General features: G+C 43.1%; 6 protein-coding genes and 1 long non-coding RNA gene across 11 annotated transcripts; 2 read left to right on the top strand and 5 right to left on the bottom strand.

Moving 5' to 3' along the window:
• Positions 1-5,592: 5,592 nt before the first annotated feature.
• On the top strand, positions 5,593-35,039 carry LOC144718843 (delta-type opioid receptor-like). 2 transcript variants are annotated; one of them, XM_078594411.1, is made up of 3 exons: positions 5,593-5,879; positions 33,382-33,737; positions 34,435-35,039. In XM_078594411.1, the coding sequence occupies exons 1-3, from the start codon at positions 5,593-5,595 to the stop codon at positions 34,956-34,958; spliced, it is 1,167 nt and encodes a 388-aa protein (XP_078450537.1). In that variant the 3' UTR covers positions 34,959-35,039. The 2 variants fall into 2 exon arrangements, with proteins under 2 accessions (XP_078450537.1, XP_078450538.1); XM_078594412.1 differs by lacking the exon at positions 5,593-5,879 and adding an exon at positions 30,790-30,818 and having other exon boundaries at positions 33,376-33,737.
• Positions 35,040-44,794: 9,755 nt separating this feature from the next.
• On the bottom strand, positions 44,795-62,191 carry LOC144718844 (annexin A13-like). 2 transcript variants are annotated; one of them, XM_078594413.1, is made up of 12 exons: positions 62,039-62,164; positions 60,850-60,900; positions 59,241-59,316; positions 59,029-59,123; positions 55,237-55,407; positions 51,088-51,121; positions 50,705-50,784; positions 49,005-49,073; positions 48,476-48,577; positions 47,220-47,295; positions 46,899-47,011; positions 44,795-45,168 (listed from the first exon to the last, which is right to left on the bottom strand). In XM_078594413.1, the coding sequence occupies exons 1-12, from the start codon at positions 62,051-62,053 to the stop codon at positions 45,049-45,051; spliced, it is 1,002 nt and encodes a 333-aa protein (XP_078450539.1). In that variant the 5' UTR covers positions 62,054-62,164; the 3' UTR covers positions 44,795-45,048. The 2 variants fall into 2 exon arrangements, with proteins under 2 accessions (XP_078450539.1, XP_078450540.1); XM_078594414.1 differs by lacking the exon at positions 60,850-60,900 and having other exon boundaries at positions 62,039-62,191.
• Positions 62,192-70,370: 8,179 nt separating this feature from the next.
• POLR2K (RNA polymerase II, I and III subunit K) lies at positions 70,371-72,586 on the bottom strand. 2 transcript variants are annotated; one of them, XM_078594418.1, is made up of 4 exons: positions 72,469-72,586; positions 70,897-70,961; positions 70,708-70,800; positions 70,371-70,525 (listed from the first exon to the last, which is right to left on the bottom strand). In XM_078594418.1, the coding sequence occupies exons 2-4, from the start codon at positions 70,955-70,957 to the stop codon at positions 70,503-70,505; spliced, it is 177 nt and encodes a 58-aa protein (XP_078450544.1). In that variant the 5' UTR covers positions 70,958-70,961; positions 72,469-72,586; the 3' UTR covers positions 70,371-70,502. The 2 variants fall into 2 exon arrangements, with proteins under 2 accessions (XP_078450544.1, XP_078450543.1); XM_078594417.1 differs by lacking the exon at positions 72,469-72,586 and adding an exon at positions 71,385-71,622.
• Positions 72,587-78,049: 5,463 nt separating this feature from the next.
• FICD (FIC domain protein adenylyltransferase) lies at positions 78,050-82,615 on the top strand. Its single transcript, XM_078594410.1, has 3 exons — positions 78,050-78,564; positions 80,660-80,961; positions 81,283-82,615. Exons 1-3 carry the CDS (start codon positions 78,066-78,068, stop codon positions 82,054-82,056), a joined length of 1,575 nt encoding a protein of 524 aa, XP_078450536.1. The 5' UTR covers positions 78,050-78,065; the 3' UTR covers positions 82,057-82,615.
• TTC32 (tetratricopeptide repeat domain 32) lies at positions 82,584-85,878 on the bottom strand. Its single transcript, XM_078594415.1, has 3 exons — positions 85,623-85,878; positions 83,589-83,746; positions 82,584-83,037 (listed from the first exon to the last, which is right to left on the bottom strand). The coding sequence occupies exons 1-3, from the start codon at positions 85,718-85,720 to the stop codon at positions 82,910-82,912; spliced, it is 384 nt and encodes a 127-aa protein (XP_078450541.1). The 5' UTR covers positions 85,721-85,878; the 3' UTR covers positions 82,584-82,909.
• Positions 85,879-88,585: 2,707 nt separating this feature from the next.
• LOC144718847 (uncharacterized) lies at positions 88,586-94,341 on the bottom strand. Of its 2 annotated transcripts, XR_013585481.1 has the most exons (3): positions 94,210-94,341; positions 91,213-91,304; positions 88,586-89,582 (listed from the first exon to the last, which is right to left on the bottom strand). It is a non-coding gene; the product is annotated as an uncharacterized LOC144718847 (long non-coding RNA). The 2 variants fall into 2 exon arrangements; XR_013585480.1 differs by lacking the exon at positions 94,210-94,341 and having other exon boundaries at positions 91,213-91,510.
• A 9,931-nt stretch (positions 94,342-104,272) lies between these two features.
• On the bottom strand, positions 104,273-123,103 carry LOC144718841 (matrilin-1-like). Its single transcript, XM_078594409.1, has 10 exons — positions 122,878-123,103; positions 119,890-120,236; positions 118,696-118,918; positions 115,988-116,110; positions 112,131-112,253; positions 111,223-111,351; positions 108,570-109,010; positions 107,674-107,826; positions 106,198-106,302; positions 104,273-104,822 (listed from the first exon to the last, which is right to left on the bottom strand). Exons 1-10 carry the CDS (start codon positions 123,044-123,046, stop codon positions 104,767-104,769), a joined length of 1,869 nt encoding a protein of 622 aa, XP_078450535.1. The 5' UTR covers positions 123,047-123,103; the 3' UTR covers positions 104,273-104,766.
• Between the last annotated feature and the right edge of the window lie 21,076 nt (positions 123,104-144,179).

Raw genomic sequence — 144,179 nt, forward strand, 5'->3', positions numbered from 1 at the left:
GGAGGCCCTCACTCAGCAGTGGTTTGACAAAACTGACTGTATATTTACAATGTTTCACCCCAAAAAATGTGCTCAACCCTTTGTCCACCCACTACTATTTCCCGTGTTAATCACGCAGATTATTTTATCATATTTCACCATGCTGGTCAGTATGAGGTGATTGTGGGGGGAGCCTGGAAGCAGCTATGATCGGGGTTTGACTCAGGTCACCGAATTCATCACAGTGCCACCGCTATTCCCATTGTAAATTATGATGCATTTAATTAACCTTGTACATTGCAAAAAAATCACATTTATAATTCTGTCACAGACATTCTTTATGTGGAATTGTATTTGGAACCTTTGTAATTTGTAATTTCCGGTAACTGATAAAAATACACTATCGTCACTAATGATGCTTTATAAGAGACCAGTACCACCCCCGCATTTACACAGGATATTTAAAAACAACTATTTAAACTATGTTTTTCATTATACCAGGTAAGGCCCACTGAACTATATTGCTATTTTTCAGAAGTGCCCTGGCCACAAATAACACTGTGTAACAAACATGTTTTGTTTGTTCCTGGGTAGAACGTGTTATTTCCTAATTGCTTATGCCCCAAAAGTACAAACAATGGCTATTATTCCATACAAACTTAGCTTTTTTGACCAGGACAGTGATATTTTGAAATTTACCTATTTTCAATGAGAAAACTGGCGAATTTGTCTTTTCGTTCACATAAAGTCAGAAAAAACAACATATTAATTAAAATCAACATGTATTTATACTAACGTTATACAAAAATGCCTACAAAAGATTTTGACACCAAGGGGCACTACCACAGGCGGGACTGGCCACAGCGGACCGAGTTCTCTGTGGGGAGGAACAACGTCAAGTGGGAGCCACTGGTGGACCCCCGGAAGGTGCTGATGCCACCACTGCACATCAAATTGGGCCTTATGAAACAATTTGCCAGAACTGTAGATAAGGAGTCGGCAGCCTTCAAGTACCTTCAAGACTTAAATCTTGACTTAAAGCTTTCGGGACTGCAGGAATTCATACTCTTTGGGTCTTTCGGTAAAGACCCAAAGAGTACCTTCAAGACTTCTTCCCTAAGCTGTCTGAGGCAAAGGCCAAAGCTGGTGTCTTGGTCAGACCACAGATAAAGAAGATCCTGGAGTGCAATGAATTCCCCTAGAAGCTCACTCGTAAGGAGAAAGCGGCTTGAAACAGCTTTGTCGAGTGGTTCGTGGCTTCCTGGATAATAACAAGGTCGAAAACTATGTGGAGCTGGTTGAGACTCTGGTGAAGAACTACGGCACAATGGGCTGTAGGATGTCCCTCAAATTCCATACTCTCGATGCTCATCTTGATAAATTCAAGGAGAACATGGGAGCATACTCGGAGGAGCAAGGCGAGCGCTTCCACCAGGATATACTGGACTTTGAACGCCGCTACCAAGGACAGTATAACGAGAACATGATGGGAGACTACATTTGGAGGCTGATGCGTAAAAGTGATTTATGTGAACGAAAAGACACAAATTCGCCCGTTTTCTCATTGAAAATATGTAAATTTCAAAATATCACTGTCCTGGTTGCAAAATCAACATTTTGCGGGGAATAATAGCAATTTTATATACTGTAAAGGCATAAGCAATTACGAAATAACACTTACTACGCATGAAGAAAAATTGTGTTACATAGTGTTAAACCTCAACGAAGTGGCTTGTGGAAATGTATATCAGCCAAATATTCTAAATGCATGTTGATTCTAAATGTGGAGGGAAAAACCAGAGGATCCATAGAAAAACCTACGCGACCACGGGGAGAACATGCAGACTCCAAATACACAGGTGTCAGGATCGGAATCCTCCATACTAGACGATGAAGATAACATATCGCATATAACTTCAGTGACATGACCCTCTCGGAATGCATCTGCAACAGCATTACACGAACACGTACTGGACTCTACTACGAGAAATTATTGTGAAGGTGATCCAACTGAGAGCACCGAAATGTTACTGGTTGCTTGAACACTCCTGCAAACGTTGGTTCACAAGGGCTTATGAATGTAGATGGCAAATGTTGAATGGTGGTAGCATCTTCCTTTGCCAAAGGCACTCGCTGGCCTACTTGTAAGCAGCCATTAATAATTGCAATAAAACGTTTACAATTTTGAAAACTGACAATATTCCAGGAATATCCTCAGCAATAGCATTATTTATTTTGCTTTAGTCATGTTTTCTTTCTGTGTGGGAGATAGTGATAGATGGATGGGCACTTGTGAATTATATAAAACAAAAATCTTGTTATTAGGGCATCACTTGATATACGGAGCAGATACATTCCGGAATAGTTGTCCGTAAAGCCAAATTCCGTATATCGAACTATTTCCCCATCGACTTTAATTAGATATTGGAGATGCGTTCATCTGAACAAAAATTAGTCCCACGACGTAATAATATCACACTGAGAGGAATAAAGCAAACCTTTATGAAACACATATTTACTGGAAAATCTATAACGTCTTAAAAAAATTACAATACTCCAAATAAGTCGTAAAATAAAATATATATATAGACAACATATCTACATTGGTTGACCATCTATTGTCCACTTCTGCTATCACTTACACTTAATGGTTCCTTTTCAGACATCGTGACTTACTTTTACTGAAGAACGTTGAAAATGGCGAAATCCTGAAAAGTGCAGCACCGGGCGTGATCAATAATTTATGTTGTCGTGAAATTTCGCATCTCCAGTTGCCGTGTAAAGAGGGATGACCGACCTTTCCAGAGCTCTCTCAAATGGAAGGCCCTTCTGCCAGCAGTGTGGCATGAGCAAGCACCTGCAGGGCTGCGCCCCAACGAGGCTTAATGTACCAGGCGCTGACTGAGGCCGCTTAAGAACCTTAGTTACAACGGAGGGCGTAGCGACGAAGGGGTCTCGCTGCATACGTACTAAGGGACACGCGTGAGCGCGTTAAGCGAGGTAGGGGGGTGGACGCTGTGGTTCGTGGGATCGGGAACGAGGCGGTTGGGCTGGATGAGGACACTCGATGGGATGTCTGCTTGATGTCACGCGGTTTGTAACGTTAGGCGATGTGTAACATTTAATATGAGAAGCGCCGTGTTAAGCATAATCCATCAACAATCCACCGTTGGACAAGTTTCTCAAGTTCTTTGGTTCTTTCGGTAAAGTCACGTAGATAGAAAAATAAAAATAAAGTGAATTAAAAAGAAAAATGATAAAAAAAATATTAAATAAAATAAAAGTCTATAATGTAGACTGTAGCCTTATTATTAAGTTCACCAAGCCTAAAAACCAGGCTACAGTCTACATTATAGACTGCCAGTACACTCACTCTGATTAAGAACCAGGCTACAGTCTACATGAATGGTTCATTATTAATTTTCGATCTACGTGACTTTATCGAAAGAACCCAAGAATATGAATTCCTGCAGTCACGAACGTTTTAAGTCAAAAGTTTATCAAGCTTTAGCGAGCTCTCACCTTTCTGCGCTGTAACAATTCACCTCACTCCTTGCAAACGATCCAATGTTACCACTCCATCTCCATGGGGGGGGGGGGATAATATGCGCTGAATTCCCTTGAATGCAAATCCGTCATGAGTCTCGACCACCCGTTCAAGCGACACGTGTTCATCCCAGGCCCATATACTTTGCTTACAATCGTGATTTAATTTTATTTGTGATTTATTAAAATTGTATTTTATTTCTACATACGTGACTTTACCGAAAGAACCAATGAGTGTAGTCATTTCTGCAGTCACGAAAGCTTCAACTCTAGATTAGTCAATATGATGTATCGAACTTTGTGTATGTTCTCCAATCCATGCTCCTCTGTCTCGGTGTTAATAAGACACTTTTTTTGTTATTTTACCGTTGAGTAAATCGTTTAATACATCCCCGTTCACGGGATTTTTTTTTAGTGGTGGGGGGGGGGGAATTACCTCTTTGCCAATCCCCCGTCCACCCTCTCCTCCCCCTCGTGGTTCCACCAGAGTCCACTTAATACATGACTGACCCTGACAAAATTGCTTTTTTTTCTTTAACTAAAATTATATATGCACAGGTCGTGGTGCCACTCCGCAATGCAATACTGCACCACGTGCAAATAAACACCACAACTGTGCACGCCTGATTTATTTTCTGCCGAAATATTGAAAACACATCAGCTATTAAAACAACAGTGTCGGCTACTATTACGGCGATTGTATATACACTGGACAGCGGACGGCAAGACGCGCTGTGACAGGATAAACTTAATCTGCAACAGATTGAATGATAAATGTTGTTAATACAGAAGGAAGCCAATCAGCGTCAACAAGGCACAGCCTAATAAGGGCGCTTTGAATGAAGCATGGATCAAGCTTCGTCTCGTTAAAAATCGGTCGATTCTCGTTTCATCGAGCATTGGAACGTTAAAAATACGTCGATTCCCCTTCCAGTATGCCTTATATGGGCAAAGCTACGCCCAATTACTCCGTATATGGGCCTAAAGCATTAACATAATGTATCGATCATTTTGTCGCGGACTCATTTTGATCCTGTTGCAGCGCAATGAGCAGGCTTCACCGATGCGCCTGGAGTAGCGAAATGCTGCGTCTCTTCGGCTGGTCGTGTGGGAGGAGGAGGACCCCTTGCGATCATTTCTATTTTTTTGTGAGCAATGGAAAAGTAAAAAACATCGCGATGGGTTCTCAGTGAGTACTTTAAATTTCGGAATTAAATTTTAAGACTGTATTTCACTTAAAAAAACATTACGCAATCCGTCGTATATTGTAAGATGCATGCGTGTAGCTAAATACATTTTTGGTAATATCATTGATGGGATTCTCATGAATTAAGGGCAGTTGATCACTGTAATTCGTTGCAATGTGAATTTTAGGAGAACGTTCACATAAGTCATTGAGATTGATTGTTGTTGTTGTTGGGCTCACGGGAACACCCCAAGATGTGACGCTTGGAGGGATGTGAAATGTAAAGGGGGTGGGAAAAGCGAGAGACACTTCCCACCCATTACCAAACGCATCAACGCGACGTCACAGCGCATTATCATTTCCTTTGCAATTTATGCGCTTCCAGACGGTAGCAGGAGACACTGCCACCACGAGTGACCAAGCGCGTGACACCTGCAAAGTCTTGGCCGTGGCAGTTGTGGTTGGTGGTGGTTGGTGGTGGTCATCGTCCTTTTGTTTTTCCCACGAATGGTTTCATCTGAAAGTGCTGCGCGCCTCCGAAACCTGTAGCCTCTACCGCCATCACTCAACCCCGGCGTTTAACTGCAGCGGCCGTTCATTTAAAAGTTAGGAGGGGGTGCTCTCGGTAGAACTTGGTGGTTAGCGGCGGGTTTTCTGTCACATATCCTGCAGTCTGTATAAGTCCACGTTACATACACAGCGTAGTGCTGCTGTGCGTGCTCTGTACATATCCACATTTTAAATGCCACGTGTATGTTTAAACTCTAGGTCTCACAACGTGTGCGTAATTATCACGACGGAGCATTAGTTTGGGGGGGGGAGGGGGGTGTTTGGTTGCATCTTTAGGAAATCAGGCTAAAAAAACATATTTCGGCTCTAACATGGATAGTTTTAACCCGAAATTAGACTTGGAAAATGATACCACCAACCAGAGCTTGCTGGCTTGCTCCTGGGACTGGCCGCCGGTCACACACAACGGCAGCAGCGGCAGTCCCGTGCCTGCCGCGCCGGTGTGGAATTGCCACAACGCCAACAACGACGACGACGGCCCGGAGATCGACAACCCGGCAACCCCGTCCACCATAGCCATCGTCATTCCCATCCTCTACTCGCTCGTGTGCGTGGTCGGCCTCGTGGGCAACGTTCTCGTCATGTATGTCATCGTAAGGTGGGTGCTGATACTCACAACTGTCACTCACCGTCGCATTCCCTCTCTGGCACACACACACACTGGCACACACACACACTGGCACACACACACAATGACACACACACACACAATGGCACACACACACACACTGGCACACACACACATTGACACACACACACTGGCACACACACACACTGACACACACACACTGGCACACACACACATTGACACACACACACTGGCACACACACACACTGACACACACACAATGGCACACACACACAATGGCACACACACACACACAATGGCACACACACTGGCACACACACACTATGACACACATACACTGGCACACACACACACTGGCACACACACACTGACACACACTGACACACACACAATGGCACACACACACAATGGCACACACACACAGGCACACACACACGCTGGCACACACACATACACTGGCACACACACACACTGGCACACACACACACACTGACACACACACACAATGACACACACACACTGGCACACACACACAATGGCACACACATACACTGGCACACACACACACAATGGCACACACACAGGCACACACACGCGCACACACACACACACGCGCGCACACACACACACTGACACACACACACACTGACACACACACACACTGACACACACACACACAATGGCACACGCACACGCGCACACGTTAGCAATCTCGCGCTCGCCCACGCGGAGTTTGTAACACGCAGCGGGTTCCCAAGAAGCGATAAAATTGCGCAACAAGGGCGCTCGCTACAAGCGCGCGTGTGCACACAATGCGCGTCTTTTACATTGCTGGGATGTCAATGTGTGTGCCTACATTCAAGTGAACCGAACCGTATGAGCTATCGTTTCAGATGATGAGTGTTTTGTTGTTATTGTTGTTGTTTCCAATGTGAACTTGTGCATAGTGTTAACTTGTGTATATTGGTAAATTTAAATGCATGTACCCCCTCCCCCACCGAACATCAACTCGGACTAACCAAACGTGAAGTATAATACTAATTAAAAAAAACTTTACCCACTCGGCGTGGTTGAGTCCTTTATACAGCAGTGGCTTTACACAAAAGGCTGTATAAATTATCATAACACATGTTCGGAGTGAAGGAATGCAACACGCTGGTGTATACGCTGGTGTATACATGTACGGCTTGCGTGTGCACATTTTGACCGCACCGTGATACAAACGCACTGCCGATCTGCACCGCGGGTGCTGTACCGTTCGTGTAATCTCACCACCCAACGCGATTTCATCTTCTCTCCCCGATGATGGCTATTGTGATGGTGGTGGTGGTGATGATGTTACGTGACGATACACAACAGAAGACGAGCAGCATCGGACACACGATCGCATTTATGAAACCATAAAAGACACATTCGCTGCTCTTATTGCCGGCGTTTGTGTCGACGGCCCATTGGACATACACGCGCACGTTTGTGAAGCTAATCCGTCACGACAATTTGTATCGCGAGGGTGCTCTGTTACCGCCATATCAATTCGATGGGAGCGTGGTAAAGGCACTTCTGAGTGCGTTCCCGTGTAGCATTGTCCATCATACATTTCACCAGCGCTGGGGCAAGTGCTGTCAGTGAGCCCCTATTAAGAGTCTGCCGTGGCGCACGAGGGAATATTATCTGCAGCAAAACATCCGGCCGCTTTGTCTCCCCATTGGGGATTTATGTTTTACTACACATTGCACCAGGTACTCGTTTAAGGCGGAGTCGCATTACGGGAGTCCAAGGGGCCGTTCCTGATATCGCTCCCCACCGATGTTATCCGTGGCCGGGAATCGAAATCAGGTGGCTAGGTTCGTAGCGCAGTTTGATCATTATAACCACTCCACTGTTACAAAGATCTCGCGTATAGCCCACACATGCTCTTGGGGCACTTCCAGAGATGCGTTTCCTCATTGAAGACCCTGGAGAGATTTAACATGCCTCTCCCGAAACCTTTTCATCCGAAACATTTTTCATCGATCTCAAGGAGTTGGTGAACCCACCCGTATTGTGCCGTGTCCAGATCTTATCCACTCAACATTTCTGGCCGCTTTGCTCTGAAGAAGGGGCCATTGCCCAAAAGTCGCCTATTATATTTTTGTTTCCTTTTAAGGCAGTGTTATTGACGAATGTGACGAGCTTTTGTTAAAAGCGTGAGATTGTTTATATACATATATTTACGGGACCTTTTTGCCAGAATCAAAACGATGGGAAAAAAAAAGAATAGGCTTTACCCTTTCCGGCAATAAAGCAGGTGTTAAGTTGTTCAAACACCAAATAAAAAGATATTGCAAGGGATCAAGTCTGCCGATCGGTTTCAAAGACAATGCATATATTATCAGATCATGTTTGTTTGCATTTTTTGCCACAAGTAAGTGTGGTTAATGCCGAATTGATGCCTTGCAATAGGTATCTATTTGGCATTTGAACATCTTAACACCAGCTCTTTTGTTGCCAAAAGGGGAACAGCCTCTTCTCATTTTTCATCATGTATATCTAAATTTCGATTTAAAGCTTTCGTGACTGCAGGGATTCATCTTCTTGGTTCTTTCGGTAAAGTCACGTAGAAGGGAAATAATAAAATAATAAAATAAAACATAATAAAATACAATTCTCCCGACGTTTCGGCCACAACGCAAGTAGCCGTCCTCAGGCGGAGAACAGGTCTGTCGAGAAGACTTCTGAGGACGGCTGCTTGCTTTGTGGCCGAAACGTCGTGAGAATTGTATTTTATAATGTTTTTATTATTATTTTATTATTTCCCTTCTACGTGACTTTACCGAAAGAACCAAGAACATCTATATCTACTCACGTCATGTGCCCGAGATCATCGACATCAGCCACGATAAATGCACTGCTGGATGAAGGCCTCTCCCGCCCACCCCAGAAATAACTTCCACGGTACCGCGAAGTAATAATCCACACAGCACCTGTACACTACCTGATTCCATCGCTCCATCTCCTAGGTGCACGGCCTCGCAGACGCGTTCCTTTCCTGGGCTGCCACTCCAGTCATTCTTCACCGTCTACCATCAATCGTTCATTCCCTTCAAGCGACGTGTCCCGCCCAAGCCCACTTACGATTCTCATTAATCAAAAAAAATCGATCATCGGTTTGAATTATTTAATTGCCATCATTGACACGAAGGTACGTGCACCGAAAGCATGCGCGCGAGGTAGACGTTGTGTTACGTTCCAAAATATCGGGTGAGAAATTACACAAATCAACAAATGTGTGTCAGAGTTGAATGGTCCGGCACCCCGGCACTACTGTAGCGCCACCCACTGGCGAAATCGTTTTCTATAAATCTCTGAATATAATGTGAAGAAAGGCCTCTCACGTTCGTCAATAATGGCCTTTAAATGATAAATGTCTATAATAATAGGCGACGTTTTGGGGCACGTGCGCTATGGCCCATAGCACATGTTTTATAAAGAAGAGCCGTAGCCCAGTTTAACACGTAGGCTTTCGCGATCAATATTATGCATAATAAAGGTTTTTAGGTTAGATCGCGTAAGTATCAATGTGTCGTAACCCTCCACCACCCGACACAGCCAGTAAGGATTGTCACGTAAACAACGCGCCAATTAGTTTACTACTTCAGCCCACCGGTGTGTTGGAGAGTAAATCCACGACATTTACAACTTGAGTATTACGACGTTTCGCTGGTAATTACATCCAGCATCATCAGGCGATTTGCCAAAATCGTGAAGCCATCCACCTGCTTCAGGTCTTAGATAGAGCAGGACGACGTCATCACTGAACCCACCAGGTGCAGAGATCAGAGGGGAGGGGGGGTTATTGTAAATAATTTAGTTATTTTCATTCATTATTATTCTATCATTATTTCATTACCTACGTGACTTTACCGAAAAAACCTAAGAGTATAATCACATGATAGATTAGTAATCAGTGAATTAGTATGCGTTTCCTTTGTAAGGCATTGTAGTGGTAAGATGTATTAGCACAAAACGTTGCGACTGATTATTATGTGTTCCTTTTAAAGGCAGTGTTATTGACGTACGTTTCGAGTTTCGTCATTTGTTCTTGTGCATCACGACCAACGCGGCATCAAAATGGTCCGCGTGCGAGGTACACGAGACATATCACACGTAACCATCGTCATCCGTGGTCTCTTCGTTGCTAGACAAACGTGCGTTGTGATGCGACGATCGAACCATCATCCCTCGATCTCCGCGGAGGGCCCATCCTCTCTCTCCTTCCGCTGACTGCCACCGCCGAAACAGATGTTGCAAAGAGTTGTAAAGACCTAGTCAATCCATTGATAGATCAAGTTCATAACGCAGTGTGCGAAACCATTGGAGCCACGGCTCCAATCATTGCAAATATAATGACTGTGAACCGCTTGGAATGTTTTTTCCTCCACGTTGCACCCAGCCAGGCATACTCGTGGGTAGAAATACCATCCCCCCCCCCGGTCTCCATCATCGACCGTGAGGATTCCGTGAGCAGCAACAGGTTGAGCGTGGGTGGGTTGCCCCCCCCCCCCCCCCTGAATGAGCTCATGTGCCCGGTTGTGATTTGCTCCTGATCTATTTTCGACACTCAGCCCGCGGGGCAAGGCAAGCGGGAACGTCTCTGATTGACGACAAGCTCCGTGCCCCCAATATGCGCAGACAGGGGTGCTGGATGAAGTCCTCTCTGGTTGGGGAGACCGTAGGGAGGGGGAGGGGTGGAGATATTCACGGTGCAAAAATGATCATACATTGTTTTGACTCGCACTCCCACTCCCACGTTGTAGTGTCGTGTACATATTGCGCCTGTGCTGTGTGCGGCGAGACCTCGCCGGCTATGGGGGAGTGAGAGGATTGATCTTCCGCTCGGGATGGATCAGATGCTCCTTGTAAATGGAGTCATCAGGAGTTCAATGTTCGTAAAACTACCGAGGGAAATGGACGAGAAGGAAAGAAGGTAATGACGCGTGGAATATGTCGCTGAGATAGAGCAATCTGCGCCACCTGGCGGTCCGCGCTGAATCTGCTGCTTTTTAATTAATAAAAAAAAACCCACACCACGAAACAGCCGTCCCCTTTGCACCCACGTTGCGCATCAACGCCGACACGACACCGAACCATCACTTTCATCAGCCATGGTCTATCCACTGTTGAACAGAGGCTTTCCAAAGCCGTAATCCATCTGCATGTATGCATTTCGCATCCTACTTAGCCAACCGTGCTAATCGCAGCTGCGGGGGAAGGACAACAAACTAAACACAAAAATCAGTTCTAAAGAAATTAGTTTTTAATCTAAATTTAGACGTGTATAGCTCCCAGTGGCTTCCTAATATCGGAAGGAAGCGCGTTCCAGACGGCCGCAGAAGCGCATCTGACAGTGCGCTCATGTGATGTACCAAATAAAAGTAGCATTTGCACACGAGCTGATTGATAAATCATCGCTCTATCTCCTTGGTCCACCGACTCTCCGGCGTGTTCCCCTTATTTTGACTGTCACTCCGTCTTTAGTCACCCCCCCCTGCTTTATTCACCCCCACCCTGCTCCAGCCTGATACTAAATGATCGTTTTTGATCAGCAGTGGTGCAGCGGTTAGCCCACACCAGTGGTGAGTCATATCCTTCATGGCAAGTCACCAACCCGCACAGACCAGCGTGGTGAAGTATGGTCAAACACTGCCCACGATACAGCCAAGGGAAAGTGGGTTTACGAATTAAAATCCTTGTCGGCGGTCTACTCATCCCCATCATGCCTCCAGAGGAAATGCAATAAATGCCTCCTTACGGGAAGTCAGCAATGGTGGGTGTGTTGCATGGGACTGGAATCTGCCATGGGAATAGAGAATTTCAGTCGCAGACTCCGGCAGGACACGGGCGCTACACGGAGAGCATTAAAATTAATATTAAGACGCAACAATGATGGAGCTTTCATTTTCATGCACCGACATGGGCTCCTGACCGAAATTTCTAACCAGATTGGAGGCACGTTTATAACTCCTCTGGAGTAATTTAACCACCCACATCGCAGACTTCCCCGAGTATATGTCATTATCGGCTGGGCAACTTGAAATCAGCATTGTCCAGTATTTCGTTCAGCCAGGGTAACTTGCGCACACACAAAAAAAACTCGCCGTGTACATGGCCATCTTGGTGCCTGTCATCTTAATATGGGATTCGTGGTATGTTCTTAGACTGAAGATGCATTGTGTAAATTCATAGGGTCCTTAAAAGATGTAATCTGCAATGACGGAATTGCAATTTGAGAGTCGTCAATAAACCTGCGCACACACTGGGTAGTATGAAGGGTGTATCGTAGGAGTCTCATCCTACTCGTGTGTCAACCACGGTGTAGAATCGCAATATTTCTTTATCCTGGAGGAATGCGATGAGCTGTGAAGCTTTTAATCCCCACAGATGTCCAGTAGGGGTGGGTCAGAAAGCGACAGCAAACACAAAATAACTAAAGGAATGCAAGAGTTGAGAAAAGGTAAGCAAGTCACAAAAAGTAAATAAAATATGCAAGTACAAGTGACATACGTACATAAATTCCTCCAGATTTTTCAACACTAAATGCAAGCTTGGGCAAAACAACAAAATAAAAACAAAAACAGTCCCAGACCACACCAAGACATCACACAGTCCACAAAACACAGTCACTCGATAATTTTCGTGTGCCTGTCTCCTAGTTTTCAATTTTGCGTGCGCGTTCCACATTGTCATCTTACTTGCAGCAGCAGCAGTACGTTGGCGTACACTCATTGATATGCTAATTCTCTCTGCCCCCTCCGTCTCTCCATTCTCGCCCCCCCTCTCTATATTTAAGGGACCGTCATAGAGACAACCCCTCTCTTTGTGCCGATGTGTGTCCTCTCTCTGTGTGCCGTTGTGATGTCTGTCTGCTTGTATGTCTGTCTATAGTTTTCTAGTTAGATTTTTTGTTGCTATTTCTTTTATACCTGATGATGATTGCTTGTGTTGCAATCGAAACGTCGTAATATGTTATTTTAATTTATTATTTTATTTTTAGACGTGACTTAACCGAAAAGAACCAAAGAATAATTCCTGCAGTCACGAAAGCTCCTAAATTAAGATTCACTCGATACAATTCCACACTAAAATTAAACTATCGGTACACGGTTAAGGATCAACGTTACAAATCACATTGGCAAATGTGGTTCCATCCAGCACTAATCTTTTATTTCGGGATATTTTTGAAGAAAAGTTTAGGATGTTAAGGGAGGAATAAAGGTTGTTCCAAAACGTTGGTGCTGCAACGGCAAAGGCTTTGTCACCTTTTCCTATTCTTATTCTAGGGATAGGTAACAAAGGCTATTAAATGATACGTCGTATGTTTCTTGGGTTTGATAATGGGGTTCATGAATTATCCAAGTATAGCTCAAATTTCCCAATACAAATTTTATGGATGAACAGAGGTCTTCTTGCATCAAGCAATGTGTGTTGATTGGATTTTAGGTAGAGGTCACAATGGAGGGTCCTGTATGGTAAATCCAAAGACCTTGGTCTTTTCCGAGACCAAGGTTCTCTGCAAACCTCCCGGCTACCATCAAAGGTTTGTACACGAAGCCATACAAATATACAAACACAGACATAATTTCAATCGTGATGATGGGTACAAACTTAGTAATCATTGGAAAGATGTTATCAACCACGCAAAAAAGACTTAATTACACCTTTTTGGACCATCTTATCTGACAGGTACTATTTTACTTTACGTTACCGAGTGTTAACATCCCCAGTTATTTTTTGGCAGTGCTCTCTTCATTGTTCAGCCAGCATTGGTATAAACATGGGCATTTTCGTTCTTTTGTCTATCATGTGTATCAGACCTCCCCTCCCCCCTCTCTGTCCATTGTGTTGGCGTGTGCAGCGGCAGCCGCGTCCAAGCCGCCGCCAATTGTTTTTGGCCCCGCTCCCCCTCCCCCTCCCGATGCGTTGTGCTTAGCGCTCCGTGCTGTCTTTGAGCCCCGCCCCCCTCCCTCCCGATGCGTTCCATTCATTGGCTACCACATTCTGATGAGCTCCCCCCCCTCTCCTCCCCCCTTCAACTTGCTTATAAGGGATTACTTCTTGAATCATTGCCTCACTTGATGCAGCTAATTCGGCTGTGACGGTCCCACCTGATGACGGAGACTTGTGTTGCCTCCGAAACGTCGTGATTTTTGTTTTTTATTATATTTTATTTTCATTAATTTTGATGTTTTACCTACGTGACTTTACCGAAAAAACCTAAGAATATGAAAAATGATAAAGTGGGTTTAGTCTGTTCAGTGCCTCATTCGTAGCCTATCTTTAAACAACATCACAGCAGTGAAAAAGTGATAGAATGATAGCTTCAACAATTTGCAGGCGCAATCAATTGGGAAAACTACGTTTGTTTCAAATGGGAAAACGACGTGTAAAAACCCTAATATGCTTCCAACATATCAACCTCGCAGTTGAACCTGCAGCCTAATTAGAATTATTTAATAATGGAGGACACATTTAGACTATATACGGGTGAATATTCAATGCATAAACGGTGTTCTTAGCTTGCAATCCAAATGCTATTTTTGTGCTTTGTACTGGATAAAAACAACTCAATGTAAATCGAAAAAGCCATCCATAAGCAGCTCCGCGCTCATCTTGCCCAGCTGCCTTTTTTTCTGCTGGTTAAATGATCCCTCCTACCTCCTGTTAATTCACGAATAGCACACAGCTCATCACCCACCCTCCTCCCCTCCCCTTCTCTCCAAGGTGCTCTGCAATGTCTGCATTACACCACTTTTATATTGAAGCGATTGACTCATTTGGGCCAAACTGGCTGCTTAGACATAATATCATTAGACATAATTAACGAATGTGAAATTTTCCAATTAAGTAGCCGCTATGATGGATAACGATCCTAGTAATTAGGATCGTAATGCGCGCCCGTTCAATTGGCAGCCAATGTTACGTTCATTCTGTGGGCGTGCGTGGTAATTATACAGAATCGGAAAGTTGAATGGTTCATACACGTCACGACTGAACCTTGGGGAACAGGTTCGATTGTAGGTTCAATTGCTTCGCTGTGCCATGTGCACTGATGTTATTTGTTCTTAAGTGGGGGGGAGGTGATGGGGTCGTACAATATTTATCAACAGAAAATCATTCATAATTAGGATATGGGAGCTAGAATGCATGATCGACAAAAGCAAAAAAAACATGTCATTAAGTTGTATTTGATTAGCGTTTAATATTGTTTTACGTTTACACTAAAGTAAACTATTGTTTATTTTTATTATTAAATAAACTCTTGTTTCTATAAACCAATCTCTTGTTTATTTTACCAGGGAAGGCCTACTGAGCTATATGGCGCTTTTTCACAAGCGACCTGGCCACAAATGATAGCTCAACGAAGTGGCTTATCATGTGGAAATGTATAGCACCAAATACCCTAAACGCATGTTTCTAAATGTGGAGGAGAAACCCGGAGGACCCAGAGAAAATGCACGCGACCACGGGGAGAACGTGCAAACTCCAGGGTTAGGATTGAACCCACGACCTCCTGAATACCAGGCGAGATAATTAACATATTGCCCTCGTGTTTAATCAACATTAACCTGTGACGTGCCTTTCCACCCCAGCATTACACAAGTTCATGCTAAAGGTTTGCGTCAGATTTGGGTTCATATGAGGAGTTGTTGCTCGTGTGTGTTTTTCATTTCAATGAATTCATCGGGCTGGTTACTCATTGTGGCAAACAGTCGTGCTGGGCAACACCCAACGAAGCACTTGATGAGGGCCCCAAATGGCTCTAGGGACAAAATGTGTTGCAGATTCATGGAAACCTTCGGAATGCACCAAATATGAGCTCGAAATCAGATCCTAATAAACATACAACTTACCGTGAACATAACCATGCATTCATCTCTCATCTCTTGTCTACAGCTCTCTTCTCTCATTTCAGTACGCTCATATCGGGTGTCCACATTTCTCTCACCTTTATATCCTGTCGCTTTCTCCCATCATCTCCCTCCAAAGCAACTCTTTAGGACTTTCTCCAGTGGAGGCCCTTCTGCCAGCAGTGGTGCGAGTGGCAATTGCAGGGCTGATATTGTAAAATGTTTACCGTCTCACTGGGAGTTTAAATAATTGAAGGGCTGAAGGAAAAAAAAAGAATGACTCATACTCAGGACTCCCTTATGTGCCATCACTAACCACTGCAGTTGAGCATATGAAGCATGAGCTTCTGCGGTGGTGGTGGTGATGATGATGACGCAGGGCATATTTGGGTACAAGGAGGGAAAATGTTCTCTAAGGAGGCAGCCTGCTGTGACCGATTCAGTGTCAAGATCAAAGAGAACTCACCCTGTGATTTGTTAAAAGTTTCACTCGTGGCCGTGATGTTTTACGGACGTTTCATTTCGTGACCGCAACGTGCCATGACATAGAAATGCACTGCTCACTCGGAGCCAAGGGAGCGTTTCCAGCCAATAGGCTACGAATGAAGACAAAGATGCCCCCTCCTCCTCTAACCTGCACAAGATATTGGGGCAAGTGCTCAATGAAAGCCGTACGGTACACGATTGGGTTGTATGACCAGCACCACGCCAGTGATGATGGTTACAAACTGCACCAGGTACTAATTTAAGGCTGAGTCACCCAAGGGGAGATCCATGACTGATTAAGATATTCGTCGCTGATGTTAATCGTGAGAGACTCGGTTTCCAGGCTCTTAGCTAATCACTATGCCCCCCGCCACCCCCTACGAACAGACACACACCTGCAGTCACGTGATCATTTGTGCTAGCTGACATGAAGCCCCGTCCTTGAATATGAATAAAGACAAATGTGATGTATTACCTCCTTAAGTCTTGAGACATTAGTCATGTGCAATTTGAATTCATTACGAAATAAAATCCAAATGCAAGATGATGAATGGCTCCACTGTGTACCACTGAGCTCAATAATAGATTACAAGATGTGTCACGTGGATTACTGGGCAGTAATTACAATCATGTACGGCCTTTTGTCAATCCGCAATCCACTGCTGGATGAAGGCCTCCCCACGCTCTGTGGGTTGTAAGGGGTACTTTGACCATACTTCACCAGACTGCTCAGTGCGGGTTGGTCAAGGCATAAATGTGTGAGACTTTACTGTTTATTATACTATTTTTTATTTTACCAGGTAAGGCCCACTGAGCTATATAGCTCTTTTTCAGAAGCTACCTGGCCACAAATGATAGTGCAACGAAGTGGCTTATCATGTGAACATTTATAGCAGTCAAATACTCGAAACGCATGTTTCTAAATTTGGATGGTAAAACTGGAGGACCCGGAGAAAAATCCACGCGACCACGGGGAGAACATGCAAACTCCAAATATACAGGCGTCAGGGTTGGGATCAAACCCACGACCAGGCGAGGTAATAAACATCTCGTCACCGTGTATACAACATTGGATTTGCCTGTAATGAAATCTGCTTTCCACGCAGTAACCCCACTTCATACAACAGCCGTTATGCATATTGGTATCCAGAGCCGGCCCAGCCACTAAGCGACCCTTGCAATTGCAAAGGGCCCCGTGGCCAGCAGAGGGCCCCCTAGAATCACTGCTAGCTAGTGGGTGAAAAAAATCATACATCAAAGGGGCCTCCAACCAAATTTTGCTTAGGGCCCCCAAAGGTCTAGGGCCGGTTCTGTTGGTATCCCATTCAAGAACTGTCTAGACTCCAGCCTGCTAGGGTTCCGGTGTAACAGACTAAAATAACCCCTGCCCCGATTAAACCCGGGTATAGTTTGGCCCAGGCCAGAGTATACCCGGGGGGATTAAGTGTCCTAGGCTAAACTATACCCGGGGGTTTAAACTAGACTGGGCCAGACCATACCCCTCCAGGCCAGAATATGCCCCATGTGAAAGTTTAAAGGCAATTATCCATACAGAGAACACCCGACAACGAACTTCAATCGATTTCTAAAAAGCGTATAAATGGAAGTAAGAATCTCAATTTGATCAATTGAAGCATTTTTAAAAGCAGTCGAAGCCAGTGAAGTCGAATACGCGTGCAATTCCATTGAACTGTTGTCGGGAAGTCACAGAATAAGGTTAGAGTTAGGAACTAAGAACTACAGGACTACTTGGACCAAGATGTCAATGAATATGTAAACATCTCTGGCATCTCTCGTGATAGAGTCTGGGCAACAGATGCCGAGATCATGGCCACAGCGAATTCATGTGTATATCGCTCAACACTATTACTATCATGGGGGTATGATTTGGCCTCGAGGGGCATAATTTGGCCTAGGCCATAATATACTCTAGAGTATAAATTGGTCTAGGCCATAATATACCCGGGTATAATCTAGCCTAGGACGTTTTAACCCTACTACTACGGCCTGTGGGTATACTACGGCCTGAGGGTATACTACGGCCTGTCACACCGGGAACACTCTGGGTAATTTGCTCATAGCCAGTAGACAGTAACAGATTCTCTCCTAAGTTGGTCATACCTCAAGAGAGCCCGGTTGATTTTTTAATGACAAACTGCGGCATAACCACTATTTTTCCAAAAGCAAAAGCTGTTTAGCTTGTCCAGACATTATAAGGACCGTGGGTCCTATTCAGCATGGTACCTATACTGTTGTAAGACATTTATCCAAAAGACCCATACTCACGTACTAAATAAGAATAGCCCTTGCCCATTTATTATTGTATTACCCATAATGTTCCACAATGGAGAAATATGAGTTATTGTATTAACCGAGTAACTTGCACCAGGCTATGAACCTCGCGACCTCAGTTCAATTCCTAGTCACGGTGGCGTGTCGCATTGTATCAGCAAGGCTCGATTATTGCAACTAAATATTTTTACGGGATGTCTGCAAAAAACATTAACAAGCTGCAGCATGTACAGCATTTTTTGGTACGTGTCGTGACGGATACTGCAAAATCCGATCATGTCCATCCAGTGCTCGCTGAGCTGCATTGACTTCCGGTTACTGAACGAATGCATTATCAGGTCGCACTCATGACACACAAAGTGCTTGCCACAAATGCACCACAATACCTTGCTGATAGCGAACTCTGGTCAACCCCACAGCGGCTTTTGGCTCAGCCATCGAACAAAGACGGTCACTGCATCACACACTTTCGGATGCGCTCTTGCGGCCGACTAGAATGCTCTTACTCCGATATTAGGAAGCCACTAGAGCTATGCACTTTTACATTTTGATTGAAAACTCATTTAATAATAATAGGGTTTTCCCCCTTTTTTCTGGCAACAAAACTGAAACCTTCTTACAAGGATTCATGTCTGTATTAACCACAATACTTGCAGTCGAAATGCAAACAAAAACACACTATGATAATATATACATTGTCCTTGAAACTGATTGGTCCACACCAAGGGACAGCTTTCTTTTGAGCCTCGACCCAATTGGTACAGGCAAAGGAGGTCTAATGATGTAAGTGCTCACCCCGAGCCCTCATTACTTTGATAGTGCATTGTCGTTGAGCTGTACGCCTTTTGGCATCCTCTGGTCGAGCACCAATTGGGTCGAGGCTCAAAAGAAACCCATCCCTTGGTGTGGACCAATCAGTTTGAAGGACAATGCATATGTTATCAGTGTGTTTTTGATTGCATTTCGACTGCAAGTATTGTGGTTAATGCAGACATGAATCCTTATAAAAAGGTTTCAGTTTTGTTGCCAGAAAAAAGGGGGAAAATCCAATTATTATACTGGCAAAGGAGGTCTAATGATGTGTAGGGGTGTTAGAGAGAGAGCCCGTTATGCATGGCAGCCTATGGTAAACAAACACAGTAGGCGGGGCTACATGAGTGCACGAGCAGGTGCCCTCTGCGACGTCCGCGCCAGACACCCTGGGGGGTCGATTCGGTCGTTATGATCCCCCGGGGCCCCACCCCTCAGGGAGGGGTTGGGTATAAAAGGGGAATGTATCGAAGGGCTCGGGAGTGATGTTGAGCTAAAGGAGAGAAGACGGAAGACGTCTTAGAGAGAGCCCTGGACTCCCCCTGGTACGCCGTCCTTATCAGGACCGCGCAGGCTCGAGCCAGTGGCGTGGTACCAGGGCCAGAGCCAGTGCTGGTCTGGACTCTGGGTACCGGGCCCGACTGACCAGTGTCGGGCCAAGATAGCCTCCCCTAGCCCATTAGTGGAGGACTCAGAGGCAGGCTAGGGTTAGCTAGAGAGGTGTGTCCTCAGATAGACGGGTGAGGGGGCCGATACCCCCTCAAATGTGTATGTCACAACGTTGGTGTTAAATAAACAAGTGTGCCTCCAACTCCGGTGTGAACGAGTCGTGAGCGTTACTACATCTGGCGTCAGAAGTGAAACAAAGTACGAACATGGATACACGCCGGACGACTCGAGTCGGGGTACCAGAGGCAGAAGACACCACTGCAGTCGGAGGGCCCGAGACGGCTGAAGATGCCATCGACCAGCCGGGGCTGGGCGCATCCACGCCACAGCAGCTGGAGGAAGGGGAGCCGTCGATGGAGGGGCTGAGGGAGGCGCACGCGAAGCTGACCGAGCTGCTGTACGCCGCAGCCGCCATGCTCGACACCATCACGCAGCTGGGGGCTGCGGGACCGCCACGGGGCAACGGCAGCCGACGATCACAGCGCCTTCCCGCCATTTCCACGGAGCAACATTTTGAAACTCCCGCCATCGCTGCAGCTGCTGTTGAGGGCGTGGCCGCTCTAAGCATCGCGTCCAACGGCGGGAGTACAGTACCTGCCGCGTCACCACCAACGGGCGGAACGTCACCACGGGTGCGACCGGCGATGCCATCGCTGGTTCGTGCCGACGCTGAGTTGAGTGAGGCGGACGAGGGAGTGCGTTCTTCCTCTGCAGCCGCTGCCTTACATCAGCGGCTACCTCCACTCAAGGAATTTGTGGGCGAGGATGGCGACTGGGGCGGCTTCCAGCGGCGCTTCCTCGCTCACCAGGAGATGGCACAGTGGACAGACGCCGAGGCTCTCCGCGCGCTGCCAGCACTTCTCGACAGCGACGCCCTCGCCACTCTAACATCGGCTTCGAAGGAGAGGCGCTCCACGCTGCGGAAGGCGATGCAGGTGCTGTCGGCGGTATATGGTCCACCATCGGACTGTCGCCAACTCTTTTACGATCGCCAGCGGGGGACGAAGGAGTCGCCCCTGGCGTACCGCACAAGCCTCCTGGCACTGGCGAAGGAGGCCTTTCCACGAATGGATGACGAGGGTGTCGACGCCATGGTGACAGAGAAGATACTTTTGCTGGCGGACGACTTAGACATCGTCATTGTCGCACAGGACGATGCAGAGATGTGCTCCCTCCAAGCGGCCCGTCTTCTCCACGCAAACCTGTCCTCTCAACGACGGAAGGCCAGCAAGGCGGCGAGCGGGCGTGCCGTCGCTGCAGCCACCCTCCCGGCGGAAGAGGTTTGCGCCATCGACCATCAACGGCAGCATGGAGCGGGAGTACGGGAGGACCGGGCCGGTTCAAGCCGTCTACAACATCCATCGTCGTCACCAGCGCTTCCACGCTGTTACAACTGCGGCATCCGGGGCCACGTCGCCTCGGGGTGCCGCTCTCCTGGGCAGCGCAGGACGACACCTCAACGGGACGCCGGCCCTCGTCACAAGCTCCACCATCATAATCCGGCGAGTCGCGGCACCCCTCATGCTTGGCCCACGCACACGCCCGTCACACACTCAAACACCGCAGCGAAGGGGGGGCCAATATCGCGTACCATGGCACCAACACGCACCGCTCTGGGTACTCAGATTGAACCCAGCCAGTGGTCCGTGTTGGCCCATCGGGTTGTAGCCGCGTCGTCAGGGTCGTCGGCCGTTGTGGGTCACATCGATGGGGTCGAGGTGCGCATCCTGGTCGATACAGGAGCATCGGCGACCATTATTTCGGAGTTGATTTATAACATTCTCCCTGCCCAAAGCCGTCCTTTGATGCCTGTTAACGTGCCATTCTTTGCTGCTAACGGGGGTTCACTTGGCATCATCGGACAAATTCGTGCCCAAATTTGTGTCGGGGATATTAAATTGTCTGGGCCGATTTTTGTTTCCTCCTCGCTGGCGGTTCCGTGCCTGCTGGGGACGGACTTCCTGGCCAAAATGCCGATTAGGATATTAATCGACCAGGGATGCATTGAGCTCCCATCGGGCCGACGCATGGCGTTTCTGCCATCCCCCGCTACGAGCCGGACGGCGTTCGCGACGGTGCCGGCGTTCGTAGATAGAACGGTGCGCGTTCCTCCGGGGGCGCAAATGTTGATTCCTTTGAAACTTCGGCGGCCCTTCGCTAAGGGCATTGGGGCTCAAGGGGTTCTGTTGGGACCGTCTAGGGCCGGGGTCAGTGGACCTGATTTACTCCCGGCCCAGACCATAGTGAGAGGGGAAGGAGAACCCTTCATCGTGGTCCTCAATGTGGGCTCGCAGACGGTGGTGGTCCCACAGGGGACCGTGCTTGCTCACGCAACGCCGGTGCCCTGTGAGGAACCCGTCGCGAGTCATGTCGGCGCTGTCCCTGCACCGCGACCACATTCGGACAGCGATGAAGGGTGGCTCGAGGCGCTTTGTGCGGGATCGACGGACCTGTCAAATTTAGAGCGTCAACGTCTTAAGACACTACTAAGGGAATTTTCCGACGTTTTCAGTCGGGATAAATACGATTTGGGCTGCACTAATCTGCTGCGTCACCATATTGATACGGGTGACAGCGCGCCAATACGCCAGAATCCTTTTCGGTTGAGTCCCGCCGAAAAGGACCATGTCAAATCGGCTGTTGATGACATGCTAGCCGCCGACATCATTTCTCCCTCCAACAGCCCTTGGGGAGCGCCGATCGTCCTGGTTAAGAAGCAGGACGGTTCGTTGCGGTTTTGCGTTGACTTTCGGCGCCTTAATAAAATTACGGTTGCCGACGCATACCCGCTCCCACGGATGGACGAATCGCTTGACGCCTTGGCGGGAGCGCGATTCTTCTCCACATTGGACTTACTTTCGGGATTCTGGCAGCTTCCTCTGGACGATGATTCAAAGCCTAAAACTGCTTTTCGTACTCCGCACGGCCTGTTTCAATTCAACCGGTTGCCGATGGGCTTACACTCAGCGCCGGCAACTTTCCAGCGGTTGATGGAATTGGTTTTGGCTGGATTGCAATGGGAGTCGTGCCTGATTTATTTGGATGACGTTATTGTCTTTGGCAAAACTTTTGATGAACATCTCCAGAGGTTGCGGGCGGTTTTCCTAAAGATGCGGGCTGCTAATTTGAAATTTAAGCCCCAAAAATGCCATTTGTTACGCGAGTCGGTGCGTTATTTGGGGCACATCGTGGGACGCTCAGGTATTTCTACCGATCCCGCCAAAACGCAGTGTGTAAGCTCCTGGCCGACTCCCACCTCAGTGGGAGAGGTTAGGAGTTTTATTGGGTTTGCGTCGTATTATAGACGCTTCGTCGCTAATTTTGCGACTATAGCAAAACCCCTACACGCTTTAACATCAAAAGGGGTTCGGTTCTGCTGGGGTCAGGAGGAGGAAGCTGCTTTTTGCTCCCTTCGGGACGCTTTGGTAAACGCTCCTCCCCTGATTTACCCTGATTTTTCAAAACCATTCTTGCTCGACACCGATGCGAGCAACACGGGTATTGGGGGCGTGCTCTCCCAGGTGGTTGACGGCGTGGAACGTGTGGTTGCGTACGGCAGTCGGGTGTTGTCTCCAGCGGAGCAACGATATTGTGTCACCCGTAGGGAACTGTTGGCAATTGTCCATTTCATCCAACAGTATCGCCCATATCTGTACGGTCGGCATTTCACCGTCCGCACAGATCATGCGGCACTGCAGTACGCCCTGAGGGTTCAACAGCCATCGGGACAATTGTCCCGATGGTTGGAGGTCCTCCAGGATTACGATTTCCAAACCACATACCGTAAGGGCGTTCGCCACACCAACGCGGACGCTCTGTCGCGCTTGCCAACCACCTCCGAGTGTGCATGCCTCCTGGGGTCTGGACGTTGCAGACCTCCAGGGGACACATCGGTTCCTGTCTTGGCGGCCGCCAACGACGACGATACAGTAGTTACTAATTCGATCGAACAACAGGGCAAAGATTCCCTGTTGGGGTTGCCCGTCATTGACTGGGGGCGCCTCCAGATGGAGGATGTCTCCCTCCTCGGGTGGCGACGTCGCGTTGGCGGTGCGGCGGGGGGAAAAAGAGGTGGTTCCGACGCATGGGAAATGTGCCAAGGCCTGCTGATGCATTGGGACGGGAAGTCGCGTCGACATCGGCTGGTGGTCCCTACTGGGTTGCGGGGCAGGGTGGTATGGGCCGCTCATGAGCGCCTCCTACACCTGGGGACCCAAAAGACTCTCGCCTTGCTGCAACTTGATTTTTATTGGACTGGCATGACGAGGGATGTTGGGGATTTGTTGGGATCATGCCCTCGATGTGCACAACGCAAACCGCCGGCACGGGAGTCTAACCCGCCCTTGCAATCGATCAAAGTGTCCAGGATAAACGAGCTGGTCGCTCTGGACATTTTGGGACCATTCCCCGCCACCCCCAGGGGGAATAGATATTTGTTGACTGGTGTCGAGTATTTTACACGCTGGCCTATGGCCTGGCCTCTGGCCAACCAGTCGGCAGCAGCCATCGTGGAGGCCTTTGTTCAGGGTTATGTCCTGGACAAAGGTGCTCCGGAGAGGCTGCTGACCGACCAGGGCAGAAATTTTTCCGGTAAACTACTCAGACAAGTCTGTGATCTCCTGGGCACAAAGAAAATTCGGACCTCCCCATATCACCCACAAACTGACGGGATGGTCGAACGGTTGCATCGCACCATCACGTCCATGTTATCACAACAAGTTTCGGACTCGCAAACGGATTGGGACCTACAAATTCAGGGGGTCTTGGCGGCGTACCGGATGGCACCCCATGCAGCTACGGGGTTTTCTCCCTTTTACCTCATGTACGGCCGAGAACCAGACCCGCCTGTTCATGCCCAGTTGCAGATCCCCGTGCCGCAGGGAAAAACTAATCTGGCTGACCACGTTAAATTTAATCTGGACAAATTGACCGAGGCACGGGATGCTGCAATGCAAAACTCTGACCTCCGTCAGAAGGCGAATGAGCGCCTCAGATTGAGTCGAGCGCACATGCTGCAGTGGAAGCCGGGGGACAAGGCATGGCTGCACTGCCCCCAGGTGCCACTGGCAACCTCCTCTAAACTGGTGCGGCCGTGGCGGGGCCCTGTGGAAGTGGTGGAGGTGTTACGACCGCAGTGCGTGCGCATCAAGTGGGGGAAGCGGCGATGGTTCGTGCACCCCTCTAGGTTAAAACCCTTCTCTGCGGTACACAATCACACTTCACACGCGCGTGGCCAAGCATGTGGGGGGTCGGCCGACTCGCTGGGTCCGTCTCCGTCGCTCTCACCTAATGCCTTGCCGGCTGTGCCACCTTCAGGTGCATCAGGAGTGACGGGCTCACGCCCGATCACCCCTCCTGCGGATACCGAGGGTCACGCGGAGTCGGATGAATGCTCACCCCAAGACGGACAATTGCCACCTGATGGTCCGCCACGCGCGGTTACCCCGTGTGAGGGGCCCGCTGCAAGGACGCGCGCTAAAATGCGCAAACTGTTGTGAGGCCGGAAAATGTGTACATAGCTGTTGTGTTCATTGGATGTTGTGTGGGTGGTGTGTTCCCCACTCCTCGGATGTACATATGTTGGCTTCACCGTGTGTTGTGTGTGCGTGGTGGGTTCCCTGCTGATTGTATATAGGCTGTTTTTTTTTACGGAATTCGTATTTATTCGGGGGGGGGTGCGACGGGTTGTTTTCTCATCTTGCTGTTGCGTTCTTGTTCTGGTTCCTGTTATTGTTCAAAAATAGTGAGGCACACGCGCGGTCAGGGGGTGAAGGCACCTTTATTGTCAAATTTTTGTATGTTGGCAGCCGGGACGGCTGCATGCTATGCGGGGGGGAGTGATGTAGGGATGTTAGAGAGAGAGCCCGTTATGCATGGCAGCCTATGGTAAACAAACACAGTAGGCGGGGCTACATGAGTGCACGAGCAGGTGCCCTCTGCGACGTCCGCGCCAGACACCCTGGGGGGTCGATTCGGTCGTTATGATCCCCCGGGGCCCCACCCCTCAGGGAGGGGTTGGGTATAAAAGGGGAATGTATCGAAGGGCTCGGGAGTGATGTTGAGCTAAAGGAGAGAAGACGGAAGACGTCTTAGAGAGAGCCCTGGACTCCCCCTGGTACGCCGTCCTTATCAGGACCGCGCAGGCTCGAGCCAGTGGCGTGGTACCAGGGCCAGAGCCAGTGCTGGTCTGGACTCTGGGTACCGGGCCCGACTGACCAGTGTCGGGCCAAGATAGCCTCCCCTAGCCCATTAGTGGAGGACTCAGAGGCAGGCTAGGGTTAGCTAGAGAGGTGTGTCCTCAGATAGACGGGTGAGGGGGCCGATACCCCCTCAAATGTGTATGTCACAACGTTGGTGTTAAATAAACAAGTGTGCCTCCAACTCCGGTGTGAACGAGTCGTGAGCGTTACTACAGATGAATAGAATTTCTTTAAAACTAATTTTTGTGTTTAGTTTGTTGTCCTTTCCCCGCACCTCAGATTAGCACGGTTGACTACGTAAGGTGGGAAACAATTCAACATACATACAAAGTTAATGTCAGTGGCAAGTGACATTTGAACTGCTCCTGGGACCCCATTCACCAACTCGTTCTGGCCAGTGTGGTGATGTATGGAACAATATCATAGTGGACAGAGTATTGCCAGACCTTTATCTAGCAGTGGATTGCAAAGGACTGAAAATCGATGTAATCAATAGAAATAGAATACGACGCTTCGATTGCAACACAAGCAACCATCAACAGGTAAGAATGAATGATAAAACACAGACACGTGAACAGCATAGGCAGACACACATGTAGAGAGAGACACACACAAAGACACACCGAGAGACACACAAAGACACATCGCTACCGAAACGTCGTATTCCATTATTATTTGATTTTATTTTTTACGTGACTTTACCGAAAAAAACAAAGAGTAATTCATGCAGTCACGAAAGCTTCGAATCGAGTTTGATGTAATCAATGCTTTAATACGCAGTGATTTGTCAGGTATTGTGATACCTAAATGCAGTGTGCACAATGGTAAGGACATTCACGTTCAATTCCCTATTAGTCCAAGGAGATGGAGACATTTGTGATAAGCATGCCATGATGCCTGCCATTAATGTTCATTGCAGTGTTCCATCCCACCTTCTACCAGAAGTAAAGATTTAATGGGCTTGAAGTTGACGACTGCATCAGTGGTCACATCTTTCATGGAAACACTTTGAAAAGCCAAGGTCAAGCACATCTACACCTTTAAACAGTTTACACGACGTATCTAGCAATGGATTTTCAAACCCAAGGAAACCGAACACTGCAACGAATAATAATGTTATGGTTCATATGGAGTTAATGACAAATATGTGTAATAAACATTGTATCGACATTGGGAATGGTGCATTAGAGCTAGAATAAAGCTCATTCCATTCGTCAACATCTGTGAATAGAATTGTATGCTTTTTCTAAATGCTTATATGATTGGGCACAAACTACCGAGTGATCCTTACTAATGGGAATCATTAATCTCGGTAGTAAAAAAAGATACACGAATCACACTGTAATAAAAAATATCAATGTCACCTTACTTTTCCAAGTCTCGTCCAAGACAACTTGAAATTGTATTAGCTGCAAACTGATTTCATTAAAAAAATATATTAATTGATTGTTTTGTTCTCAATGCAAAACCCAGTACATAGTCGATTGGATTATTTATTAACAGGAATGAGAAAAGGCAAATGTTCTCTAAAATATAGAACTGCGACATGGTAATTTAATTTAGAAACATTAACCATTTCTCATTTGTTCTCAGTGTGTGGCACTCATTGTGTTGTTTCGAGATGGTGATGTTTTTTGCCAGATGATATATTTACTGCGAGCCATAATGCAATCCCTATTTTAACGAATTCACCTCAATCTATTATAACATAGATATCAATGTAATAACTCTTTCCATTTAGAGAATGTAAACACATTTTTGGCAAATTTTCATGGGTAATTTCGTTAATGTACTACATCAGTATGTTGCTTTTATTATTTACCCCAAGAAAGGAAGATTTTAATCAGTGAATGGATCTGAAATATTTTGTATTAATAAACAAAAGTTGAAACATTCACAAAGAAGCATGCAGAGGTGCATGTCTGGAATTGCATTGGGGGACAGAAAGAGGAACACATGGGTTAGAGGACCAACGCAAGATGGAGATGTCATTTTAACAGGAAGCTTTCACGACCAATATTATTCATAATAGAGATTTTGGGTTATGTGTCGTTAAACCCGCTACCAACCGACACGGCCAAAAACGTCAGGATGTACAGGCATGGTGTGCATGCATAATGTAGTTTGATTACCCTATGAATAACCCAACCGGTAATGGTTATCTATTGTAATTTATATACATACATTAACCCCCCCCCCCCTCTGGCGTTCGCACCTGTGTGGCTCACAAGTGACGACATCTCATTTTTGCCCTCTATTTAAAACCAAAGCAGGAGGAATCTTAATTTTAGAACTTTCGTGACTGCAGGAATTATTATTTGGTTCTTTCGGTTAAGTCACGTCTAAAGATAAAATAATAAATTAAATAATAGAATACGACGTTTCGATTGCAACACAAGCAATCATCATCAGGTATAATGAAATAGCGACATAATATCTAACCAGAAAACTATAGACAGACATATTAGCAGACAGATATCACAAGATACATACATAGCGAGAGCAACACAAGTGACAGAGAGGGGTGATCGTCTCTGTGGGGTGGCCTTAAATAGACAGAGGGGGGGCGGAGGCAGAGAGAGGGAGGGGGGTTAGAAAAAATTAGCATATCAATGAGTGGTCCAAAAGAAAACGTGGTGCTGCGAGTACGATGGCACAGCAAGCAAGCCTGAAAATCAGGAGAAAGACACACTAAAATTAAATAACCTAGTAAAATATCGAAATGTAATGTAATACAACACAGAGGGTCGGTCAACACACAATTAACGCATAGCCTGGTTGATTACGTATTTCAAAGATTGCTAAGTTAGAATTTAAGTGTGAACATTCTAAAGAGGACACAGGCAGAGAAAACAAGTCGCCAGAGAGAGAGAAAAAAGATAAGCTTAAAACTTCCCCGTAGAAGTGGTTCAATCTTAATTTTAGAACTTTCGTGACTGCAGGAATTATTATTTGGTTCTTTCGGTTAAGTCACGTCTAAAGATAAAATAATAAATTAAATTAAATAATAGAATACGACGTTTCGATTGCAACACAAGCAATCATCATCAGGTATAATGAAATAGCGACATAATATCTAACCAGAAAACTATAGACAGACATATTAGCAGACAGATATCACAAGATGCATACATAGCGAGAGCAACACAGGTGACAGAGAGGGGTGATCGTCTCTGTGGGGTGGCCTTAAATAGACAGAGGGGGGGCGGAGGCAGAGAGAGGGAGGGGGGTTAGAAAAAATTAGCATATCAATGAGTGGTCCAAAAGAAAACGTGGTGCTGCGAGTACGATGGCACAGCAAGCAAGCCTGAAAATCAGGAGAAAGACACACTAAAATTAAATAACCTAGTAAAATATCGAAATGTAATGTAATACAACACAGAGGGTCGGTCAACACACAATTAACGCATAGCCTGGTTGATTACGTATTTCAAAGATTGCTAAGTTAGAATTTAAGTGTGAACATTCTAAAGAGGACACAGGCAGAGAAAACAAGTCGCCAGAGAGAGAGAAAAAAGATAAGCTTAAAACTTCCCCGTAGAAGTGGTTCAATCTTAATTTTAGAACTTTCGTGACTGCAGGAATTATTATTTGGTTCTTTCGGTTAAGTCACGTCTAAAGATAAAATAATAAATTAAATTAAATAATAGAATACGACGTTTCGATTGCAACACTTAAATTCTAAATTAGCAATCTTTGAAATACGTAATCAACCAGGCTATGCGTTAATTGTGTGTTGACCGACCCTCTGTGTTGTATTACATTACATTTCGATATTTTACTAGGTTATTTAATTTTAGTGTGTCTTTCTCCTGATTTTCAGGCTTGCTTGCTGTGCCATCGTACTCGCAGCACCACGTTTTCTTTTGGACCACTCATTGATATGCTAATTTTTTCTAACCCCCCTCCCTCTCTCTGCCTCCGCCCCCCCTCTGTCTATTTAAGGCCACCCCACAGAGACGATCACCCCTCTCTGTCACCTGTGTTGCTCTCGCTATGTATGTATCTTGTGATATCTGTCTGCTAATATGTCTGTCTATAGTTTTCTGGTTAGATATTATGTCGCTATTTCATTATACCTGATGATGATTGCTTGTGTTGCAATCGAAACGTCGTATTCTATTATTTAATTTAATTTATTATTTTATCTTTAGACGTGACTTAACCGAAAGAACCAAATAATAAAGCAGGAGGATTTCTCCACAACTCTGGCTGTCCGCTTGACGATGCTAGTTGTAATTGCCGGCGAAACATCATACTCGAATTATAAATGTTGTGGGTTTACTCTCTAACACACAATCGGTGTGCTGAACTTATAACGAATTGGCACGTTTTGTTTACGTGACAAACCTTACTAATTGGCGGGTGGTGACGGGTTTGACGAGACATGTATATTCACGGGATCTCACCCCCCCAAAAAAACCTCTCTTATGGACACATCATATTGACTGTGAAGAAAAGTATTGGGCTTGGGTTTGTATGGGATGATTGCTTTAGGTCAAGAATAGTGTTGGAGTGGCAACCAAAGGAAGGAGTGGCAGCCAGAGAGAGAACGTTCACAACAGAGCTGGAGCAATGGGGTCAGCTTTGTGCATGTGGGTGGTAGATGGATATTTTTGCATTACATTTTTGCGTTACATTACTGAGACGGCAAAAGCTTGGGGAGGCCTTGGATGAATCACGATTGATGATGATAATGATCGTGATGATATATGCTACACTACTCAACAACTATACTCTTTGTTTTTTTCGGTGAAGTCACGTAGGTAAAAAATAAATAAAAGAAATAAATAATGAAAACAACTCAATTAAATCACGACGTTTTGGGCGCAACACAAGCGTCCGTCTTCAGGTGGGGACAACGTAGCGAAAGCACAACCGCTTAAGTGTGTCTAAGAGATGGCTGTGACAAGGAATTATATAGTTGCGGGGGAAGGAGGGGGGGAGGGGGCATGGTGAGTGTGGGGGTGGGGTGTGAGCTGGGAGGTAACCTGGAGTTCAAACTGAAGCTTTGTGATGCAGGGGGCAGAAGTAGATAAGAAAGATAAGTTAAGCCGAGTGTGGGGGCGGGTGTGGGCGGGGAGGTAACGCATGGAGTTCAAACTGAAACTGAAGCTCTCAACAACTCTTAGACTGTTGAATTCTACCCATTATAAATGTGAATAAACCCACACAGAAAAGCCATCTGTATGGACACAACTCATGAGTAATCCTGCAGATCTCCCATTTGACAGGAAGCCACTTTCGTAAATGCCTGGTGCTCAATCTTACGTACAATATCCGAGCAGCTGAACGTCTCGTACCGACCCACTACAACAAAACAGTTGACTTTGAGAAAGAACCCTAGCCGAAATCCCAATGAGAGTGCGGGTTGTTGGCTGCCCTTGTGTTTCTGAAGTGTTTATTAAAATATTCATACAACTCATTATAATCTCTCCTCACTCACCACTACATGATCCCATGATACTCTTTGTTTAATTGCATATTATAATTTTCTAATTATTTAGCGATCTGCCATTTGAGATGGATCCACTTAGGACTCCAAATGTAAACATCGTTTAAAGCAAGAAGGCAAGCCCATGCTGTCCATCACGCATACAGTTATACGGTATACACTCATCCATAACGATTAATTTAAAAGTAGACTAAAAACATATATATAACGATATTTTTATTTCAGGCCTTAAATCTAGAAACTTAAACATTATCAAAGTTGCCATTTGTAACAATGTGATTTTACGTAAATAATCTGAAATGTGAACACTTCCATTGGTTGATGCACACTGCAGTTACTTTTGAAAATGCGTGCAATTCGTCTTCTGCAAGGCTCAAGTCTCGTCGCTCATCTAGACTTCATGAAGAACTACCTTTAGAGATTTCCACAGGGAAAAGGTCTGGCTCTTCACAGTGCCAACCATTAATCAAAGAGGCGAGTGCTCTCTCGTGGAGAAATCCCCCAGAGATTGCCTCAACTTTGGTTCCGTAGTCGTAGCAACATTACACGGCTCATGCATGGGAGCAGAGGCAATATCGCGTCGCCTCCGTCCATTTATTTATACCTAATACATCTCTTTCAATGGACTTCATCATTCACGGCTTATGGGAGCATCGAAAGCAATCTTGTGTATTTGCTTGTGAACGGAGGTTATCCCACATCTATTGTATACAACATCGCTATCTGGGTTTTTCTAAACAGAAACATATACCGACAATTGCATGAAGGCCATTTCTACGTGTGCTCTGCAAAAGGTAATGTGAGTGACTGGAGCAACCTGTGCAGCATTCTATTGAAATGTGTGCCTCCCCAGCAATGTGGGCCACGGTAGCAATCTGTGCAGTCTTATTTCAATACACGTAATATGATAACATAAAAAATGCATGCTGTAATTTTGAAGAATGAATAACCACACTCTATATTATTACGGTAGAAATACTGGCCCTAAATAATGAATTCTACTTTCAGTTTTGGCATTTTTAAAAAGGTGAAAAGTTAGAAGGCAATTACACTGCTGCAGCAATCGGACCACTCATATACATGTGCAAACTGCTCCGTAGCACTGGTTTTGGTTTTCTGATTTGAAATATAAACTCTTTATCTCTTTAGACATCACAAACACTATTGGTTTATAGCCAGCGAGCAAACAAACCCCTAATTTATATGCTACATTGTTCATATTTTCATAAGGAAAAAGCATTAATGTGCAACATATGAGCCACTGTTTATATATATACAAATTAAAATACTACCAAAGTTAATTAAATCTCAAATCTGAACCCTTGCCCTCCCAAGAAAATAAAAAGCTATTGTTATTATCAGGGATTAATTTCTCACCCAATATTTTGTGGTAAGCAGCTGGGCTGATATGCAGTCGGGCTTAACAGCATAAGGCACCACCACTAGAGCACAAGGTACACCTATAATCCATGCTATTGCAGCCTTTACTGTATTCCTATAATCTGATGAACAGCTGTAGGACAGAAAAAGGCGAAATTGATGTCGCTTGGTGCTAAAATAATTCCCGAACACCATTCCGGACTGTTCCAGCTGAAATAAAGTACCGGCTATGACTGTAACGCATTGGAGCATCGCAGTGACATATTTTGTTCAGAGTGTCGCATGTGTTGACTGTTTCGCTGTTTTTCACTCCGGCTATATCTCGCCTGCAGGTACACCAAGATGAAAACCGCCACCAACATTTATATCTTCAACCTGGCTCTGGCCGACACGCTGGCCACCAGCACCCTGCCCTTCCAGATTGTCAACTACTTCATGAGCACATGGCCCTTCGGTCGCGTCCTCTGCAAGCTCATCATCTCCATCGACTATTATAACATGTTCACGAGCATCTTCACGCTCACCATGATGAGCATCGACCGATACATCGCCGTGTGCCACCCGGTGAGGGCCCTGGACTTCCGAACGCCCGTCAAGGCCAAGCTCGTTAATATCTGCATCTGGTCGCTGTCGTCTGCCATTGGCCTGCCCGTCATGATCATTGCGGTGACCAAGCAGGATAAGAATGGTGCGCAACTCCTTTTGCTTTCATTGTTTTTGTGGGTTCACATCGCTGCATCTATATAATCATAATAATATTCAGCTCGTGTGTATGTTTGTCTTGGGAACATCACCATGACCGCGCCACCAATTGCAATGAATGGGCTGTAATGTTTGTAACCATTCATACAGCAGTTTACCCACCAATTAAGCAAGTTAGACTTATTGACTCTGGCGATGTTGATATGATCTACCATTTGCAATATCCCAGCATCTAACTCCAGGTGTGTTACAACATCATTCAATGGATAAGCTTGCACCACTGGTGGATAAGCCCACATTTATTCCATTAGTGGCTGCAGACATAAAATATACAAATTCTTCCGCATGCGATTGGAGGCATTAGCGCAATGAATGGGCTGTAATGTTTGTAACCATTCATACAGCAGTTTACCCACCAATTAAGCAAGTTAGACTTATTGACTCTGGCGATGTTGATATGATCTACCATTTGCAATATCCCAGCATCTAACTCCAGGTGTGTTACAACATCATTCAATGGATAAGCTTGCACCACTGGTGGATAAGCCCACATTTATTCCATTAGTGGCTGCAGACATAAAATATACAAATTCTTCCGCATGCGATTGGAGGCATTAGCGCATTGTGCGCTTAAGCACCTCTCAGGACACACTGATTAACCGCCCGTATTTCCCGTGCTGCAGGCAACGTGGACTGCACGCTGGAGTTCCCCAGGCCGACGATCTACTGGGACAACATGCTGAAGACGTGCGTGTTCGTGTTCGCCTTCTTCATCCCCGTGTGCGTCATCACCGTCTGCTATGGCCTCATGATCACGCGCCTGCGCAGCGTGCGAGTGCTCTCGGGCTCCAAGGAGAAGGACCGCACCATGCGGCGCATCACACGCATGGTGCTCGTCGTGGTGGCCGCCTTCGTGGTGTGCTGGACACCTATCCACCTGTACGTCATCGTCCGCGCCATCGTGCGCATCCCCGAGAGCGCCGTCGTGACGGTCAGCTGGCACGTGTGCATTGCCCTCGGCTACGTCAACAGCAGCATGAACCCATTCCTCTACGCCTTTCTCGACGAGAACTTCAAGCGCTGCTTCCGAGAATTCTGCTTCCGCCGCAACTTTCGACTGGACCTACCCAGCACGAGTCGCGTGCGCAGCATCGCCCGCGAGGCCTCCTCCATGAACAACCTGGACGGCAGCAATGACAACTCCTGACTAGGCGTGGAGATGCGGGGCCACCGGACACGTCCCCTAAGGGGAGATGACACTGATGTCACGCAAGTAACCAGCGCCTTCTGAGCTCTAGTGAGCGTCCGACTGCTCCTTACTATTAAAATTCCTTCCCTTTATTACTGCTAACCCTACTTCCTCCCTTTGTTGCTGTTAATCCTACATAATGCACGGGTATAATATGACTTTGAGACCCCCCCCCTACCTCCTACACATTCCACAAGTAGTGACTAATCCCATATCTGCATTTTCCATAAATATGCTAAATTCATCTGTTGATATGTAAATTCCTTTGTCAAGGCGCCCTTCCTCCCCTAACCCAGACTAAAATATACGCTGCCAAGCTTGGTGGTGTTCATTCAGACGCTGTTTTTACGACAGACCTGTTCTTCACCTGAGGACGGCTGCTTGCGTTGTGCCCGAAACGTCGTGAGAATTGTATTTTATTATGTTTTATTTTTATTATTTTATTATTTCCCTTCTACGTGACTTTACCGAAAGAACCAAGAAGATGCTCGTCGAGCGATTATTCCTTTTCGGTTGTAAAGCAGGTGGCTTTGTGGTGAGTTTGACGCGCCGGTGTGGTTTGGTTTTAACTTCTTACGGAAGATCGAGGACCGCATGTTGTGGTGCCCTGGTTTGTTTGGCAAACTCTCCACGCCGATCATGGGAGTGATTGTGTGTAAGCGATGTGCAAATCAGCAAAGTTTCACGTAAACTAGAGTAGGTGTTTATCGTTGGAAATTTCATACAATTGCAATAGACAGCATTGTATAAAGGTAATGGGGTGATATTATTATGAGCTGCATATAACCAATGGGGTTTATTTTTCAATTGTGTTTGCCAGAAATACGCAGGGGGGTCACATTATTCTTAGAGCGGGCTATGAAGCGCGCACAAAAAATACATTTACATACTGAACTTTCGAATACCATGGCCATTGATATCAAAGTATGTATTCAATTTGTCCTTCCCCTGCACCTCCGATGAGCTTGGTTGGCTACGTACGGTGTGAAAGAAGTTCAACATACATATTTAAGTGAGGATTAAGCTTCCCTATATACACAATAATGGTGCAATTTTTTCGTCAAATCTATTTCACCACCCTTGATTAAGTTTACTACTGCATCATTCTGCTAACACAGGGTATTGCCAAGGACGTTTGGAGCAACATTACAAACCAAAGAAATAAAATATGACCATTTTATTCTCAAATACAAACACCTGAAGCACTTATCCTGCAAACAAGAGGCCTTTGTATGTTGAAGGGCAAATATTTAAACTTTACGTGGCTGTAATCCTCACTTCAAAATTAAACGGCAAGTGAAAACTGGAATGGGTTCGTAATATATGGCACATTTTAGTACACAAATAATTGTTTTAATGAAATAAGGTTGAAAGAATACCGGATGAAAAATTAAGACGGAAAATACAATATATCAAATACAAAAACGGAAATGTGCAAATGTACATTTTCCCACAATGTATCATTGAAAAATATATATTGCGGCTTGTATTTGAAACCTAGAAATACACGGTGTTTCCTTGAACTTGAAAGCAATCGGGTCTGTTTAAATCGTGCACTGTAATGCAGATGAATTATAAATGCATAACGCGTCCAGACTCGTCAGTCGTTATGAGGAGTTTCATTCTGCTCAATAAAAAGTGTACACAAGGGCTTAGGGGCTGCAAATGTGCAGCCTCTTTACTTTGGGAGTGTTCCATATCTGCAAAGGTTGGGTGGGGGAGTGTCAAAAAAATCAAAACATGTTAACTCGTAACACAACAGACCCCCAAACCCGAGCTGCACTAATGGGACGCTCCCAAACAAGCGATGTCCTTAGGCTGTTTTACATTATGACCGATTTACACGGAACGCCACTGTTGTTGTATCCCATGCTACGCTCGAGCAACCTGGGGTAGTTTGTAGGCATTTTCCCATAAGGAGTTGTGTCTAAATCCAATAATAATAATAATGCAGTCAACAACATCTGTACATCACAGATGTATGCGTGAGAAATACGATGTACATGTGCACATTATAGCGCCGTCAAAAGGTTTTTAAAAGCACGATTTTACGGTGACCACTAATGTTAGTGACCACAAAGCCGAGTTGAAGCTTTCCTTGAGCTTCCTGTGTAAATGATTCATGCCCTGCAATGCAGATTACATTATTTAGTGGGACGACTGCATAATGTTTACAGACGTATCAGTCACTGCTCTACATTGTCTGACATTATTGTGAGAGATATTGGTTTCAGATTATCATAACAGAGCATAACAGTTCAGTTAACGTGACTTTTTTGTCGTCCCATTATTAAAACATGTGGACATCTGCTGTTATCCAGTTGGTATCGCCGAAGAACATTCTGCACATTCCCTTGGGATTAATGCGGAAAAAGTAGGTGAAGTGACACAACCGTCTGGGAAATTGTTGTTCAAACATGACTTTCGTGACAGAGCCCTCTTAAATTTCGATTTAAAGCTTTCGTGACTGCAGGGATTCATCTTCTTGGTTATTTCGGTAAAGTCACGTAGACGCTGTCTTTCCGAAAGACCGGTTCTTCACCTGAGGACGGCTGCTTGCATTGTGGCCGAAACGTCGTGAGAATTGTATTTTATTATGTTTTATTTTTATTATTTTATTATTTCCCTTCTACGTGACTTTACCAAAAGAACCAAGAAGAAGAGCCCTCTAAGTTACACACTATGTTTGGAAGTCGCACATGTACATTTCCCAAACTATATTAACGGAAGAATGCGGATTGCAGATTAAATTGATTAAAAAAAACACTCTCATAATTTGTTGAATATTGCCGCGGTATTTATCTTGTTTAAGACATGACAGCTCAATGATGTTTCTTCTAATCAGCCTAAGGACATTGCTATTTTGAAGTATTTGTTTTTCAATATGTATGTAATAGTTACAGATGTATTTTGCTGCAATGTAAACAAGCATTGCAATTATCTGTCTAGCATATAGTGGTCTGTTTACAACTTGTATTCGTAAGCCATGTTTCCATTCAAATTATATTATACATGTCAAAATGTGGATATATATATTATGAATGATCTGAGAGTGCCCAATATTGTGGTTGCTTCAAACAGCAGCAATTTTTGTTCCATGGGCCACACGTGATGATCTGGTAAAATGTACAGCAGTCTCCAGTGACATCCAGATAATTTAATGTGTATGTGCATTCATATCTTAGTCAAAAGAAAAGCCTAGCAAATGCTAGAATTATTCCCATGCATTAAATATGTTTGGTTAAAAAAATAAAGATTATACGACAATGCATACTGAGTATTTAGGTGAAATAAAGACCCTTCATGCCTAATTGAAATAATTTTAGTTATTATCAGGCAGTACACGGCCAACGCTATCTTGTTTTATACTCATTGCTCGTTAAATAAATCTAGCAATAACTTAAATCATTTATTTAATTCCCTTCACTTTATAGAATTGAGTGCTTAAGTGCAGCATGTCTTATAATCCCAAAGTAATTTCGAACAAGTCTCAGTGATCTTACTGCTGCTGTTGCTAGATATACATTTGTAGTTTCTGTGAGAAGCATGGAAAGGAACAATTTGCTCGTGTTTTCACGAGTGTCTGGGATAAACAGTGTATCTCTAACTCGCTTATACGATCTTAATTGAAAATCTTGATTCGTTGATAGCCGAAACATTTTTTAACAGGTGTGTAAACTATACTTTCACACTCACGTGTATTATTTTGCCTTCATCGTATAAAACTCAGAGCATTAATACGTATTATTACAGAAATTAGGCTTAGAGCAAATCTAATGTTTAGCAAGTACACCTTGTAAAATGAAATATTTCATCGTAACACGTGCAGGTTTTCGCAAACCGCTTGCATTCCAAGTGTGGTTTTGCGGGCTGGGCCGCATTTTGAGTACAGGTTTCCCTCGCTTCATGCAGGTTCAGTTTGTGCGATTTGACACTTTATATGCAGCTAACCCATTTCTACCAAGAATCCGCTCGTACGCAGTTTGAATTCACTCATATGCGGCTCTGTGTGGTTGGAGGTGGGGCAACATTGTGTGTACTGTATGCGCTTGTCGGCTTGCAGCTGTCTCGTGCTGTTTCGCTTTGTGCGCCCTGTGTTTTTTTTGGAACGCATCTACAGCTTTCACCACGAACTGTGGGCGTCTGCCCGAGTTTAATTAATGACTGCTAAGTCAACCCAGAAAACACCACCACACGTTGATAAATATTTGTTTTTAAATTGTACATACTCTATACTCTTTTTTTTCTCGCATCTGTGTCTGCAGAGTATGCATAATCACAGTACAGCTCAATTCATTATCATTTTGGCTTCTGTTTGCACATTGATTTTAACCAAGGCAGCACTATCTGACCTTAGCTTCGTAGCAGAGGTTAGTTTACTTTTAATAGGTGTTTGGCCTGCTTTTCAACACTGGTCAGATAAGTTTAGATATGTATCTAATCTTTACCCCACCATAATACATTCATTCGTCAAGCTGCAGCGTACTCAGTTGTAAAAAGGAAATAGTTTTGCAGGTTCCTTTCATTTCAGAAATATTTCTGTCTCTATTGTTTCAATGCTTGGATGTGAACATGGCCTACTGTGACAAAAAAAATCCCCGCTGTTGTCTCAATAGTATATGTTTTTATATATATCATACAAAAATCTGTTTCTTGAAATAAGTAGTAAAATATGTGTATGACTTCATTCCCATTTTTTACAAAAAGTAAAGTTATCTCGTTATTACTATTTGCTAAATATCATGCTTTGGGGGCAGTGATGGCTAAACTCGGAAACCTGGGATTTCACTCCCAGCCACGGCTCGCATGAGTCGCGAATATTATCTGGATCAGTCCGAGGCCCCTCCCCCCTTCACCTACCTGCCCTGAGCAGTCCACTCAAACAATCCCCATCGTGGGGAGGCCTGCATCCGGCAGTGACTTGACAAAGGGCTGTACATAAATGTTATTTATTACTATTGTAAGAAGAGCAATTAATCATTGAGATATTACAAAATGATTAAGACGAGGCAAGAATGAAGCCCACACACACATTTCCTTGTATTTCCCTGCTGGGTGTGGATGGATATTTCACCTGCAAGACTCGAGGTGTTTCTCAGCTCTAGTGAGCTGATACCACTACATCAGACCTGTCATTTCCAGTGTTGCTGCATGGGAAGTATGACTTCCCACTCTCATGGAGAAAAACGGACTCCGCAATGTATTTTTAAAGAGTAGATCGAGTATATATGATACGAAATGTAATGTCATCAATATTGTGTACGTTCTTGCGTGTTTCAATGCTAGTGGAGTACTGTGAGTGTTACTGTAGATACAATTACGGCAGTTAACTATCACTGTTATACCATTCCTAAGCGGTTGTCTGTTGGGAGGTTATTATAAGTCCTCGAGAGTGCAATATTTTTGGAAATATATAAAGAGTAAACCGTCTGTTTGTATTATGCTATGTTTGTGTGTGCACAAGAGAGACTGTCCAACAAGACAATAAAAACTACTTTTAAAATATATTTTCAGAATCTAATAAAAGCCATAACCATAATCATAGATAAAAAAAAAATATGGATTATAAATCTGTAAAAATAATATAATTTTGGCTGTATTTTAAGCATGAAAATACCATTCAGACTGGTATTTCTCATATTTACAATATCATATTTCAAGAGGTTATTATTCATTAAGCCAGCATTATTCTTCCCGATACACAGGAATTGTTTAATTGAGTTACCATTGTCTCCAATGAGCAGACTGACCACCATTCTTTAGCATGAGTAAGACATGTAGATGCAAACTATAATAATAATAATTGACATTTCATTATAAAGATTATTAATCTGTTATAATAACAATATTAAACGTGTTCCTCTTTTCATTTCCGTTTTTGGCAGTTTTTTTTCCGATATGGGAAATCAAACACGATTTATAGTGAAGCTTACATTAATCATTTTGACACATCACAGCATATTGGGATGTTTTTTGTAAAAATATAATTACACATTTGCAACCATTACATGGTGTTGACAAATATGGACGTGTTATTCGACCAGCATTTTAAGTATTTCTTGGAACATTTTAACATTAACCCTGTGAATAACGTACCATTTTGATAATCAAATGATAATTTCATAGATTGGGATTTACCCATAAAGTGACTTACTTGAAATAACCGTGAAATGTCAGTAGCAGTTATGAATCTACCTTTCTGAGTTAAATATTATCCAGCACTTTTTTCATAGGATTCAGATATTCAGCAGTAAAACGTGCATGGAAAACAATGCATCATTGACCCTTTGATTAAAATCTTCTCACATTCACAATATGTGCATCGACTGAGGCGTGTAAGAATCGATTATTGTCAGTACATGCATGTATGGAATTGGTTCGCATAACCTCTGTAGCCATTGGAGGTGCTACAATGCACCACCTTCTAAAAATAAGACTCTATTCTTGAACTGAAGAACTGAAAACCCGGAATCGTCACAATTAATTGACTCGCAGGGGGAGTTGGACTATTACAGCTTCATATGGCAGGTTACTAAAAGGAAGCCATCTGCTCACCTTATGAAACCAGAGACCTCGTTTTTGACATCTTCAGTTTCATTACAAGCTTGCTCTCCATGTCTGCCTGCATATGTCCTTAGTGCATGCAAATTGCAGCACTTAGTTTTTCTGTTATTTATTCTTTTTAAGTTTTCCCCAGATGTGAATGTGGTTCATTTCTTTTTTTTTATTTACCTTTTTTTTCTCATTAACACTCCATTCCAAAGAAAATAAGCTTACAAATACATTTACTATGGGCGCATAATCATTCATGGTGCATACTGATCGCTTTTCTAAAACATAATTACTGTTTAGAAATTGATACAATGTGGAAACATTTATTTAAAAAAACTAGTTAGTTTGTGGCCTTAAAAATATACAGATTCAATTTGGAAATGTAAAAAAATCATTTATATGAAATTAGCAAATGTAGAAAACGTCAATATAAATAATATGAATCATAATGCCATATATTTAGCCAAGAATTCCTCTCACTCTCAAAACTCATTTACAGGAGGGTCAATAATTGGGATAATTTGGTCATTGCAATGAATTAGCTTAGCTTTGTGTGGCAGGAAACCAGAATACCAAGAGAAAACTCACCGTACATACTCGGTGAATACCGTCAAAACTCCACGCAGATACATCGAATGTACAGACTGGACCGAATTCATGAAATCTAGATGTAAACTGAGCCCATTCCCATATTGCCATCGCCCCCGGCTATCTCACAGACCCTTGCATAACAATACCTGCTATGCACTGGTTGGGTCAACCATCCGAGATCTGACAATTAAGGCCGATTTGATTGCATATTTTACAGCTCCGTTTAAAATAATGCTTACAGTTAAATGCATCGCCTGCAGATCCCAGAATGCACGACATTGGAATTTCAAATTGTACTGGCTTCTCATTCATTCTCATGCAAATGGTTATCTAAAGGGTTGCTTTATTCTTTTTTTAAAGAACTATGGGTAGAGTGGAAAAGCCACTTACTTTATATTTGCTACCAGATTCTCTAATTAAATGTATACATGTAATTTGTGAAATTGGTGACATATGAATGTTCATTATTAAGAGGTAGCAGCTCGGATGTTGTACTATTGTGTAGAAAGAGATACTGTATGTGTTTTGATATGTATAATTTTAGACATTCGAATACTAGCATTTGTGAAGTGTAACCGTTTCTTACATTGTAAATAGCTATATGCTAATGATGCATGTGCAAAAATGGAAATGAAAGATTAGCATTTTAAATATTTAAAAATATCTTACATTTCTACGGCATCTAGACACCTGTGCATACAAGACGTTGGTTATGAGGTTGGACCGTCTGTAGTTGCATCCAAGTATTTCTGAGGGTGTAGATGCACGTCTCATATGTTACGGTTCTAACCAGACATTTGTAATATTGTAAATGTCATTCGTTAATTTAACACAACTTAAACAGCAATTCATACGTAATTTGAATGACTTTCAGTGACTATTTTTCACACATGTTGATCGCATGCTGATATTTTGATAGTTTTTCACGTGTGATAAATTGTTGAAAAATGGTTTGAAGTGGTAATGTATGTGCACATTCACTTTATTTATATTACATTCTTGGTTATTTCGGTAAAGTCACGTAGATAGGAAGAAAACATTACAATTTTAAATAAAAGCAAAAAACTACGACGTTTCGATCGCAACACAAGCGGTCTTCATCAGGCGTGACTTTACCGAAAGAACCAATAATATGAATTCCTGCAGTCACGAAAGTTTAAAGTCAAAATCTATTTATATTGTAATATATGGGAAAATCTAACATATGTATCTAAAATATTACGTGTAACCGTTTTCAAACATACAATTCGAGTAAGCTTAAATGTCATGTTGTCCATACCACAAATTAAGTTTTTTAATGAATGGAAATACAGGCGTGTTTCGTTTAACGAGATACGTTCCCCTAAAATTGCTCGTTCAGTGAAAATTATTCAAATGACAATCGTTTTCCCATTGACTCCCATGTTGAAAATCTGAGTTTCGGCCCCAAAATTTTCCCACTCTTGAACTATTTTTATAACGTGAGGAATTTGAAATTATATTATTAAAATAAATTAAACATAAAATGTAACACTTACCACACTTGAATAGCCACAGTGCTTGCAGGTGCCTGTCCTCAGCGTCTGCAGCTAATTAATTAGCGGTGCCACCCACCCCTCCTCTCCATCCAACCGCTCCCCCACCGACCCATTGCAGTGCCACCATGAGGCCCTCCTCCCCGACACCATGAAATTCGTGTACACAGCACAGCTGGTAAACAAACAGCTGCGGGCCGCAGTGCGCCCCCTGCTGCCACGAAACGCACTCGATCGATCGGTCTCCAATCGTTATGCAAACGTTTGCTCGTTTTGAGAACAAATTTGTCTAAATGAAAGTTGGTCGTTTGAGAAAATGCTTGTAGAAACAACGCTTGTTAAGCGAGACACGCCTGTACAGTTATACAGTATGTTTATATAAGTGTATGAAACTGTGACACATTATCAGTGAACATATTTTCAAATATATAAATGTGACCATAATACCTAACTAAGTTGCCAAAACATTGCATTTCTTGAGTATTATAATACAATAACATATTTTTGCTCAGTTTTTGTTGCGTTAGGGTTGTTTTCTGAACTACATTGTGAAAATAGTAGTATGTTCTCTATTGGTGAATTTTCTGTGAAAACGATAGCATATATGACAGTGTTACATTTTGCTTCGCTTTTTGTGAATGAATAAAATAAACTTCTAAATCTGTACGTGTTATTTCCTTTATACATTCACAACCAGTGGAGACCCGCCAACAAAGAGCTACTGCACACAAATAACATTCTCTAAATGAGTACCACGATGAAAATGTTTTAAAGCTCACCAAAGTATTTGACATATCTTGTGCACAGTGATTAAAGCCTTGAAGTAAGAAGATGCTACTATGTAAGCGTGCAGTGGAGTGGTGGCACACTGCACTATGCACCTGCCAAACTGATGCTGGGCCCTTCTACTTCACCAACTCACACTTTCCACCATGGTTAAGTATGGTCAAACGAACCTCATTACTGACACGGAATGGTGAGGCCTTCATCCAGCAGTGCATTAAAAAGGGTTTTATGATATATACACACACAAACACGTGTTCCTGTAGCCCCATGTAATTGACCAAACACGCATCAAATGTGTCAACCCGTAAAATGGCCTGAGAAATTAGTGATAAATGACATAAACGGCTTACGGGGGCTTGAGCATTTTATTGGAACTGATATGTAGAATACATTTAATGCTTTTAAAAAAATCACACTCAAATCAGTTTATCGTCAAAAATTAAACTGACAATCTACTCATCTTCTGCTATATCATCTCAGTGCACTAAAAACGGCCAAGAGAATTAACTGGGGGAACTATGGAAATTGGCCTTGTGCCATTTGTAAAAACATGTTGAATGAATGCATTGTCATTCGGTCTGCAGGTTAAACATTCGGTGCAAGGTTTAATGTATGATAGCCAGCAGTATCTTCTTGTAGTCTCCACTGCAGTCGCCAGCAACATAGGAGGCAAGTGTCTTCTCATATTTTTTCTGGAAGGTATCTTTGATGGTGCCCAAGTCAATCTGCACAATTTGACATGCATTTCGTTTGAACACGTTGGCAAATATTGTAATGGCTTAGAAACAGGGGTAACAATTACAACGTGTTACTCGACCAAACACATTATCTCACAACCAGGCCATGGAAAATGGAAACGTTTAAAACCCAGCGCAGGCCAGAGGCATATAATAAGTAAATAAAGATAAGAGATTTATGCATAAGAGATATACGATGTGTATCTAGAAGATAGATGAGAGGGTAAGAAAACGTGATGAGCAGTGCTGTGAGAGAAGAGAAAGGGGCGAAGTGTATTTTTTAATCATTTATATTAAGTTCGCTTGCGCGCTTAGGACCGTGCAAATTTTTCGGTCGTTTTTGAACCCACTTCCCGTGATCCAATCGAGCTGAAATTTTGCACACAGACTCGTTGTGCGTGATAATTAATGTTCGTAAAAAATTTTTTCCAAAATTTTACACTTTTTAGGACAAAAATATTATATTTAATTACCAATTGCTTAATGGTGCAATGCAATCATCTGACCCATAGGTGGCAGCCATCTCAAGCCAGAGGACGAGAGGACTCTAGCCGCCACGTATATAAAGGATTGATAGTGAAAAACTTTGTTTTTACGGGTTATACTTGTTACAACACTTTGTGCCATCAAACTGCAGTCCACAGTCTCCAAGCTGACCCCACCGCACCACCGCCCCTCCCAACTTCAGCCCCCCTACGTCACTACAGAGCCTACATACTGACCACGATGGTTTACTTTAATATTCTCCACACTTTTCTGTGAAATAATTGACTCATGCAATTCCAAAGTGAAGGTGGACCGTGTTTAATAGTAAATTGGAGTTACGTCGTGAGTCGGAATAAAGCTCTCGGCGGGCCGGGGTGGGGCCCTTGGGCTGGAGTTTGAACAGCCCTTAAATTAAACCCTTCAGCACGAGTTTAATTAATATAATGGCACGCAGCTAAATTTGCCATGCAGACATAGATTCACAGCAATCGATTAATGATATTCTGCACGTATGCCGATGGTCCCCACGAGTGAGATTTAAATAGAAATGACCCCTCGTTATTTCTATCCTGACATCAGCTGCTGCATATGTCATAGTATTCAACGAGCAGCGGCCTAAGCAATGACTTGCTAAAGCGCCTACTTTACACGAAAATAAATCTCACTGGATTCTTAACAGAGTTTCTAGTCCCAAGATACCCCCCCCCCCCTCCATTACACCCCTGATGAATTGTGAACAGAACACATTTCACGTGTCATTTTGTTCCTTTCTGGGTGACTGCTCCGATTATGAAATGTTCCGTTCATAACGCCTATCACGAGGGAGTGTGTACTTTTCCCCAGCCCCATCCCTCCATCCAAACAAAAGGCTTTGGTCATTACCAATTCAGTGCTGTTAGTGGTATGATGACACGAGAATATATGTAGAACGTCTTTCACACCGAACATAACCAACCGTGCTAATCGGAGGTGCGGGGGAAGGACAACAAACTGAACAGAAAAAGCAGTGCTAAACCCTATTATTATTAAATGAGTTTTCAATCTATATTTAAAAGTGCATAACTCCAGTGATTTCCTAATAAGGGAAGGAAGAGCGTGCCAGACGGCCACAGAAGCGCATCTGAAAGCGCGCAATGCAGTGGCCGTCTTTGTTTGATGGCTGTCTAAAAGCCGCTGCCCTCAAAGAATGTTGTCATTGCACTCATGTACCACTATCCCCCAGGGCCACTTACCTGGGAACGGCTGACAATGCAACGGATGAGTGTATCATCATCTGTGCCAACCCCTTTCATCGACTTGTATAGCTTCTTTGCAAAGTATTCCTGCGCATCCTCTGCACAGTGGACTGGAAGGACATCAAAGCTTTGTAAATTATCCGTATGAAAACACAGCGCATACTTCAAAAAGTTGGCGTAATTATGCTGACCATGTGCAGGGCGTTTTACTGGCATACAAACATACTATTCACCATGCCAAAGGAGTGAATGTTAAGTCTGGCGTTTTAAATGTCAACAATTGCATAGTTTGTAATGAACAGCAGGTAACACAATTACCAATAGCCAGGTAAGCATCCTGCAGCATCCCAGATGTTTCACTCTTGACGACATCTTCAATGTCCTCTCCATGGTTCTACAAAACAATAGAAAGCAACATGCTACGCAAGACTTGACGTCATATTACTTGTACATTACATAATCGGCTGCTATAACTGAAATAATGTATCATTTAGTGGAGATTTTAACGATTCAGAATCCATTGAGTTCAGTAATCATTTTCCGTTTTTTTCATCCCGTGCCCGTCGGGGTTATGTAAACGTATTGTAAAAACATTGATTATTACTCTTGTAATTCAGTGCATGCATCATGAGCTTTAACATGGATAGTATTAATCAATATATCATTATACCTGTAATTTAGAAAGTTTCCTTATTCAGAAAATGTATCTTAAGACTAAAATTCCGTCAAAATAGAGTTTCCAGAACACGCAAAGAGATATGTGCAAAATAACACAGGAAAACACAAGTTATTACAGCCCTCAAGGATCTGACACATGGCTGTAAATGATAAATTAATACAGTCATGTTATAATAGAATTTTTTTTTTTAAATGAGGATGTATCTTCTCCTATTAAGCTGTCTGACCAAGGGCAGCTGCTCACACAGTCCCAACCATACCTCGCCAATCTTCACCTGGCAACGCAAAACTACGTAACCACACTTCTTGAGCCGAAGAGATGAACTTGTCCATGAGCCCCAAACCAAATATTCTCACTTGACAGTACTGCGTGAGGTGGCATAACTTAGTGTTTCCAATGTATCTATGTAAATTATGTGATAACCACTGAAAAGTAAAGAGTTTTCAAGTAATTCACTCTTATGAACCATATACATATTTTGGTACAACTAAAGTGTTGGTATTTTAGGTGGTACCGATTTATGCTTTGGTCCATGAATTAAAGAGTTGAGATGGTTTTTCGCTGTCTTCCTCCTTGGAATTGTTCAGGCGACATCATCAATAAATGCAGTTTGATATCAATCCCAGGACACAGAGATGTGTATATATATGTACAACCCTTTGGTCAGTTAGATGTTTGATGTTGCTCCATGTGCCGGGAGCTGGGATTATATTCAGTTGCTAAAGAAGCTCCCAGAAGGTGGAGCTAAATGTCAGACACCGTGCTAAACAACACACAGTACAACCATGAAAACCATCAGAGAAATACGACCGTAAAAAACAAAAGTCCCAATGAGAGCACAAGTTAGGAAACGTCACGGCAAAAAGAGGTGAGGTCCCATGATGAGGTGAGGTACCGTTTTGTAAGCCTTGAAGGTGGCGCGCAGCTGCATCATGTTTCTCGTTGCCAGCACAGAGTTGAATGCCAGCTCGTCCGTTCCCCAGTGCCCTTTTCCTGCCTGCAACACAGGTCCAAAGTGAGAAACTCCACCAACACGCGCGGCCACCGCGAAACAGCGCTTCCATAGCACATCTGCAGCAAATGATGACGAGCGCTCTTGGGCACACGTCTGGCTCTGCACGAGTGGACCGATGAAGAGGTTGGAGCGGCAACACATTGTCGATCTTAAATGTCCCATATCACTAATTTGTGGACAATTAATTAAATCCATGGGAAGTAATTAGTGGATGTAAGAGCTAATTATTAAGAAACTAGCAGTTTTCTTGCAACAGGGACATTTATTATGCCATTGTGTGTAAAATCTGACCTTTAAATAATAATGGAATATATTTTCGAAGAATTAAAAAGATTACTTGCAGCACAATAGGCTGTTTAAATGTATAGCATACCATGCCGGACCATGTTTGTTTTTGCCTTGTGCATACCTCGTAAAGCTCCTTGGCATCACTGTTGGCCAACGACATATTCACATCGGTGCTTTCATCACGATTCCCCTATGGAGACAGAACCAAACATTTATGGAACACAAATATCAAACCTTTACAAGTTGATGTATTAGCCATTCGTAAAAAATGTGTTACATAAATGGATAAAATACTCACTAGCCATGTAGTCGCACCCAGCTAAAACATTTCAGAAGAGGTAAATTGTTTTCCTGCCAAAAGGACGGCGGACATACGTTTTCCTAACTCTGTTGCTATTTCAGATGAAACACCAATTACTGAACATATGGAAATCACTAGGCTATTCAGTAATGGGTTTTCATTGAAGAAAAAAAATCGGTAAAACGTATTGGTGACTTGTTCCTGTTGGTTGGAAACTATTGAATATTTTCCCATTTGCGACATGCAACAGCCGACTAAAAGTTTAAAGGTAGAAAACTGCCCCTTTAGCCACACACACTCTTCTCCTCCCCACCGTGCATCTCTGTCTCAGGTGACATTTCTTCCTCTCCCAATGAAGCGGTGCTACTGAAGTAATTTAACTTTTTTTAAATGCTCTCTTGCGTATACCATTGTTTTACCATAACGTGATAATTGGAGAACTTGCGTTGTGTAAAATCTAAGGGTTGTAACCCAGCAGGTCCTGAACGGATTTAAATATATTTAACTCTATCTTCCTCTCCAATGGTGGAGTTTTTTTTATGTCTACCGAATGTCTCCATTCACAGGTGGCTGGGTGGCTCAGAGGTCAGAGCACATGGCTCACAATGCTGATTATACCTGGGTTTGAATCCAGGATGCAATGCATAATTGCATCTGGTTCTCAAGCATAGCAAGTTGATAGGTCTAAGCCCAGTCAGGAGAGAAAATAAAAATACCCCCTTAAGACACGTTTGGTTTCACACTTTATTTGGATAAATTCAAGCCCTGCTAATTAAGAAATACAAATAGATCAATTTGACTGCTATGTGGTAACTTCATAGCAGGGTGAACAGAAACGTTTTAAGGATCAAAAAAGACATTAGAAGGTTTTTTTCTGAAATCCTGTCAAAAATCTCATCTGCAGTCGTCCACTGTGAGACAGGGCACACAGTTGTGCAAGATTTTTGGGATTCTTGACTTAAAGCTTTCGTGACTGCAGGAAGCGGTCGTCATCTTGAAGTTTGCGTTGCAATTGAAACGTCGTAGTTTTCTGTTATTTTTGATTATTTTCTTTGAACCTATCTACGTGACTTTACCGAAAGACCCAAGAATATATATTTTTGGGATTCTCATTCTCATTGCATGATGCCATCAGCACAATTTGTATAAATTTGGACATTCTTATTTATGTATAAAGCATGCATCCATTCATATGCAAATTTAACATGTTACATGTGCATAATGACAGATATACATAATAGTTTAATCAGTTGAACACGTAGGCTTTTGCAACCGATGTTTTTTGGGTTAAATCGCGTAAACACAAAGATGTCATTAAACATGCCACCACCTGAGACAGCCAATTCGTAAGGTTTGTTACGTAAACAAAACGTGCCAATTAGTTACTACTTTGGCAAACTCGAATAGGAAATGTTGTGGGTTTACCTTCCAATATACTGATGCATGAAAAATCCATTGTTATGATCCATGGAAGTCTATTTTAGTCATCGTGCCCTGTCACTTGTGTGGCGACCCCTCACCTGTACCAGGGCGACCAAAAGCTTCTCCACCGCACCGCTGGTCTCACTCTTCAGGTCTGACTCAAGGTCCCTGTCAAAAACTAAACGAGGTTCACAAACATTAAACGAATGCACAGTGTGCGTGTGTGTATGTTATTTTGTGAGGAGCGCCAGTATGAACTTTAGCATGCTACGCTACAAACCTGGCGACCCGAGATTGATTCCTAATTACGGCCACCACCAGTGACGATTATCTGAATCGGTCCTGGGCCTCTCCCTGAGTCGACTCAGTCTCAAATAAGTATGTCGTGTAGTGTGTGTTTTTTCATTTGCTACGAATTGTCAATGACGAAAATCAGTGTTTTATTACACAAACATCAACCGTGTGCGTATCTCATACTCACGTTCATTGTAGACGAGGCGCATTCTTTGGATTTGCTGGAAGCAGAGAAAAATAATAAAGTGTTAGCTTCTTCATTGTTAGCTTGACTGCAAACTTGTTTTTTTATGATTATCTATCAGATACATGGAAGTGTGTGGGTAGAGTGTGTGGCTTGGGAAGAAAATCCATCTTGGGGCCAACGTGGTGCCTTAATCCCTCCAGAGTCAATCAAATGAGTGACAATTTGTGAAGTCAACTGTGGTTTTCTTATGGATAGTCTGAACCCCACCACAGAAATGTGGAATTTCCACCACTGGCTCTGGCTCAGGGGAGGCCCTCATCCAGCAGTGGATTCTTATGAAGAGTGCTGTACAGTGTATACAAATGGCTGAGGTGTGAAAGTATTTTAGCATTCATTGTTTACATAAAGCATTTGTATTTGTCCCAAATTCCATCACATTTCGACTCATTGCAAATTATTATTTGTTATTCATAGTTTGTCACAAAACTGTCGAATGCCGTCTAGCACATCTGGTATTTCGCCACCAAGTAAAACAAAACTGAATTGCAGTGCAATGAGATTTGTTTTGAAATATCTTACATAAACCAAGCAGAAAAAAACTAACTCAAATATCTTAAAGCCAAAACCATTAATAATTGACTTGTTTGACTTGTAACGATATATATACATTCTATAATACACTATCGACATCTATTATGGTCACAGCAGAGTTTGGACCATAGATTGATAGGAAGTTGGCAGAATGGCAGTTAATTCTGCTGTGGACACACATGTTGGGGCCTTGGGTTGATAGCCTTGCTGGGGTCAGTGACTATCTTATGTTTACCACAGCTAACAGTGCTAATAAATGTTACAATGTGATAATCTTGAATGATAAGACGTTGAAGGTGGTTCCCACATCAACAACCAGATACCCTACGACAATGAGATATGCATGTAATAAAATGGTTTGATTCTTGTGTTCGCAGGATCTGATTTGACAGTTAGTCAAAGGCAAGCGTGGAAAGAAGACGTCATTGCTCGTACAACACCAATTTATTACCTACACCTTCGATGAGCACGGTTGGCTACGTACGGTGAGAAAGTTCAACGACCTAACATTGTCTACTGAATGAAGATAGCAAGCAACAATACTACATTTAATCCGGTGGTGTAGTGGTTATATTGCTGCTACTGAAATTCGAATGCCTGCAACGACTAACATCGGTGGTGAGTTATATCATAACTGCTTAAGTTCTCCGTCCATCACCAACCCGCACTGACCAGCATTGTGAAGTATGGTAAAACAATCCCACATTAACGACATGGCATTTGGAGGCCTTCATCCATTAGTGCATTGAGAATAGCCGGAACAAATGTTTTAATCTCATATAATTACGAAGAATATACGCTTTACATTTATGTTGGATGTTTTCAATATGGATGTTGAAATGTTAAGGATCACTGAATTATTACACTCATGAATAAATTATTGGGTTTTGATGAGGTCAAGAATTGGATAATTGGAAAAAGTATTTGCATTCCTTTCCATTGCTCGCTAATCAACACCAGTGTATGAAATGTGATTCGCTCATTGAACTTCGCAAGTTCAGACAAATATTCATATTAAGGTCATGGTAAACATAAATTTTCCAAATTTTTCTTACTATTCCATCATTTGATTCATGACTAAATCCTGTCTCTTAACAACTCCGAAAATATAATTTCAATAATTTATTTACGAACGTTTCCATTTTATAATACAGTACTAACGTAGTAGCAATAATAACGGAAAAAAATTGGTCAATCCACTGCTGCATGAAGGCCTCCCCATGCCATGTCAGTCATGTGGGGTTGTTTGACTCTACTTCTGATATCACTCGCTATTAATGTCAGTGTAGCCGGTGTGAGCTCGCCTGTGATTAATCACACGTACAATTGCGCACTCTGCTAATCGCTACGGGTAGCCAGGTGCGGTTATACTGGTAGGAACCACCTGGTTCCACCAGCCCACAGGGGATTATTGTGTCCGTCCGTCGTGCATCCAAAAATGGGAGGGGTGGGGCTGGGTGGAGAGGGGAGGATGGGGAGGGGCTGGGTGGGGAGGGTGGGGAGGGGCTGGGTGGGGAGGGGAGGGTGGGGAGGGGCTGGGTGGGGAGGGGCTGGTCACCCCGTGGTGCCCTTATAAAACTCAACATTTAACCTACTCACGCCTGCTTGTGCCCGCCCTCACAGTCGGGCATATTTGCGGAATACACCACGCCGCCGTTGACCCTGGCCATTAACCGAGCAACTCAACGTTCCTACCAGCTCCCTCCGCAGGAATGTGTTTATAAGAGAAGGAAATGTTGATCAATGATTGGACTCCCAGCCCCATTTGCACCCAGGAGAGTACGAGGCATGCTCCCAATGTATATTTGGGCGCTCTTGGTGCGTGAGGAATTCAGCTGCGGTGTTGTGATGTGGAGGGTGCCTCTGATCGCTAATGCAGAGACGCAATTTGCCCTTCTGAGGAACACTTCGAAATAAAGTTCCGCCGTTTCACAAATCCTCTCGGTGCTCGGCTGTTGTGGAGTAGCCCACTTCTCCGGAAGGCAGAACACAACGCAGAAGACCTACTCTCTCATCGTTTCTGAACTTTACAATACATATTTTTAATTGTTGCTGTTTATTAACCCCACCTGTACCCCCTGGCAAGGATTCATGACGGGATGAGAGGGGTCAGGGCGGACGAGCTACATCAGCCATAGTGGGGAATTGAATTAAGAGAGATGGGTTCATAGCGCAGTATGTGACACTGTTTCACGCTTAATTTTTATATTTTGACTAGCTTTACTACCCGGCTTCGCCCGGGACTTGGATTCTTGTCTTGGATTAATAGACGGCCTACGCGGAGGGTGGGGGGTGGATGCGTGACGTCAGCAGGCACACTGCGTGACGCTGCCGCATGCGGGTGACATCACAGATGTGACATCACGGCTCACTTGCCGTGCAAAATATATCGAATATATGCGCCTCCCCCCCCAAAATACAAAAGTCTATTGTTATACTTTGTGCATTGTGTACAGTCTGGAAGCTAACCACATGCCAAATTTCATGTTGCATGTCGGGAAGTAAGCTAAACATTTCGAACAGACACACATATTCACAAATTTCACTTTTATATATTTAGATGACATTTGTACCCGATGTCCACATCCCATTTTACCCAAAATTCCCTTCGTGAAACACCCCTAAGATAATTTGTGAAGCATAACGTTGCACAGTATCTGAATTGTACATATTTGCAATAAAGAGAAAACAACAACCTATATTTAATTATATGCAAACATAAATTGCATAAACATTTGCGAATAACAGTTAACCCATGTTTTAGCAAGCCTACTGCAGCATACAAGGTTATATTTTTAAATGACTCTCTTCAGCTTGTGTGATACAAAACATTGCATTCTAAATGTGGTTCCAATATACATTCGTAGACGTAAAATGGGCAATATCTCAATATTTAACTGGATGAAAACATGTCAATGTGTCTCCATTGTTGTCTTGCCCAGTGCAGGAAAGTCCACATTCCTATGCCGGAAGCTATGGCCTATTCATTTCGGATTTATTCTGTTGTATTGTTTAACTGTTATTGTTGTTTTGCGGAGCCTATTATCCGCCTGTAGTTCTTAAAATGAAAATAACTTGCTGTGTAATCAATAATAGTAAATTGGCACCATCGATGGAATAGAGCATATAATGATCCCCCCCACCTCACGTCCCCCTCCACAGCCCCCTTGCAATTTAACTTCGGCAATATTTGTGTTATGTTTTTTTGTACATTTTAGTGTCTATGGCACCTCTAATGGCTGCAGCGGGCATGTGACTTAAACTACATATAACACGTTGGATCACGATATTGGTGTTTGTCTTGTGAAGATAAAAAAAGCCACTAAAAGGATTTTTCAGAAGAAGTTCTGTGAAACTCTACTTGCATAGCAATATTCGGACAAACGGGGGTCACACTTCCCTGCGAGCTTTCCGAATAATGACCATGATGTGATACCGATAGCACACGGGAATGAAATCGATATACAAAACCAAAAGGCAGTTGGTAAAGTTGGTAAAGTTGATGTGTCCACTGCGAGTGGCGCGGTGTACTGTGGGTGGCTGACTGCGGGGAGAGACCTTGTTGGTGCGGGTGCACAAGATCTCCACGAGCACTTCCTCATCCGTGCCAGCGCCCTTCATGGCCTTGCGCAGCTCCTTGGCATCGTACACAGCCGGCAGGTCCATGAGTGCCAGCACCACCTTCTCCAAGTCGCCCTTCAGCTCACCCTTGAGCACCTCGACCAGGTCCTGCACAGCAACGTCACAGCAAAGGGAATGCCTCTTTTTTCCCACAGTGCATCCGAGCTATGCCGAGGCCATGTCAGGCAATGACGGTGCAGATGAGGAGACACCAGGTTGCTTTTTTCCACTGCATAAGCCGAAGCTGTGTCATTGAGGTCACATGCATTGAGAAGATATGGTGACACTACGTTTGAGTTGATGCACACACTCTCACACACTGGTCTACACATACCCTCACACACACACTTCTTCAGAACCCCAAGGCTCTGACTGAAAGTGAGTTTATTGATTCTGTTTGGGTGTGATGATGTCAGACACATTGCACATATAATTATTCCCACCCTAGGTACAGTTTGGCCCCTAGCCAGATTCAGATTTCTTGTGAGGCCAGTTGAGCACGATTTGGTTCCAGCTCGGTTCAGTAAATTGCCAGTGGAAAACCAACCATAATGGTCAATTGCACAATGATGGATCAGATCAGGTGTGCTAAGGTAAATGAGATACAAAGCACCCAAAGCCTGGTCCCACACGCAGCGCCAGATTAAAGCAGGGGCCTCAGATTTTTAGAGACCCGCTAATTTATACTCCTTTATAATGGCCAAAAAAAAATACTGTAGCACTGTGAAAAATCATATAGGTAATTTGGCTTCGGGTATGAGTAGTGGTAATAAAATAAAGGTAAGGAATTTGAATATAAAAAACAAGACCCCCTAAAACTAAAACAACCCTGGCCCACATCACCACGTTAGTCAGCGTGGTTTGGTAAAGGAGGGGCCAGGATCGTTTCAGCCATAACTAGCCCCTCATATTACCCATGGCTGGGAGTCGAACTCAAATAGTCAGGTTCATATGATAGTATACTGAGCATTGCACCACGACTCTACCGTAATGATTTTTTTATGTAGTGATAATAGAGAAATTGTTGCTTTGGGCTTCCCATTACAGCTCTGCAGCTCGCTAACACAATCGCTCATGTTGTCGTTCCATCATGAATGCATGACATATTTCGTTGCTATCAGCATTTGAAGCCACAACAGTGCAATAAATGGCGTGACTTGGCCAATGTTAGTTTGGCCTTGCCAACAGTCCAACAATAGAGGACAATCGCTGCTTTTATTGAATGACACATCGGAACCAGGAAAAACAAGATCAGTATATTTTGCAAGTGGAGCTATTCGATTTAAGTTACAGCATGTAATGACTATTTCCATATGAGGTCAATGAATAGTAGTACAACATTCAGGTTGCTGATATAGCTGCATGCATTTTTTTATTGCTATCCCTTCATTTATTTACCAAACTGCATAAACATCCCGATACAAGGATCATTTCAGAAGGGAAAAAAAACATACGTGTGGATTTTTGGTATTTCAATAATGAAACGTGCCACTTGGATCCCACTGCGTATTTTGTTATTCATAAAATGCATCCCAACTATGTACAGGGTGGTCCAGATGTCGTGTGGCCCCCACTTTATTCTCTCCAAATATACAAATGGGTGTTAAAACAGTAATGAATTAGCAAACAACATATGAGGAGTCAATGAATTGGGGATGATCAGACATCTGGACCACCATCCTGTATATAATAAACATTCAAGCAGACAAATCAATTAATTAGTGTTAGGTCAACGTAGAATCCACCGTGTGGTTATTTGACAAGAAAAATAATGTTAGTTCTATTTAATTGCATACCTGCGTTTAATTAACTTCAGCTGAGCAAATATTCACATTGGGTATTGCCAATATTGATCATGTAAACACGATACATGCAGAGACTGCTTTGGAATCACGAATGACTCACCGTATTACCTTGGCTCCACCTAGTGCCTGTTACCCTTATCGCAAGACGTTGCGTCCAGCCTAGCAACATTCTCCATATCACGCATGTCAGCAGGTGTATCACAGCAACGGCTTAACCAGCGGATGCGTCCTTTTGTTAATGCGGTCGTCATATCGCTAAGAGCTCAATGCAATGTTTGCTTTGAAAGAGATGGGGGAAGCTGGTTCATGGAAGCATAGTTTATGAGACCTACAGATTCATGGCTAAAACAATGGACAAAGTTAATAGGAATCATCATCAGCCATAATTCGTATGTATGTACGTTTGGACTTCTTTCGCTTGTAGCCGACCTGGCAAATCAGATGTGCGCGGGAAGGACAAACTAAACAGAAAAAGCAGTTCTAAAGAAATGAGTTTTCACTCTATATTTAAAAGTGCATAGCTCCAGTGATTCCCTAATAAGGGAAGGAAGAGCGTGCCAGACGGCCACAGAAGCGCATCTGAAAGCGCGCAATGCAGTGACCGGCATCGTTCGATGGCTATCCAAAATCTGATGGGAGGATGCCCCGAGTATGCGTGATGGTTAATGCTCCTTGACTGGATCAGCAAGGTATTGTGGTTCATTTGTGGCGAGCACTTTGTGTGTAATGAGTGCAACCTTATAATGCATTTGTTTAAAAGCGTCCCAAAGTCTCTGCTACCTGATAATTGGTTCTTTACCCTTCTATCTGGCAACAAAACTGACACCTTTTTACAAGGAGTCATGTTTGCATAGACCGCAATACCTGCAGTCATAATACAAACAAAAGAACATAACTCTGATAATGTGCACTGTCTTTTGTTTGTATTATGACTGCAGGTATTGCGGTCTATGCAAACATGACTCCTTGTAAAAAGGTGTCAGTTTTGTTGCCAGATAGAAGGGTAAAGAACCAATTATCATATTTTTACTGGCAAATGAGGTTCCCATAGTGTAGATCTCTGCTACCTCTCGGCGTCCTGTGATGCAACAATCCACCTCTAGCACCTGATAACGCACTGATTTCATCGCACCATCTCCCTGCTCTACTTCTTCTCGCTCCACTTCTTCTCGGTGGTGCATTCTATTCCTTGGCCGCCACGGCACTATGGTGGTTCTTTATCGGCCTTCTCACGCTGTTTTGTCCAAGCACATTACTTTCCTGAGCCGATTGCATGATGCCATGAACCTTGTCATGTTGTCTAATCCATCTGTTCCTAATTCTGTCTTTGGAATTAAACCGGTCACCAGTGTAGAAGCAATACACAAATACAACAAAACACAAGTGCAGTATTCATCGGTGAACATCTGGGGAAATGGTTCTAGACAGCAGCTGGAGTTAACCATGGCTGTCTGATTTTACCATCGCTATTCAATGGTTTTATAGAACACATTATTTAAAGGAACAGACCATTACCAACCAATGCTTCTCTAATGAGTGATCGAGTACAACATATTTATGAACTTGGCATGCCACATCTAGCTATGGCTGTGGCTACTCTTCATGTGCCTAGTAGTCCAGTCTACCAACGATCCTGAAAATATTCTACGTGAAATTAATCCATGTGTCAACCCACTGCTAAGGCCTTCTCACACCGTATTGGTAATGGAGGGTTATTTAAAAATACAAACTGCACCACGCTGTTCAGTGCTAGTTGGTGAAGGCGGAACCCAGGACCAGTTCAGATGATATTCATGACTTGCCACTGTGGCCAGGTATTAAACCTATATTGCCAGGTTCACTATAACTATCTTATTGTTAAACTTACACAGTCAAGATGAATGGCTTCATGATTTGAACACAAGGCGTCACAGTAGCAACTTACATCTCCAAATGAACGCTTGTACTCTTCCTTGACCTCGTGACGTTGCTTGGCAGTGCGATTTGCCAAAATTTCAATGATTTTATCTTCATCTGTGCCTAAAATGCCAAAAAAAACTATTAAAACATTGATGAACTTCAAAAAGGATATATTGGCTGTCACAATGACTGCAATACATGGTGTTAAGATGTACACAAGTGGGGAAAATGTTTCACCTAGTCCTTTGCATGCCTTCCTAAGGTCTTTAGCATCCTTGGCTGCATTGAAGTCAGCATAGGGGTGAATTGTAGGCTGCAGACAAAGAAAGAAAATGGGTGCACACATCCACATGTAGTCATTCGCACACTAAATCAGAGATGCGGTTTATACCTTTGCCTAACCTTGTAATAAAACAGAGAGTTGACTGGATTTTATTACAGGATACTTTGAAGTCAATTTACAGTCGTGTAATCTGTAGGTTGAATTGTGCGGATGGTAAAAAAAATATTGCCTAAAATGTGCTTTATTTAATTTACTCGAACCATGGTAAATGTTTAAACCATCATGGGGCTTTCATGAATCGATATCGTACGTGCTGACCGAACAGTCACTAAACCCAAAGGGCAGGGACTTAAACGAGCCACTGCTGAAATGCTTCGAAGCTTAAATAGTATCATGGGTTATGACTATGTTGTGATTGCATGTTTTCACATAAGGTATGATTTTTTTTAAAGGAGCATGATAACTTTTTACACGAAGTGACTCTCAGATAAAACAAACTCAAACTCACCAGATTAAAAAAATAGGATCGAAGCCAAATAAAATATTTTACAAATCGATTTGTTCAGTAACAAAACACAAACTGTTATTAAAGGCAAAGAATACAAACGTGCAAAGACTTCAATCAAAACACAATCAACTCCCATCTTTAAAAGTCGGTGCTATAAAAAAAAGTCTACGACTATAGCAGTTACCATTTTTTTTTACAAACTTTTAACAGCTTTTGGGGACCACATTATTAATTAGACTTTTTAAATGTAATAAGTTTTTGCTCAACGAGCATATATGCATTTGAATTGTATCTACGGTAACATGGTCGATCGATGTTCCCTTAAAAACAGTCACGCAATTTTAAAAAGGGCAAACATGCTGCGATACGCACGACAGAAAGGCAGGTGTGTGTGTGCAGGAAGATAAGATAGGTGGGCGCACACACACGCACACATGAAGACAGATCCATTTTAACACCCAATCAGTTGTACCATTTGTCGTTAAATTAGTAAAGCAAGACACAAAACGGAAAATTGTTGGCAAGCATCGAACACGAGTTTGCCTCTACCAACCCAGCGCCAAAAATTACCCACTCCAGACACACTGCAATTAAGAGCAAGCAGCTACTGCATGAAAAGCAGCAATTTGAAACAAGCTTAAAGCCGCTCATGGTTTGTACCATCCCATAGAATGCAGGTTATTCTTCCAACGTGGATGCCATTCTATAAAACTCAGCTCGTAAATTACATCGTTTATTTCAAACTATAATCATGCGAGATTAAGCAGGTTTCAAGCTGCTTAAAGCTGAATATGACAACAAATCACAATCATTTATCGAAGTAAATGATTAAGAGAACATTCACACTCTCAACATTTACCCGCAAAAAATGAAAGCAGCACACACAAGCTACTGGAAACGCAAATCAGAGACGTTCAGTGAAAATGTGACTTTATTGTAAACTATAGAGGAAGAATGCATTTTTTGATTTATGATATTTAGATACCATAAATGATATGAATACACTTAATATTAATTCGATCATCGTCACTTCTAAGTTTAAAAAAAGATCATACGGCCAGCAGAAGTTTCTTCGGCTTGATTTTTTGTTTCTTTTTGAGGTTACACTGGACATTAAACAAAAGCATTGTATGTATTGTTTTTCATAAAAGAGTTTCACCTGCTTTAAACATTGACTTTACTTGGAGAAAAAAAGAACCTCTGACCTTCAATTTTATTAAGACACATACTCTAAATAAACAATACTTTAAATGTTAATGAATAAAAAACAATATTTCGCATGAAATGTTTCTGGTTCAGCATGGGCAGCAGTGCCTCCCTCGTACACGAAAGCAACGGAGTTAATTATAATGGATCTTAGACTTGAACAAAACCCGCACTCCTTCATCCACCCTACGATGTGTAGCTGAGATAAAAAAAAAATTCAGGCTGAGCTAATCAGGTGGAGACACATTACGAGTCGAGAAGATCTGAAATTATTGTTGTCCATTAAAACATTCTGCACATTGTGACCGTTTTAAAAAAAGGTTACATTCTATTTACTGCTCTCGTTGTTTTTTGAAATATGGAAAAATTATCCCATGAGAATATTTTCTGGACTTCAGATCCATAGGGTAACTGAGGGTCCAGGGCACTAGGATTGTATTACCATTTTACATTCAGATGTTTTGAGACTGTACGTATGCAGTGAGCTAATTAAATTACAGTATATTATATTAACTGTAATGAGTATACATTTAAATATGCTTATGAAGATCGCATGTTTTTCTTTGCAAGAACGTCCCAATCGTTAACGATTCGTCGCGGCAAAATCATTCATTTAAAATTTACAACAGTAAACAAAACCACGCATATGTAAAAAAAAAAGATTTGATGATACTGCATTGGCAGTTGTGCACGAGCACAAATAACAGAAAAAAACTCAACACATTCGTGAATACAACCGACTAAAAAAATAGGTGACGTTTTAAACAATGGCATTTCTCTATGTACTGTGAAGAGCCTTTGCCCAAAAAGTCGCCTATATCATTTAGTATTTTTAAGGCAATGTGTTGAGTTTTTTTATTCCTATTGTCAGTGGTCCTCTGAGTAATTTGAAGTGGGAAAGATGTGTGTATTACGAGCCAAAAACATGCCCATTATTTTCGACATATAGCACAGCAGTCTCTAGAACACAATGCAGTTAAGAGGGTGTATGCACGATTTGGTGCAAATGTTATCATTAACACGAGTTCTTATTCTCACCTGTACGTTTCCCATCTTGTTTGGTAGCAACTGCCTTCTGGTAAAAAAAAACGTGTCCTCGGAGATTTGAGTTCATCTGAGGAGCCACTTAAATAGAGGTGCCCATTGTTTGCACAATCCGTACCATCCACCACCCCCCGGACCAATGCCCCCCCCACCTCCTCCAACCCCACATCGTCACTGATAACAAGGCGTGCCAGGCAAAGCAGGTGATAGGCACATTACCAGTCATCCAACTACTGAGAAATGCAAACAACAGCTTTTATTTGCACAAATGCAAAGTAAATGTGTAATGACCAACAGTGAGCACGCAGGAAGGTATGGGCATTATGCACACTATGGTGCGTATTCTTTAAACTACTACAGGAGGACACTTTACGATTACTTTGACAAGCAGCGAGAATATAAAACAATGCTGATGCACTAACAACTCTGCAAGTTGGTACAAAACGTCTGCATTAATGGTATGCCCTCTTATGCAAGAAAACTTGCAACCGTTTAAAGTATTTCCCATTAAAAAGCAATGTTGATTTAAATAATTAATTAATTAATTGATATGTTGTGGCTTTTTGAGTGTAAATTCAGCTCACTTGGTATCTATAATTAAAGACATCTCACTATCTCTAGGTGATTTGCTTGTCAGTTTCGATGTAGTTTCTTTGTTTGCCAAAGTTCCTGTGCCTGAAACCATGGCAATCATTGAAGATTTGGTCCAACAAGGACTGAATGCTGATGTACTGGCCCTGGTGAGACACTGCCCCACCAACACTTACTTCACCTGGAATGGAACATTCTACAAACAAGTTGAAGGTACCCCAATGGGTTCTCCCTTATCTCCAGTGGTAGCCAATGTTTTCATAGAAAAAATTTGAGACAGATGCCATCCAGGCATCCATCCTATGTCCTTCCTTGTGGAAGAGATCTGTAGATGACACGTTTGTCATCTGGCCACATGGCCTGTCAGCTCTGAACCAATTCTTCAACCACATCAATTTCATACACCCAGCCATCAAATTCACCATGGAGATAGAAACGGATGGCAAGTTACCATTCTTGGAAGTTTTAATCGAAAAGAGACCAGATGGCTCATTGGGACACTGTCTACAGGAAAGCCACCCACACGGATGCCTATCTGAAACCTGACTCCCACCACCATCCAGCCCAGAAGAATTCCCTCATCAAAACTCTAAACCACAGGGCTCGTTGCATTTTCGACCATCACCACCTAGCCAGTGAACTGGAGCACGTACACCAAGCCCTCAAGATTAATGGATATTCGAATTGCACAATCTGTAAAGCTGTCACCCCAACCGTTGGGAGAGAACCATCTGAGGACCCAATCAAAACCATCACCTTGCCATACATAGCAGCGGTCACTAAAAATATTTCCAAAATCATGAGCAAACACAAGATCCAGGTTCGATTCAACACAGTATATACAATTCGTGATCTGATCCCATCTGTGAAGGATGTGATCCCTGACATGCAATACCCCGGTGTCTACAAACTAAGTTGTGCCTGCGGCAGTAGTTACATTGGAAAAACCCAGCGACATGTCTCAGACCGTGATCGTGAACATAAGGCGGATCTGAAATACTGTCGGACTAATACCTCTGCCGTGGCTGATCATTGTTTTAACGCTGTAGGCACACATGAAATTGATTTCTCCAAGACGAAGGTACTATGCAAACCCACAGGCTATCAACAAAGATTTGTTCATGAAGCCATCCAGATATATAAACACAGACAATTTCAACCGAGAAGATGGGTACAAACTGAGCAATCATTGGAAGGATGTTATTAACCAGGTAAAGTCATAACTGGCTGTGATGCTTCCATCCTACCTGCCGATGTTAAGTTATTTCCGACTCTCTGAGTTACATTACTTTGTTAAATGTCTTTACATTAACAGGCTAAATGTCTCACTAACATAGCCGCTGCTTCCCTTTTCCTCGATGTGGCGGTGGCTCTCGTTGTGTAATAGGCTGAATGTATCTCATTAACACAGCCGCTGCTGCGGGAGCCATCTCACATTGAAATGCTATTCTCTCGTCTCTAGCAATACAATGGCTTCTTCAGCACCGTAGTCGTGGGGTTACATTAACAGATTGACATGCTAATCTCTAGCAATACAATGGCCGAGGTATATTACTTGTAAATTTCATCTCTAGCCCTGCCCACTTACCCTTGGGTTGTACCCATCTCAAACCTATATAACCTCTTGCTGCAGTAGTTCTCTAGCTATATTTCTACCTGCCTCAGCAGAAAGCAGACGAGCAGTATTTTGATCTGGATTATGAAAGAGATAAAGTCAGTAATGTAGTCCAAAGTCCTCAACAAGGGTGGTAGGAATCAATGATTGAAGTTTACCAGAACAGTAACCATGGTAGGACACAGATCGATGAGTGATGAGGTGAATGACCGCCAGTGAGTGATGAATTATCAACCAACCTGATCCCTTTATGTTGAATATCTACAAAATACAGTGAGGCAAAAACTGAGTGCGCCACCCCAGATGACAACCATCCAACTTTATCCAAATTTGTGATTTGTAAATGAGTAATAATTGTTTAGAGTTAAGAGGCTTTGGCAATGAAACTAAACACAAGGAATTTCGATGCTCCCTTAGCCAAATTAGTAATATAGCCACTTCATAACAGATGTCACATGCAATTGTTGTGCCAAACAGATGACTGGTTTGATAACGGATAAGAAAATCATGGTTAAATATTATGAGGGAATCTGTGAAATTGACAGTTGCAGGATATTAACATTATTGAATGGGGTTTTTAGCTGAACGTGACCCGATTTTTACCATCCCCAATCAAAAAGGTTTTTAAGTCAACGGTGAGTGATGGTAAAGAGTCTGTGCTAGGTACAGCTAAATGTCTATTACGTTAAGCTGGTGATTTAAATCAGTATCGTGCGAGTAATTGTTGGTTATTTGAAAAACAAAACAATGCTATTGTATTCCTTATATCCAGATATAATCACCCAAACTACTGTGCATTCGGGATTTAGTTTGAATTGGTCAGAATGGATTTGATTACAATATACAAGTGTGGTGAGTCCAACTGAGTCACAGACGTTATTCTTTAGATGCAACACACTTATTGTAACACGTATATACAAAGGGGTAACTGCCCCTTTACCAGAAACAGCCTGGGGTGGTGACCACCCAGCTAACTACACTATACGTAGGAGTTACAGCGACGAAGGGTCGGACCCTCACTCGAGTCCACGGCCACGTGTTGATTCCTCGTAGGACATAGAGCTTCCAGCTTGTAGACGTAGAGCTTCCAGCTTGTAGACGTAGAGCTTCCAGCTTGTAGAACGAAGCGACCCTAGTCCCTCTCAGGGACCCACCTTATTTCCTCCTGGGTCGGGGCCGCTTCGCCCTCGGCCACGCCCGCCTTCTCGAGGGTTCTAGCGCCCTCTCGATAGCTCTCCCTGGACACGTGATCACTCCGGATCACGTGCCTACGGGGACAACCAGAGTCCCATGGCCCGGGGCAACCCTGCCTCTGGGCTGACACTCTCCCGTTCCCCCTGTGGGAGCCCGCACTGCACGCCATGCGTGGTGCCCGCGCTATCCCAGCGCCCACCAAGCCCCGCTAGGGCTGGTACTACACCCGCCTACGGGGTGTACACGATGACAGGGCATCGCGCGCCACGGCCCTCTCGGGCCGGCACCATACAGTGACATCCCTGATGTCACTACACAAGTAAAACAAATTGAACAAAATTAACGTTTTTTTGCGTGAAAAAAGTTAGTTGTAACTTACAAATGGCAGTTAAATAAAGCCATGATTCTAGTATCACTAGAACAGAATTTAGTTGCATCCTTAATGCCCATGTTCAATGAGCATATCTGGGCAGTTAGCTGATCTCTTATGAGGCTAAAATGCCCTGCGGCCTGCATATTGCCTCTACAGACAGGCTGTCTAAAATGTTGTCCCATATCAGTGAGTCAAATTATGCAGTTCTTAAAAAAAACATATAAAAACAATGTACAATGCTGTACGTATTAGTACCGTTTTGTCATCATCTCCAGCATTAACATAGTTATAGTTGAAAGATCATACACTTACAAGTATACTACTGTAATCTGCATCAATGTCTATGCTCCCTGCCTTTATTAACCAGCACTGACCAGCATGGTGTGGGGAGGCCTTCATCAAGCAGTGGATTGACACTGTACACTTTTTTATATTCAAAAACATACGTTTATAAACGATGTAAAATATGCTTAAGCCGAATTTAACAAGCAAGCATACATTGAGTAAAGTGGGACTGGGAATGGAAATCAAATAGTTTTTTTAGAGCAGATAACCCTTATACAATGCGCCCTTTCAAAATGTACCAACATAACACAGAGGAGTGACCCTGGCACAGCCTGGTACGTTATAGAGTCTAAAGTTTGTCGCGTGTAGATAAGCCACGTCAGTAAAGCCGCAATGTGTGTAAACCTTGCAGCGCTTGAAACACATATTTTAATTCATTAGCTTTGGTACTCAACATATACAACATTGTTGATTTTTTGGCAATTAAAACGATAACTGTTTAATCGCCCCTCTTATTAGCACGCTTGGCTACATTACGGTGCATATATACACCTGAACAGCACTTCACTTGTTGCAAGTGCATATGAATTGTATCTTTTTTTGTAAACGTCGACTCGTCCGAGCCATTCTGTTAAGGAGCTAGGGGAATGGGGGACAGTGAGCAAACAACCATCAACATACAAGACATCTGTCACAAAGTTCATGCAGAATAACCATCTCCAAAGTGTTACAAGTGTTTATTAGAAACCATCTCGTATGTGATAAAAAAAACACTCCCGGACGCAACGTATTTTCGCTATTGCCTCTACCTGAGAATTACTCTGCAACCTGCCGCTGTGATTTGGTATCCATAAATATAATTCAATGGTTTACTGTGGGAAAGGGCCCGATTTGGTTAAACCGAGCTCATCTCCTACCATAAGGTCTAATGCAGGTGTCCAAAAGCAGGTGCTCTATATATTTAAGTTGAGCCAAATTCCCAAAGTGGCATTCTTTCCTGTGCTTTAAGATTGTGAGCTTAACTATAATAATACAGTTTTGGGATTGGTTAATGTAATGGCTGATGTGAGGTTAAAAAGACAACTTTCTAGGGCAACAGACAGAAAACCCCACGAGAAGCCTCGCTGGGATGACGAGTCGCCTTATCATGTAGCCTTTGCACGTCTGGGGATGGGCAGAATGCAATGCTCGTACGTTTGTCGCCCCGCCTTGGGGTAACTCGGGCACCCCTGGTTAGATGAGGGACAATAATTGACGCAGCGTGTGATAAGACTCACGGAGGAATTTGTATTGTTTTTTTTTATGTAGCTGTGATTCCGCTAAAAGAGTTTGTTCTTATAGCTGACCAGTCTTAATACAAAAGTAGCCAAGATATTACGCTATTCCAAAGCACTGCAGCTTGTCGTCGTATTTTAAATTCAACTATTGAATTTCATTGAATAATCGAAGTGCAAGTATTGTCCTTCAATCAGCTCTTATATTAACCGAATGAAATAAATCTGAATCTTCATTTAAACTGGATGAATCCGAGGAGCTATGAAGCTATTTTTCACAGGTGTCCAGTATTATCGTTACATGAAAGTGTTGTGATTATTTCAACTGCCCACAATTAGTTTGTAAACATTTATGACCGGAAGGATGCTATTGCAACATTTACGGCAGGACATTCCATTGCAGTGTACAGGGTAGAAGAAAGGAAGGTGCTGCCCTTCAATTGCCTCATCACACTGCTAGTGGAAGGCCTCCTCTATGGGATATTTGGTCTTCTCTTCCACGTTGATCAGACGTGCTTGAAGAGGTGGGCATACCCACATTTTACCCCATTACATGCCACCTAACGATCAATCTGTGTGCCCATTTATATGCTTCAGCTGCCGTGACAGAAAATGTAATTGAACCGGCAACCTCTGGATTGCAAGTCCAGTGTGACAACCATTGCACCGTGGCAGCTCATGCAATGGTGATGCAGTGGTTTTGCATAATGAAATTATAACCTGGCAAACGGTGTTCAACACGAGTCGTGAGTGATATATGAACCAGTCATAGGCTCCCCCTTCACCAATCCAACTGATCATTGTGGCGCATTATGGTCTCGCAACTCCCATGAGTAAAACAGTGTGGGGAGGCCTGCAATAAACGGTGGATTGATAAAGGGCTAAACATATAACCTTTGTACATTATAGATTAGTGTATATATGATGAAGTTGTCATAATATAGCTTGCATATAACTTCTAAGATATGCAGACATGTCTACAATTGAAGGTTTTTCAAGAATAAAATATTAAATAGAGCTTTACTTCGTTTGGCCTCGACTATAATACACTTGCTCTGATCATCCAAGAATTGGGAATTCCCACTGAACTAATACAAAACGCCATTCACGCATATTTTTTGAAGGTCTAAAAAATTAAAGTACATATGGGAAAGGTCTGGACTATATGTTAGATTGTCCACAATTTCCCGACAATTGTCATTGCACGCGAGCATATATTGTGCTGAAACGCCACTATTTTCTTCCCCAGTTCACGGCATTTTCAATGAATTTCAGACTTTTTCCCCAACAAATCATTATATAGCAATGTTTATTACATTTATCTGCAAGTCGATTTCAGGCCTTGTATGTCGCCAAAACAATGTCATTCCCATTCCAGGTGGGGCACCACGATGGCGAGAAGTTAAATACCTCGCTTGGTATACAGGTCGTGGGTTCGATCCTGACCTCAAAGCCTGTATAATTCGAGTTTGCATGTCCCCATGATTGCGTGGATTTTCTCTGGGTGCTCCAGTTTTTCCCTCCACATATAAAAACATGCTTTTAGAGTATATAGATGCTATAATTGTACATATAATAAGCCACTTCGTTGAGCTATCATTTGTGGCCAGGTCACTTTCTCAAAAAGAGCTATATAGTTCAGTGGGCATTACCTGCAAAAATAAAAAAAGGGTTTTTTGTTAATGTAGTTTACAATCGGCTCATGTACAGGTGCTAGAGGAATTTCTGCATGACATGACTGAGACATGGGTGGTGAGGGTTTGAGGAAGCATTCATCCAGTCGCGGCTTCTGAAAAAAAAGTTTAGAAAGTTGGTATGCTTTTTTCTTTCCTGAAGAACCTGAGTGGTTTCATTCAGTGCACTAGCACTCACTACATCTGGTGCAATGTAAATATCTGCTCTAAAAAGACAAAGGCGGCCAGGTGTGGTGCTGGCAACCCACCCCCTAGTGTGCCGTGCCGTCCTTTGTAGGTGCTCGCTAATAGCACTTTCCCCAAGTCTGTTCAGGCTACGCGGGTGTCTTTGTCCACGAGCTGCTTGCACGGCAAAGGTTGAAGTTCCCCGGGCCGTCCCACACCACGGTATCAGCTACACAACACCATCACCTGAGAAAGATCTCGAGTGACGACAGTACTTCCGTGTACAGTATACCCGCGAAAGGCCAAAACCCCCGCGATAGCTAAATTGGTATACAGCGTACAGATTGCCTGCGATAGGTCGAATGGTAATCCTGTACAGTTAAAAACCCCAAAGCTCAACTGAAGCCAGGATTATGGGTAAAGCATGATGGCTAAGTAAATGGTAAACCCAAAAAGCTTCGATCGCAACACTGTTCGCGCACCAATTACGCACCACGTGGTAGATGGTGTATGTGTACTCGCCAGTCTAAAGATGCACTCGTGTTGAATGGAATTCGATTAGCCCGTGCACATGAACATAGCCCCAGAAAAGCATGTGGATGAGCCGCTCTCATTTTACAAAAAAATTAAGCCTGAGAATTAGCTTAAGATTAGAAATCAGTTATCTACCTCTGTTTCATGGTTATGACTCAGCCTGTATTGTAGTGTTATTTGTAATACAATTTTAAGCGTTAATTAAATGTGTTCGGTATTATGATAAAATGTGATTACAATTGAGTAATTGCAGTGTGCCGAACATCTTCCATAACTGGAAAGGGTGTCCCCCCCCCCCACTTAGTCGGGTTGAGAGGTTTTACTGTACAATAAAAAATACAAAGTGGGATCTTCTACAAAAGTGAGAAGCGCAAAATTTCTTCTGCAAAACGTTTATTATAAGGCATCTGGTTTAAAGCAGTGGTTTCATATACAATGCAGACTGCAACTAGCATATTAACCAATCCTAAATCAACGCCTGAAACTGCTGAGAAAACCTTCATGTAATCTTCATCCGAAAAACTAAGTTTGCTTATTTTGTAAAATGTAGTAAAACGTGAGAAAACGCATTCAATATTACCGATTAAACAAAAGTACAAGATTTACAACAAAACTTTTATTCACGCAAATACTACAGGAAAGAAAAATAACGGACCACATCTGGCATCCACAAAAAAACAACATAACTTCTGTCGACAGCCATTGAAATCCAGACGTCTCCTTGACATTGCGCTCAACGTGCATCAAACACAACCACTGTACAAGCAGTCAAGGAAAATGTATTTCATATTTGCCATTCGTACTGATGTCAACACATGAGCCATGAATTTGCAAAATAGCACTGCCACATTTACGACACTGCATTGTGATTGCAAACTACCCCACTCGGAAAGCCATTGCACAAACAAAAATACATTGTGCAGTTAAAAAAAGGATACATCTTTTGGTTCTTTTCTTGTACATTATCCTGTATCCACACTCTCGGCATCGGATCGGATCTCTCGCCTTAATTTCATTTTCGGTATGGCACTCTGTAAAAATGACAAGACAGTCAAGTTGGTTGCAAACAATAACACTTAGAAAAGCAGGGAAAATGGTACAAAGTACTGCTGCTGTTAACTTCATACCTCCACAAATGTAAATCATCGGTTGTTGTTTTGCTGGTTGTGCATCCTTGTTAGAATCCATGTGACTGCAACAAAAATAGCATACAAATATATCCATTCTAATATCTGAATATATGATTCGGCTGCACATTATATGCAATAAAGTATTGTACAACAGTCAATTTAGATTTTTTGAAAGTTAAAGACAATATATATGACACCGTTTTAACAGGTTGGAATGCATCAGGCAAGGTATAGTCGTAACGCTCCCTCTAGTGGCTATAAGTGATAATTGCAACAATTGCCGGTCATTTCGAATGTTTCTTAATCTCCACGTGTCTCCCGAACCAAGCGAGTCTCGTGTGGGACTAATCTGCATTAGCCCTTCAGCAAAGGGTACAAATTCCACATTTCCTTGGTAATGCCGGTGTTGTAAACTTAGATTCTAGCGACTTCTGGTATTTCCCGAGCGACAAAATTACAACAAATTGACTCTGGGATAAACATACTTTGCATCGGGGCGATTCCAGATGTATTCGATCAGTTTGTTTAGTAAACAGCTGGAATGCAGTAAACAGCTGAATTGTGCCTCACAGCACGGTTCGATTCCCGACTGTAGAATTTGTATGTTCTCCCCCTGTTTCTGCATTGGTGTCCTTGCCACAGCTAAACACATTCCTGCGGAGGGAGCTGGTAGTAACGTTGGGTCAATGGTCAGGGTCAACGGCGGCGTGGTGTATTCCGCAAATATGGCCGACTGAGGGCGGGCACAAGCCGGCGTGAGTAGGTTAAACGTTGAGTTTTATAAGGGCACCACGGGGTGACCAGCCCCTCCCCACCCAGCCCCACCCCTCCCACCTTCCAACCTCCCCACCTCACCCACGACGGACAGACACAATAATCCCCTGTGGGCTGGTGGAACCAGGAGGTTCCTACCAGTATAAATGTAGAATGTATCAAGGTACTGGCCAACATCGCCCCCTACTGTGAAAACGTGGCAGCATCTTCCGTTTTGTCAACCCGCTCCTCTCACGCCGTACGCGTTTATTTGGCCATAGGCTGCCCACTGCGGTTTGGTGGATGGCGGGGACCACGGAAGGCCAAAGCGTTTGATTTTTCTGAATCCTCCTCCTGTTGCCCACCACGTTAGCCGCCCGCGTCGTGGTCGCCTATCCAAGCACTATCCACTCAGCCCCGCAAATGCCTTCACGTTCTGGCGCATTCGGGGAGATTTGGTCATAGGCCTCGTCAAAATCACTAAGTGGTCTCTGTACTACAAGCAACCATCTGCATTAAAAAAAAACACAGGTCAAAGTATGAATTGATAAAGAAAGCCCCCAAAGTAGAGCCCGTGACATTTATCCGCCAAAGTGTCGGGGGATCCGCAAACACGCGTGGAGCAAGGCCTCCCCGCCGGTGTCTCCTCAGCTACAGAGGCAACAGCAACATCGTCAACGCGAGCAACTTGGCTCATGTAAACGACGAGCCACTTTGCACCCAAGAGGCCGTTTTCAATGATTATCATTGTTATTAGTTGATGGCCGTTTTAAGGAAGTAAATTCGCCGTTCCCGCGCCGAGCGCCCCACGCTCACCCAAGTGACGCACGCGCGGTCGGTAGTGAAGCTCCCAGCTGGCGCACGAGGGTCGCGCACACGCGTGCGCGTTCGCTTCCGGGTCAAGTGACGCAATATCCGGTTCCGCGCGCGCGCGTTCTGGGTCACGTGACCCCCCCCCCGCACACCCCTCCCACCCCCCCCCCGTCACACCCCTCCACCCCCACCCCGCGAGGCGATTCCGGTGTCGCGCGAAACGTTTCCAGTCGCCATCGATTAACCACCACGGGGGGGGGTGGTCGTACGATCTCAAGTGGCCGCATGGCGGGGCAACGTTTTGGTGTCCAGAATCTTCGTGGGGGGGTGCCCGGGCTGGAGGAATCCGATGAGCCACAAAGCTCTTTTGGGTTTTTTTTTAATTTTAATCCAGACGTGCCTGTAAGTGTTCATTATCACAACATAGCGTCCGGTAATTTCCCCCCAAACTTTCTAAATCTCCACGTGTCTGCCTAAGCAAGCGAGTGCCATGGCCGGGCTTAATCTACGTTAGCCTCTCAGCCAAGGGTGAAAGGCCAGTTGCCCGAAATGTCGCCCGTCATAAATTCATACATTTTTGACGGCGCGTTGGGGTGGGGGGGAGGGCAGTGAGCGTAGCACAGGCACGGCGAGCAACATGAAACTCGACACGGTTGTCATTAACACAATTACTCTTTGGTTCTTTCGGTAAAGTCACGTAGGTAGAAACAAATAATAGATCACGACGTTTCGATCGCAACACAAGCACTCGTCATCAGGTTGGACAACCACAGCAAGAAGCAGGTTTTTTCTTGCTGTGGTTGTCCCACCTGATGACGATTGCTTGTGTTGCGATCGAAACGTCGTGATCTATTTTATTTTCTACCTACGTGACTTTAACCGAAAGAGCCAAATGGTATGGATTCCTGCAGTCACGAAAGCGTCAAATCAAGAAATAACACAATTGCCTTATTATTATTAGTTGGGCCATTCGTTGTTTCCTGCAGTGGTGTTGAAGCCGTGACATTTGCCCCCACACCTCGCCCGTTGAATATATTTTAAATCACTTTCAGGCCACGGGTGTTACAGGCGAATGCATGCGTCTGGTTTTTATTTTCTTTCACCAAAGCAAGAGAAAGTAACAAGCTCGTTTGGTGTTGGGCTGTCATCACGAAGGAAGGAGCTGTTGATTTCACAAACTTTGGCTGCAGGAGTTTCGCAGAGTTTCTCCCAATTGAGTAATTCGTTTTGAGTACGCAAAAAACAGCGGCGAAGGGGAGGGGGGATTTCTCCACAAATGTGGCTGTCGCCTAATGATGCTAGATGTAATTACTGGCGAAACGTCATACTCAAGTTTGTAAATGTTATTCTTTGGTTCTTTCGGTCAGTCAAAATTGTAAATGTGGATTTGCTCTCCAACACACCGGTGTGCCGCTATACTAGTAACGAATTGCCACGTTCTGGTTACGTGACAATCCTTAAGATCTGGCTGTCGGGTGGTGGCGAGTTTAACAACACATTTATACTGGTAGGAACGAAGTGGACCAGACCACCAATAGATTAATGTGTCCGTCCGTCCGTGTATCAACATCGCCCCCTACTGCAAACACTTGGCATGACCCTGTCCGACAAGATGGCCGCCCGCTCCCCCTGCGATCTGTGAACTAAACAAGATGGCCGTCGCTTCCGGCGCCTCACGGCGAAACTTTAAACTTCGCTTCAAATTTACTTTACTGAAACGCAGCACGTTTTTTTAACACAGATACATTTATTAACACAGAGATGAGATACATTTAATCGCCTTATTTGTGCACGAAAAGCACGGCGCGAGGCCTAGTGCGGTAGGCTTCGAGAGGCCTAGTGTGGCAGGCTTTGCGAGGCCTACTGCGGAAAAGGCATCGCGAGGACTACTGCAGAGAAGGCTTCGCGAGGCCTACTGCAGAGAAGGCTTCGCGAGGCCTAGTGCGGCAGGCTTCGTGAGGCCTACTGCAGAGAAGGCATCGCGAGGCCTACTGCAGAGAAGGCTTCGCGAGGCCTACTGCAGAGAAGGCTTCGCGAGGCCTACTGCAGGGAAGGCTTCGTGAGGCCTACTGCAGAGAAGGCTTCGCGAGGCCTAGTGCAGAAGGCTTCGCTAAGCCTACTGCAGAGAAGGCTTTGCAAGGCCTAGTGCGGCAGGCTTTGTGAGGCCTAGTGCGGGAGGCTTCGCGAGGCCTAGTGCAGAAGGTGGTGGTGGGGGGTGGTGGGGTGGTGGTGGTGGGGTTGGGTGGTGGTGGGGGGTGGTGGGGGGGTGGTGAGGGCTGGTGGGAGGGGTGGTGTTGAGGGTGGTGTTGGGGGGTGTTGGGGGGGGGGCTGTCAACTGGTGTAGGAGGCGGTGCACTTCTCTGCTTCAATTTTGTTGCGATTTATTATCTGCACACAAACAAAACCACCGAGAAGTAAGACGCGCCACCCAGCCCTGCCCCCCCCCGCCCTCTCCCCCCACCAATATTTGAGTGATATTATAATTTAAAACAATGATGCAGCACCCCCGCTTTTACATTAGTAAGCAAATCACAGCAAGATGAGTTTTTTGCACACTACGGGCAACACACTTTCTCCAGTCACTGCCTTAAACCCGTTCAGTCGACCGAGTGGAACAACAGAATAGGCGGCTAAATACGGACTGAGTGGCACATAGAACACATTCCTGCGGAGGGAGCTGGTAGGAACGTTGGGTTGCTCGGTCAATGGCCAGGGTCAACGGCGGCGTGGTGTATTCCGCAAATATGCCCGACTGTGAGGGCGGGCACAAGCCGGCGTGAGTAGGTTAAACGTTGAGTTTTATAAGGACACCACGGGGTGACCAGCCCCTCCCCACCCAGCCCCTCCCCACCCAGCCCGGTCGATATCCCTGTACCGGTACTAAGTATTATTCCTACCAGCCCACCCCGCAGGGTCCTGTTACTGGTAGGAACGAAGTGGACCAGACCACCAATAGATTAATGTGTCCGTCCGTCCGTCCATCCGTCCGTCCGTCTGTCCGACAAGATGGCCGCCCGCTCCCCCTGCGATCTGTGAACTAAACAAGATGGCCGTCGCTTCCGGCGCCTCACAGCGAAACTTTAAACTTCGTTTCAAATTTACTTTACTGAAACGCAGCACGTTTTTTTAACACAGAGACAAGATACATTTATATTAACACAGACACGAGATACATTTAATCGCCTTATTTGCGAGGCCTACTGCAGAAAAGGCATCGCGAGGCCTACTGCAGAGAAGGCTTCGCGAGGCCTACTGCAGGGAAGGCTTCACGAGGCCTACTGCAGAGAAGGCTTTGCGAGGCCTAGTGCAGAAGGCTTCGCTAGGTCTACTGCAGAGAAGGCTTTGCGAGGCCTACTGCAGAAAAGGCATCGCGAGGCCTACTGCAGAGAAGGCTTCGCGAGGCCTACTGCAGGGAAGGCTTCGCGAGGCCTACTGCAGAGAAGGCTTCGCGAGGCCTAGTGCAGAAGGCTTCGCTAGGTCTACTGCAGAGAAGACTTTGCGAGGCCTACTGCAGGGAAGGCTTCGCGAGGCCTACTGCAGAGAAGGCTTCGCGAGGCCTAGTGCAGAGAAGGCTTCGCGAGGCCTACTGCAGGGAAGGCTTCGCGAGGCCTACTGCAGAGAAGGCTTCGCGAGGCCTAGTGCAGAGAAGGCTTCGCGAGGCCTAGTGCAGAAGGCTTCGCGAGGCCTAGTGCAGAAAGCTTCGCGAGGCCTAGTGCAGCAGGCTTCGCGAGGCCTAGTGCGGCAGGCTTCGTGAGGCCTACTGCAGAGAAGGCATCGCGAGGCCTACTGCAGAGAAGGCTTCATGAGGCCTACTGCAGAGAAGGCTTCGCGAGGCCTAGTGCAGAAGGCTTCGCGAGGCCTACTGCAGGAGGCTTCACGAGGCCTAGTGCAGCAGGCTTCGCGAGGCCTAGTGCGGCAGGCTTCGCGAGGCCTAGTGCAGGAGGCTTCGCGAGGCCTAGTGCAGAAGGTGGTGGTGGGGGGTGGTGGGGTGGTGACGGTGGGGTTGGGTGGTGGTGGGGGGTGGTGGGGGGGTGGTGAGGGCTGGTGGGAGGGGTGGTGTTGAGGGTGGTGTTGGGGGGTGTTGGGGGGGGGCTGTCAACTGCGCGTCACCAAGTCGTCGGCTCCCACGAAAATCGCTGCATTTTGTCGTCACGGCGTCGTCGATTTAATGGCGTCGCTGAGATAAAAGCGCCTCCTCGCTGAAGTCGGTCGCCGTGAAGTCTGCAAACGACCACTTCGCCCCCAAGTAGTTGAAGACGGGGGACAGTCGACACAGCGGCGTCCACACGACTCCTCGGCCACCCACGATCACCACGATCACCACACGCCGCCCTCACCACTTAAGCAGGGCGCGTTGCTAAGGGGCGGGGTAGAGAGCGGAGACTCGGAGCCTCTGGCGCGCATCGCTCCTCCCGGAAGGGGAGCACCCCACGGGCCAATCAGCACGGTGCTCAGAGCTATTGATGGGCACCGGGATACAATCGCAATTATCTCACCAGATATTTATTGGAGCTATTCCCAGGACTCAACAAATTGATCGTTTGGAACTGAAAGACTACGAGTCTTTAAATCTCACAGCGTTTCTGTCAAAACAAACACTTTTAATTAACGTTACACTAGAATACAGTAATTTTTTCTTTAACTCCTCTATACCCGGTCGATATCCCTGTACCGGTACTAAGTATTATTCCTACCAGCCCACCCCGCAGGGTCCTGTTATTTAAGCGATCCAACCCCCCATAAATGAAGTATTATGGATACTGACGGCCTTCGGCCAGGAAAGTCACAAAAACAAATTGCACACAAATGACGCATTCACGCAAGCACCCGATGCTCCGTTTTGAAGTTGTAAAATGAAACATCTTTGAGTTGTATTATGTTTTGAATTAGATAATTGTATTTCTTCATTAAAAGCTGATATCATTTTACATCTGGAAGACTTCATTGAAAACGACATTTCGTGTGAAATTTCTCTCGTCGTTAAGTAGACGACCTTGCTGGGGGTTCATTTCGATGCGGACTTTCACCTGTTTGGGATTGCGGGATCGATATAAGGCCACACGAAGCTGCTGGCTGTGCGAGAACACCGCTGTCTGCAGATCGATGGCAACGTGATGGAACGTCTGTCCCTGCGCCTCCATCGTTCATGCAGGGGGCGCGTAGGTTTGCAGCGCCCCTGCATGAAAACGACAGAAAGTGCAGCGTTCATCACAGAGATAAAGTTGTGTTCATCACAGATAGATAAAGTTGTGTTCATCACAGATAAAGTTGTGCGCTTATTTCAGAGTATTGGTCACGAAAGCATCCTCCGTGTTAAATAAACTGAGCTGTGAAGTGAGTGGACGGACACGTTCTAACACGTGATGCTCGCTGCTGTGCAACTCGTGGGCCGCAGTGTTGTCGTCCAGCCTTTTGCGCGTCGCGCTTGCCAAAGTAACGCTATTTAGCGAACAAAAGTCACAATTCCGCGTGTTTATTGAAGCTCATTTTCGCGACCACGTTGACGAAATCAACCGAATCGATTAATTTCCTACCGCTCGCGGTTGGAATCGAATCGATTGCCTCTCACGCCCTCCACCGCCCCGCCCCTCCACCGCCCCATGAACAACGGAGCCATCGAGGAGAAGAGACGCGGCCGAGTGGAACGCGGCGACACACGAGGGCTTAGTGGTGAGAGGAGGAGGAGGAGGCGGAGACACCACGGCAGCAGAGGTCCGCGCCATGTGCCCCGGCCTCCCGTCGTTGCCGTCGTCCCCATGTCGCTGTGGGTGTTGAGGTCCTGGCCGGCGCGGCCCGGGTGGCTTCCCGCCGCGGGCCTTGGGCTGCTCCTGCTCCTATTTCTACTGCTGCTGCCCCTGGGGCCAAAGCTTCGTCCGCTCCGGTGTATCCTGGGTGGAGGTGGAGGAGGAGGTGGCAGTGGCCGGGCCACGCACGTGGACGCGTGCGGTGGCCGGCCCGAGTATGCGACCACCACCACGGCGCTGTTGGGGCTGGTGATGAGGCTGCCTCTGGGTCTCGGTGTCGGAGGAGATGGAGCGGTGGAAGCTGGAGCAGGAGGTTGGAGCTGGCCTGCGACAGAAAAACCAAAGACCTCTCCTGGTACAGTTTATGTTGGGGGGGGGTTTGGGAGGGGGGCGAGAAGCAGCGGTAGGTGGCTCAACATTGGTTTCCCCATGGATGTCTCTAGTCAGACTCCCGCCATGGAAATGTGGAATTGTCACCACAGAGATGAATTAGCGCCGCTGTAACCTTTTTGGAATATTGAAACACGAGCACCTCGCTTAAGGCCACTCTAGTTTGTCCTAATATAGTCCAGTAATTGGTCAATATTGTACTCTGTAACCACCGCTCTGTAACGGCGTTTTCAAGCGGTTGCCATCTCTCCCGGTTCCGTGATGTTAATAATCATTGAAGCTCGTGGCCACCAGCCGCTGTCACTGCTCCGTCTCCACGGTGGACGTCCTCCCGGGCGCGTTCCCTCCTTTGGCTGCCAACCCGTCGCTCGTCTCGACCACCAATGTGTAGCTGTGACCTGTCATGGCCCCAAGCCCCGCTTCTCTGAGCAGTCGCCACGCTGCCTCGACTTGAGACGTTTTCTCAAACACATCATACGCTTCCTCGTTCTTAGTGTAATTCCGTCGGAATGTGAGGCTATTGTATAACATTTAACATACCGTAGGAAAGTTAATGTTTTGGAAAATGGTCCTTGTTAATAGTAGACGCGTAAAAAGGATGTTTCTGTATTCGTGACTTTGTTTTATTTGTGGCAACAGCAGGTTAGACAAATGTGCCCGAATGTAAATGAGTGGAATATTTGTCGTCGTGTTTTACATTCCACTCCACGTCATTGCCAAGAGTTTCCGTTGCGTTGTTTCGTCTCACTTGTCACCCTGTGATTGGTAGACGAATCCACACTGACAGCAGCGGTGACGCACAAATGCCCTCCGGTTGTGCCAGCTCATTTATTGACTTATACCTCACCCACGTCACGGTGCTGATGGCCCGGGTATTGTCACTGCTCAGCAGTGGACAACATAAGGGAACCTTTTAACAGCGACCTTTTAGATAGCGAGTGACCAATATTGTATCGATACCATGACTTCTTCATATTGGAGTTTTTTTACGGTCAATTATTTTGCTTGCAAAGATAAGCAGGTTTTGTAGATGTCAGGCTGAAGGTGTGGAATTGATCAAATATCCAAATGTAGGCCCCTCCTAAATAGTCGGCATACTCAGGCTTTCCTGCTAAATAATTGGCAATGATTAAATAACCCTTTCAAATTCTAACCAGCCTCAATAATTATCGCTACATTCCCATAAATATTCGAAGAACTGCACACTAATTGGTTTGGTTGTGTTACAGACCTTATTTACAATTACTAACACGTTATCTCTGTATTCTTTGGTTCTTTCGGTAAAGTTACATAGATAGAAAAATAAGAATAAAATAAAGTGACTTTACCGAAAGAACCAAAGAATATGAATTCCTGCAGTCACGAAAGTTATAAGTCAAAAGTTATCTTCGCTGGTCAGATTAATGCTAAGTATTCTAGATACAGTATACTGTAGCAATACTTTAAACATGAGCGTCAGTTTTGCCTAATGCTTCTCACGTAGTCATACATTAATCAGACTACGTTGTTGTGTTCAATCTTAATGTAGCCTGGTAATTCGTTTTTGGAAGTTCATTATTACAGTTGTGTAAGTTAATTTGGCCATAGTGGCAGTCAGAATCTTAAAAAAATAATTAGATTTGAAAAGTATATCATTCATTATTACTTCGAAATAGTTGAGATTTTTTTTATCAATTTACAACATTTATCTGATCTCTTAATTACGTGAATTGAAATGGAAAACCTGCTTGTTTTAATATGGCCACAAAGCATAACTTGCACATTTCAAATGTTTGAACTGTGTTCAGTATCTAACCACTCAGGGTATCCTGATGTGTTTCCTATTATTGTAGTTTACTAAACAATTGTGTAAAGCCATAGCATACTCTACATAACATGCAGTGGTGTGATGGTTTGGTTATGGGCCCTGGTGCAATAAATAGGACCCCTGATCCGTTTTCCTTTATCTTTGTAGCCTGGTGTTTAGGCCAGAGAGGCCCATGGGCCCATGGGCCAGAGAGGCCATTTTCCTGTACACTCGATAGCTAACCTTACTGGTAACGTGTTGTTTGCATGGACAGACATTAGGCTGGAAGCTCAAGCATCACTGCACCAGGCTTTGGAGATGAAGCGACAAGGCAAGCGCGACAAGGCACGGCGCCTCTTCCAGCACTGCTTGCGTCTCGATCCTGACTTTCCAGATGCTCTCAATGAGTACGGCCTCTTCCTGGAGGAGGATGAAAACGTGGTGCAGGCGGACCACATGTTTAACCGTGCACTCGCACTCATGCCCTGTCATTTGCAAGCGCTTAGCAACCGCGGGCGAACCTCGCCCCTCGTGGAAGAGATCGACCAGCGTCGCTTCGCCATCATCGACAGCAAGGTGAAGAGCAGTTGCTGCTGTTTGGTGCAAGTGGATACTAAATATATGGATCTTATCCAAAATTATATGTTTACTTGTGGAATAATCACTGGGAAATAACATTCCATTTTGAGCACTTTTTTTACTTGAGTTTTCATGCATTTTCAACCAAAATTTATGTTTTAACTGATATTTCTATCAAGTGTTGGTGATTTAAATTACTGTGCTTTCCTGGCACTCGCTTATATCGTCATCAAAATAGTACAGCTAGTAATGCTTAAAATGTAATTGTATAGATGCTTTGAAATAATTAGTTTACTTTGACGGCTGTTGTATGTGCAGGTCAAGAAGCTTTTGCTCATCCCCAAGTGGGACGGAGCCTTACGGCGAGTGATGGAGGAGAGCTATTACCATCACATCCATCACACGGTAGCACTCGAGGGCAACACACTAACACTCTCAGAAATCAAGCACATTGTTGAGACACGTTACGCAGTCTATGGAAAAAGCCTCGCCGAGCAGAACGAAGTTTTGGGCATCGACGCTGCCATGAAGTACATGAATGCCTCGCTCATCAACCGCATCGGCTCAATCACTACCACCGATATCCTGGAGATCCACCGGCGAGTGCTGGGCCACGTGGATCCCATAGAGGCTGGCTACTTTCGTCGATCACGCGTCTTCGTTGGGAGCCATCTGCCTCCAGAGCCACGCGAAGTGGAGAGGCACATGGGGAAATTCACGCAGTGGCTTAACTCCGAAGAAGCGCTAACCCTGCACCCGATAGAGTTCGCCGCGCTGGCGCACTACAGGCTGGTGTACGTGCACCCGTTTGTAGATGGCAACGGGCGAACGTCACGTCTCCTCATGAACCTCATTCTCATGCAGGCCGGGTATCCGCCAGTCACCATCCGCAAAGAACAACGCGCTGAATACTACACTGCGCTGCAAGCTGGGAATGATGGGGACGTGCGACCTTTCATACGCTTCATTGCACGATGTGCGGAGATGACATTGGACCAGTATCTCATAGCCAGCTCAGATTTGAGTCCAGACAAGGGACTGCCAGAAAGCATTCCAGAATATTCAAACACGATACAATTGAAAGACTGGTAAATTCTTTCATATTGATTTCATTTGTTCGTGCGGATTGTTATTACTGCCCACTAACAACGTATGTGATGTGCATGTGCTTAGTTTGAACTGACGGATAACGTTCAATGTGCAATAGCAGTGTGGTTCAAAGGCTATTTCAATCTTTTCTCGTTTAAGTATACTTGGATTTCTAACAGCCTTGCATGTATCTTCATGTTCAGTCTTGTTTATTTGCATCGCGTTCCAGTTATGCATTTCTAAGATCTTGCCTAACCGGTATAGCTTCCCCACAGTACAGACCCGAGGAGGCATTCTTATTGTATAACGTGACAGCTTTGCGGTGCAATTTTTCAGGGAAATGCCTATTTCTCTTTCGTGTGCAATTTTGTTAATGGCATTATGTCATTAAATTTATAATAGACAAAAGTAAAACATGTAGCAGTCCCTTGTTTGTAAATTATGATGGGACAGTATATTTTCATAGCGTCTCACATGCAGAATGTTTCTAACATCGTGTGTTGCAATCAAAACGTGTTCTGACTACATTGTGTTGAATAAATAATTTATTTTGCAAATATAACATGCTGTGAAAGTACTATGCTTAATTACATGAAAGCTCCTTGTGAATGTATTAAATTATATCTTTTGGTTAAATACAAAGAATTATGGATAAACGTGTACATGAATATGCCCCTTAATGTGCCATTAATATATTACAATTTACAATGCTTATGAAAATGGTTATGAAATACACGTTCATAACATCTTGATTTGGCCATATACAATTACTACTGTAATCAACAATAAACAGTGACAGTTTAATTAAAAATGTAAAAAAATATTACATTTACTCTCCATTTTCAAATTCGTAGTATCAGTAACCTCTGGCTTGCTTTGCTTCTTTGTCCCGGGCAGCTTGTTTGAGACTTGCTCGAGCATCTTCAAATGCTGGATTGAGTTCAACAGCCTTGTGAAAATCCTTGATTGCGTCATCAAAAAACCCTAAAATAAACCATTTAAAAATATCAACACGTTAACCTCAATGTCAAACATTTGGTTCCACAATGATACAACACTTCCCTTTTTAAGAAAAACTACAGCCCTTCAATCCGTTGCTGGATCAAGGCCTGCCCCCAGCGTATCAAATCATGTGGACTGTTTGACCATTCTTAACACTGGTCAATATGGGTTGGTTGTGGGGGGAAGTCTGAGGAATGGCTGCAGAGTCACTTGTGATGCCTGGGAATCAAATCCAGGTCACTGGTTTCATAATGCTGTGTGCTGTCTACTGCCAGCACTCTCACCTTTTTGACAGTACAGTATACAATAAGATGTAATTCTGGCTTTCTATAAAATTGATAGTTGACAAATCGGCGTCTCAATGGTCAATTTAAAGTCCCCCAACTCATGCACAAACAGTGGTGGCATCGGACACTTCTGAAAAATGTTTTACGATCACTCCGAGGCATGGTGTCAAATTTAATGACAAATATAATGAGTAAGCTACCACGTTCCACTGGACTCAGGTTATTTTCTGCTGACATGGGCAATACCTAGCCTGTAGAGAATAAGGCCCCTGTTGTAGTAAGGAATGGGGAAGTCCTTGTTGCACTCAATGGCCTGTGTGTAGTCGTCCATTGCTTCATAAAAGTCCACGCGCAGGTACTTGATCTGCCCTCGGTTGTTCAAGGCGACAGCACAATCTTCTTTGCTATGTCAGAAACACAACCAGTAAAATGTCGTTAATTACCTTATTTCATCTTACAGCAAGATTGAATTATGCAGCAATGCATGGTTAAAACTGATGCTACCAGTTTCAATGTTGCCACGATTGCTGTTTTTTTTTCTTTTCCATCAGCTACTCGTAGCCAACTTACACGTGACTTTCGCCAAACTTACCACGAATTTCTGATCAATATAACACACACTTCAAATTACTGTACGGTCACCTGGATGTGATGAATAAATATGAATGGTTCCATAACACAAGTGCCTCTTTAACCCAGGAAAGCTTCACCAAGTCTCAACACGTTTCGAGGAGGGTCCTGGGTTTGGATGTTTTCCCAATTCCGATTCAACAACTTTTGGCTTTGCGTTTGAGTAAACCGGATTAAAACCCACCGTGCATTCAGGATGGGATGGCGAAGTTTGAAAGCGATGTACACAGCTGATATATTTAAATCCCTTGCTGCACTGCCATCTAATGGCCACACGTGGCATCGTGAATACAGAGCAATCGCACATGACGTGCAAGTGAGGCGCTTCTCGGCGACATTTCCACACAACAGACACGGAAACGATTGAGCTCGGGGTTTGTGGAGTCTGACTGAATGGGAACCTCCTGTGACGAGCACGAGGTCTCGGGGACGCCCACAGCATTATCTCTGCGACTCTCGGCGTCTTCCGGCATGTCTCCTGGTCTCACCTCATACGAGTCTCGGTGGCTCACCCTGTCTCCCGGTGTCTCCCGGTGGCTCACCCTGTCTCCCGGTGTCTCACGGTGTCTCACCCTGTCTCCCGGTGTCTCACGGTGTCTCACTGTGTCTCCCGGTGTCTCACGGTGTCTCACCGTGTCTCCCGGTGTCTCACCGTGTCTCCCGGTGTCTCACCCTGTCTCCCGGTGTCTCACCGTGTCTCCCGGTGTCTCACGGTGTCTCACCGTGTCTCCCGGTGTCTCACCGTGTCTCTCGTTGGCTCACCCTGTCTCCCGGTGTCTCCCTGTGGCTCACCCTGTCTCCTGGTGTCTCACCGTGTCTCCCGGTATCTCACCGTGTCTCCCGGTGTCTTCAGGTGTCTCCCGGTGTCTCACCATATATCCCGGTGTCTCCCTGTGGCTCACCGTGTCTCACCGTGTCTCCCGGTGTCTCACCGTGTCTCCCGGTGTCTCCCTGTGGCTCACCGTGTCTCCCTGTGGCTCACCGTGTCTCCCGGTGTCTCACGGTGTCCACCGTGTCTCCCGGTGTCTCACCGTGTCTCCCGGTGTCTCCCTGTGGCTCACCGTGTCTCCCGGTGTCTCACCGTGTCTCCCGGTGTCTCCCGGTGTCTCACCGTGTCTCCCGGTGTCTCCCTGTGGCTCACCGTGTCTCCCGGTGTCTCACGGTGTCTCCCTGTGGCTCACCGTGTCTCCCGGTGTCTCACCGTGTCTCCCGGTGTCTCACGGTGTCTCATCGTGTCTCCCGGTGTCTCACCGTGTCTCCCGGTGTCTCACCCTGTCTCCCGGTGTCTCTCGGTGGCTCACCCTGTCTTCCGGTGTCTCCCGGTGGCTCACCCGTGTCTCACAGTGTCTCACCGTGTCTCACCGTGTCTCCCGGTGTCTCACCGTGTCTCCCGGTGTCTCACCCTGTGTCCTGGTGTCTCCCGGTGTCTCACCCTGTGTCCTGGTGTCTCCCGGTGTCTCGCCGTGTCTCCCGGTGTCTTCAGGTGTCTCCCTGTGGCTCACCGTGTCTTCAGGTGTCTCCCTGTGGCTCATCGTGTCTCCCGGTGTCTCACCATGTCTCCCGGTGTCTCCCTGTGGCTCACCGTGTCTCCCAGTGTCTCCCCAGTGTCCCCCCAGTGTCTCCCCACCCCATAGAGTGTCCCCCTCTCACCAGAGGCGATCGCGCCGGGCCAGCAGCCCCGAGTAGAGCTCCTCAGCACGGCCGAGCCGCCTCTCCCGTAGGCACGCGTCCGCCTCTTGCAGAGACATGGGGGGGGGAGGCAGGACAGGGCCCACAGAGCACTGGGGGGCAGTGGGACAAGGGGACAGGGAGACAGGGGACAGGGAGACAAGGAGATCTTCAACGTGGCTGCAGCGTGCCAGCGACCGGAGCGTGCATGAGGAGGTGCCACATCAGAGGGTGTTTACCCTCCCAATGGTGATGCGAAGCTCTGGTGTCAGGTCCGAGGATTTTGCCCTCCGGATCGGAGATTTGGAGGTTCGAGTGCGAAAAGTTTTGGGACTTTGCACATCCAGATCTGTAGGTACAATTTGGGGGCCGTCCATAAATGACGTCACGCGATTTTGGACGGTTTTTGACCGCCCCCCCCCGTCGTCACACGGCGTCACAAAAAGTCAGACCCTTCCCCCTCAAATGTGACGTCACAAAGCTCTGCCCCCCCCCCAAAAAATATATAAACATGCTTCAAATCGCTTTACACTATTGTCATTGTAGTGCGTATTTAATGTGGCGCTGCACTCTGATGTTGTAGGAGAAAACATTTATTAAAAAGTCTATTAAATTAAGTAGAACGTGTTGTCCATATTTATTTCAAGTTGCGCATTTTTATGTGACGTGACATTTCTCACCCCCCCCCCCTAGGTGCGTGACGTCATTTATGGACGGCCCCTTGGGGGCCTGGTCGGAGGGGATTTTGTTTCAGTATGTGGGGAGTGAGGATGTCTGGTGCCGAATAGGATAAGAGAGAGTTTGTATGTCAAGGTGCAGGGGCCAGGACTCATCATGTTAAGTTGTCACCTCCAGATATTGCTGAAGTTTGCTCATTCTGGTGCCAGGTTCGAGATATTGGAATCCCACGATCATTTGAGCGCTGTGGGGTTTTTGTTGTTGCATATTACGTAAAATTGTTCGTTTTTCATCATTCACTACAAACATGAAACATCTGAGTAACGTCTCGAAACCTCCCAAAAACCATACCGATGCATACATTTTAGCTGACATTGTTTGCAGAGCAAAGCCTTTGTAGCTTATTACATGTATGAAAAAATTGCGTTACTTTTATAGTGTTTTGTAATTTTTATTTGCAATCTTACAAAACAAATCCGAGTTATTTTCCCCACTAGTCATACATTCCGGAAAATGTTGCGTTGTCAAATTAGGGCCTTATGCCGTGTAACGATTGATGTGGTTAGTCATCATATGTATCATTAGCATGTGGTGACTTCTACGACGTTTAAAAGCGTGTTTAGCAATATATCAACAGCACCAATTATACATAATATAGGTTTTTGGGTCAGATCGCGTTATTTATAAATGTGTCGTAACCCTCCACCACCCGACACGGTCAAACAGTAAAAAATGTGCCACGTTTTTTCAAAGGACAAAATAATTCACTTCTTTAGCCCACCGGTGTGCTGAAGAGAGAATCAACAGCATTTTGAAATTTGAGTACGACGTTTCGCTGATAATTACAATCAGCTTCATAAATAACGCGATCTGACCCAAAAACCTATATTATTAATAATATTGGTCGCGAAAGCCTACGTGTTTAAAAGCACCAATTACAGTTACTGCACAGCAATGATGTAAATACACCCAAAATATATCACATCTACTCATGCAAATAAACTTCATTTATCACTGAATGTAATACCAATGTCTGCAAAAAATATATATCTCGAGAGAAAATGTAATATTCTTTCACGCAGATATTAATTTCATCATGCAGCAGTTGTATTTATTTTTGTTTTAACAAGCTGCTCGGGCTATATTTGGTTGCGGGTAATTCAAATGTGTGGGTTGTGTTGTGCAAGCGGCACGGTATTGTATACACATCCATGGTTACCATGAGCGTAAATGTAATTAAATAATTGTTGCTCAAGTAACACTAAACGCTAAACTTTGCAATGCTTCTGACTCACTGCAATTGACTTTCAGCAACATGCTTCGTGCCACTCACGTAGTCAAACATTACCACCGCACCACAGGGGTTTGCCCATATAATTGTGTGCTTAAAAATATCCAAACATATTACATGCACAGCAATACTCCGGTTTATGTTGCGGATCATGGTAACGGTTTTAATAAAGTGACGACGTATTGGCAAAACGACGTAAAAAGGGGTAGACTTACATCGGGTATTGCTATACTTTGTATTGCAGTATATGTTTTTTGCAGATTTTCTATATTTGGGCGTAGAAAACAGGACCCTGCGGGGTGGGCTGGTAGGAACGAATAACCAAAGAATATAAACATAATGTATTATTACACTTGTTAAGCCAGGAAAGCCCCACTGAGTCAAAAGGTTTTTGTAGGGTCCTGCCAAGTGTTTGCAGTAGGGGTCGATGTTGATACACGGACGGACGGACGGACGATATAATCTATTGGTGGTCTGGTCCACTTCGTTCCTACCAGTATAATACTGCAATATATAGTATTGACTGTACTGTATTAGATTTTACATTGTGTTCTTTGGCATTATTGTATTGCCACATATCTTTTGAGTGGAGTGGTGGTGCACTGGTTAGCGTACTTCGCGATGAGCCAAAAGAACTTGAGTTTAATTCCTGGTCATGGCGAATGTTAGCGGAAGGCGATATATTTCTAAACAGGTCCTTGCCCCACTCTTCACCATCCCGTTCTCATCAACACAGTAAAGTATGGTCAAACAATCCCCATGACCGACACAGCATGGGAAACGCATCCATTCAGTGGCTGGATTGACAGAGCACGCTTTAAATTCGTATTTTAGTCATTATCTATGCCACGAAAGAATTTGAATGTATGTGAAACCATAATTACGATGTACTCTGCTGCCTGTTGTTAACCTTTATAATTACAGATGATAATGAATCCCCATGGTACAACATTTATTAAATAAATACATTAAGAAATAAACGTGAAATATTTTATTTCTACGATAAAGTGAAAACATTTTTACGACGCCTAAACATGTGCATCATACATTCTAATATATAGTAAACAAAATAGTCAACAAAAAATATCTTTGTATTCCCCCACACTAAATAGTGCCCATATTTTTATTGTATGTTTTGAGTACACAAAGTATTAAATTGTGTTATGCGACATTAAAAATATTAAAACCATTTTCTCTACATTTCAGTTCAGCCACTATAATTCATATTTTTATTAAACAAAATCAGTGTTGTTAAAATAATATATATAATTACTGGATTTAAATGCCTATTATGATACATTTTGTATTGAAATACTAATATCATTGCCCATCACAAGCTTTAAGTAAATAGAATTGATCTGACTAGCATGTTATCAATATAGAGGCGTATTTGGTAAAAAAAACAAATCTTAGACACCCAACAAATCAGCTACCAACTATAATTTTACATTTGATACTGTTTACACAAGAGGGTATATCATGCACAAGCCAAATTAATGTTAACATAATTAAATCAGATCAATCATAGTTCAGGTCCGAATGGTCTACAGATACACCCTTCCAATATGTGAATTTTGCCTGATATCTGTTACCTGTTAACATATACCATTACCGAACAGTAAACATCAAAAATAAATATCCAGGATTTTGTATTCAGTTAAATTATATTGTTGGCGATATGACTGCTTAAATGTGTCAAAAAGTAGGTAGTAGACAGATAATTTTTCTGATAAAGCGTGGAGAGAGATGTATTGTCCAGGCATTGGCTGTGTGTCATGTAGCCGTCTGTCTCTTCTAATCACCCTTGCTTCTGGGCGTTTCTTCCTTGCTGTCCTGGGCCTCCTGTGGTGGAATGTCTTTCTTCTCCTTCTCCGCTTCTTCTTTTTGTTTGTCGCTTGGGTTGTCCGGCTTCTGATCGTGGTCATCCTGCGCCTTCACAGCTCCATCTGTGTGGTCTTTGTCGTCAGGATTCTCTGCATGGACAAAATGTATCGCAAACACGGCAAACTATGAATAATAAATAACAATCATGACCAGCGATAGGCTTATTTGGGCCCTGGGTGCTAGTTCCAGAGGAAACCAGAAGCCCTTCTCCAAGTCTGCTGCGCCTAGAGCAGAGGTCAATAACCTGAGCTTCCAGCGCCACATGTGGCTCTTTAGGGACTGTATTGTGGCTCTTGAAATATTGAGTGGTTTTCTGAATTCGAACAAAAATGGCTCTTCTCATTATTTTGGTTGCTGACCCCTGGCCAAGATAAATTAGATATGCCAATGAGGTTGGGGTGTAAAGTGCTTCCACTCCTTGAAGCGGAAAGTTGCTAAACGAACCTAAAAAAGTTACTAGACGTCACTGCATAGGCTGTATAAAGTCTTAAACAAATGTCACGAGATTAATTACCAAGCATAAAACATAGTAAACTGATACAGGATCCATAGTACAGACCTGGAATCGCTCCCAAATCTGCATATGAGCTATATTGTTGCTTGATCTAACAAGATATTGTCGCAATGGAAGTCACACGATTTAGAAACACAGTCGCTAATTTGGCAGCGATTTTGAAAGGTGGTATGTTATGGATATACATACCTCTGCCATATAAATGTAGAATTTACAACTCTGGTTGATGAAGGAAACTGAAAATTAGCACCACACAACTCTCACTTGATTTAAACACGTTTAGAATTAGATCCCTTAGACATACATTGCAATTATCACTTACAGCTGCTCGAGGGAGGGTTAAGAATACATCTCCACCCTGTGTGAATTACTGGGCGGGTGGGGGCGCCTCTGGAAATGCATTTTTGTCTCGGAAATGTATTTTTGCACTCCTATATATTGACCAGCTAAGTGACTGCCTATGTATAACCTCTTTAATGCTATTGCCTGTGAAGCATTATGGGAATGCTTTACTGTCTATCTTTGCTACTGATTACCATCATAATCTATATTCATATTCGTGTGATGTCAGTGTTCATCGAAGTAAAGATTCGTCAATTAGCCAATGTCTATCTGGACGAAGGCCTTCTGACACCGTCACGGTCCTGCGATGCCACAGAGATTACTTAAGATAAATGTTTTGAATGTAAAAACATTCCTGTTATAAATGTTATATTTCAATCTATAATTGTCATCATGTTTGAGTTACAAAATAAAATTAAGCCTGATGTGGTGCAGTATTATAATATCCATAGATATAAAATATCAAGAAGTGTATGTTATATTATTAATCTGATGAACTAAGATGTAAAAAGAAGATTTAAGTTGATGTAATAAATTAGTTTTTTCAATAAAAGAATGAAGATTTACCACAACTTATTCACAACAAATGTAAGTACGCTTGTAAAAATTATGATAGAGTATTTCATTCACATAATTAATTTGATAAAAGTTTTCAAACATCATACCACAGTTTGTGTACAATACGCACAACCTAATACAGTAACGTAATTTCAATATACATACAGTGGCTGTTACATATATGTTTCTCTGTATACGGCCCGTATATATACTGTCTAAATATATAATGTATTTTACATGCGTTCTGTAATCGATTGCAATGGGCACATTATAGCTGGTTTAAACATAAAATAAAATAAACGTACTCCCTTCGGTGGCCTTTCCATGTGCAGGAGGATGTGACCTGTCTGCAGAATCAACCACCGTCGCCGACTTGCTGCTGTTGCAACCCATGTCCCTTGGAATGACAAAAATCAACGTGGTCTTGAAATCGTGGTATTAAAAAAATCTTGACAGCTCCAAGCAGCCTCCAGTACTCGTCACCTGCGGAGAGTTCTCAACCCCCTTTTATCAGCCACAGATTTTATGGCACCTGACACCAAACCAGTAGTAACCAGCAGTGTTTTGTTTTGTTGTATATTGTTGCTAGTGTCGTCACCATCCAAACATACTTGTGGGTTGCCAATGGGGGTCAAACTTTAGGGGTGAATGCGTATGGTATTTTTAAATCAAAGTCTCATTGGCGGCATATGCTATCAAAGAATAAGGAAGCATCGCTGTATTTTGTATTGGCCTCCGACATGCTTGGGCGAAAAGTCCCATAGTAACGGAATACTGTAACAGACCTCATGCAAAGATGGTAAAATACAGGAGGAAGTGGTTGTGAAGTGGTTAGCAAGCACCACCAGAACATGGCTAAAGTCATTGGTAAAGTCTGGACCGTTCCTGCCCCCCTCCCCCCTTCTCCAACCTACAATAGCTAAATAACCCCCATAATTGACATGGCATGGGGAAGGCCTTCATCAAACAGTGGATTGACAACAGCAAAATATTATTACTGCAGTATTCGGTAAAACATAAACTTGACAAAAACGCACTTATATGAATGTTTCATAAAATGATTAGCAATTTATGTCAGACATGCATAACGATGTTTATGAATGTATAAATGTTCATATTAACGTGAAATATAATGCGTTTTATATCACAATACGTACTGTGTTTTGAGGAAAATGTTTGATTGCATATTAGAAATAAAGTACTCATAAAAAAAAATGTTCCATGAGTGTGAGTACAACACGTGTTGATTATTTATGCTAACAGTATGGTACAACAAACAAATTATCTCGTGATACTGCGTTGGCAGTGGTGCACAAACACAAATGACAAAAACTCAACATTTTCGTCAATAACACTACCTTCAAACAAGAAATATTTTGTGGTTATAAAAATACGCAATATATTTATCCTTTCTTAATAGCACATAAAAGTACTTTTTACGTGCTATTTATGTGCTCTTCATAAGCAACATAAATGTAGTTTGAAGAAGGGTCATTGCCTAAAACGTCGCTAATTTACATATTTGTATCATAATATATTTACGATTGTATAGTAGTTTATCATTAGAGACTTCAATTTTAATATTCGGAAACAATAAGTATGAGAATGGGCACAGACTACATTGTCTGGATTCTGACGACATTTAATTGCTCAGATGACCCCATTAAAGGAAGCTAGTGACAATTATCATTAATGAACGTTTAAACTTTTAAATTTATATACAGTATGTTATGGATAACATGAAACAAAATTTATAATATAGCAAAGTTCACATCAACATTGCCAAACAGTATTACCCATTCACATTTTATGGTATTTTATTTTACCAAAGAAGTCTGGAGCTTCAGAACCCAAACTGTTGGAAAACTGACTGCAAACTATTTTGATTTACAATAAATTTTTTTATAAATTCTTTATATGAAGCCATTTTTACATCTGGGTTTAAAAAAAGTGTTTTTCTTGAATCCTACAAATAATATAATGTAAAGTTAGAGAGCATGGTGCAGCACTTTATTATTGTTTTGAAAGACATAGGCTCTGCCATCCCCACGCAACCATTGCCATCCCTTAGCAACCATTGCTTAGGCTTATTTTGTGAGTTGGTTCTTGAGGATACACTCAAATGCGTCAGATGTTCGTCCGAGTCTGTTAACCTGTGCGTATTGTCTGGGTTGGAAAAGTACATTTATATAATGCTCTAACATACATTGTATCATTGCCCATTCATTGAGGTGACACAGAAAAAAAAACCTTCACATACTGTACTTGAATGTACATTTCATCAAGTGTAAATGTTTTTATTTAGACTACTGTTCTTAGTAAGACATGGGCAGCATTGAAAACTTGGTATGCGTCAGGTCCTGTAACACAAAGCGATTGCTGTAATGCATTAACGTTCAGAGGCCGCTAGGGGGTGGCATTTCTACACTTTAGCTTGAAAGTCGCTGTAACTTTGTATTCACATTCCTGTATGTGAATACAAATTTACAAACGTCCATATTACTAGTCAATTAATGATACATTAATATACGCATTGAAATAATTATTTATTATACCAAAGTTTGTTATTTATGACATATATTTACATTTCTTCATCACAAAACAAATTAATCGTAAAGCCTAATTCAGTACGAAGATGGCTCTCCAAATGTCATAGAACATAAAATGTACATTCAGATCAAATTTGAAATTGTAAATTATAGTACATACTACAATGCACACATTCTACTTTTCATCAATTATCGCATTATACACAATTGGCACTTTGTCTAATTCTGACACCACATTTTGAAATGTAGCAACGTGCACATGAATGGAGATCTTAAAAAGAAACAGCAACAATGGAAATTTCAAATGAAAAAATATAAAATAAAGATATGTACGTGAATACATATTTTTGTTTACGACAATGAAATACGCCTGTGTTCACCAATGAAAACCACTGGGTAATAACTTAACAAGCTAAATATCATCTGAAAACAATTCTGAGAAGTGCATATTTTGTACATAAATCGAAGATCAAGGACTCACCAAACTGCAAATGTGGTGAGGTGCAAACCATTAGGCATCACTAAAGACTGTCCAATACAACACGCATATGCAATAAGTGGACTCCACTCAGCTAACCCGTTTGCTATGTCATGTCTTACACAATAAAAAAATAAAAAAAAATTAGCCTGTTGCTTCTTTCAAATGTCACGCAAAAGAAGTAGATCTAAATATTAACGGTTTAGAAACAATATCCATAGATGCTATTGTTATTTTGCATAAATGCTGTAAAACTTGATATATGGTGCTCCTACCTCGTCGAAGAGTTTGTATTCACCAGTGAGATATCTGTTGCGATGGAGCTTGGAAAAGGAACAGAAAAATGTTTATTTTAATGGGTTAGCCATTAAACAGCCACATTTCACAGAAGTTTGTGGCATGCATCACCAACTTATATAGAGAGGGCAACTGTGCATCACTGTAACCTGTCTATATTTATCTTTGAAATAGACCGACCTTTGTTCGTTTCTCGACAGAAATAATTAAAGTATGCTTTTGCCTATCAGCCTTTTGACTTGTTCATAATATTATAATATTAATAGTGAATTTCCACATTCCCTTCTTGACTCCTTTGTTCTTTTTTTATTTTATTCCATTCTTTGTTTAAGTATTTCTGTGCACTGTGGGTAATCACCTTCAATGCTTGCCATCTGGTTCCTATTCATGTATCGTCTCATTATCCGTGACATACTAAAACAACAGGATTGAGTCACAATATTTTAATAAGAAGAAATAAGAAGAAATTCCAAGAATACAAAGCCACAGTAAATGATAACAATAACATACAACCTCTCTCTGTGTGCCGTTGTGATGTCTGTCTGCTTGTATGTCTGTCTATAGTTTACTAGTTAGATTTTCGTTGCTCACACTTAAAATTCTAGCTTAGCAAATTTTGAAACACGTAATCAACCAGGCTATGCGTTAATTGTGTGTTAACCGACTCTCTGTGTTGTATTACATTACATTTCGATATTTTACTAGGTTATTTAATTTTCGTGTGCCTGCCTCTTAATTTTCAGGCTTGCGTGCCCGTGCCGCGTTGTCAGCTTGCTCCTCTCTTTGTGTGCCGTTGTGATGTCTGTCTGCTTGTATGTCTGTCTATAGTTTTTTCTAGTTACATTTTTGTTGCTATTTCTTTTATGCCTGATGATGATTGCTTGTGTTGCAATCGAAACGTCGCAATATGTTATTTTATTTTAATTTATTATTTTATTTTTAGACGTGACTTAACCGAAAAGAACCAAAGAATAATTCCTGCAGTCACGAAAGCTCCTAAATTAAGATTGAACATACAACCGTTTGCTAATCCACTTCTGGATGTATATCTCCCTATGATGTTTAGCGCTGGTTGTTGGCGAATGCGGGCTGTTACCCGTGACCAGGAGTCAAACTCACGTCGCTTTGGTTCATGAGCAGTGTCCTAACCGCTGCTCTACTGCTCCAGAAAACTGCACAGTTTTAGTAGTCCTGGTGATGTATTCATGAGCCTCGATTTAATCCTCCATAAGCACCTTTTGCTTATCTGTCCACAGGGTTTCTCTGACATTTCCTTTGACCCTTAATTCTGCATGCAGTTTTCTTGAGTACACGTTTAATTTATTGCCTGGCATTGTGTCCAGGGACATATGGTAGACGTAAAAACTGAAAGCAGCCCTTCAAAAGTACAACCATTAGCAATGTTGTGGTCTCGTTATGAATTGTCAATTGTTTTTATTGTAGTCAGATTGTGAAAATAGTCCAGCTACACGTAGACGTCTCATGTCGCCAAAAAAAGATTGCTGTTGGCAGGCAAGTAGTCTACATGCTGGATGCTAGCAGATTTATTGCAATCTGTGCTTCCTGTTTTATCATCAAGTCACAGAAAACTTACAGAGTTCTCAGAATTTCATTCTCATTCCACCACTCTGGAATGGAGTAAAGAATCCCAATGTTTTTACAAGTGGCAGCGAAAGTCTTTGGAAAAGGATATTAAATCTACAGACTGCAACGCTTATTACAAATGTTCTGGTGAGGCTGCATGGACAGTGGTGCACAAGCGTAAGTAACAAAAAACTCAATACATTCGTCAATAATCCCGCTCTAAAAGGGAACATATATAATAGGCGATTTTTCGGGTAATGCCCCTTCTTTTTCACGTGCCATGAAGAATGACTATTGCTCAAAACGTAATCCATTGTATTGCTCCTTTTAAGGCAATACCGCATAGCTATCTTTACACGAGTAATACATCAAGTTGGAAAACACAAAGATGTTTGCGTGACATTTTCCAGTAACCATCAATTCGTTTGGCCACCTTTTATCGCCCTTGAAATTAGTTTGTTTGAATTATGGACGTTTATATTTTCACCACATATGCTGTATTACATGAGGGAGTGTTTCTGCAGTGGTTAGTGCTCTGCAATATGAGTCTGGTGGCCCGAGTTAAATGTCCAGCCATGGCTAACATGAGTGGCGAATTATAATGCAACATTTGCCGTGCCCCTTCACAAGGCCACACTGGCCAGTGTGGTAATATATGGTCAAAGACAAAGATTCACCGTATAGCCTTCAACAAACTGTTGGGGAAAGTGCTGTTCGTGAGCGCCTCTGAAGGCCGGCACGGTACACGAGGGGGTAAGTAGCCAGCAACACGCCCGGCCGTCTTTGTCTCCCCAGTGGCGATGTTTACACATAACACCAGGTACTGATTTGAGGCTAAGTCTACATTGAGGAGGCCCAGATAATCGTCACTGTTGTTGGCCGTGAGCGGGAATCGAAATCGTTTCGCCGGGGTTTTAGCGTAGCGCATTAACCACTGCGCCACCGATCCAAACAGTCCCCATGACCGACAGTATAGACCAGGGGTCGGCAACCTGCGGCTCCGGAGCCGCATGCGGCTCTTTTGAACCTTGACCGCGGCTCCGGGGCGGATGCTAGCGAGGGGAGGAGGCGCACTGTGACACCTGCTCTGGCGTTGCCGCTGCTGACAGGTCGCCGCTCCGCTCCACACTGCCCGCCCGGTGACAGGCAATAACGTTGCCGTTGCTTTGTCACATGTTTGGAAGAAGTAAAAACCTTCCTGGGCAGCAAAGAGCTCACCTTTGCTGAGCTGGAACAGCCAGAGTGGCTGGAAAAATTACATTTTATGGTAGACATGACAGCACATCTAAACACGCTAAATACAACCCTTCAGGGGAAAGGAGGCACAGCCCTGCACATGATGGAGGAGGTTTTGGCATTCGAGCGCAAGTTGACAGTGTTTGTCAAAGATTTACAGAGAGGTACACTGTCTCACTTTCCCTCTTTGAGAGAGTTCAAACAAAGTCATGATACGATAAATTTGGAATATTTAAAGTCTGCAATCACCACAATGCAAAGTTCGTTTGGGAAACGATTCTGTGAGTTCAGAGAGGAAAAAACGACATTATCCTTCCCTGTCACTCCCCTGGCGATCGATCCATCCCTATTGAATATGACTGCATTTGCAGGTGTAAGTCAACCTGATCTTGAGATGGAACTGGCCGATATAGCCGACAAAGATATATGGGTGTCCAAGTTCAAATGCTTGACCGCTACTCTTGAGGATGTTGCCCGTCAGAAGGCCATTCTGGCTCAGAATCATAAATGGAGTGATATTGAAAACCTTCCCAAACAGGACAAACTTGTATTCGAAACATGAAATGCCATCCCCAACACTTATATAAACATGAAAAAGTATGCATTTGGAGTCCTGTCGATCTTCGGCTCCACATATGTATGTGAGCAGGTCTTCTCCAACATGAACTATATTAAAAACAAACATCGATCACGCCTCACAGATGACAGCTTGCAAGCCTGTGTGAAAATGAAGGTGACGTCTTACAGCCCTGATGTGCAGACACTGTGCACTGAGGTTCAGGAGCAAAAATCCCATTAACCAGGTAATTTAGCTATTAATTTGCAAAAATATATTTTACATTGTTAAGTGAAAAGTCCTTTTTTTATTCAGATTGACAGCTGACTGCACGATCCTATATATATAGCAATAAGGTAAGAAACAATATATGCAGTGTTATATTTGTTTTAAATGTTGCAATGGTTTTGCGGCTCCCAGTTTATTTTTTCCTTCGGAAACGGGTCCAAGTGGCTCTTTATGTCTTAAAGGTTGCAGACCCCTGGTATAGACAGAGCTTCATCCATTTGAAAGTCGACCCACACAACAACTATTATTATCATTACAATACACATGGGCACACGTCCTCAAACCTTCATGCAACAAAGATCAATATGAACTGGAATTTATATTTTCTTGGTTCTTTCGGTAAAGTCACGTAGAAGGGAAATAATAAAAATAAACATAATAAAATACAATTCTCACGACGTTTCGGCCACAACGCAAGCAGCGTATATATACGCTGCCAAGCCTGGTGGTGCCCATTCAGACGTTGTCTTTCCGACAGACCTGTTCTTCACCTGAGGACGGCTGCTTGCGTTGTGGCCGAAACGTCGTGAGAATTGTATTTTATTATGTTTTATTTTTATAATTGTATTATTTCCCTTCTACGTGACTTTACCGAAAGAACATAGAAGACGAATCCCTGCAGTCATGAAAGCTTTATATTGGAATTTATATGTATTGAAGAAATAAAAGAGATGACAAAAAATGTAATATCTTTGTACGTGTCATATGCTTAGAAATTATTCAAGTTGCATCGTGACATACTTGTTAGAGTTTTTCAAAGACATGAAGAAAATGGTACCATTTTATTTCAAGTGATGCACTCTGACCTGGATTACCTTGTTTCGACAGCAGTTGTTACAAATGCCTTAGATATTTTGATACCTTTTATACAGTAAATGTCTCCCAGTTATGAACTTTTTATTTAAATTTTTCAAAGCCTTAGCTAAAAAAGGAAGGTCATGGAAAAACATACTATTGAAGATACTGCAGAACATGAAATAATTGATATTAGTCACATCCTTCCTCTTTTAAATGTGTAAGTATGAAAAGGGTTCATACTTATGAGGGCAGATTTACAAGTATGCTTATGACATACTTGATCATCCAACATAAAGTAGTCCACTTCACATAATCGACTCACTTTAACGTTTTAAGTCCAATAACGAACAGCATTCTTATCGCATGAGTCTGTGGTGCCAATCATAACTGCAAAGGTTCAGTATCGACTGGATAAACCCGACTTCAAATTAAAATCAGCCGATGATTAAGTGGCCAGGTGGATCAGGAGGCGAAGCAATGATCATCTTATGGTTTTAGCGCCGCTGCGATCATGGGTTCAAATCAGACAGCTGCTCATGATGAAATCAGGTTCTGAAGCGTTGAAAGCAGGTTCTGAAGCTTTGGGAATTGATATTCTCAGCGGTCACCAATATTTGCACCCAAAAGACATCAAGCTAAATTCCAGCTCGAAGAATAAAAAACACACAATTTGACTGCCATGCAGTGGACGTTTGTCTGTAAAAAAATACGCATGGGAATGTGTGCCCTCTATTATGTGAATAAAAATGGTCAACTGAAAATGTCAGAATAAGTTCTGCAAAATCTGCATCTGCAGGCCATTCTCCAATAAATGGTGATGCATTGCTCTGCAAAAGTTACAAATAGATAGGACGTCTCATCTGCATGAGACCAATAGCACAAATTATTGGGGGGAAAAGTATATAGATGGAAGCATCCAATGACAAAGCCAGCTCAGTGTATATTGTACAGCGTGTGCAAGTCAACCATATCAGACCTAAATAATCAATTGTTTGATTAATTTATTCTCTTGCAGTAAACTATGTGAAAACGAATGTATTAATAAAATGATTTTTATTTTACTCATGCCATAGTGCACCCCCAGTTTCTGGAATGTATCATGTCGCTACCTTTAAAATGTAACGAATTTCTATTGTACTGCACATAACCACTGCTAAGTTTTGGCAGGTTTTAGAATTTACTGTTCGTCATGTATTGTACTTGTTGATTTTTAAGTATAATGGTTCAAAGTAACTATTGATTGACCGTTAATTTAATTCAAATTATCAAGTTATTGTTCATGATTACACAGAACTCTACACCAAGTGATAATAACGTTAAAAGTTTGAAACATTATAAACAATGCAGTACCAACTCTCCCCAAAATAACTTTAGAACCACAATACAGTACATTGCTGATCTCGTCAAGGAGCATACACCATCACGCAAACTCCGGTTACCCAGCGGCTTTTGGCGAACCATCGAATTAAGACGGCCACTGCATCATGCACTATCAGATGCGCTTCTGCGGCCGTCTGGAATGCTCTTCCTTCCGATATTAGGAAGCCATTGCAGCGATGCACTTTCAAATCTAATTTCGGAAACGCATTTTCTTTTAACTGCTTTTTGTGTTTTGTTTGTTGTCATTCCCCACGAGCGCGGTTGGCTACATACGGTGCGAAAGAAGTTCAACATACATACACCCCCACCATTGATAAATGTTCTTGCTGACAATGTGTTCACTCTGGGAGTTTTGCCATGTATTCATGCCTAACGTTTGTTTGTTTCATAAGAGCCTAGAATAGCCTATACGAGGGCAGGGTTTAAACTTTTCACGCGGATTGTCCATTGACTCTCACGTGCTCACACTCGTTTAAGGATTAATTAGCACTATATGCGACAGGCGATTCTATTCCCAGAAACATAACATTAATTACTCCCCCCCCCCAAACTACCACTGTCACCCTGCGACTACATTAACAACTGCTTGTACTTGTAATCTGGTAAACTTGAGTGAAGGATACATTGTAATGTGTACAGGCCTTTATCACTTTGGTCATGGGGGTTGTTTGACCATGCTTCATCATGCTGGTCAGGCTGGGTTGTTGAAATAAATGCCCCAGGAGCAGTTGAGATATTACTTACCGCCGATGTTAGCCATTGTTTGGAATAAACTCAGGTTTCTGGGTTCATAGTGCTAGTCACTGCATGTGTAGTGCTTTTTAATTAATGCAAAATCCGTCATATACTACTGAAGTGGTGTCACCAGGAATACAATGTAGAGGCCTCTGCCCCTAAATTGTATTAACACACCACCTACCCAGGGATTGTATGATTTTTTTTACGATTCGGGGTCAAGATTTAATTCAAGAATACATTTTAAAAAATGTGGTTCTTGTTTGTATTGTTTGTCATATTCACAGTCCCATTTGGCCTACCCGAGACTTACCTGGCGCTTGTTGCTGAAGGGCCTCTATGCCCCAAGGCTGCCCTGAGAGTTGTTCGTTCTACCCTGGTTTCCCCGGTTGTCCCTGGTGCCCATTGGTGCCGGGCTGTCTTCATTGCCCCTTAGGATTAGTTAGGCCCTGGTTGCTTTTTTTTCTGCCCGGGCTTGGCCTCGATTGCTTGCCATGGACCGTGCCACAGTGTTGCCAGAGGCATAGTGTGGTCGGCATAGGTCGTGGTACAACGAATTAAATGGGGTCCCCTGCTTGCCTCCCCACCTCCACCTCGTAGCACAGTGCCCCCCACCCCCCTCTACCAATCGGTGAACTTGCACTGGCTGCACACTCGATGGCAAACAACCACAGGGTGCTGCTTTCTTTCTCTCCTCTCTCCCATTTGTCCATGACCTCACGACCGCACACACCCTCTTTACCCTCATTTCACCTCTTCCCTCGTGTAAAGGGTCTTGAGATGCAGTCACCTTTTAGATGCTATATAAATTCAAATTGTTCCTGTGTGCTGTTGTTGTATCTACATTTTTTGTTTCCCTTCTCATTTGCCTAAAGGTAATATTAGCATATAAATTGCAGAAATGGTAAATAATCAATTTTCACACGCACAATTCGATGCATTTATCTTAAATGTAAGCATTGATTTGAATCGTTAAATCATGGCATGCTGAACATTATATCCCAGAGACCTGTATCGTTCTACATCTATGCTCCCCACCTTCACAAACCTGCACTGACCAGGGTGGTGAAGTATATTCAAATAATCCCCACGAGCTGCAAAGCAAGGGGAGCCCCTCATGCAACCGCCGATTGATAAAGGACTGTTCATGTACATGACCTCTGTGGTATAAGAGATACAATGCCCCAGGCACCTTCCATAGTGTTCCTTCAGCCAGCTGTTAAAGGTCATACACGTATTATGTTGTGTACATATGTATGACTATGCTAAACTGCTCACTGTAGTGGTGGTGCTCACATTTTTGATAAGGGCTGCATAGCCCTGCAGAGTAGGGGGGCTGCCCCCTATCACACTCCCCCACTGCTGAAGGCTTAGCTTCCATGCTAAATTATTGGTCCAGTCAAAAAAGCATTGTCACAATATTCAACAGCAGTGACGATTTTTCTTTGAAGTTTGCCAGTTCGCGCGAAGACCCATGAACGCAAGACTAAATGTCACCTCGCACATCTGCTTAATTTCAGCGAATCAACATTGAGATACAAACTGGAGGTGCCTGGATTAAAAGTAAAACAAATTGCACAGTTAAGAACTGCACGTCGCAGCCTTAAACAAGTTAACGCTACTTGGGGTCGCAGGACTTTGGAGGGTGATACGAAAACAATATTATTGGGAGCATTCAGATATGATGAGATCGGGGGCATTCAGTGTGCTAAGCATAAACAAGGGTTGGCGACCACTGCCGAGGAGATACTTTATTACAGATGACACGTGGACGCGATATGTTTTTTGTTCTATGCTAAGAGTACTCCGTGATATAATCCTGGTGAAATCACACTCGAAGAGACGATAAACATCACAGGTCTGGCTGACTTCTCCCGACATGACTATTTCTCAAATCCTTGTCAAGTCTGGTGGTTTCGTACATATTGACATTTCTGCCTTTAAATTTGGTGTCTGTAAGAAACATGTACTGCGACTGAATATAATGCCTGTATACCAAATAAAAAACACATTAAATGGAAATAAGTTGCAATTTTTCCATGTAACTGTTCACTTTCAGTAAATTATATTTCACTTTTTTACTTTTAAGTTTCTGAAAAGGAACTCTATTGAGACATTTAAAATGGACAATACACTGCATATCCATTGATTTTTACCATCATATATGCAGTAAAAATAGATCTAAGGGGTTTCTCACTTAATTTAGCACAGGGTTGGTGCTTATCTCCTATATGCAGCCCCTGAGCTCGTTGGAAAATTCCACATCTTTATGGCGGAGGTGAATATTTCCATATAACAACCACTGTCGACTTCCCCGCAAGGTTGTACCCACTTTATCAACTCATGAGGAATAAATGTTGCGAGTTAAAAACACACACAAGGATTTGTATTGACAACCTTACCATAGGGCTCCATTGTGCTGCGCCACACCAGCCACCCAATTGTAAGCAGGAATGTTTATACCACGTTTATAGAGCGTTATTATGGACACAAATGATATAACATTTTTGCCCAAGTCCTTTTTTGGGGGAATTGGCCAGGACTCATATCATGTCACTAGGATGGATGATAACCGATGGATGAGACTGGTGACAGAATTGCATCCAATGGAGATAACACGACCAATTGGACGACCTCTGCAAAGATGGAGTGACGAGATCTTTTTTGGGCGCCACGGTGGCAAGATGTTAACTCCCTCACCTGGTATACAGGAGGTACTGGGTTCGATCCCGACCCTGACGACGCCTGTATATTTAAAGTTTGCATGTTCTCCCCGTGATCGTGTGGATTTTTCTCTGGTCCCTCCGGTTTTTTTCCCACCACATTTAGAAACATACATTTAGAGTATTTGACTGCTATAAATTTCCTCGTGATAAGCCACTTCGTTGAGCTATCAGTTGTAGCCAGGTCGCTTGTGAAAAATTGCTATATAGCTCAGTGGGCCTTACCTGGTAAGATTGACATTGCTTAATTGTAATAGTTTAGTTGACGTGCCACAGCGAGAGGGATTGTGGCATTGCAAGACCACGAGGAATGACATCAGCGTGGGACGATCTTCATTCAGCAGTGGATAGATTCAGGCTGATGATAACGATAACAGGACTCACATGAATACAGACTCTGCTCCATCCTTGCCCTTGTCTCCAGTTCAGGGGGTGCTTGAACAAGCACATACTATGGGACTAGAGCCAGTCTGGCTCACCAGCGAGGTGAGAATGTTGCATCTATTTGAGGCCTCAAAAAACCCCACCTCGTGAATGGTTTCAACTCATTCCACAGACATGATGGAATCAGACTGTTTGCTCTTCTGCAGTCGCACTGTGGTTCAAAATTCATGCTCTTAATGTGCAAATGGGCAGTGTCTACAGCTGAGAATGATACGGAGTCACCTAAAAAGGGTCATCTTGAGGTCATTGAGGCATCGACGTGTAACACTTGTTTAAAACGAAACACTCAAGAGGAAAATTATTTTATGTTTTATTACTATACATGAATACAGATGTCTTTCTTAAATATTTCTATTAATTTTCTGACCAAGAAAAAAGGACAATGTGGTATTCTAAGACATTTCACAAAGAAACCATCTCCCAGCTGTTCAATGTAAGAAAATATTCATCAATATTGTGCATGAGCAATAAAGATACCTTGCACGACTAAATTATGATTGCCTTGATAAAATACTCTTACACAATTTTACATTTCACCATTTACACGTAATAAAATGAAGATATCCACGTTATAATTGTCAAAAATAATGTTTTAAACAATATTTTCAGTTTTAAACAACAAGATTTGTTCACTACTAGTGAATGATACAAACTAGGAAATTGTGAAATAATGTTCATAATGTTTACATTTTAGTTATATAAACAATGCCTACATATTTGCTAAATACAATTAAGGTGTTTGTTCTTCATGAAGTTTTTGAAGAAGATGACTTGGAAGATCCTGTGAATGTTCAAGGCTGTCCCAGCCTCGCTTCCAAATATTCTAATCTGAGGGTGATCTCTGCCAGTAAATTCAAAATTAAGGACTCTCAACGAAGTAGCACCTCATACAACTAGACGTCACCCTGGCGAGATGTTAACTATCTCGCCTGATATACAGGAGGTCGTGGGTTTCATCCCGACCATGACGCCTGCTGTATATTTGGAGTTTGCATGTTCTCCCCGTGGTTGTGGATTTTTCTCCGGGTTCTCCGGTTTTCCCCTCCACAGAAACATGCGTTTAGAGTATTTGGCTGCTATACATTTCCACATGATAAGCCACTTTGTTGAGCTATCATTTGTGGCAAGGTCGTTTGTGAAAAATAGCTATATAGCTCAGTGGGCCTTACCTGGTAAAATACAAAATAAATAGTTGAATAGTTTAGTTTAACTACATAACTGTACAAATATAACTGCCAAACTTATCATGAACTCTTTGTCAGCATAAACACATAACTGTAGGGGACTTGAGTCCCAATTGGAGAGATAACATTGTGTCTTGTATTTAATTAATTACTTCTACGTGACATTGGTCCCTGGGTGCGGATGAAAACAGTCATTTATATTCATCCTTCGATTATCTCAATTAGTCATGCATGCCATGGGTAATAAATAAAACACAGAGTGGCTGCACCATCCTCTCAAACAAGTTTTTTTTGCTTTGTCAGAAACAACAAGACATTAACCCATTTTCAAACATTTCTGCATCTCTCGAAATCTTCTTCTGGAATGTAGCCTGCAGAAAAACGCGTTATATCTATCGTACAGTTTATGACAATGAAAAGTTTTAAAAAATGCGACATTTTTCCATGAATCTGTTTGCACCTCCTCTTAAGAGGATGACCACTGGGCCTCGTTGATATCGACTCAAACACCAGGACTCGGCAGACAGAGGCAACCCGCTTCAGGTGCTAGCCACACGTCCCTCTCGTGCTGACCTCAATGGGTGCTCGCTAACAGTACCTGATGGAACAAAAACTAAGAATAGGCTTTACCCTTTCTGGGAATGAAAGGGGTCTTAAGATGTTCAATCACCAATTATATACCTATTGCAATGCATCAAGTCTGCATTAGCCACACAAACTTGTGACAAAACATGCAAACAATTATGCTCTCTGGTCTAACACTGGTGAGACAAGGCCGCATGGAAGGCATATTTTTGCCACACGTATGTGTGGTTAAATGCAGACTTGATGCCTTGCAATGGGTGTCTATTTTTTGGTGTTTGAACATGTTAACACCTGTTTTATTATCAGAAAATATAAAGCCTACTCTTATTTTTCCCATCATTTTAATACTCGAGAAAACAAGGTCCCACGGGTAGGGCAGCACTCGCTCCGCCAGTCTGTAAACTCCTACACAGGGGATATTCGTCCCATATTTGGCAAGGCTCAGAAGGATATGTGTGTCTCGGATGGCATCCAGCATGGTGTGCACGCTGGTGCGGAAGGCCACGATGGCCTCACACTTGCAGGGGTCCTCCACGGTCACCACCTTCCGCGCCTCCTCTGCAGGGCAGGGAAGGGGCGAGCAAAGAAGCCAAGCAGCGTACGCGCAGCCACACGCACGACAGACGACCCGCGCAGCCAACGGGGAATCGTCCACAGAACCACGCCGCAAAGCACGAGGCCAAAACCGTGGAAAAGGACATCAGATTACCGTTGAATCCCTTCCACGTCATTGTTTTCTTTTCATTTTAGCTTCCGATTTGTCCCAGTAACATTGTCCATAGTTCACGGAGAATAGATATATAAATACCATATTGTAACAGTTAACGTTTCGGAATATGGTTGGCATGATGATACGTGTCTTTAATAATATTGTAAACAAAAGTAAGCGTGGTTTGGGCTGGACATATCACTCGACATGATGATGGCTGGTGGTCGAGACTAATGATGGAGTGGTAGCAAAAGAAAGGAACGTGCTTGGGTAGACATCCTCGTCGAAGATTGGCCAATGAGATCAGCTCGTGTGCGAATAGATTGTTGCATTGTGCGACCGAGAGGGAGGCTGACAGCTTGGATAGACCATCATCCAGCAGTGGTTTGTTAATGGCTGATGATATTTTAAATGACAAAATATCAACTTAAGGTGGAATAAAATGTAACAAATAATAAATGTTTAACGATACTTTGGGTAATAGTTCATTTACGATATGTATATAATAAGCCACATTACGGTTCGGTTGTTGCCTACATTGGTTGGTAGATGCAGCCGTGAACACACCTTGTACCATATTTGTTCAAACACAAGCAGGAATTTGGACCTGTGGCACGATGTTATTCGCCTTTTGTACAGACATTACACACATGGGGTGAGCATTTTGAACCATCCACATTCAAGCGTAAAGGTATGTGACAGCACACAGGCTCAATGTTTGTGCACTTATGGTTCCGGCCGGAGCAAACACAGCACGATCTCTGACGCATACTTATAGCTCTGCCAGTGCCAAAAAAAATTGCCACGTGTTTAACTCGAGAAATCGGTAGACTTTCAACTAAAAAAATGCGAATAAGTTCAAGGTTGAAAACTTATTTTCGGCGAACATCACTCCTTTTATTTAAACGTATGGATTGCTTTGAGCTCGAACAAAGAAATAGGCCAACCTCTAATTGGGCACTAGCATTCGTTAAATGTATCCGGTTGGCATGGTGTTTGTCTACGCTGTGCTTTATTCATGTGAGGCAGTATCAAGCTGGCAGATTCTGGATCCATTACAACCAAAGATATAAGTAAAATATTTTTTTATACAGATACCATTTGCATACAATTTCAAACGTACATAGTATACGGGCTTTTAAACATGAAAGGAACTGTCTGCTTTCAGTTAAAGGGCATGAAGACAAAACAGGCGCCCCCTCCCCCAAAAAAAGACTTACCTTCACAGATCCTGCGTTTGAGCTTTTCTGCTATTTGTGGAACAGCAGAAAAGTTACGTGCGTAGAAAATGTGGTCATCGTCGGGATCAGAGGCGATTTCTTTAATCTCGGTCTCCACAGTCTGGCCTACGCCTATAGCAAACATCGTTATCCCTGCGATGGTACGTGCCGTGCACCAGAGGACACACACGCGGGCACAAAGCAATGAACACCACTCTTGCCAGGGGAATTGAAACTTGCAGAACCTAGCAGAGGCTTGAGCAGGAATATGGAAATTCTTCATTCATGACTGAGGTTGTACTTTTTTTCTGGTCTTGCAAATTAAATATACATAGCAGTCGCAAGTATGGATAGATTTCAATTGTATTTGGTCAGGCTTAAAAGATTTGCACTATGTTTTCAGACCTCAAAATTTGCATTCATTTCAAAATAGGAAATTGCATGCCGGGGACTAGATTTTCACACGTGCATTTTGTTAATTTAGTAACACATTTAATTTGTTAAAATATATTGCAGACGTGCAGCAGTGGGATTGGCGATTAGATCAAAAATACAATTGGACTTTGTGAGCATCCAGAGGGCGCATGCGACGTTTAGTTTTGTTTACGCGAACCACTTACGAGGAAAAATGAAGACTTCTTTTCAGCGAGCACGGCCTGAGAGGGGCAACAGGGTTAACGAGTGCTGCCGTATATCTCAGCGTGTGCGCTCCAAAATAACTGAGAAGAGATGAAGATAGGCCAACCATGCGTCAAAACATGCAATCCATTCCATAGAATGTTAAAAGGAGGGCCATGCGCTTCTTTGCTGGCGTTCTCTTGAGCATGCTTCACCAGGTTTGTGGATTAGGAGGTTAATCGTCTTCAGAACGACTCTGCCAGACACGGTGTGCTCACCTGCCTCCTTGGCCTGTGTGGTCCACGGGTTGATATTGTCCTGTGAGCGGCCGTCACTAAATATTATAGCCACCTTACGGGGGGGGGCCTTGCCGGGCACTGAAATGCCAGCAGCCACCTCTTTTCCAATGCCACCGGCTGGTGCAAAGCCCTGCGTTACCAGGTGGTGGAGGGCAATGCCCGTCATGGATCCACGGCCCATGTAGCGGACGCCTTTCACAGCCGCCTTGATGGCCTCTGCCGTGGTGTGCTGTCCGAGAGCAAGTTCCGTCTGGACGCGTGTTGAGTATTGAATCAGCCCCACGCGCGTCGCACCTGGACCCACCTCCAGGGCGTCCACCACACGGTTCACAAACTCCTTGATGTGCTCAAAGTTCTTGGACTTGACACTTTTTGAGCCGTCGACAACAAACACTACGTCTAAACTGGCCAACCTACATTCTGTGGAATCATCAACACAGGTGAGCGTCGCCATTTGCACATCTTCATCCTGTGTGGAGTTGCGACATCATCGGCACAGCCTCACGACAGATCGCTAGCCAACAAGTGTAACAAGCGAGGTGCGAAAGGGCGTTTCTTGAAATTGATTTCAAGCGTTGGCCTTGATTGTTGTGAACCTCCATGTAGAGGGCACCAACAGGGACACTAATGTGAACAGAAGGGGTGTGCTTTCTCCTGCTGTTGATAGATGTGCTACTGCTCAACAGCGCTAATGTTCTTTTACCCTGAGTGGGAAGAAAGTGTGAGCAAAACAGAAAAGGGGGAAATAACGAATGGAAAACGCTGGCCAAGGATTTGTCTTTTTTCCCTCAATACCCATGGGGCGTGCTTACATTTATTCTCTGAATTGTTAATAGATGTTGGTCGTAAATTAAAGCCTGTGTGTACTAATTTGCCTAATTAGTGTTTGTTAATCTCAAGCGTGCCTTCCCAAGAGTACGTGGAGTTGTAAATAGCCTTGCCATTGAGGGAGGATTTTGTCTCTGGGGTATTACTGTATTGCTCTTCTAAAGGGGAGTAAGTGGGGATGTAATGTAACCAACATCCTTGTTCATGAAATGAATTAAATGAATGATTCTGTATCATCGTGGATATTATGATGATATTTCAATAAGTAAAGAGACTTTAAACATTTCGATGTAAAGCTTTCGTGACTGCAGGGATTCATCTTCTTGGTTCTTTCGGTAAAGTCACGTAGAATGGAAATAATAAAATAATAAAAATGAAACATAATAAAATTCTACGTGAATTTACCGAAAGAACCAAGAAGAAGACTTTTAACAATTCCACAACCAATGTTAGTGCAATTCAGGTACAATTACAGTAGTGAATGCAGTGTGATCCTGGTTCTTACACGCAATATTATTTTTTTCTAGTTTATCTGCTAAGAAGGAGATGTATCAAGTGGGCAAAGATGACAGTAACCGTGCACGACTATACATTGCTAGTGGCTGGCAAAAAAAATTAGAGGACGACAGTAAAGCAAACGGGCATTGCCATTGTGGTGCCTCGTTCACCAGGTTTCCGTCATGACGGCAATGTATATTCATCTCAATGCACCCATTCGGAACACGTTTCCAATTGTCATTATTAAGGGCAGTACACGTTACACGTATTCATCGGCAATTGCTTAATTCTGCAATAAACCTCACTTGTCTTTACATCCTCAGAGGTAAAAAATAAAACTCACTGATATTAGAATTATAAATTGTGCAGGGGTGCTGCCATCGTTGATCACGTGATACATCTGCTATCTGGTGCAAATATGTGGACATTAACGTTTTGCACGTGAAAATACAGGTCACACCCCATTCGATATCCTTTTTTTGTACCCAGTCGCACTGACTTAAAGGAGAGTACAGAGTTAATAAAGTATATTTCCTTATTGAAATGCCCTCGTATTATGACAATACATATCATAAGATTGCTTATGATTTGGTAATAATATCAACAATGGCTGGTAATTATGACAATGGAGATGATTATGTCAATGGTCATATTTTTTACTCTGGTGTTTTGCGATCAGTACTGCAAGTACTGTTATTTTGATGTGGTGGATTGTATGCATCTGTAGTAACATTTGGTATTTAAAAATAAAAAAAATCTCAAATTGTTTTCCGATTGTGCTATTGGCTTCATGTCATGAAATTACGAATCTTTCTCATTTAAGATCTCGTACAGAGCAGTACAACTCTCTATGTTTGGGCATGATCCACACAAGTGCATATCACAGAGCTTCCTCTGAAATCCCTTCAAGTGATTACCGGTCCCACTCACTGCCACTGCGAATAATGTTCGACGCTTGACAGTCCAACTGATATAATTAATTATCAGAGCTGGAGTTTCGCAAAAGTAATTGCGGAAACAAATTTAATATGTTGGTTTTATTAACGTGGTGACCGGGGTGAGACCATCAACTCACGACATTTAATCATGGGCGGCTGCCTCCATTCGAATGCAGGGTCTCAGCAGTGCCAGCTCTGCACTCTGAGCCATCCAGCCAACTTACACTGTAGCTATTTCATTTAAGAGTATGGCTTTCATTTTTAATACACGTAAGCGGTGGATTTCATCTATTAGTATTGTTAGCATGACCATGCGTGACATTAGGATGTATGGGATGTATGTGATTAGTGGTGTGATATGAACTCACGTCTGCAAGTCTTGCCATCACCGTTGAGGTTGTACCCCTGACTGCATTGGCAGTAGTAGGAGCTCGCAGTGCTCACGCAGATATGCTCACAGCCATGCTCAATTGTGGCACAAATGTCAAGCACAAGGCCTGTGAGTGAACACATCGGGGACGCTTTCAACCGCAATTAAACATCACAACCATGGTTGCCGCGATATGCCGATAATACAATATACCGTGCAATATAAGGGCCAAGGTTCGTTGTTGCAAAACATATTAATAAAAAAAATATCGTGATTATCACCGCTCAGGCAATATTGTTTTAATAGCTTAATTATATATATTTCTGAAACATTAAATAAGCCACTTAATAAATCAAGTTGTTAAAATTGCTATTTTCCATTATTCTTTACTCTGGTGTTTTGCCATCGGTAATGAAAGTGCTGTTATTTTGATGTGTTGGATTGTATGAATCTATCTGTCCAAAAATGTTGTAGTTTTCTTTTTAATTGTCTTTTTCTCCAATTGTATTCCAATTGCACATTTTTTTTCAGAATAATTGATGGCACAACTATTTATGTGTAGAATGTCATCTTTTTGTCGTTCATTTTATTATTTTGCAACGGGCAGCATGCGCACTGTAAGCATTATACATTGTAAAGTTGAATGCTCAGAAAAAAACTTATGCCAGGTGTATGCTGAGTGCATTGCAGTTGAAGAACTATTTAAAATGTATACAAAATAGAAGACGTGAAAAATATTATTGGAAATGGATTTTGCAATAATTGTCACATCATGAAATTTAACATCGTATCGTGAAAAATTATATCGCAGCAACCATAGTCACAACCAACACAGAAACGGGGCAGAAATTGCCTACAAGTTCAATGTGTCTGGCGTAGCAGCTAATGACGCAAGAGGGTCCTTACGCGAGCAGGTTTTTTTGTCCTCATTTAAGATGTATCCTTCATTGCACCGACAGTAGTAGGAGCCGGGAGTGTCGACACAAATGTGTTGGCATCCATGATTAACCACGGAACAGAGCTTCTTGACTAGAGAAAAACAAGTGACGCAATGTTGCCATAACTATGACATTAGTAAACAAACACAAAAACACACTCGAAGAAACGTAATAGTGCATGGACATGCACGCAGTTTAAATAAGTACTATTTTATGACATGAGGATGAATTTATATAATCAAGCAAAAATATGCAGTTGCTGCAGATTCTTCCACAATATAATATCTAAGTAAATGTAACACTTTCCATACTTCCGCTAAATATAACTTACAAGTTCTGTACAAATACATGAATAGACGAATGAACAAATACACACTCACAATTACTAGTGTAATGGCAGTGTAATTAAGTCGTCTGGAAGTCAAATATGTACCTTTTCCCCCAATTACGAGTAATCACATTTTAAATAACAATTTTGTCTAAGTGTAATGGACCTTGACCAGAATTCTAAAGGATACAATTAAAACCTTTGGCTCATTTAACATTGCTGTTTGCCCCTCATTTACTGCATAGACCACAGTTGTCCTAACACAATGTCAATGTTAAAACGATGATAACAATTTAAAACAGTTCCCATGTACACGCAAAAAAAAACCCGAGGTTCATTAAACAACACTGCTAATTTTATTGGAATCACTGAAGCATAATTGTCACTGAATTCTACTTATTTAGTATATTAATTATTGCTGTTCGCGAAAACAGCTGGAGATGTACATGTTTTTTGTTGTGTTAATGGAACATCTCATTCCTCTCATTAGCACCCACAAACCTCCTTTCAAACATCACAACCTAGCACTTCCCCTTTTAGATCCCCCCCCCCCACCAGCATTAAACAAAACGCGTGTTCAGGTGGCAGGTGAGCGAGCTAGTAGTGTTTTGTGTGAGAAACTCCAGCAACATGCAAAAGTTAAACACAAAGTGTCGACAGCTGGGAGAAATTATATTGTCCTGTACATTAAACCTCGTCTGCTCGATGTTTCGTTGTGGTCGTTTCTAGCAAACTGTGCCCAAACACGTGGGGGGGTTTCTGTCTGTGCGACGAGCCATTTGCCTCGTGTCAAGAGCAGCGCTGGGAGGTGTTGTCAACACGAGGGGCTCATGGAGTTGTGGTTAGCAACGAACTACGCACAGCGTGAGCCCCGAAAGTGGCATATGGGTCAAGGAAGCATCAATAATGCAGGTTTTGGTTGCAAGCGGTGTGGAAACTCAAACAGCGCGGCAGAAAATGCAAGCAGAATGCAGTGAGCAACCACCAATCCCCCCCTCCCCTCCATCGATGTTACAATATTGACAGGGTACTGTCGAATAATCGTCAAAAGACAAGCGGGAACTCGCGAGCAAAGATATTCGTGTAAAGTGTAAAGAAGCTGTTTGTTTGTTTATTTTATTAAAATCATGTGACTAAAATGTGTACGCTTGGAAGAAGACATTTCATGAATATTGATTTCACATGTTTATGACATCTCAATGTACAGCAATGCATACTGTAAATATGTATGCTATCTTCCAAATGCTATGCATTCATTTATTACATTTTGTTGACTCAGTACGGTGTTTAGATGCCTTCCTGTTATTATACTGACTAATATGTAGCATTCACCCTCTCACTGGATGGACCATTCTGCCCCCAGCCTTATGACTGTATGACTTCCTTTGGTTGTTTACACAGTGTACATTGTGCATCTTGCATGCACTCACACATGTAGCTCTCTGCTTCTCGTCCGTAAATGAATGCATGAGTATTACTTCCCTGCCGTGATTTCACACTGTGCCTAGACTGTGTAGGTGAAGATGTGTACGTGTACCTGCTTAAGTCTAGTTGTTTACGTGTAAATGCAGAGTCCGCGAACTTTATACCAACGTAGCATTACTGATCCATGCAATCCACCCTCTGCAGAGTAAGCGCCTCTGTCTAGAACAGGCATGTCCAAAGTCCAGCCCGCGGGCCAATCACGGCCCGCGGGCAGATTTCATACGGCCCGCAGCTTCGGTAAGAATAAATACATCATAAAACTCATGGAAATTTAAGGTATTCTATACAGTTTGTTCAATGTTATCTGACTGAATTAAAGGCAGAACTGCGTTTTTAGAGTTGTTCACGTCTGCCTGAGTGGCTTATATTTGGTTACATTGTCATTTGAAAAATAAAGGTAATTGTGACAATGAAAATTGTTTTATAACAGTGTGTATTGCCACGTAACTTTTGTGGTTAAATTTTTTTCAAAAGGAACTATTGGCCCCCGGGCATCTTCACTTTATCAAATGTGGCCCTCTTTGCAAAAAGTTTGGACACCCCTGGTCTAAAATCTCACTTCAATTCGCAACGCTTTTTGCATAGAACATTAAATGTAGCACGTACGCATGTTTTATGCAACTGATTGTGACTTCCCTTACTACCAGCGTACAAAATGGAACGTGTCCACTCTGACACGAGCGTTATAATAAAATGTATACACACTTTAAGGAGGTGCAATGTATTCTACCCAATTGTTTGTGCACTCAAATGCTTATGCAATGTTACAATACGGGGGGGGGACATCTTTAAAATAGAATTCTTTTTTAATCAGTCAGAAAATTTTGCTCCATTTTTTGTCCCTCTTCATCACCGATCACGAACGAGAGTTACCATTATCATTGCACCGTTCAAATTCAAGCTGAGTTGTGTAGATTATTTTGCTAAATAATTCCCATACATTTCTATTTTGTCAATTTAAAACTAACTTTCACAAACGCTTGCTGTTTTATACTGATTGCATTCTAATTTTAACTGACTTTTTAAGGCAAGTTGCACAAAAGACACGCAATATTTACAGACTGTCTGGCAAGCTATTGCAATGTCTCCCATTGGCAAGCACAGTTTTAACATGAATGGTTCATTTGTTTCCAGCCTGAGAATTTGTATCTGACTGACATGTTTCTCATTATTTACAGAAAGCATGAAAACTGCTTTGGAGAAAGGGATCTGTCCGATTTCCCAAAACTGATGTTTGTTACTGAGCTTTTACCTGGTGTATAAATAAAGGAATAATAGGAAATGCACTAGATGAATTCCCTTCAAGTGTCCAATGTCTGAACCATTCCATGCTAGAGGGCACACCTTTGTTCAAAATGCATTCTCAAGTGACATCTCTTATTTTACTAAACTTTTTGACACATTTTGGTAATCATTCCTGACCTCTTTCAGTCATTTCATCTTTCTAATTACAATTTTCCAGTAACTTTTTTCTTATTAATACAAAAAAGTAAGTGAATATCAATATAAGGGTTTGTGAAGCCAAAAAAACTATTAAATTATAATGATCGGTAGCAACTTTTTATGTCCCTTGTGTCAGATTGGTGACTAAAATAACAACAACACCACCACAACTACAACTATCCTCCCTCAGCCAACGTTTTGTGAGATTATTGCGTAAATAGAATGCAAACTTGAGAAATAACGTGTTAACTAATGAGTCAGATTGGGTGAAATTATGTTAACTCCCTCGCCTGGTATACAGGAGGTTGTGGGTTCTATCCCGACCCTGATGCTTGTCCTGAATATTTGGAGTTTGCATGTTCTTCCTGTGGTCAAGTGGATTTTTCTCCTGGTCCTCTGTTATTCCCGCTACATGTAGAAACATGCGTTTAGAGTATTTGACTGCTATACATTTCCACGTGATAAGCCACTTGGTTGAGATACCATTGTCCGTGGAAATCCAAAGGCAGGTTGTTAATGAGGCGCAGCGATAGTTCTGCTGCTGAGTGCAAGGGTAGGGTGAGGCTCACGTGAACAGGTCTTCTTGTCGGCGTTGAGCGTGTAGTTATCATAACATTTGCAGTGGTAGGAGTTTTGCGAGTCCACGCAGATCTGCTCGCAGCCGTGGTCCACCACGGCGCACAGTTTCACACCTGTGAAACGCATAGGTACGCACAAATAAAATTGCACATAAGGCGGGTGAAACGAAATCTTTACTGGAAATCCGTGGAGATGTATTGATGTGCAATATCATGTGTATGTGTGGTTGGAGTGATGGTGCAGTGGTTAGGACCCTGTTCTATGCCTGAGTATAATTCTCAGTTTCGACAAACACCAGTGGTGAGTAATTGCGTCATTCGGTCTTGCCCCCCCACCACCCCTCTTCACTAACCTGCACTAATCAGCACGGTGAAGGATGGTCAAAACCCCCCATGACGAACGCAGGGTAGAGAGGCCTTTTTTCAACAGTGGATTGACAAAGAGCTATAATTATTAATACATTATTGTTATGTTACGTGCACACATCGTGAAGGATTAGCAGCAAATTGGAGAGTGGCATCAGCAGAGATAAGCTCCGAGCAATAGTTTGGAAATGTCTGACAGTGACAATGGGGATGGTCACCAGGTTTAACATGGAAATGGAATGGTAATAATGCACCACATAACACGTCAGCTTTTGCGACCAATATTCTTCATAATAAAGGTTTTTGGGTTAGAGCGTGTAAATACAAATGCGTTGTTAAACCATTACCACCGGGCACATCCAGTTAGTAAGGTTCGTCTCGTGAACAAAAGGTGCCAATTAGCAATTACTTCAGCATATCGGTGTGATGGCGAGTAAATCCACAACATTTACAATTGAGTAAGACGGTTCAGTGGTGATCGCCTGCTGAAGCTGGTTGTAATCACGAGCGATGAGTCTTGCTCAATTGGAAATGTTGTGGGTTTACTCGCCATCACACCGATGAGCTGAAGTAATAGCTAATTGACGCGTTTTGTTGTATGCATATTGATACTTCTTTCACACCAATCATAGCCAACCATGTTAATCAGGGGAATGTCACATGACAAACCTTACTAATTGGTTGTGTCGGGTGGTGGTGGGTTAATGGCACATTTATATTGAAGCGATCTAACCAAAAAACCGTTATTATGGTTCTCAACTATAGCAATGTGTCATGGTGGCCCCACGAGTAGGGCGTTTTATATTTACACAGTGGTCAGTGTGTGGACACTATATTTACACCTCGTGAATAATCTAATCAGACTTTGTAATGGTTCTACTAATCAGTGACGTAGCGCGGTTGGCATGTGCCCTGGTGAAAGGAATGAAAATGCACCTTCTGGCAACCGCACCGCATACGCAGCCAATAGCTACACCAAGGCTTTGAAGACAAACTATAAACTCCGCAGGTGTTTGTGGCCCCCTGTAGCTTTTCATTATCATTTTTTTCATTTTAACACTGCCCCCTGCAAGTAGTCATAGCCCCTGAACTCCTTGAGTGTGCACTGGACACTGAGTTGAGAACCACTAATTAACTGTTCCATGTATTGCGTACGCATTTCATATGCTAGGTGCGTGGTTTGTGCTAAGAACCCGACCACCTGAGTTTGATTCTCAGCAATGGTTAACATAATTGGACACATACGTACTGTATTCACTCGTGATGGTCATCGTATAATTTGAGTTAAATGACGATTGTGTAATTTCCCACGAGACTTAAAGCAGTGTAGAACTTTTGTTAAGCCTGAGGTATGAACGAAACTAATCAACCTAAAAAGCCTTCGTTTTGTGAGAATCATATCAGAAAATTTAGGTTTTGTATTTTTAGAATAATAGTACAAGCATATACTGTATAACATTGGTGACAAACTTCATCATCCTATCTCTTCAAAAAGGTCATTACAATGTAGATGTATCCCTCGATTTCCGAACGGTTGGTTTACGAATTTTCACGATAATGCAATTGACAAATTACGGACATTTCGATTAACGAAATCTAATTTTCGTGTGAGTGAAATATCACACGGAATGCGCCATGAGATCAGACAAAAGAACCCGGCAGCCTGCGTCATCCATCCGTGACAGCATCACTGCGTATCTACAGTGCAACGGTAACGTCTCCACATCACCTTTCCAATCATTCTAACATGCAGATCTCTTGGTGAGAAAATGTAAATGCTCAAGATTTTGGAAATCTTTTTGGTGACCCCCGCTATGTATGGCAAGGTGATGGTTTTGATTGGGTCCTCAGATGGTTCTTTCCCAACGGTTGGGGTGATAATTTTACGGATTATGTGGTCCGAATATCCATCCATCTTGAGAGCATGGTGTACGTGTTCCAGTTCACTGGCTAGGTGATGATGGTCGGAGATACATAGAGCTCTATGGTGTAGAGTTTTGATGAGGGAATTATTCTGGGATGGATGGTGGTGGGAGTCAGGTTTTAGGTAGGCATTTTTACGGGTGGCTTTCCTATAGACAGAGTGTCCCATTGAGCCATCTGGTCTCTTTTCGATTGGAACATCTAAAAATGGTAGCTTGCCATCCTTTTCCACCTCCATGGTGAATTTTATGGCTGGGTGTATGGAATTAATGTGGTTGATGAATTGTGTTTTTGTATTGTGAAAAGTGATATGTGTTTATTTGCTATTCACAAGCATCTCCAGAACGTAGCCCTCGCGAATAACGGAGGAATACTGTTTGTGATTCGCGTAGACTTAAGCTCTGATTCACCACAAAACCTGTCCCGGAACTTGAGGCTGAGCTTCTCAATGACGCCATAGGACTCCACGTAGTAGACATGCTCCTCATCAGGATCAGTGGCAATGGCCTCCAAGGAGGAGACTTCCGCCTGGTCCACACCGACGGCGTAAATCACGATGCCCGAGGCCCTCGCCTGCTCCGAGACCTCTACTACTCGGTCCTGGGGTCTCCCGTCCGTCACCACGATGGCCACCTATCAACCACACAAGTACACACAGTGGCCACGGTGGCAAGATGTTAACTACCTCGTCTGGTATAGAGGAGGTGGGTTCGATTCCGACCCTAATGTCTGTATATTTGCAGTTTGCACGTTCTCCCAGTGGTCGCGTTCATTTTTCTCCGGGTCGTCAGATGTAGAAACATGTGTTTAGAGAGTATTTGGCTCCTATACATTTCTACATAATTCACTTTGTTGAGCTATTCTTTGTGGCCAGGTCGCTTCTGAAAAAAACAATTATATAGCTCAATGGGGCTTACCTGATCAAATAAAAGTAGTTTAGTTTATCAAACATCTTATGTACCAAATATGATTTTTAAGGTTAGGCTGTTCAGCATTTCTTCTTCCAAGCTTTTGCCATGCACTCAAGTGGCTATCTTAAGGAGTTACAGTGAGGTTTCCATGAGTTCCCTTTGAGGAGTGTTAGTGTAGTTGTTAACGAAACAAAGGTATTTTACACAATGTATAGAATAATACATTTTTATTAAGCCCAGCCACATATTACCTTAACAGCCCTGGTGCTACTCAACCTCGCAGCATCACAAACCATTGCTCTCCATATACCACCCAGCCAAAACACAGACTCGAAATGGTCATTCACAACAGCGAAATGCAGTGGTTACATAAGCAGTGCATCACTGGCGACATTGTTAGTGCACTGCGCTGTGAACCAGGTGACCTGATATTGATTCCGAGCCACAGCTTCAATTAAACGTCTCGTATAGTTTAAGTGTTGGGCATTCGTGCAATCTTTATTTTACTTAAACATCTCTGAGATGCCTTTATTGATATGAGGTGCGTTTTATAAGGATACTTATTGATTCATTTAAGCAAAGGAATTGAAGATACAAATAGAGTCCCCGCCGACCGAGGCTGAAACAGCACCAGGCCACAACCACCACCACCTCCTCTCAAACTTAATCGAGCCCTGCGTGCCGCCGTCACACCTTGGGGATTTTCTTGGACGGCGGGCGGGCGCCCTCCTTCTCCGTGAAGGCCACGTCCATGGCGTAGCGGATCGCCAGGCCCGTCATGGTGCCCGTGGAGAGCGGATCGATACCCGCCACCGCCTTCTTCATGTCATCCTTTTTGAAGAATGTGTTGAAGGAGAACTCGTTCTGCACCGTGCTGGCGTACTGCAGCATAGCTACGCGGGTGCCGTCGGGGCTGATGTCCAGCGAGTCGATAACATCGATCATGAAGAGCTTCACCTTCTCGAACTCGTGGATGCGCACGCTGCGAGAGCTGTCGATGATGAACAGGAGGTCGAGGATCTTGCTGGTGCACTGCCCACCTGCGAGAAGCACACGTGAGTGATGTCAGATTCGATTTTTTTTACTTTTCAGTTTCTTCTTAGAGCAATTTTTTTTTATTTTGCACAAGTTTCAAAAGTCGCGTCAGCATGCATTATTCTTTTAGGCAAGCCAGTTTAGATTGTCCACGGAGTGACTTGCTCATGCCAACTGAATGTGGAATTTGTACCTTTAGTTCAAGATATATTGATAAGCATCAATTTATTAAAATGCATTCTAGTAGCATCATAACATGAGATGAACAATCGATTCAGAAATCCTGCGACTTAGTGCACCCTGTGTGCCAAAGGATGGCTGCAAAAGACATGTTTCACAGGATCTCTCCCAAAAAAGACCTTTTCTTCATGTGGCCTAATTTTTTTACTATCCTTCACACATTGGGGGTTGTACTTCCTCAAGCCCTCTGCAATGCAATTATGTGAACATATAGCAGTCAATGCAATATATTTTTGTTTATTGTCAGAGCTAGAATTTAGCCAAAGATGAAGCGCAAAACTAAATTGATGAACCGATTTAGGCAGTGGTGGCGCATGACTGTAATCCAGCACTGTGGAGGCAGCGAGGGTGGTGGTTCAAACATATTGTGGGAACTTCCTTCCCTTGGGTGTCGACGTGCCATACCCTGGATTGCCAGGAGAAGGAGGTACAGCAAGTGGACTAATCGCCATCTGTTTCATTTTGAACTGGAGTGTTGCCCTCTCATGCGCGTGGGTTTTCTCAGAGTGCAACGGTTTCCTCCCACTTATATCACATCTTTAATTAAAAAAGTAAAAATGTGTACGCTAACACAGTGTGGCTTTCGTGCATAAAAAGCTAAATGTAAAATGTAAATAGTTCTTCATGGGTGGCAGAAACCCAGATTCAAGCTCAGGTGGTGCCGCCATAGCACGCTGACATCTTAACCACCCAGGCACCTCGGTACACTTCTTTTGTTTAATTTATTCCCACGTCAACTGCTCAGAATCACATTAAATGCGTTTTGCTTCTCTCTGTTAAGTGTCTCATTACCACATTTACCATTATGTCAACTCATCTCCCTCTGCCCCAAAGCATTAAAACTTTTGTTCCTTCTGCTCTTCCCTTCAAATAATTCCGATGGTGGAAGTCAGCCAGGTTATACAGTCTCATTTAGAACCATTATATATGCAAACTGTATTCTGTTTTTTGCATATTTTTTTAATAGAGGGAATGATGTTGACTTTTAGTGCATAATTTATGTGTTGGAACCAACACTAGGTGGAAATGTCCTTCTATTAAAATAAAAATTGTTGGCAGAAGAGTTAATTCTGCAAATACTTAAATAGAAGTCTAGAATCATAAACGTAATTTGAAAAGATCATGCATAGAAAGACAGAACACTTGCTGTTGTGACAAGGTATTTGATTAAAAATGTACATTTTCACTTCCCACGTTCCTTGCAATGAACCGCTTGAGTCCTGAGACTGGTTAGACAGTACCTCTGTTATATCCATCACATGCAACTCATTGGATTCTGACAACATGAATGTAAGGCAATTTTCTGTGGAAATCAAACGCGAAATGAACCATGCTTGCAGTGAATTCCAATAGAATACGAACTCATGCTATTTTGCTAAATGTATGCCAATTTAAAACACAAATGTCAAGCAATTCGGTAACGGAGGAATAATCATTTACATTCCACGACTAAATGAAGGTCTTCCCGTGCTGTGTGAGTCATGGAGGTTATTTTACCACGCTCCACAATCTGATCAGAGCAGGTTAGTGAAAGGGGCGGGGGGCAGGACCAGTCAGTTCGATATCATCACTGATGTTAGCCATGGCTGAGAATCAAACTCAGGTAGCCAGGTTTGTCACGCAATGCATGAACCACCGGACCACCACTCCCTCCAGAATAAAAATGTTTTTATCTTGCAGGTGCTTAAATATTCATCTTCATTTCCATGCATTCATTTTTAAAAATAAATATATTTCCAATCAATTCAACCAGGCTTAGCTCAATTATGTAACCAGTATAATTCCCAGGCATTTATGCGTACCTCTGAGATTTACGGAATGAGTGAATTGCTTAATGTCAAATTGTAGTTTAAAAGGCATGAAAGAAGAAAGCAATTTTCCTGCATAATTTATATTTTTACTGCATATATTTCATTATTTTCAATTTCCTCTCTAAAGGAAAACAATCTTTTGATCACCAAATATACACACGGTAATTTATAGCGCACATTTAATGAGATCACCACTAATATAAGCACGGACCGTTGAGATGTGCAAACATTTCATCAAAGGTTGCTTTGTGGTCCAAAGCATACAGTGGTTTTGTCAGCACACGGAGGTGGTTTTGAGCCTGATTTGTTTGGAAGTTTCACACGAAATAGGGTTCATGACAATTACAAAGAAGCCCAATTGTGCTAAAGCAAAATTATAAACACAATCTTGTAATTGATATGCACACATGTTGTACACGTGTCATTCAAAGGCATTTCACATTCACTAAATATTGTTAAAATGCCACTGGTGTTCAGTTAATTACTTGTATTAAAAAAAACACATTTCAGCTTCAAAGCTTACACCAGATACAATATTTCTCATAATGAGAAGCTTGGAAAATGTACTGCAGAAAGCTGCATTGTGCAGAAATACCTGCTTGGGCGGCATTGCTTGTAGCTGGTGACTGCAAATTGATTTCAAATGTAGGTCTGAACTTGTCCTTGCTACTAGGCACACGCGTCCTCTGTGCCAAAGCAGGAATGGTTAAAATTAAGCTGATGACCAAAATGGACCAGAAACATGGCCTATCTATTGGAGCCATAGCTTAACACCGGTCACGGTCCTTTCACTGCAATGAAAGACTTGCTGGAACACACCGAGAAGGGACCCTTTTAAATGGGATGGTCCAGACACCTTGCTCAAGAATGTTGAACTGATGAGCAAAGAGAGGTTTGCACTGAAATATTTGTGGCCAAAAATTTTTCCAAGATCCGGATCTCCTCTGTCAGCTTTGTGTGTCTCTGACAGCTTTACACAAATATGAGGAATTTAATATTGGGTGCAGCGCAGCTATTGCAGTCTAGGACGTTTGACATTCGCTGAATGTTAAAAATGCACCGTTGTTTGTATAGAATCGGTGTGTTACATTTGGCACACCTTTGCCCTTAAAATAGGAATGTTATGTGCTCATTGCCTCGTAATAAGTAACGAGAACATTGCACGTTAAGGCCATACAGTCATTAGAACTGTTACAAAAAGTAAATGAGCTTAGGGAGGACACGTCGCTATTTGGGATGATGGAGTGGCAGCCAAGGACTTGGATGCATAGGATTTCCACTGATGCGATGGGGCGATGAAGTCAGCTCGTCTGCAGGTGCTATGTGGATCACTTTGATTCATGTAGCCAAGAGTGGTTGTTCTCATTTGTAGACAGCACATTACAGGTTTCCATGACCTCTGCTTAAGAAGTGCTTGTAATATTACCTGCATAAATGCGGTCCCTTTAGACGCAGTTCCATTTAGATGCTTATGAATCAATGGTTATTGTATCGCATCATGCATACTCAATATTTCAATTGACATCAGCCCCTGCATGAAACGCAAAGGTTGGTGACCTGTTCCTTGAAACTTCGCCAGCATTTTAGTTGTAGCCATTCATCTTCAAGCTACAATATCATTGTTGCGGCGATGGATGGCCCACAAAAAAAAGAAGCGTTGGGTTATGAAGTTCACGTGATTTACTATAAAACTGCACATGCTGATGCCTACAATGAGCGTAATTCATCATAGACTTTTGTGGTACATGTGTAGTGACATAGAATGGATCACTACGGCGCGTTGCGCTGGGTACAATAGAATAAGAAAATATGGGTGTCGCAGCCAGCACAGCATGTAATACCCCGCAGTGGGTCGCTAGGGTGCGTGGTACTGGCTGCTGTTGGAGAGGGGCATGTGGGGACACGTCACCCCGGCCGGCTGGGAAAGCACATGATGGGCGGGGGTGAAGGATGTACGGAAAAGGTGACCGAGGGGACACGGGGAGCATGGCCCAGGACCTTCTGGAGGGTTCCAGGAGGGGGCGTGGTTAAGGGCGGAGCCGGGCAGTTGGCACGTGGAGGTCGGCCCAGGACCTTTTGGAAGTACTCTTTGGTTTTTTCGGTAAAGTCACGTAGGTAAAAAATAAATAAATGGAAAAACAACTAAATTAAATCACGACGTTTCGGAGGCAACACAAGCTTCCGTCTTCAGGTGAAACCGTTACAGCCAAATTCACTGTAATAAGTGAAGAGAGCTAATAGAGAACCTTCTGAAAGGTTCTAGAAGGGGGCATGGCCAAGGGCGGAGCCAGGCCACGCTGAGGGGCATAAAAGGGAAGCCCCGAGGCTGAGTCAGGGCTGTCTACAGGTGGAATGGAACCCGAGGTGCTACGTCTTTGTCTCCGTCTTCGGCGTCGTGGGTCAGACAGCATGTTGGCTGCTCTGACCCGTAATTAGTTATCCCATGTGTGAACAGTGTGTAAGATATATAGTGTAGAATCATCGTTGTTGCCTCCTAAAATAGTGTCTCAGAAGTGACTCACTACACATATATATAAAATAAGAGGGTTTTTTTTGTATTGTACACCAAGTAAGCTGTGAGTTTTGGTTTCTTCTTGGTGTCGCCTGGTTGCGATCACAAAGACTTAGTGTGTCGGTTGTAGCCAAGCAATTCTAAATCACACATCTCTTTATCAACGGCTGAGAAACGCTCCGTGGCCCCATGGGAAACTTTGAGTAAACATTTTTTTGTTTTAGTTTCTTGTTTAAAATTCATCATTGTAAAATTAGTTTAATTTTCAGCATCATTAGCAGTTAATATTACAATTGAGCTTCTGTTGTACAAGTAAACTTGTAAGTAGTGTACAGGGACTGTATTTTAGAGTTGTCTGTATATGTTGTAAAGCTATTTCATAGGGGGTAGATAGTGATGGTCAAAGGCATTGAGCCTCTTTGTATGTTGAACTTCTATCACACCGTACATAGCCAACAGTAATCGGAGGTGCAGGGGAAGGGCAACAAATTTAACACAAAAAGCAGTTAAAAGAAATCAGTTTTCAATCTTGATTTGAAAGTAAATAGCTCCAGTGACTTCCTCATATCGAGAGGAAGAGGGTTCCAAACGGCCGCAGAAATGCATCTGAAAGCGCGCGATGTGGTAACCGTTTTTGTTTGATGGCTAGCCAAAAGCCGCTGCGAGGATGACCGGAGTTCGCGTGATGGTTTATGCTGCTTGACGAGATCAGCCAGGTGTTGTGGTTCATTTGTTGCAAGCACTTTGTGTGTAACGAACAGAGGTGTGGACTCGAGTCATGTGACTTGGACTCGAGTCAGACTCGAGTCATGAATTTGATGACTTGCGACTCGACTTGGACTTGCATAACAATGACTTTGTCCCACCTATGAGATGTGGACTCGAGTCATGTGACTTGGACTCGAGTCAGACTCGAGTCATGAATCTGATGACTTGCGACTCGACTTGGACTTGCATAACAATGACTTTGTCCCACCTCTGGTAACGAATGTTACCTTATAATGTATTGTTCTTTGTTGCCACTTTATGGTCATAGCTACAGTGCTGTAGAGATGTTGTTTGGGGCTGTAGCCACTTAATACACAACCAGGGGTGGCATTTCCCTGAATTGTCCAAGGCCATCAACGGACATGAGATATCTCCAGTCCTTACGACCCATCCCCACACGGTCCAACGTTTCTGTGATTACAAACCTTTTTTATACATATGTAGGGACGCATATTGAGTCACTCTACGCTGTTAGCGCCAGCTACTGAGAGATGAGGAACTGCGCATATCACAGCCTCTCTCTGGTACCCGAGGATGTACCAGGCTAGGGGGACCCAATAGGGCACGTGACAAGGAGGGGATAACGAGGGGGGCTGACAAGTGACGAGAAGGACAGGTGGTGGAAGGCCCCAGAACCTTCTGGGCAGATCCAGAAGGGGACGTGGCCGAGGGCGGAGCGAGGCCATGCTCAGCCGAACGTGGCTGTCTCCTGTAATCATCCTGTCGGGCTACGTCGCTTTGATCTTCGGTCTTCGGTCGTTACGTTCGGCATCATGGGTTCGGCAGTACGTTACCGCCTGACCCGGTTAAGTAGTTATCCTGTTGGAGTCTAGCTAAGCAGTTACCCTGTTGGGGTCTAGTTACGTGGTTACCCTGCTGGGGTCTAGCTAACGTGTTGTTATGTTGAGGAGCAGCCCTGTTGAGGGCGTGTAATAAACATGTTGCCTCCCAGTTAAAGTGTATGCCTCCGTGGTACCCACTACACATATATGCTAAATTGTGCCACTGTACATTTGCATACACCTGAAGGATGGCAATCACGGGAAGGAGTACCAATCTTTTCATTCGTATGCAAATTGCGCTCCACTGGAGCGTCACCTATTGGCTCGTAATCACAGAAAGCTGGACAGTTCCGTTGGGTCGTCATGAGCAATGGAGTTGAGAAAGACTTTTTTGATTGGGCAGGGAAACAATTTCCGTTCAATGGCATGTGATCGCCTATGTGAATCTAGAAAGGGAATTGGGGGACGAGGCATGGTCTCCATTGATTTGTTTGAGCAATTCCTTTAATGAAAAAAAACAACAGGATTTAGCTACCCGTATTATGTATTGTATTTAAGCTAATGCTTAAAATGTTGTAAATGCAATATTATTGTAGTTTAAGATATTTAAAATTGTTGTGTTGTTTTCCAAATTATGTTTGCTGTATAGTTTTATTTACGTATATACTTTTGTTGGGTGATTTTTTTATATTATTTAAATCCAGATCTCCCGTGATAAATATGTTTCTGGTCTTAATGGGCTCCATCTTGCGATGAAAATATATATCTGTTAACCATATATAAGGATTTATTGTGCAAGTGTGAATAAGTTTAGGTATTTGATAAAACCTCATAAGTGCAAAGAATACGGTAAAAAAAGATACGTACATCCTGTTAAACTAGTTGCTATACTGCCATCTTCTGGCCACCTTGTAGCCCAGCAAGTGAGGAATAATAATTGATTACCTTTGCAAGTTCCACCAACCCTTATGCTAAACCAATCGATCACAGATGCTCCTACACCATGATCTGCATACCCTGCATTATATGTCACGTGTATTGTACATTGCCTTTATAACTCATCTAGTTAAATAAATGTGGAGAACAGCCCTCAGGGCAGGGCCAAGCACAAGCAGTGGAACTGCACCGGGGCCCATTGGCTGGAGGCGCCCAGGCACCAAGCTATGAAGAAGATGACATTGGACAAGGGGGCTCGTTAAATTCATTGCACCAGGGCCCACACCAAGCGCACGAGGCATCATGGAACCACGGGACAGGAAATCGAAAAGCTGTTGAGCTGGATCAGAGTAAGCTGTGAGCAATGCCCAATTTAGTCAAGCAAAAATGAGAAGTGGCTCAGAGCGTCTTTCATAACCATTGCATTTGTTGAGAGCGGAGGCAAATACACTGAAATTGGCACATTTGTAGCAATATTTTTGTATTTACCTCTTCTTTGTAGAATAACACCAGAGCCGCCAAAGGTTGTTGAAGGCCAGGGGCAAAATACTAGATTGAGTCATTTGCAGGTCATTTTTTCAGCATTGCGTTATTTGGTTACATACCAGTGATTTTTTTTTTTTGCTATGGGAGGAAATCAGAGAATCCAGAGGAAATCCATTCAGAACAGGGGATATCATCCAACCTCCACAGAGAAAGGCACTTGAGACGGGAATCAAATGTATAGGCCCTTGTTGCGATGCACAAGTGTTACCGCTACGCCATCGTGCCCGCCACATTGTTGCACTGAACTTATGTGCATCCACGTCTCTCCTCTCTGCCTTCACCAACCCGCGCTGGCCAATACAATGATGTACGGTGAAACAATCGATGAAAACCACGAGGTGTGGGAAGGCACTCTTCCATCAGTGGATGGACATCATGTACAATGACAGCCGAGGTTCTAGTCTGTGCGTGTCGGCGAGGACACGGCGGGCATTTCGATGCAGACATCGTCGTGTTTACGAATAATGAGAGCGCATGTCCCAGTGGCGACAGAGCTCTGTGCGTGGAGCGATAAGCCGTAATGACTGTTTGTAATGGCCGTGGTCTGTCCCATGGCCCAAATGGCGTAGCGTGCTTGGCATGAACTCCCCATTGCAAGGAATTCAATGTGGGCCCCCCTGTACAATTGCCCACACTCCTTACGTAGCCCGGAGCATGAGTCCCTCTGACCTGTGGGGCCCTGGTGTGGTTGTGCACCGTCTCTGTGCACTCGATAGCTATGCCGCTGGCTGTTGGACTCAATTGTCTGGAGAGCTGTAATGACGGTGGGGGGTATCGATTGCTACAACTACAATGACTGGGGCTGTGAACGCCATGGGGCTGTTTCGTCGCTGTATAACTAGAATCCTTAATTTTGCAGCGGGTTCGGGAGCTGTAACGGCTGTGGAGCTGGTGTATTATATTAATTTAAGAGCCGGCTGCATCGCAGTGATTATTAGGCTTGTAAGTGGCCTTAGGGTTTGTGATGGTTGTGTGGCTACAGGGGCTTTGGGACTAAAACGATGGGGCTCTGTCGTCGTTGCGGAGAAGAGTTGGGATGATTCGTTGAATAAATCGTACATTTTGACTGAATACCATATTTCAAAACCTTATAACGCTTCGCAAAGATGTTGAGGGAAAAAAATCATGTTAACGCAATGCTTGCTTTCATAATTGGGGATGCCACGGTGGTGAGATGTTAACTACCTCGCCTGGTATACAGGAAGCCATGGGTTCGATTCCGATCCCGACCCTGACACCTGCATATTTGGAGTTTGCATGTTCTCCTTGAGGTCACGTGGATTTATCTCCGGGTTCTCTGGGTTTTCCCCTCCACATTTAGAAACATTCATTGAGAGTATTTGGCAGCTAAATATTTCCATGTGATAAGTCACTTAGTCGAGCTTTCATTTGTGGCCAGGTCGCTTCTGATACAAAGCTCAGTGGGCCTTACCTGGTAAAGTTAAAATAGTTTAGTTTTTAGTTGGCTATGCGGTAAAAGGGTTAAAAATCGTCAGCTTGCCACTGCAAGTAGAAGGTTTGGCAAGCATGCTGGTGAATTAACTGCCCCACAGAGGAAACTGCCTTCCCGCACACATCAACAAAACCACTCTGTTCTCTCCATGTACCAGGCGTGCGTTCTATTAACGTGAATATGCAGTCGTTTACTAATTATAGAAATACATAATTATATATGCATAATTGATCTGACATTTAGTTTTAAGTATAAACATATTTTGCCCATCCAATCACTGTCCAGGCTCAATTTCTGCTTAACTTTCAAGATATGGCAAGATCCACATTGATGGGGTGGGGGAGGGGAATATTGGAAGATCATGTAACCTTTAAGTGTGAGTATTACTTCAGTTTTTTCAGATGAATGCGGATAATAGGATATATTTTCTGCCACTTTGGGTGACTCCTATTATTTGCAAGATGAAATACATAATTGAATGAACTTGGTGGTGGATAAATTCTAAAAATAAGGATGTGTTTGCCACTGAATTCCAAGCGACTCCTATTATTTTTGAAAATGTGGATTATAGAAAGAATACATCCCACAGATAACAAGAGAGTCTTGCAGATCGTTTTTGTCGGCATTGATATTAGTTGTGGATAATTTAGTTGCGGATAAGAGGATGTATAACTCTATAGTGTGAGCTTGATAATTGTGTTTATTTGTGGGCAGTCCCATGAAAATGGGTAAACATGTCAATAAACCTGATAACACATTGTAGCAGCAGAATATTTTAGGTTTAAAAGTTCAGTGTGATCCACGTATAGATACCCCACTAAACAATAGGGGGAAACACGTTATTTCAACACAAGCATTACATCTTCTAACACTCCTCTGTAAGATAAGAAGCCGTCTTATTTACAACAATCAGCTTATGATAAGAAAGCATTAACGTGCTTAAAAAGTACTGGTTTATCTATGACTGGATCACCCTGTATATAAACAGGCTAATGTGGGAACGGTATTAGGTTAACAATTACTCGATTTGTTGATTATTCAGCTCAGAATACTTTCACTAAATCACATGGGTAGGAATCCACGTCTACATACGTTAAATGTCATGGAAAACTATGACATCATCCAGTCACTAGAAGCCACGACCATCACAAAGATACGAAAACAAGAATGGATTTTAAAAAATCGAATCGTGACAAGTAATTGAAAATCGAGCGGGAGGGACGAATCGCGAGACCCCTATTGAGTCCTTGTACAGGTGTAGTGACATGGAATGGGTCACTACATAGCATAGCGTGGGTTGCTGGCAGAGAAGGGGATCTGCAGTTGCAGCAGCCCTGTCTGTCAGCAGGTCACGTGATAAGCCAGAGAGGGATGTAGGACAAAGGTGATAGAGGGGGGCACGTGAGGGAAGCCCGCGAACCGGCGAGTAGGTTCTAGAAGGGGGCGTGGCCGGGGGCGGAGCAAGGCCTCGCTGGGAGGATAAAAGGGGACCCCGAGCGAAGACTCGCGGCTGTCGCTTGGAGTGCGATCCCGTCGTGCTGCTGGAGTCATCGTCGTCTTCACCTTCTCGGCATCGTCAGTTAGGCAGTCTGCCAGCTGCGCTGACTGAGAGTTGTAGTGACGTCTTGTGAGCTGTGAAGGCTGATAATTATAATAGAGTGCCTCCCACTCCTAGTGTCTCTGAGTACGTCACTACACAGGCACTCGAACTCACCGTCTTAACCTCAAGCTATTGCTAACACTGCACACCAGGAGGCAGCATCACCTTTGCTGTTCCGTTCCACAAAATGTACTTGTGCCGTGTTTATAACACCTTTAATAAAGGACGACTGTGTAGGGAATTTTAGATGCAAATGTGTATTTAATGAAATGGCACCACTATATATACAGACGTTTCGTGTCGACGATGGCACTGCGCGTCCCATTTTTTCCTGATGCAATTATTGAAACGCTGTAGGAGAATCCTGTCGGATGCACGTGCACTTGCCAGTGAAACAGTCTGTGCAAAACACACCGGTGTGATGACTGATGCCGAGTAATTTGGTTTGTGGTGAAGTGTATGACCAAAGCGTACTGTTATGTTAAACACAATTAAAGGATCTTGTGGCATAATTTCCAAGAGTTTATATATTCTCACGTAATTATCGGTCTCCTTTACGCAGATATAATGTCTTTACACAGATATGTCTCTCAAACGTAGCCCTTTCATTTTAACCAGCCCTTTCATGGTCAAATTGAAGCCACTGAATTAATATACACTGCACTATGTTTTTTTACATACAGTAATAAAGACAATGTAAATTATCATTAATTGAAGCTGAAGGAATGTTTCAATTATCTGAAGCGTCCTCAATGTGCGAAACCCCGGAGAGCAGTTATTTGAGGACACTGAATGTTACTCGCCAATTATGAAACCCCAGTGGCCAGCACACTCTCCACCGAGTAAGATAGCATGGGATCGATGATTCGATCCTTGCATCCACCCCGATAATGCTGTAGGACATGATTACCTATGCGTGCCACCCGCTGTAAAGTGGTCATCAAAGGACCTGTGAATTTTCACTTTACAGCAAAGGGCATGCAGTGCAGATGCTAGGTAGATTGTAACACCGCAGGGCAGTGATGGGTGGTAACGGCATTCGTCCAGCAGTGGATTTATCATAGCTGTTGATGATGATGAATTGTTCACAAGAGCAGACCAGCGTGTCTCGTGCCAAAGATTTTATTCCAAATACAAAGTTTAACAGTGTAAACATGCAATTAAATTCAATTGTGTGCATGAACAATTCTTCTTTGTGAAATAGAGATTTTATTCTCAATGGTTTAGCACCTGAAAAAAATAGTAAGTCACCCTTAATGAAAATTATTTTAATTGAATGCCTGAGATGTTGCAAAACAATATGTTATTACAACTCTTTGTCAATATGCTGCTGAATTGAAGGTATCCCCATTCTGTGTTGGTCACAAGAGGTTGTTTGATTATACAAATCGCTGGTCACTGCAGGTTGGTGAAGAGGCAGCCAGGGTCGGTTCAGATATCACTCGCTAATGATGTCAGCTGTGGCTGAGAAGTCATGTATTACTTTCTTCTGATGTGCTGGAGTGGTAGTTTAAATGGTCCCACATGTCAATGTACGGGAAGGGGCAGCGAGCCAGCACCAGTGCAGTTATCACTCACCACTGCTGTTAGCCGTGGTTGGGAATCAAACTCTGATGAACGGGTTCATCGTGCAGTGCATAAGCCATTGTACCACCACTCCTCCGCCGGTTACAACTGGGCCCCTGTCGCGTCCGTGGAGTTTTGCTTCATAAAAGGGAATGCAGACTGTAAAACTCTGGCAAGACTTTCAATGGCATTTCGTTAGACCACATTATAGGTAAATAGACTAATTTGAGCTCGTGCTCTGAAGCAAGATCCCAAAACTCCTGATGTACTTACCTACATTCCCCGCATCCATCAACAAACATGTCTCTTTCCAGCTGGCGCAACCATACTGCACGAAAGCCCAATATGGGATATAGCTATACGGTACACCCTAAGCTTGCAAATATATACATAACATCTGCGCGAAAACAGTTCACAGATGTTCTGGCTGTCAAATAAAATACTAATTTCCAGCCATTCTCAATCCACCAATGGATGAAGGCTTTCCTATTCGATGTCGATCATCTGTTATTGTTTACCATCCTTCATCAGGTTGGTGAAGTAGGGGGGAAGGCAGGCCTCGCTCTAATAGCACTCACCACTGATGTTAGCCATCGCCGGGGATCGCACTCAGACCTTCGGCTTCATAGTGCAGCACTCTATCCACTGTACTAACATTCCAGCCCTCTGGCTACTGCCGTGATACAAATGCATCCAAATCAGAATGAATGAACAGAGGTGTTGGGAGTCCGGCCTTGTACAATTTATTATTCATACGGCCGACATTGATGTTTGAACAAAATGCTCCCCGTTCTGTTTCTCTAATTGCCATGCCTAAATGTCACACACACACATACTTCCATCATGTCCTGGCCAGATGCTCTGTGTTAAGTAGAGGATGTGACATCAATGTTTCTAGTGCTGCTTTTTGACCACTGGAATTTCCACTGGTTAAGCCCAGCAAATTGTACCTGTCCTGACTCACATTAAAATGCCACACCCCTTAGTTGTGAGCGGAATTTTCCATCGGACTTGAGCACTGCTGGGTAGCAACAAGGTGTTGCTTGCAGGAGAGACGGAAGCATGGTTCAACACTTTCTATGAGCATAAACTTTGGCGTTATCGGCTAAGGACCTCGACGACGCTGCTTTTGCCCGGAGTTGTTTATGGAAGCACCCAGGCGTGAAAGTGTGGGGGAAATGTCAGATGCTCTCTATCCACTGCAGTATGCTGAGAATTCTCATACATAATAAATAATGAAGTGCAAAATAACAAATACAAACATCTAAGTGTTGGAAAAAAACGTGTTCTAAAGCAAAAAATAATCTTCTATATATATAAAAGGGAAATTTGTGAATGTGTCTGTTCGAAATGTTTAGCATACTTCCCAACATGCAGCAAAATTAAAATTTGGCATGTGGGTAGCTTCCAGACTGTAGACAATGCAAAAAGTATAAAAATAGACTTATGTATTTGGGGGGGTGGGGGGGCGCAATAATGGATATATTTTGCATGGCAAGTGAGCGGTGACGTCACATCTGTGATGTCACCCGCATGCGGCAGCGTTACGCAGTGTGCCTGCTGACGTCACGCATCCCCCCCACCAACCCTCCGTGTAGGCCGTGTATCCCGCACAAATGCGCGGCATCGCTGTCTCGATTTTCTAAGTGAACGCGACTATTTTCAGCTCGCTCTTAAATATAAAGCAGAAAATACATCTGTTTGTGTGAAGTAGCAAAAACTCTCGAACGCTGAGCTCTGGCGTCATGAAATTTGCACAGCTTCTGCTGTCTGGAATTTCTAAGTGAACGCGACTATTTTCAGCTCGCCACGTCATTCCCTTCCAGAGTTGCCTAAATCGACCTTACGTATAAGTGGGTTAAGGTTGAATTTCCTTGAGTGAAAAACATCCGATTTAGTTGAATTGATTTGTTTCGGCTTTTTTTTTCTTTTTTGCAAGCATTAATTTCTTTTCTGGGCTTTTTCAGTGAAATATAAGGGAATATGAAATTAATCCCAGACAATAATCCAAGTCCCGGGGCGAAGCCGGGTTGTAAAGCTGGTAATATATAAATGAAGTCAGTCAATTGGCGGGTTGCATGTGGTGTGTTAAAGTGTGCGTCTTCCCACCTTTTCCACAACGTAGGACCAGTGTGGAAGAGTAGGCCAAATTCCTTCTAATGGGGCTCTCTAAATCTCCCTCTAGTGGATGACCTTCCACCAGCAGTGATATGAGCAAGCAATTGCAGGGGTGCTCATTGACAGGGCATGAGGATGCCTTCATCAGCAATAGACTGAGAAGGGGCTTTAAATTAGAATTGCAATGTTACTACCCACAGTGAACAGTAACTAGCGTGACACGTTGTATTTTTGTCTATTCCCTCAGCCAGATTCTCATGATTCAGACGAAGCGCCTCCGGCTCAAAGCTTGAAATCAACGTGGCCCTAAAAATCACGTGACACCACAACAGGATACACGGCACCACTCTGATTCATAGACTCGTCAGTCACTGTACTGTACGCGGCTGTCCATTAGAACCATTACAGTGTCTTGGGGTGTTCGTCGCTCAAAACATCCTAAAACGATGACTATCTAAATGGATTGTTGCATTACAAAAACATTGGGAGATGGTGACGACTTTTTAATTCCTTCATCCAGCAGTGGATAGAGCATATCTAACGATGATGGTGGTGGTGGTGAAGAAAACGGTCTTAATAAATGCCACAGAGTCATGATTTACCGGAACCTTTTATCAGCAGTTTTTGAATGTGACTCTCTCCCTCTTTGCTCCTATAATCGCAATACCACTATAACCCCATTGTGAACATGCCAAGTAAAGCCCAGACCATAGAGAGCATCGTTGAAAGCATCAAAAGCATAGAGCATAATGTCAAATATGTCATTTTGAACTTAGCGTAAGGTTACACCACACTGCTTGTTTTGCTAGGCAAGGTAGCGAGTCCAAATTTACACAAATGCCAACCAAGAAAACGCTTGAACTGGGTTTCCATTCTTTATTGCAATACATGCACTCTACTATATTGCAAAACTGTATTTTGGCATGACGGCTGAGTGGCAGCCAAAGGAGGGAGCACAGCCGAGATGGAGTGATACGTGGCCACCGCACTGGCGAAATGTTAACTACCTCACCTGGTATACAGGAGGTCGTGGGTTCGATCCCGAATCTGATTCCTGCATATTTGGAGTTTGCGTGTTCTCCCCGTGGTCGCGTGGATTTTTCTCCGGGTCCTCAAGTTTTTACCTCCACGTTTAGAAACACGCGTTTATCGTATTTGGCTGCGACACATTTCCACGTGATAAGCCACTTCGTTGAGCTATCATTTGTGGCCAGGTCACTTCTCAAAAATATCTATATATCTCAGTGGGCCTTACCTGCTAAAATAAAAAAAAGTTATATATATATATTTTACAATCGGCTCATGTACAGGTGCTAGATGAATTGCTACATGGCATGACTGTGAGACATGGGTGGTGAGGGTTTGAGGAAGCATTCATCCAGGAGTGGATTTATCATGGCTGATGGTGATTTTTTTACATTGCCAGAAAACAGTGACATACAGCAGGAATCTGCAGTGTGGACAACCCAACCACAGTGTCCCTACACTGTGCTGTCCCCACAATTCCTAGTCTAAATGTTTATGAGATCTATGAACTATTACTAACATTTCATTGTTCACATAAACGTGCTCACCGCATGTGTACCGTGTGTTTACTCTGATGGTTTCCATGTTGAACTCAGCCACATATTGATTACGTCCCTACAGCATGTGAAAAATGCGGCGAATATCAATTTGAAGATAATTTAGTCTACGGCCAATTTAAAATCACAACATTGTTGGTATGAAATGTAATTATAGGTAAACAATGTTTTGTATACAAACGGTACAATGCCGCATATCAGACTCTTTGCAGACCGAGATCTGGGTGGATATATGAAAAGGTCAGATATGTAAACATCAATAGAAGATTGCAGTCACACCGCCGGCCACGAATAGGTTACTGGCAAAAAAAAATACAGTGAAAAACATTTTAATCATGGGGAATTTGCTGTACTTCATATAAATACTCAGCCCGGTGCGGTGGTCAATTGGTGAGGGCATATATGATGGCCGAATATGCGAGGTTGTGCTGTACTGTGAATGTTTGCGTGCAATACGGAAAAGTATCACTTTGAATAGAATCTGTGCTAAAATACATGTCATTCCTATCCTGTTTACCAATGAATACATATTATTTGGCAGTGAATACATTGTCTGTGTGTGCTCTGAACCCCCAAATAAACGGGGAAGAAAAATCAATGTAGTGGCGCATAATGACCCTTTCACTTACGAAACGGATGAAGTAGTTAAATGGCATAAAATATTTATATTTAATAATCAATGAAATGAGGCTGTGCAAATCTGCTCCACGTACACTAACCCCCAGAGAACTGTATTGCAACCATTCGGCTTCACAAAGATGCTCAACTGGGTTCCACAAAGCTTGCAATAGCGTATGTTGTTCCTACAGCCCTTACCCATCTCTCCCAAATAGTTTCGTAGAACCTTCAGGGTCAATAAACCCTGCTCACGGCTAGCTGCAAAAATGAAAGAAACCTGTATTCATCAAGATGTTTCAAATGTCTCTTGGACACACAAGATAGGTTTTTGTGCGACCTTAGTAGTGCAAATATTAAATAGAAACTGCAATCCATACCCTCTCCCCGTGGACTCCAGGCTTGGCCAAGCTAACATAAAATGCAATCTATTTACTCTGTATACAATTTGGAAGGCGATACTGAAGCACAGTTCATATAATAAGATAACTAAATGTCTTACATGTCTCGACATCAACATCTTTTAACCAAATAAAAGGGTGTCAATATTTTCATCAACGCAGCATCTTTTCGTATGGGTATAGCCGAGGGTTGGTTGAAGGTTAAAGCTTAGATCATGGTATAGCCTTGCAGATAACCATTGTGTGACAGCAGATACGACACGGCGGGGAAAAGACATGTTCACATCAGAAATCTGTCTTGTCCTCTAGAAATATAAAGACGTGGATTTTGATCGTAACAGTGTGCAAAGCAGTATCAATCTGACAGCATTTTAACGTGATGCATCGTGGCAAACAAAAGCGGATTTGCGCGGGGAAGAGAGAGCTATAGGTTTGCCTTATAAGCAAGCAGTTTTTTTTGTTGCGACCGCTTCTGACATGTACATTTATTTGCACATTATACTGCACCCATGATATTAACATGAATGAAAAAGAGTAAGCTCCTGTGAATGTTCCGCTTCACTTGTAAGAGCAACGCATACATTTTGAGGCACAACAATCTCCATCACCACCCCAGGCACCCCACTCTACCCCTGCTCCTATCTCACCCTCCCTCCTCAACCCCAACCTTTTTCAATGTATACTCCTGTCAATAGTTGCTTGTGCTTGTTAACATGGCGTTGTCCTTTAAAAAATGTGCAACATTAGTGTGTAAATTAATTGCCATCTGTTGTGGTGTCATGCACAAAACCAGGAGGTGCCTTCTTACCGCGACTCGTGCTTGTTAGTTTTTGTGGGATTGTTGGTAATGTTCCAGAGGGCCTTTGGCAAGGCTGTGATCATCAAAAAGTAAACAGCTCCCGTACGTGCAGATGAGTTGAGTCAGCCGGCGGCGAAACCTGCAGGGATTCATCCGCTCAATATACAGAAAACACATTGTCTGACCTGATACTGATAGACTTCTACTCCAAAAACAAATGGATTTTAATGACGGTGAAAGTTTACCGCAAAGTGGAGTTCTGCAAAAAGCAAGCAAATAATGAGCAAAAGGTCTACTCTTCATTGACGAAGAGACGTAAATGCACCCTGCATATGTGTATATACAGGACCACGAAATTCTGCATATTATTCAAGAAGAGCAGCTGAATGACATTGATAGATAGAGAGTTATTTGCCAAAGCATCCATTTGGTAAACGTAGGTGTAGAAGCAGCCGGTAATTGCATTTGTGACTCGCTTTATACAGCCATTGCAAAATGCATATTAACCGCTGATATTTTTTCGTACAAAAACAACAGGAAGTGCTGCCTATTGCATATCGCTGCATAAATTGCAGTATAAACTTCATCAGCATCAACGTTACCATTTCAATTGTCAGTGTAGCTCATCGCCAGAAAGTAACACCTGACTTCCTATCCATGGCTACAACATCAATGGTGAATGATATCTGAACCGTCCTGCTCCCCCCCAGCACCCCCCACCCCTCACCCCCTCCACCCCCCATCCTTCAACAACCTGGACTGACCAGCATGGTGAAGTATAATCAAACTTCCATGACTGACACAGCATGGGATGGACTTTATTCAGCAATCATTGACAAAGGGCTATAAATGATTATTGTTGATTTATTGTTACATCACTATAGCTTCTATATGACAGTATTTTATCTAAAGGTGATTCATGCCAGTACCGTACTGGGTTTTCAGGCCTCATAACTTACCTGCAAGCTGTTCAACAGCCATTACAGTAGCAATTGCAAGCTCTTAAGATGAAAGTATTTTCTAACTTCAGGTCGTTGTATAACCTCTCACTAAAAACTCATTTCTAGCATCATTACCTACAAGACCCAAGTGGAAACTGTTTCTAGAACAGCAGCCACTTTGTTCCAAACCAAGGAACACCTTTACAGCAGCAGCAGCAGCATCTGTCGTCATCCCTGTATCAGCTACACACTGTAAAAAAATGTCCTTAAATGCAATGGAAAAAATATGGCAAATAGTAAATGGAAAATATATTCAAGCATAAAATGGTAAGTTACCTTAAATTGAACAAGAGGTAACGTTTATTTTTAAAGCACAAATTCCAGAAAATAAATGCTCAAAATGTGGTCACCAGAGAAGGCAAAATATTTTAATTATAAAATGGCAAATTACCTTAAGCTTAATACAAAATTACGTTCCTAAGTCATACAAGAAATCACGTTTATTTTAAAATAGAGCTAATTTCCTCAAATAGACAGTATCCTTTCCCAATTATAAACTAAAGAACAATTACAACATATAGGTAAAAGTGTGTGTGTGTATAAAGATTTTTGTGCACATCAAAACAGATCTGTCTGCTGTGTGTTTGAGGTTATGCCAAAACATTTGCTTAAGATTCGGCGAAGCCATTTTGGGTTTGGGAAGTGAAAACTATGAGCAGAGACCACGCACTTATTCAATTATGCTTCAATTTAACTCTGCCCAACATTAATGCCCATCATCTGCATCCTACTTCATACATTACGTTTGGGGTTTTAATATTAGTTCGGTGCAAAATAAATGTGCCGTACTACTGTACAGTATCGTGATAGAGGGAATGCTCTTGTCTGCCCCGAGTGTTTTTTATTCTGTAAAAATTTTAAGTTATTTTAAATCTATTGACTGGAGCTGCAGGTAATTTTTTTGTGTGAAAAATAATCCATTGAAAATGTTTAGTTATTTCGTCAAACAATGTTTTTATATTATCATATGCATACGTGTATATGCAATGTCGCGTCTTTAAATAAGAGGGAATAAACTGCTGAACTCCGCAATTCATAGCACCTGATTTTAAAACTGCGAGCCCTTGATTTTTTGTTACTTGTAAAATATAAAAAATCGCAACTGCATTGAATAACTCGGCACACATTGCACATTAGAGCTTCAAGTGCAAATTTCTTTTTCTTTCAATTAGCGGAGCACAAATAGAGGGTGAAACTGGTTTACATGTAGTTACATAAACCAATGTGAATGTAAAAGAACATCAATAATTGCAGGGATTACGTACGAGCCAGTTATTCACTGCCACATTATTATTTTTAGTCAAGAGAATTAAAACATTTGACACATTATAACGCTCTCTGTGAGCTGTATGGTCTGTCATTAACACACAGACACGATGTCACATTAATGACGTGCCACCTGCAGTCAATGAAGCACAAATGCTCTTAAATTAACATCCTAATCATCAAACCATTAACATTTTCTTTTGCAGACGGTTTTCTACGAAACCATATTCAATTCGCTCAAATATAACTCAAATTGATATAATTTACCATACTTAGTGAAAGTTGCTGTTTTGTCAAGTTAGGATTCGTCGGAAATATGAATGTTTGGGTCATATGATACAATTGTATTAAAAATAAGTTCTTCGAGACCAGTAAACAATCAGTGCTCTGGCCATTTTTGTGGCTCAAAACGTACTTTATTTTTCGACACTATCAGGAAACATTTATGGTCTAGCCAATAACAATACAGAAATAAATTGCTGTACATATCGTTCTCAACTGGATGGCCAAATGTAGATACAGTACAATCACTAGAATGTGATTGGGAGAAAAAAAACACTGCATCGTAAATGTTGTAATTTACAGAAATTTGTCAATCCACTGCTGGATGACGATGGATCATGGCGGTTGTTTGACCATACCTCGCCATGCTAGTAATGTTGGTTAAGAAGAGAGGGGACACCAAGGTTGTTTCAGACATCACCTGCAATTTTTTTAACCATGGCCAGGAATCAAATTCAGATAGACAGGTTCATAGTTCGTAGAGCGAAGTTCTCCAAATAATACGAGCAATTGTGACACTTTGCACGAGAAACAGCAAGATCAAAACGTGCATAGTTTTGCTTTTTGATTGACCAGAACAGTGTAGAATGCCTCTCATGTTAGCCGATTCAGTGGTCTAAATTTCGTACGTGTCAAAAATGTGTGTGCCACAGTGGCTTTCTGTTCCCTTCGCCTAAGGATGTCATTGTGAGGCTTGCTCGTTTTCATGATGTGCTTGAGAACTGGCATTCACACACGAATCATGGGAACTGGCACGTTTCCATGTGATTATTATGTAGCAATATCTTCCAGCAAAATAACGCGGATAAAATGTGCAAGCAAGAAAATATGCCGTTTCAATGCGTTGAAAAATTTTAATAGCATTTTATTTTGGAGGTGGCCTTAAGTATATAACATATATATTTAAAGATTGATAGCGTAGAATGAAAAGTCAGCTGACATATTACCGAATAGTTTAATGAAGACTACATTTATTCTTGTATTGGAGGTAAGTACTTTACAACATTGAGTCGCCTGCACACTCTGCAATCTTTTATGTGGTTGCATTGCAGACTTGTCACAGTGAACAACACCATAGTCAATTTGAATGCAAACTATTGGTAAACTAAGCAACACTAAGGTCAATCCAATTCACTCCAAGTTAAAGTATTGCAAAGCAAATGTATTTGTCTGTCTGTTGTCAAGTAGCTTTTGGCAATCTTAGTATCAGCATTGTTTTGTTACGACGCACACATTGAAGGCAGCGTATCACTCTTGTGCCGATAATGCTTCGCACGTGATGCTCACCAATGAAAAAGGCATTGCCAAGGACAAGTGCTAGAGTAAATTCTATGTTAGATGGCTACAACTGTCAGTGAAATATGTAAATCTAAGGCAACTATTGGAGGTGGATCAGGATTTAAAAAAATGAAATAAACAGATGAAAAGTTTTGGAAAACTTAATTTGAAAAACAACATACCAATGTGCTGGAATAAAAACATGTATCAGTGCATATTCATGACTATGACATAAGAATCTGAAACATGGACACTGGCAATGAAAATTCATAATATAGGTTTTTTGGGTTAGATCACGTAAATATAAATGTGTCGTTAAACCCGCCACCACCCAACACAGCCAACTAGAAAGATTTGTCACGTAAATAGAACATGCCAATTCGTTACTAGTACAGCACACCGGTGTGTTGGAGAGCAAATCCACAACATTTACAATCTGATTACGACGTTTCACCAGTAATTACAACTAGCTTCATCAGGCGACAGCTAAATCTGGCTATCGCCAGGCAAAAATGGCTGTCGCCTGATGGAGCTAGTTGTAATTACTGGCGAAGCCTCCTACTCAAATTGTAAATGTTGTGGATTTTCTCTCCAACACACTGGTGTGCTGTAGTAGTAAAGAATAGGCATGTTCTGTTTACGTGACAAATCTTACTAATTGGCTGTGTTGGGTGGTGGTGGGTTTAACTCCACATTTATAATTACACGATCGAACCCAAAAAAACGATATTATGGATGACATTGGTGGCGAAAGTCTACGTATTAAACTGACAACGAAAATGTAACAAAGGTAAAAAAAAAACAGTGTACAAAAAAGTATGGAGAGACGCATGCTGGGAATTACACTGAGAAAGAGGAGCTTGGCTCAGGCAACACACCACACAAGTCAGACATCACATTGTTCAGGAAAGTAAGTGGGCTAGGGCAGGCCGCTTTGTGAGAAGGGATGAAGGACGATGGACAAGACTGGTAACAATAGAATGGCAGCCAAGTGAACTACGAAGCATAGAGGTGAGATGGACCGTAGGATCACAGGAACGTGAGAGATGGTGATTGCATAGAGAGTCCTCTATCCAGCAGTAGCTTTGTAATGGCTGATCATGATCATCAAGATACTACTAAAATTGGTAAACAAACACATGTAACTTTTAGCTTTTGTTTATTTCTCAATGACTAGACACTTGATATTGCCAATTCTTACTGTATACATGAATCATAAAGCACTTCACTGAAAACCATTGCCATTACACGCTGTGTGTCAGCTGCGACACATATCCTGCATACAAATCTATTGCTATAGCTCACTTGCAAATATTGCAATTGATTTTCACAATGAATACCATGAGCCCTTTATTGAACACATCTGGACCAATAATGCAAATTTACTTCATTTAGGTAATGCTTGTCAATTTGCATCAAGAGCTGAACTTTTAGAGCCTAAACGCCAAGCTGACAAACAGCAATATTGAAGGTATTCTAGATAAGAGTTAATATTTATTAAAGTGAGCAAGGTTATACGAATTTGGGAAAAGAGACGATTGGAGGAAATTCCCAAGTTGAAATTTTCACGGGAAAAAGCATAAAAATAAGTGCTTTTTCCTCTCTGCAGTTCTGTGGTTGAACACAGTATGGATGAGAGGCAAAACAGAAATTGTTTACAATCCAGTAGCAAGATATCCATCTTAATAATTTAGTACTCAACACCAGACACAGCTAAAGATGGTAACTGATTGTTGAATTTGACTCGATGCTTATTTTTTCCTTGCGCTGATATGCAAAACATTGAGAAAATCTGACAACAAAGATACTACCAATTATTCACCCAGAAAAGCCTCGTTGAGTCTTAAATCTTTTTTTTCAGGTGCACCCGGCATTGGGTTGTTTGGCTTTACGTGGGAAGAAACCAGATGACCCAGAGACAGCCCACGTAATACCAGGGAGTGACATTCAATCCTGACATCTCCTGGCCACTTCACACAACACCTGGCAAGTTCTGATGCTCACCCATCCAAGTCCGAAGCAGGATAAACTCTGTTAAGCTTAGAAGATTGGAAATAAAATGAGAGAGGCTGCAATCATTATTTTATCTTCTTGGAAACTGCAAGGTGGGCTTGTAAATCAAATATGTTTACATATTTTACACGTGGAAATTATCATACACTTTCACCATCAGAGCTGCCAGATTGGGAGATTTCATGCACAACTGGGTATTTTTTAAACGGTTGCTAAAAGTGAGTCAGAAAAAAAAACTACTTCAAAAAATGCTTGCTTCTTATTAGGATACGCTCTGCCAAATGGGGAACTTTTGGGCTTAACCCCTTTTGAGTTGATCTGTCCAGAGATTCTGGTGCTATTTACTAAAATAAAACGAGCAGCCCTGTTTTCAAAAAC

This window comes from Lampetra planeri, chromosome 5, assembly GCF_965212315.1.
Source record: "Lampetra planeri chromosome 5, kcLamPlan1.2.h2, whole genome shotgun sequence".
Lineage (NCBI taxonomy): Eukaryota > Metazoa > Chordata > Hyperoartia > Petromyzontiformes > Petromyzontidae > Lampetra > Lampetra planeri.

Bases quoted from the DNA above. Each gene is read 5' to 3' on its own strand.
- FICD (XM_078594410.1), top strand. From the start codon at position 78,066: ATGAACAACGGAGCCATCGAGGAGAAGAGACGCGGCCGAGTGGAACGC. The intron at 78,565-80,659 runs GTACAGTTTATG...TTGCATGGACAG, and splicing joins AAAACCAAAGACCTCTCCTG to ACATTAGGCTGGAAGCTCAA. The intron at 80,962-81,282 runs GTGAAGAGCAGT...TTGTATGTGCAG, and splicing joins TCGCCATCATCGACAGCAAG to GTCAAGAAGCTTTTGCTCAT.
- TTC32 (XM_078594415.1), bottom strand. From the start codon at position 85,720: ATGTCTCTGCAAGAGGCGGACGCGTGCCTACGGGAGAGGCGGCTCGGC. The intron at 83,747-85,622 runs GTGAGAGGGGGA...TTTCTGACATAG, and splicing joins GCCCGGCGCGATCGCCTCTG to CAAAGAAGATTGTGCTGTCG. The intron at 83,038-83,588 runs GTATTGCCCATG...GGTTTATTTTAG, and splicing joins CCTTATTCTCTACAGGCTAG to GGTTTTTTGATGACGCAATC.
- LOC144718843 (XM_078594411.1), top strand. From the start codon at position 5,593: ATGGATAGTTTTAACCCGAAATTAGACTTGGAAAATGATACCACCAAC. The intron at 5,880-33,381 runs GTGGGTGCTGAT...TCTCGCCTGCAG, and splicing joins GTCATGTATGTCATCGTAAG to GTACACCAAGATGAAAACCG. The intron at 33,738-34,434 runs GTGCGCAACTCC...CCCGTGCTGCAG, and splicing joins GACCAAGCAGGATAAGAATG to GCAACGTGGACTGCACGCTG.
- POLR2K (XM_078594417.1), bottom strand. From the start codon at position 71,551: ATGTGTTTAGCTGTGGCAAGGACACCAATGCAGAAACAGGGGGAGAAC. The intron at 70,962-71,384 runs GTATGTTTATCC...TTTTTGTTGCAG, and splicing joins TGGAATCGCCCCGATGCAAA to TCACATGGATTCTAACAAGG. The intron at 70,526-70,707 runs GTATCCTTTTTT...CTGCTTGTACAG, and splicing joins CAAGAAAAGAACCAAAAGAT to TGGTTGTGTTTGATGCACGT.
- LOC144718844 (XM_078594413.1), bottom strand. The intron at 50,785-51,087 runs GTGAGTATGAGA...AACCTCGTTTAG, and splicing joins GCGCCTCGTCTACAATGAAC to TTTTTGACAGGGACCTTGAG. The intron at 47,296-48,475 runs GTACCTCACCTC...ATTGTTTTGTAG, and splicing joins CCTTCAAGGCTTACAAAACG to AACCATGGAGAGGACATTGA.
- LOC144718841 (XM_078594409.1), bottom strand. From the start codon at position 123,046: ATGGCTCCAATAGATAGGCCATGTTTCTGGTCCATTTTGGTCATCAGC. The intron at 118,919-119,889 runs GTGTGACGGCGG...TGTGGTTGATAG, and splicing joins CGTCCAAGAAAATCCCCAAG to GTGGCCATCGTGGTGACGGA. The intron at 107,827-108,569 runs GTGAGCACACCG...GTACCATCGCAG, and splicing joins CACACAGGCCAAGGAGGCAG to GGATAACGATGTTTGCTATA.